General features: G+C 47.3%; 3 protein-coding genes across 5 annotated transcripts; 1 reads left to right on the top strand and 2 right to left on the bottom strand.

The window, feature by feature from the left end:
* Nucleotides 1-6,606: 6,606 nt before the first annotated feature.
* On the bottom strand, nucleotides 6,607-24,964 carry HS1BP3 (HCLS1 binding protein 3). Its single transcript, XM_081157205.1, has 7 exons — nucleotides 24,863-24,964; nucleotides 21,558-21,723; nucleotides 19,790-19,997; nucleotides 19,271-19,475; nucleotides 11,993-12,153; nucleotides 11,244-11,379; nucleotides 6,607-8,873 (listed from the first exon to the last, which is right to left on the bottom strand). Exons 1-7 carry the CDS (start codon nucleotides 24,892-24,894, stop codon nucleotides 8,594-8,596), a joined length of 1,188 nt encoding a protein of 395 aa, XP_081013331.1. The 5' UTR covers nucleotides 24,895-24,964; the 3' UTR covers nucleotides 6,607-8,593.
* A 6,883-nt stretch (nucleotides 24,965-31,847) lies between these two features.
* Nucleotides 31,848-35,828, top strand: GDF7 (growth differentiation factor 7; the record flags this gene model as incomplete). 2 transcript variants are annotated; one of them, XM_081156469.1, is made up of 2 exons in its annotated part: nucleotides 31,848-32,235; nucleotides 34,867-35,828. In XM_081156469.1, 2 exons carry the CDS (start codon nucleotides 31,848-31,850, stop codon nucleotides 35,826-35,828), a joined length of 1,350 nt encoding a protein of 449 aa, XP_081012595.1. The 2 variants fall into 2 exon arrangements, with proteins under 2 accessions (XP_081012595.1, XP_081012596.1); XM_081156470.1 differs by having other exon boundaries at nucleotides 34,879-35,828.
* Nucleotides 35,829-47,081: 11,253 nt separating this feature from the next.
* On the bottom strand, nucleotides 47,082-114,714 carry LDAH (lipid droplet associated hydrolase). Of its 2 annotated transcripts, XM_081156803.1 has the most exons (7): nucleotides 114,624-114,714; nucleotides 107,724-107,879; nucleotides 101,283-101,426; nucleotides 94,948-95,117; nucleotides 68,933-69,167; nucleotides 61,504-61,586; nucleotides 47,082-50,401 (listed from the first exon to the last, which is right to left on the bottom strand). In XM_081156803.1, the coding sequence occupies exons 2-7, from the start codon at nucleotides 107,875-107,877 to the stop codon at nucleotides 50,186-50,188; spliced, it is 1,002 nt and encodes a 333-aa protein (XP_081012929.1). In that variant the 5' UTR covers nucleotides 107,878-107,879; nucleotides 114,624-114,714; the 3' UTR covers nucleotides 47,082-50,185. The 2 variants fall into 2 exon arrangements, 1 of the variants encoding a protein (XP_081012929.1); XR_014000171.1 differs by lacking the exon at nucleotides 68,933-69,167 and having other exon boundaries at nucleotides 48,239-50,401; nucleotides 114,624-114,696.
* Nucleotides 114,715-143,788: the final 29,074 nt, after the last annotated feature.

Consider the following 143,788-nt stretch of genomic DNA (forward strand, 5'->3'; position numbering starts at 1 on the left):
AGCCAAGAAAGACAAGTCCCAGCTCATGTCATTCCCAGGAAACACGCAAACACACACGGGCTCCTTAGACCTGGGGGGCCGCACTCCCAGCGGCCTCTCACCAGGGTTGCAACATCAGCAGTAGAAATGGGCTGCCCTGCTCCCGTCGCTCACCTCACCCCTTCCATCTTCCAAGGCCCCGGGGGTCCCACCCACCCCACCCCGCTCCCCATCATCCAGTGACTCCAGGGCCCCTTGGCCTGGCAGGGAAGGCCACCCACTGTGACCTGCAAATCGCAGTTGAGTTCCCCACCCTTTAAGAGTTTTCTCAGGCATTCCCTGTGCCTGTCATGTGGTCCCACCGAGGCAGGCTGCACCTCCCCCCCGGCCCTCTCCCTCAGTCCTGAGCATAAAGAGGGCAAGGTCAACCTTCATAAACGCAGAGGTCGTGAAAAGTAACTGGTTTTCAGGAGCCTGAGTGGTCAGGCTTGCTGAGAAGAGCCATAGCTGAGCCTGCTTGGCCACGAGAAAAACAAATCACCAGCTCTTGCTGGCCTGATTGGCAGGAGCCCAGAGAGGACGGATGGCCACCCAAGAGACACAGGTGTTCCCGGAGCCTGCTCAGTTGGCATGGAAACCCCTATTTGTGGGCAGGACCTTTTCGCCTCCTGCCCTTTTAGATGGAGGGGAAGCCTGTAAGTGTCCACCTGATGCCCATGCCTCTGAGGCCAGGCACCTCTGTGAAGACAATGACTTGAGCCACAGAAAAATGGGCTTGGAGCATCAATCCAGGGACAGAAGCTAGATGAGCCGGGGACCCTGAGCTCCTTTGTCTACTGTGAGGTCATATCCCCATGGGAACCCTCAGCACCTCTGAGACCAGGCCAGAGACCACTGGGCACCTGCACCCAAAACTGAACACCAACTAACTCCCAGGAGAACTGGATAAAACTTCATGATGGTGGGCTACCTACAATATCTCCCCCCAGAAACGATGGGTCAGGGGAGCCCAGAGCAATAAGAATACAGAATACTGAGAAACATAATCAATAATTTAACAATGACACATATTCTACAAACAATATATATTTAAAAGTATCAATGGAACATTTATAATCTCTGTAGAGAAAGATTTTTAAGTTAAAAAGTGGAAATCATACAGAGTCCCATCCTCAGACCCTAAGACTGGAAATAAATGACAGGGGCAATAATAATAATAGTGATGAAACCTCAGAAACAAAAGCACAAACATACCAACACTACTAGGATTTAAAATACTTTTCCAGTTTTAAACAGGAAATAAAAGCTACAAATTTAGACTGTGTAAAGATTAAAGAAGGTGAGATCACTACATGATACAATCTATGGGAGGTGGCAGAACTGTGCTGGAGGAAATTTTGTTTCCTTTACTGCTTTTATTAAAATTAACAACAAAAAGGAAAATAAATAAATAGCTAACATCATTCCAAAGAGAAAACTTAAAAAATGCAAAGAAGAAATAGATACTAAAATTAAAATAGAAATTAATTAGATTAAAAAAAAGTAAAATTGAACTTTAAAACCAAAAACTGGATCTTTGGAAAGATGACTAGAATAAATTTCTGACAAATAGAACCAATGAAAAAAAAAGAGACAAAAACCCCTTATAAAGGAAGAAGAGACTATAACCACAACTATGAAGGTAATTTTTAAAGTTATGAGAGAATAAGCCTTAGGTCTAGATGAGAGGAAATGAAAGGAAATGTGCAATCTCCCAGCATGTAGTCACGCGGAGCACGTCCACCCTCACGTGGCCATGGGACAAAACCAAACCTGGCCCCTCTGTCCAAAGCTGCAGCAGGATGAGACTGTTCTGGGAGACAGAGGCTGGGCCCTGCCCCACACCAGGGCCCTGCGGGACCAGAAGCCCTTCCACCAGCAGCTGAATGTCTCTGAGCCTCAGCTGGAGCCCAGGGCACACTGGAGCCTGGGGGGATATTACTGAAGGCAGGCGTGCTCGGGGGAGGCAAGGCTGGCATCTCAGAGCCCAGAGTATCTTCTGGGCTAAGAGCCTCCTCCTTGTGGTTTTTTGTTTTCGTTTTTTTTAAATAAACATTATATTTGAAAGCAGTTTTAAGTTCGCAGCCAAACTGACCAGAAAGTGCAGAGTTCCCTTGCTCCCACATATGCACAGCCTCCCCCATTATCACACCCCTGACCAGAACAGCACATTTGTTCAAGCTGCTGAACCTCCATCAGCACGTCATTACCCAAGTCCACAGTCTACTTAGGTTCACACTTGGGGCTGTATGTTCTGTGGGATTGCACAAATGCATATGACACTGTAGTATCATACACAGTGTTTTCACTGCCCTAAAAATGCCCCATGCTCCACCTACTCATCCCTCCTTCCCCCCTAAGCCTTGGCAACCACTGATCTTTTCAGTGTCTCCATAGTTTTACTTTTTCCAGAATGTTGTATAATTGGAATCAGACAGTGTGTAGCCGTTTCAGGTCGGCTTCTGTCACTTAGTGATACACATTTTAGGTTCCTCTAGGTCTTTTCATGGCTTGACAGCTCATTTCTTTTTAGCGCTGAACAATATTCCATTGTCTGAAGCACCACCGTTTATTTATCCATTCACCTACTACTGAAGGGCAACTTGGTTGCTTCCAAGTTATGAAAATTATGAATAAAGCTGCTATAAACATCCAGGTTTCTATGGAAACATACGTTTTAATTCATTTGGGTAAATACCAAGGGGCACAATGACTGGGTCCTACGGTAAGAGGATGTTTCGCTTTGTACTGTGGTTCCTTTCTCAGTATCTTCATTGAGGCACAATTTACGTACAATAAACCTTCCCCATTTTAAGTGTAAAGTTCAGTGAGTTTTGTTTATAGTCATGCTCACATTTTTGAATATTTCTGTCACCTCACAAAGGTCCCCTTGTCGTCAATCTCCCCTTCCCCCAGCCAAGGCCCAGCCCCGGCAACTACTAATCTGTTTTCTGTCTCTAGCGTTTTGTTTTGGTTTTTCTAGAATTTCATATAAATGGAATCATACAGTGTAGAGTTTTGGGGGTCTGGCTTCTATTACTTAGACTGTCTTTGAGATCCATCCGCGCCATTACAGCTCCTAGTGTTTTCCTTTCCGTTGCTGAGTAGTAGGAGCTGCAGGGATGCACCTGTTGACCATTGACGGAGATTTGGGTGGTTTCCTCTGCCTGGGGGCAGGGCTGTTATGAATATTTGCACATGTCTTTGTGGGTGGGGTTTCTTTTCAAAGGAGAGTGAAGGAACACCCCTCGCCGCCACCCCCACGCCACCTGCCCCCCGCCTCCCTGCCCCCAGGCCTGCCCAGGGGGATGCTGAGGAAGCTGGAGGAGCCCCAAGGCAGAAAGAGGAAGTGGCACCAGTGCCCCCGGCATGGCCACCGGGCTGTCAGCACTGCCAGAAACCTCTCTCCACTTGACCGTCCCTTCTCGCCCCGTCCAGTCGGTCACTGAACAAAAGGTCAGGGGCCAAGAGAGAGAAGCATGTGTTTATTTGCTGTCTCCATGGGGCTGGGAGAGCTGCACTTGGTGTGGAGCGTGGGGCGTGCTGGGATGAGCTTCCTGCTGCGCTGGTGTTATTATTAATCCTCATCAGGATGAGGCCTTTTCCAGAGGCTCATTTCCAGCATGTTCCACCTACCCTCCCTCCTGCAGACCTCCGCGGCCATCCAGCTCCAGGCCCCCGGTCACATCCGAGAGCCCCCAGGCACCAGGCAGGACCACTGATGGCTGGTCCCCCCCGTTTCTCAGCCCACTGGGAGTGGCGAAGAGAGCCAGGGCCCTTCGTGGACCTCAGCTGGTTTTAAACGTGCGTCTCCCATGGTCCCCGCCCCACGTGCGGCCGCGGAGGCCCTTAGCCCATTGGGCAGGTGAACAGACTGGGGCTGGGGGAAGCCAGGTGGCAGCAATTCAATGGCACAGCCTCTCCTCTCACCCGCACTCCCCTCCGTATAGCCAGGGCGACCGCTCCCTTCCCACCCAAAGGTCTGGCTGTCACTGCTGGGGGAGAGGCAGCTCTCGGACCCTGGAATCCCTTACAGCGCAATAAACCGCCGAGTGACACTCAACAGAATTTTAACTGCTGTGCACCCGGCATTGATCAAAGCACTTTGCGCATGTTAACTCACCTCCTCCTGATAGCTACCCTGATGCGGCAGGTACGGTCATCTCCCGTTTACAGGTCAGCAACTGAGGCAGCGAGAGGGTAACTGGCCCAGGGCCGCCCAGCCAGGAGGCTGGAGAGCCAGAAGCCGGTCCACACTGTTGCCCATGGATTTTTGTTTGTTTCACTGCCCCGTCATTAATTTTAACAGTTTTATTGAGGCATAATTTAATTTAAAATGCACCTAGTTTAAGTGTACAATTAAATGTCTTCAGTAAATTTACAGAACTATGCAAACATTACAACAGGCCAATTTTAGACATCCTCATTGCCCCTCAAGAAAGGTCGTTTGTGTCCGTTTGTAATCGCTGTTTCCATCTCCAGCCCAAGGCGACCGCGGATCTGCTTTCTGACTCTGCAGAGTTGCCTCTTCCGGGAATTTCATATAAATAGAATCACACAATATGCGGTCTTTTGGGTTGAGCTGCTTTCACGCAGCACAGTGTGTTTGAGGTTGATCCACGTTGTAGCATGTGAACCATTCCTTTTGATGGCTGAATAATATTCCATTGTGTGGCCACCCCACACAGCAGCTGGTGGATGTGTGGGTGTTTCCGCTTTCTGCCCATGATGAAAGAAGCATTTGTGTACACATTTTGGGGTCGACATGTCTCCATTTCTCTTTGGGTATATTTATATATATATATATATATATATATATATATATATATATATATATATATATATATATATTTCAGAAAGAGTAAAGGAGAGGGAGAGAGAGAGGAACATAGATGATGAGAGTCATTGATTGGCTCCCTCCTGCACGCCCCCAACTGGGGATCAAGCCCACAACCCGGGCATGTGCCCTGACCGGGAATCAAACCCCAATCACCTGGATCCTAGGTCGCTGCTCAACCGCTAAGCTACACCCTGCTGGGCTCTTTGGGTATATTTCTAGGAGTGCAATTGCTGGGTCGTATGGTAAATGTAAATTCAACTTTTTAAGAAACTGCCAAATTTCCCCCCCAAGGTGCTGCAGCATTTTTCATTCCCGTGACCATGGATTTTATAGCCTGTGAGGCGAGGGTTCCAATCCCAGGGCCACCCATCTGACCAGACAGAGCCTAGTTAAGAGTCCTAGACCGTCTGGGATGTAAAACGAGGCCCTGGGGTAGCCCTGGGCTGAGCTCAGCCTCTCTGCTGCTCCTGATGGTCTGTCTGAGAAACAGGTGGACAAGACGTCAGCTGTTCTGCTTTCTAATCTAAAAAGAACCGCCCTCTGGGACTGAGAGCACGTCTTAGAAGAAATCAGCAAAGTGACTATTAAACCAAAAGGAAAAACAGACACACACACACACGGACCAGCATCCAGGGGACAGAGCTCTGCTGCCCTTCTCTCTACCAGGACACACTCAGCTCAACAGTGGGCGAGCTAGAGAACTGAGCACAACTTTCCACGTCAGTGTTCCCTGGAGATCACAGGTGTGGCGACAAACCAGAGCCTGACACTGGGTCAAGAAGCACTGCACAGAGTGGACAGACACAATGCCAAGGTGGCAGCCTGGCATTAAGGCCACGAGGCCCCTGAGAGAGTGCCTGGACTTCTGCTATGGGTCTGTGTCCGGGGTGAGGACAGCCCCCAGCACAGGCAGAGGGGACCTGGGTTCCAGAGGCCCTGCACTGATATGATCACAGGACAGCAGAGCTTTGAAGGCTGGCGCTGGCCAGGATAGGTGCCCTGATCGGGACTTTCCAGGAGGACTGGCCGGATTCCCGTCTTCCTGAGGAACAATGCTGGGGACCCTGTCACAGACGGCACATCCGCTCCTCGGCGCTCACAACAGCTTCAAAACAAACAAACACTGCTGCCCCCAATTAAACCTTTGTTTACCTGCTGCAGTGAATTCAGCTCCAGGCTCATGCGCTGAGCGGTCCTCCTCAGAAGGACCCAGCTGCTTGTCCTCAGGAGCCAAAACCCCAGTTTGAGCTTAACTACAAGATGCAGAGCCCAGAGGCAGGGGCGGCCAGGGCAGGCTGAGACTGCCCCCTGCACGGCCTGCCTGGCTCCCGGGGATGTCAGCTCACCTCGGGGTCCTGGGCACCGAGCCTCAGAATCTGAGCTCAGGCAGGGGTGTGAGGCCAGGACAGGCGTGTGCACAGATGGACAGGGCTGCCTGGCGTCAAGGGACCTCCTGGACCAGTCCCCACTCAGGAGAGATGGGAGGCGAGGTCTGGAGAAAGAAGTGTCCTTGTCCCCAACAGGTCCTGGCTGAACAGTTACTGACCCACTGACTTCCCCTGGGACTGGGCCCCTGGGCCTCAGTTTACACAGAGGGATGCTCCCTTTACCTTCACCTCACCCTACTGAACAGCAGCAGGGGGGCCCCAGGTCCTGCAAGGGCAGCTCCCCTTGTTGAGCTCATTGTCACAAAGACCCCCCCACTGTCCCCCATTATCCCCCGTGCAGAAAAGACCACCACTGACAGATGCTGGAATAAGTCACTGACGTGGACTTTATTGCATGACTGGGTGCCGGTGATTCGCCAGCAGGTTACAGACTTGCGGTGAAAACCAGCCGTGGTTTGAGCATCGGTATCTGGGAGGCACACATTTCGCTGAGGTGTCCAGAGAGCACCAGGCCACCGAGGAGGCTGGGTCACAGTGGATGAACTCATGCCAGAGTGGCAGGTTCTGTCTATGACCCCCACCAGAGGGCCAGCCCACCATGGGCACTGGGCACCTGCCAGCTGCGCCCTCTGCTCCCACATTACATGTTGGTGGGAGGTAGTGGTGGTGGGAGGCAGTAAGGGATGGGCAGAGAGCTGGGATGGGTGCAGAGTTGAGAACGGGGCAGGAAAGAGCCCAGGCAGGGCTAGCCCGTCACCTACACTCTGCGGTCTGTGAGGGAGCAGGCGGGGCTGCGTGGGGCAGAAGGCCTGGCAGTGAACAGGAGTGGCATGTTAGCAGCGGGGGCTGAGGCTGTCCCAGGGCCAGCTCATGGCATGGGAGACGGGGCCCTGGGAGCCTGGGTAAGGCAAAGAGGAATTCAGATCTCAGACCCCAGAACTGCCTGTTTCCCCTCACTCTGGCACGGGTGGGGGGTAGGGATAGCCTTTTCAGGACTGGACAGCTGACGAGGGGGAGTGAGACGCACAACAGATCAGACGAAGTGCTCCTACCACCCACGGGTCCTGGCACAAGGCAGGGATGGGGTCTAGAGGCTCTGATGGCAGCAAGCACCTGGCCCCAGGGCAGGGGGCCTCTCTCAGGGTTGTTTGCTGGCCCCAATCAGGAGAGGTCTGGGGTACTTGTCCCAAACCCCTTCCAATGCCTCTGTCAGACAGGACAAGCCAAAGGGTAAGAGCGGTTGCATTTCATAAAAAACTTGTGTTTCATTAAAACTAGGTCTGAACATGAAGAATGTATCATAAAAAGGCATTTTTTTTCTCCATTAAACATCATTTACTCACTGAGAATTTCCTGAGCGCCACACCAGGCCAGGCCCGTGTGCTGGGCGTGGGGTCCAGGAGAAGTCTAAGGCACTGGCCCTGCGGGCACTAGGCTCCTTCTCCCTCGGAAAGCGGCTCCCACTGTGAAGGCCGGTGAGCAAGTCCAGACCCCGAGGACAGGGAAGGCCTGGCAGCACCTGCCGCTGGACAGACTAGGCCCTCGGAGCAGCAGCCGGGGCACATTCTGCCCGAGCCCACTCTGCACAGGAGGAACTCGCCAGGCCCAGGGCCGCGCAGAGCTCTGCAGGTACTGGGGTCACTGCTCAGAGCTGTGGGGCTGGCACAGGCTCTATGGCCAGAGGCCCAAGGGGGCCATGGTCTGTCTGGCCAGGTCTTTCCTGGGAAAGGAAGAAAGGAAGACCTGGGCTTGTTAGGCCATCCATACCCCAGAGACTGGGCACACGGGAAAGTACCCTGCTTAGCACCTGGTACTCAGAGGCGACTCGGGGACACCCCACCCAGCCAGCTCTCCCAGGGACCCACTCGGCATCCCTCTCCTGGGGGACCTTCCCAGAGCCCACAGGCTCAGGAGCCATGCTGCCCAGAGGCTCTGGTCCCCCCAACCCCACCCAGGTTGGCACACCCTCCCTCCTGTGCTGAGGCGGCAGAGAAGGTGGGCATAAGTAGACACAAAGTTTCCCTGCCCTGGGCAGAGCTTCCCTGGGTTCCCCAAGTCTCAGTCCATCCTGGGGGCCCCACATGCTCTCTATTCCACATGCATGTGGCTAAGACAACTGGGCTCAATTCCTATGGTGACCTTATCTCTGCACCCTAGAGGGTTCCATGACCCCAAAGGCCAGAGATAAAGAAATAAGGTAGGACAGGGGTCCTGTGACCTGGGCTTCCACCCTCCCTCCCTCAAGAGAAAGGGTCCTGGCCTGCAAGGCACAGTCCCCACCTCACACAGGCCCCCCCACCGGAGAGGGGCTACCGGCCCAGGGCCGGCACAGGGGAGGGAGGGAGGGTCAGAAGAGGCTGGGAGCGGCCTGGCCAGGCGCGTCGTGGTCCCGGATGTACTGTAGGATGTCCAGCTCGTCCATGGCTTGGATCTGCTGCTGCTGCTTCTGCTGCTTCTGCTGCCCGGCCTCGGCCTCGGCCTCGGCCTCAGATGGGCCCGCTCTGGGGGGAACAGCTGGCTTTCTGGGTAGCACTGGCTTAGCTGCCACTGGCGGCTTGGGCTTAGGCAGGGGCTGGGGTTTGGTCTCAGACCCCAGGTTCAGAATCTGGTCCAAGTCCTCTTCGACTCTAGGGAACCAGAGGGAGACTCCCTGAGCATAACCTCCTGGGACAGGAGCAAGCTGCAGGGGAGCAGACCCTACCCCACAACAGCCAGAGCCCCTCCTTCATCCTCCTCTGGCTGAACTTGGTCTAGACGAGAGCTTGGCTTCTGAAGTCAGGCATCCTGGTTCCGACTCAGGCACTGCCACACGCTAGCTGTCATCTCAGGCAGGTCTGCTCGCCCACAGTGCCCTCGGTGGGCCACACGGGTGCTGGACAGAGCCCACCAAGGGCTGGAGCTGGCCTCAGCCAGTGCGCACTAACATTCCACCCTGGCCTTGGACCTAATAGCCTCTCAAAGCCGGGTGGGGGGCGTAACTAGAGGATGCAGCAACTAACGGTCACATAGAACCAGTCCCAGGTACCAGAAGGCAGTTAGGAAGGAGGCCACAGCCGGACTCTGCCCTCCTGCTGCCAGCCTCTAGTGGGGGAACTCCATTCCTGGGGACCAGGTGCACAATGGAAGACCATTCGATCCATTCACCACCCACCCACCAACTTGGTTCAAGGCCATCCCAGGATGCACTATCCAAGGACAGGCTGCTCCTGGCAACCTCAGCTCAGAGGTGCCTGGCTGCCTCCATGTGGCAGCCCTTCCTGGGCAACCCTGAGCAGGTGCTGGCTCCGGCATCCTCACTGGAGTCCCAGTGCCCACAAAAAGCTCAGAGGGACTGAGTTATCCTCAGACAGGGGCCCCTGGGGAAACAGAGCAGCAGCTGACAGCTTGTGTCAGAGTTCAGGGTTTACACTGCCTGGCAGAGCACTGATTCTGAACTAACAGAAGCCGGATTGGCTCTGAGGTGGGTGTGGGGCATTTCACTCGGGGGGGGGGGCAGGTGGCCGACGGCATGGGCATCCCTTTCCAAGCGCTCAATTTCCACCTGGGCTCTTGGGCCTTGGCTAGAATAGGTCCCACGAATGCAGTGAAAGGCTGCGTGGTGTTTCCCCCTTGAGCCACTCTCGTGCAAGTCTGGCTTGACACCGGTGTTGCCCTCGCCGTCTGGCCACAGAGCCCCTTTGAAGTAACACCTCTGAACACTCCCACAAGGATGCTCTGGACCACAGGTCTGAGAGTGCCGGAGTCATAAATGCACAATCAACTCTGCCAGAAAGGTCCCACCAGAACTGCCCCACTGGGACATGCTGAGTTTGGAGACAGCAGAGGCTCCCTGGATGGGACATGCTCCACCGGGTCCTGCCACGCCCCTCGACCTGACCCTGTACTCCACTTCCCTGTGCTTCAGTTTCTCCCCTAAAGATAGCAACTATCCTGGCTTCTCCCAGTCTGCCAGAATACCAGGGGCGAGGCCGCAGAAGAGTGAACAGATGCCAGGGGCCTTGGGGAGATGTAGACAGAAGCTGCCCTATGACTCAGGCACAGTAGGATGGGGGGGGCGGCTTAGAGAACTGTAATTGCCCGAGGTTGCTAACTAGGGTGCGAATGGCAGACTCCTGGGGCCAGTGCCTCAGCACCACACATTTTTCCTGGAGAGACAGCTGGGCTTCCTGTAAATCGCTAGGCATGGCCTGCGTTCTGGGGGCACGGATGATGCCACGGAGAGACCCAGGGCTGAACACGCTCAGAGCGTGCAGCAGAAGCCCGGGAAGCTGCTGCCCTGTGGGAGGCGGACTCCCAGCCTCTCCTCCAAGCCTTGGAGCGTCCTGGCAGGCGTGCGAGGACAGACACAGGCAGGCGGGCCTGGGTGCCAATGCATTTGGGAGCTGTAGCTTTGGGCCAGTTCCCTCTCCCACACTCCATTTTCTATAAAACGGAGATAAGGGTACCCACCCAGGGGGCTGTCGAAGAAGGTGAAGTGTAAAGAGTCCAGCATGCTGTGGACACACGGCAAGTAGTGGCTGTCTTTCTGCACACGGCCTGCCAATCCTCCACCCAACAGATGAAGCCTCGCTCTCCCCTCATAAAACCTACGATGGGACCCTGCTGGGGACGGCCACTGTCCAGCGCAGGTGCGCCTGCTCCCTCCAGGTGAGCTGCAGCTGCCAAGGGCTGGTTTTATTTGTTCTCAAACCTGTTTATGCGTTATACTTGCTCTCACCATTAGAACACTTAATTATTCTTTATATAAATTATTAAACGTTGAGCATAGGCACAATGTTCTCTCTTTCTGGAAGCTGCCGAGCTGCTGGCCCCACCTCTCCTCACGAGTGCCCATCACTGCTTCAGGGCCAGCCCCTACCCACAGGCTCCTGCCTTCCCGCGGCCAGGCTCCCCTCCCCCAGAGGTCGGGGCTGTGAAGTGCTCCCATACTGGGACAGGTCTGTGGCTCTACCCAGGCCACTCTCAGCAGGAGAAGCACCGCTGGGGACAGGTGGTACCTGAACAGCTCCTCGGAGGCCTCTCTGTGGCCCAGGCGGGGCGTAGGCCCTCCACTCTCACATGCTGCCGGCAGCAGTAACGGGTCACCCAGGGGGACGGCCCCACCAAGGTCAGGATCATCAAACAACTTCAGGGCTGTGGAGAAGGTAGCAGCAGAGTGATCAGAGGAAGTCCTGGCCCATCCTGACCCTCAGCGGTGGTCACCAAGTGTTGGCTGAATTAAAGGATGACATTGATTCCCGGCCCTGGAAGAGGACCTGGGCGGGGTAAAGAAAGGTCAGACCCAGGAATGAGAGAGGTCCTAAGGACGCCCAGCTTCCCTTTACCATCTCTGCCCAGAACGCTCCAGTGGGGTCTACGTGGGTGACACAAAACCTCTTGCCACAATCCTAATCCCAGAGTTGCAGAAGGAATACCTGGGGCAGTCAGCATCCACTTTCCACCCGTGCCCATGTCTGGCCGCGCCGATCCTAGTCCACACTTCTCAAAGCAACAGAGAAACCATCCTCCCCTTCCAGGGGGGATCAGAATAAACACTCAGCTCCAGAATGTTCCAGGCTGTGAGAACCGCGGCTCCGACAAGATTCTCCAGCAGAAAATCTCCTGAGCGGAGTTTGTACCATGTCAAAATGGGACAAGGCAGACTTCTATCCTGCTCACATGTGGCGGGTGCGAAGCCACTCACGGAGGCTGGTCGGGTGACCCAGGGGCACCAAGAGTGACGGGAACACACTGGGGCTCTACTTACGGTCCCTGGGGGATGCGTCCTCTGCGGGGCCCTGAGCGGAGAGCTTCCTGCTCGGGCTGAAGAGCCCCTCGTCAGGGTCCACCTCCTCATCAAAGAGGGTGAGCCGGGGTGAGGGTCTGGGCTTCACAGCTACTTCAGGGCGTTTTTTGGGCTTCTTGGAGCTGGAGGATCAGACAAAACTCAAGGTTAGAAAGTCTTGGGACAGCCCTGTAGACGGCCCAGGTGGCCTGGTCAGACCCACACAGGTGCTGGCTGGGCCTGAGCTTGTGTCCTGAAGGAACTTCCCGAGGACCTGACATTGGAGGTGGCCAGACCCTGCCACTGGAAGCAGCCGGGCCCTGTGCCCAGGGATCCACCACTGTTGGGATATCCCACGCAGGAGAGGGTGGGTGTGGGGGCTACACTGCCAGCTGCCACAGGACCCCCCAGCCAGGAAGGGCCACTCAGGCTTCAGGCTTGCCTGCGTGGTCACAGGTCAGAGGACACGCTCCGCTTCCAGGGGTGTGGGGGTGGCTGACCTCAGACTCCATGCCACTCAGAAATGGGAAAGGGGGTGGATGCAGTCTGAGGCCACAAACCCCAGGGCCCAGCCCCAGGAGAGAGTAGAAAGCAGCCCTGGTAAACCTTCTGTTTCCCCACACACATCCCCTGTCCCTTGACTGGTGTAACCTCCATCAACCTAGTAAACAGTACCACTGAGCAAACACCTCCTCCAGGAAGCCCCTGCTACTTAGAGCCCCACTAGGCTCTGTCACTCCTAAGGGGACCCTGCTCTAGGCCCAACACTGCTGTGGGAAGCCAGGAGGGGGCGTGAGGGGAACTCTGGGGGACGGGGCGCTTTTGTCCTGGCCGGGTGGTGGTGGTGCGCGTCCATGGGCTGAGTGTGCAGAGCTGCTGACGTCACCGTAAGTTATGCAGCCAGTACACAAATAAGTAAACCCGGGTTTAGTTTCACAGGATGACCCAATCCCTGCTGCTGATGCCTAAATGAGCCATTTTAAGGTTCCTGAAAATGAGAACAAACTTTTTACTGGAAACAGGATTTCTGACTGGACTGCATGCCTGCCGGGCAGTTCCCCTGGACAGAGGTCACTATCTAAGCTCATGTTGGCAACATGTGGCTAAACTGCGCGGAAAGGCTAGTTCTGCCCCTGAACAATGGTACAGATTAACCAGCAGCAGATAAAAATAGCAGCAGGGAGGGGGCCGGAGGGCAAGGTGCTCAGGGGCGACCATTCCCACCGTCAGGATTTAGACTCCAGGTAGGATTTCAGGCTCCCAGCTGGGATGGGGAAAAGCCACCAAAGCCAGCAGTGCGCCTGGCTTTGGAAGGTCTCGGGACGGAGCACACCTCCAAAACCAGGGCCCAAGTCCTGGCCAGAGGCTCTGTCAGGATCATTGGGCAGATGAAGAAACAGTGGTTCAGAGAGGCTAGGGGTCTGCTCAAGGCTGCACAGCAGGCAGGGGACACTGCAACTAGAACTGAGGGCGGTCATGGTCACAGGCATGGTCCTCTGCTCCTCTCAGAGTGTCCCACAAACAGGAATGAGATACAGGACGTGGTGGGAGAACAGGCTCGATCCTGCTGTGCTCGGGGAGATGGTGGCCCATTTTGAAGGGAGAGAGGGAGAGTGGAGACAGGGGTGGGGGCTGTGCCAGGAAGCCATGCACCCAGCTCCCTGTTCTTGCTCTGTTCCAGGCACAAGCTAGATGGGCTCATGTCACAGGCCACCAGGGACACTTCTCTGCCTTGGCACCTGCCCCAGGCCCTGCCGGTGCTACTGGGAAAGCTGAAGGCAGCCCAGACTCTATCCTAAAGCAAGCATATCCAGAAACTTCAGCCACCGCTCCCCACACCTCTTGAAGAGTCAGGGCGGCTGCTCTTACTGGACGTTTCCCCCTTTTGTCTCACTGATCAGGCAGTTAGCCCAGTTCTAATGACCTGTGGAAGTGGAGGTGGCCCCAGCCGAGACCTCCAGAGTCAGAGCCCCAGAGTGAGTCTGGGAAGCTGTGTGGGATACCCTGTGGAACCGATGACAGTCAGGTGTGGGAGCCACTGGAGCAGCCTGGGGCCTCACTGCTGTCCCTGGATTACCCTTCGCCTGGCCCTGCTCCTGGGACCGGCAGGGACTGAAGCAGTGAGGGGCGGAGAGCTTGGCCCAGGTCCACTGCCCAGAAACTAGCAGGTCCTAGAACAGCTCCTGGAGAAAATAAATTCACATCCTACCCAGCAAATGGGCCCCTGCAGCAGGGAAGTAAAAGGCTTCCCCTGGACCAGGAATCAGAGGCGTGGAGAGCAGGGAACCCTCTGAAGACCAAAGGGAGTGAGAGCGACCCAGCGTGATTAACTAGATCTGGAGAAGCCATGAAGATTCCCGTGATCTCCCTTCTTCTACCTCTTTCTGGATCTGAGCACAAATTAGGCCTGACTTTCCTGGTCTGGGAGTTTTCCTCTCAACCTGGATGAATGTTCTTGTTTTCCTCGCGGGAGAGGTTTTTGGATCTTTTGCTGCCTTGAGTTGAAATAAAGTGAATCTAGGGCACCTGGGGTTGTAGTCAGGCATCCTCTGTGCTCGCCCCGTGCCACCCGGGCCATGCTCTGTCTGCCCGACCAAGCAGGAAATATGGACCTTCGGTGACCAAAAGCCCCAGGGTTGGTCCCCAAACTTCATTCTCTGGGACTCAGTAGTGTCCGTGGTTCAAAGCAGGTGCTCAATGAATATCGAATGAAAAAAATGGATGGATGGCGGAAGGAAGGAGCGGGGAAGGAAGGACAGACACATAAACAGAGATGAACAGACAGGGTGACAGTACATCTCTTATCCAGACTTATGTCTTCCTACCCCCCAGGGAGGGGGGAAGGGAGTAAAGAGGGGCTCCCAGCATCACGCTGAGGCACAGACCCGTAGCTAGAAAGCCCTCCGCTCCTTCGAGCCTCCCAGAGCTGGCTCAGTCACCTCGGCTGGTCTCCCCACCGGCCCTCAGCCGCCCCGTGAGCAGTTCATCATCCACTCTGACCCAGGACATGAAGCACCTTCCACATGCGAGCACCGGCGCTGGGTGATGAGTGAGGCCCGCCAGTGTCCCCAGACCTCACAGCCGGGCAGTCACAGGCATGTAAACCGGTCATTACACACAGGGCAGCAATTCCAGAGGAGGCGATGGAGGTGTGGCTGCAGCCTGGGTGGGCTAAAGGGGAAGGGGACTCGGGCAGAGCAACGAGAAACCCTCATTCCGCGAGGGTCTATGCGGTGTCACTTGGGCATGGCTGGGAACCCGGTCCCCGTGGAAGCTTTGTGCGTGGTCCCTGGAGAAAAGCTCAGGGCCTGGGTGGGGGAGCAGCCACTGTGTGAGGGGCAGACAAGATCAGGGAGAACAGCAGAAGGTAAAGTGCAGTAAGTCTGGACAGCTGAAGGGACCGGTGGGCGGAAGAGGCGTATCTAGGATGATGCCCGATTTCTGACCTCGGGCACAGGGTCAGGCATTTTGTACGTGAGGTGTGCCACCCCATGTCCAAGCCCAGTGTCTTCCCCTCACTCATGGTTTGTGTGAACACGGATGCCAGCGTCACACACGGTAGGGCCCTGGCATCCTTGCTGTCCCCCTTCTGCTCCTTTCCCATCGCTGGCTGCCTGGCTGCCTGCAGGAAGCACTGCCCAGCTCTGCATGCCAAAGAGCGTCCAGCTTCCACTCAGGCCGTGGCCCAGGCTGGGCGCCGGCTCCCTCCCCTGAGCCAAGTGTGGGAAGCCCAGACTCACAGGAAGGCATGTTTGTCCAGGAATCAGGCTGTCCCCTGGGGAAGGTGAGAGTCCTCAGGGACCAGGGCTGGGAGGACTCCCTGAACACTTGGGAAGCGGCCGGGGCATTGCAGGCAGGGTTTGAAAAACAGGCTTTCCCGATAGGGTATGAAGTCCCCAAGGAACCCTTCGCTCCTCTGAGTGGCACAGCAAGGCCCATAGCAGGTTGGGAGCAGGAGCTGGGGCAGGTATCTGGGAGGGAAGCTCAAGAGAAAAACCACCCCGCATATGAAAAAGCTCCTCATTGCTTGTGATAGCAAAAACCTACAGAAAACACAATGTCCCCGAGCTGGAGCCCGGCAATGCCACTTCCAGCACACTGTCCCTGTGGACTATCACAGAGTAAGAATGTAGAAGTCTATTTATTGGTCTGGAAAAACCATAGATAAGCTAAAAAAATAATTAAAAAAAAAAGCAAAGTATGGAACAGCACATAGGACATCATCCCGTTTTGGCAATAAAACATGAATATCCAAAAGTATATACCTTCATGAAGAAAGGACTTTTAACTGTGCTTTAAATTTTTAGATACTAATCACATATTATGCGTGTTGTAATTAAAAATGTTTCTAGCAGAGTATTCCCACCAGAACGCAGGACTATTATGGTAGATCTTCATCTTTCTCAGAACTGTGAAGTCTCAAAAATAGAAAGTTAAATACTAAAACTATGTAAGACATAGAAAGCCACTGTGAGAGGACAGTAAGTGAAAAAACAGAATAAATAGGCACATGCGCTAACGTGTGCAGCTATGTGGATCGCCCTGGGACAGGGGAGCACAAACCCCCCCCAAACAGGAGAGCAGACTGTCCAGATGGGCCGGGCGAGGGCTTTTTCTATCCTTAAGCGGGTTCTAATGGTGTAGTAACTGTCTTTTCCCTAATCAAAACCAGCTTTAAAAGACAAAGAAAAGCCAGGCCGGTCCCTGCTCCTGGCTTTGTGCAGGCGGCTCCCGACTTCCAGCAGACGTGCTGCGGAGCAACATTGCCCCGCCGTGGTGGCGGCAGGGAGGACCGATGCCCAGCGAGGCCCTGGCAGGCCCGGGGTGGGACCGGCGCAGCTGGGAAGGCCCGGCTGCAGCTACGGCAGAGGAACTGAGGACACGGGATGGAGAAATACTCATGCGAAACGTAAGTCATCTGCAAAGAACATAACGTTCCCCACCAAAGGACACTGTGCAAGAAAGCCAACGGGCCACCTGGGCGTCCCGGGAGAGGCCAGGGAATCTGACTTCGAGTGCTCCTGCCACACACGGCTCTGGGCAAGGCCCCACTCATCTGTCCTCAACCTCCCCATCTGTGAAAGGGGGATAATCCTAGGGCCCTGCCCAGCTCTTGGACTGCTGAAAGGCTGGAACTGAGGGGCCGTGTGGGGGTGGCACTAGGTCCTGACTCTGCTGTTTGTGGCTGAATTTGGATGAGCTATTTGACTACAAACTTCAACTTTCTCAGACACAAAATGAGGCTGTGCTGGTATCGGCCTCCATGTCCAAAATCAGACCCATAGGGAACCTGAAAGCAACTGGTGCATCTTAAAAAAACGAAAAGAAATAGAATACAAAATACTTATTCACGTAAATTCTGATCACTTCCCAGCATTTAATAAGCTCTCAAAAAATGTTAGTTATTATTCCTGAGAAGGTGACAGCACTGACTGTTGTCACACTGGTCATTAAACAAAGCACTGGTAGAAGGTCTTAAGCCTCTGGGATCCCGTTTGCTGCTAAGCATTCCTAGGATTCAGAAGTGAGGCCCCAGAGTGCAGAGGTAGGGACAGTGTTGGGGGACAGGTGGTCCCGGGATGGCTGACGCATCCCTGACAATTCTCCACTGGAGCAAGGAGGAAATCCAAGGCGGCCTATGCCAACCCCAAAGAGCATTTTCCTACCCAAAAAAGGAGCCACTTTGCTAAGCATTTCCTTCAGCCAAAGGCTGGCACAAACTACCCAAGTCTAGCTCAGTCTGGCACTATGTGTGGTAGCTCAGAACAGCCGACAGCGAGAGTTCAAACAAAGCCCCAGTCTCACCAAAATAAAGCCCAAGAAGGGCCTGTAGGTTATGTAAGGCTGATAGGGAGGGGTTATGACAAATTTCTCCTGACATAACCTGGTTGCCCTTGCTGCTGCTCTCTCAGGGCCACTCACTGGCTCTAGGACAAGGCTGGCTGTGGAGAACTCCGAGGGGCCTGACTCCTGGGCCCCAAGGTGCTGCAGGGCCTCGGGCTCTGGTCCCCGTCTCCCGGAGTACCTAGGCACAGCTGAGTTTGGGCAGGACCTCCCAACCACGAGACGAGGGCGACAGACAGACTCAGCCACCGAGAGCCCTCACCACATCCTCTTAGCCCAAATGTGCAAGAAACAGAGGGGGGGATCCTACTTCGCATTGTCCTTTGCACTCTGCACACCGTGTCTCACGGATGCTCTGCAAGCAGCTGCTATTATCCCATTTTACAGGTTAAAGAAACAGGCCAAGTACCTTGCCTGGGATCAGATAGCTGATAAATAATGGTACTGGGATGTGAACTGAGTGTAAGATCCTGAACTGTGGAGCCAGACTGCCTGGGTTTGAATCCTGGCTCTGCCATTTACCAGCCATGTTTCTTCGGCAGTTTACCCCTTCAGTTTTCCATAGCAAAAACAGGGTAATGACAGCCCATTCGGGGATGTGGGCTTGGGAGCAGATGTCTGGCTTTCTAGTCAACTCTAGCCTGTAGCCCTCTCCCCCGGCACAGAGTGGTCCATGCAGTGTGGGCTCAGGCACAGCTCCCTGAAGGTAGAGGGCCGGGAGAGAAGGTGACAGACGCAGGATATCACCCAGAAGGGACCACCAGGACCACAGCTGGCTTGCCTCTTCTCCAGGCAGTGTATGTGTGTGTGCGCCCATGTGCACCTGCATGTGCTTGCTTGTGTGTACAGGTGTGTGCACATATGTATAAAGGGGGCACACTCCGCTGGCCAGGGACCCTGGGCTCACTGTATCCCCTTGAATCACATACCGTTGGCACCTTACAGGTCACCAGTTCCCTCTACCCATGTGATTCAAGGGAGCCTTACACCTACCCTGTGGGGAGGCAGGGTCAAGGTAAATACCCTGCTTTACAGACAGTGAGATATAGCCCAGGGAGCTCTGGTCACCTGCCGCAGGTCACAGGCTGCCAATGATGAGCTGGATGGAGAACCCAGGTCTCTGGGCAGGCTGGGTGGGTTCGGGCAGCCTGAGCTGAGCTATCGGGGGGCAGCTCTGCCAGGCCTCAGTGCACAGCCAAGGAGTAGTGGTGGGGGGCCGCCCTGTGACCAGGGAGGGGCAGGTGATGACTCAGCCCAGCCCCAAAGACACAGGTGATGTGGAGGCTGAGCAGACAGCCAGTTCCCCTGGCATACCAGGGAGAAGGGGTTTTCTCAGACTCCCAGCAGGGATGGGGAGTCATCCAGAGAACCTGGAATCAGCCAGAAGGGGGAGCTTCCCAGATTGGGGAGACCTACCGCATGATGCCCAGCGGGTCCAGGGCCTCCTCCTCCGAGGACTTCTCTTCATCATCACCCTTCTGGCCTGGGGTGGGCGGCCCCTCAGCGCGTTCCTGCTGCTGGAAGAAGTCGAAAGGCTCCTCCTCATCCCCTGCCCGGCTGTCCGTGTCCAGGACAGAGACATCTCTGCTGGTGAGGTCTGCGGACCCTGGGGATCTGGTGCCTGTGAGGGAGCAGAAAGAGGGTATCTGACACCCACTGACAGGGGGCGAGGTGCCTCACTACACCTGAGCTCCTGTGCCAGGACCTGAGGGCTTCCTGCAGAGCCCTGGGACCTGGAGGGCAGGTCTGGGTGGATGGGGGCAGCCAGGGCTCCAAGAGCCTGTTGCAGCCGCTGAGCGCTGGTGGCCCTGGAAAAGCCTGGAGTGAGGCGTTACCAGTGGGAGCCTCAGAGCATGGCACAGGCAGTGGCTCCTGACAGTCTGTGGCCCAGGGCCTGCTGAGGCCCAGCTCTAGGCCAGGGGAGACCTCAGGTACCTAGGAATTCCAGCAGCTCCGGGCTGCTAGCCAGTTCAGCATCCTTGGCGATGCAGCGCAGAATCTCGTTGAACAGGGCTCTCCTTTCCCGGATGTCGGACTCTCCAACAAACAGGACCTTCCTGGGGAGTGGGGGGAGGCTGGACTCTGGGTAACGACTGCTCAGTTTCTGGTAAAACTCCTCGATCTCACTGTACTTCTTGGAGACCTGGAATGAGAGAAGCATGTGGTTTCCTGAGTGCAGACAGGAGAGAGGGGTCCTCCTCTGACCCCAACCGGAGGGGTCCAGATGTCAGCGGGTGGCTGGGACACTGGGAGACCTCAGGAACCGGCGTGGGGAATGATCTGGAACAGGAGACAGTGGCCTGCTCCGGAGCTTCCATGAGAACAGCCCGCATGGAAAAGAAGAGGACCCTTACACAGAAGTGATGCAGGTTCCCACTCCAGAGGACCTCAAAACTCCATGGCAGAACCCCACTGGGTAGCGCAGGCCAGGTGGGGGCCGAGTGCCCTCTGCTGGCCTGATCGCTCCATGCAGGCCTGGCCCAAAGACACCCTAGAACCTGAGTTCTGGGACTAGAGGCACCAGGAGCCAAGGAGGGAACTGTTTACTGATGCCTGGGTGAGCCAGGCAGAAGGATCACTGCCCACATCCTTCTGACATCAGTGCGTGTGTGTGTCCAGCAGAGGTAGGGGTGTCTGATAAACCACAAGCAAATACAGTACCCTTCCCAGAGGCTGGTTTAATCCATTAAATTCATTTTTATACTAAAACACCTACATCCTTTTGGGGAGTAAGTTGCAAAATGCTATTTTTTTTTTTTTTTTAGCTAAATCATGAAACTTTAGAGATTCCTAGATCTCATGGGAAGTAAACACATTCTCCTTTGCCCTCACCCATGCACCCACACGCATACCCCGCAGGGGGCAGGTGTCACTGACCAGGAGACAGTGGCATGGGGGTGATGGGTGGACGTACTAAAGACGTCCGCGTGCACATGCTCGCACGTGAGGCCGGCCCTCTCCATAGGACCCAGCAGGCAGGCTGGGTGCTCCTCAGGGCTCCCAGAACCTGCCTCTCCATGATGCCCAGGGACTTTGATCTTAGATATCTGCCCTCCTCTGTTCCTGACCCTGAAGGTGTGGCTGAGTTAAGCTCACCTTGGGTCAAGTCAGATCACCAGGGGCTGCAAACCGCCCCACAGGGCAAAGCAGACCAGAACCATGGCTGACGTTACACCATGGTTCTCACCAAGAGTCAGTTCAAGAAGCAAATAAAAATACCAGGCTCTTTTAGGGGCTTTCCATGATGTGCTGAATGTCCTTTAACAAAAGATTTGTGACATAATGTTTTCTCTCTTAGGATCTGGTGTCTCTTCTACTTGGTCCTCAGAGCGAGACCGTGGCTACAGAAGTGAGCCTTGGCTACAGAAGTGCCCGCTTGCCCGGCCGGGCGTGGCTCAGCGGTTGAGTGTCAACCTAAGATCCAGGAATTCGGGGTTCAATTCCCAGTCAGGGCACATGTCTGGGTTGCGGGCGTGATCCCCAGTCAGGGGCAAGCAGGAGGCAGCCGATCAATGACTCTCTCATCATTGATGTTTCTATCTCTCTTTCTCCCTCTCCTTTCCTCTCTGAAATCAATAAAGATATATTAAAAAAAAAAAAAAGTGCCCACTCCCTGATGCTACTTATACCCTAGCGGCAGGTGTGTCTGTGCACCTGGACCCTGGGCACCCTTGGGAGCATCCTGGCAGGGCCCCCAGCTCACCAGGAACTGGACGACATCCTCAGGCCTGTGCTTGGCTCCCTTGAACGCAGCCAGCCGGGTGACCACCAGGATCTGGTACTCCACGTGGCCGGACATCATCTTGCCCCGCACCTCCTGGTGCTGAGGCACGGCCAGGTCGAGGCCCGTGTGGACATTCTGCACTCGCCTGCCAAAGGGAAAGAAGGCAGAGGAAGCTCAGGCTACAGTCAGCAGGCTTATTGAGCGAAATGCAAGCAGGACCTTGGGGTGGCTCAGCAGGCCTGGGTGTCTGGGTGCTCCACTGGCCATCCTCAGTGGTCACAGCTCCAGGCCACCAGCCCTGCCACATGCCAGGCCCTCATAAAGCCTGGCTTCCCAGGCCTGAGCCCCGTCTTTGGGTCATTCAGGGACAAAGGGCTGTTTCCTGCAGGAAAACAGGGGAGAGCAGAGAAAGTGGGGCTCACGGAAAATCACGGACAGCTAAGCATCTTACACAAGCTCGGCGCTCGGACTCCTGTAGGATCTGTGGGAGGAGGGGGAACTCTGTTCACACCATGAAATGCCTGGCTCTCTGTGCACAATGCGGGAGTGAAGCCCCACCAGGAATGGAGAGAGCACATCCCTTCAGCTACCCAGACGGCAGCAGGCTGCTGCAGAACCTGCCCAGTGGGGGAGACGGGGAGGGCACTGGACGTAGGGCCCTCACTAGTCCTGGGCCCCCGAGAGGCACAGAGACGGCCACTGTCAGTGAAACACTGTACTTCTGGGACAAGCTGTAAATGCTACACAAACGTGCTGAATAGTATGCAGGGCAAAGACCTTATGAAACATTTCCTCTGAAGTTAGAAAAAAGCGAAATGTGCCCTTATCTTACGTAAGGGTACTGCAGACCCGTGCATACAACCATACGTCACACAAACACCTGGGACAGGATGTGCCAGGAATGCTGTCATCAAAGTGGAGACCTACCATGTGCTGGGCAGGACTTTCAGAATGAGAAAGGGGAGGCCCTGGTGGGGAGGGGAGCTTCGGGGCTAACACTGTGCCTGGGGCAGGGCCCCTCCCCTCTCTGGAGTTACATCCCAATCTCTCAAGTGACACCTGCCCCCAGTACCCCTTCCACAGATTCCTCCCATGTCCATATGAGGCATGTGACAATCACCAACACGATGCCGTCTGTCACCAACTGGGGAGGACAATCGCCACACGCCTGCATATGCAGCGTGCATTCACATTCACCGACCACACACATCTCTGCATGTGAGCAGCTCATGGGTACAAGGCACACTGTAATAACACGCATCACCGAGGAAGGCCCGGGCCTTGCTGCCGTCAGTTTGGTGTTAAATGAGCCCCGGGGGACGCGTGTGAAACAGAAAAATGCACCAAATAAATCAGACATATTTTCCTTTCTCCAGTAACCACAGAGCGTTCCAGTCCTTACACTGAGTACAAGAGCCGGGCTGCTCTCGGTGGCCCACCTGGGTGCTACTGTTGGGTGTGGGACAGCAAGGCAGGGCAAGGGCTAAAGGTGGGTGTGATCTTAGCTGGCACTACTGCAGCCTCTGTTCCTTTTGTTTTTTAAATATGTTTTTATTGATTTTAGAGAAAGAGGAGAAGAAAGAGAGAGATAAACATTGATGTGATAGAGAAACCTCAATCAGTTGCTTCCCATTACTGGGGGCCGAACCCACAACCTGGGCGTGTGCCCTGACCAGGAATCAAACAGGTGACCTTTCAGTGCATGAGACAATGCTCAACCAACTGAGCCACACTGGCAAGGGCTTGCAGCCTCTGTTCTAAGGACCTTACCTGTCCAAGTCACTCAGCCTCCCACAGCCCTACACAAGGGCACTGCTACTGAGGCCCATTTAAAGACAGGGAAACAGGCACAAAAAGGGAGTCACTGGCTCATGATCTCAGAAGGTCGGAGGCAGACAGCCCCTCCCCCCAACTTCCCCACTGATTGGCACCTCCTATTGGTACCAGGCACACAGTAGGTCCTCCATAAAGTTCTGCTGGATGGGAGAAGGTGTGAGTGCTCGTGGTGATGGTGGTGGGAGGCTGGGCCTTGCCTTTGCACTTACCCTGCAGGCAGCCCTTGGGTTTGCTGGTGGCTGCCAGCAAGGAGCAATGGGCACGAACCTGGCCTTCGCCACCAGCACCTTTGTCTGTGAACAAGCCCTGTGCAGGTGGGGCTGTGAGGACAGCCCTTCCCAAGCACCCAGAATCAAAGTCACACCCCTATGGGTCTGCGAGTGGCTGAGAAGGGTGCCTACTGCTGGCCCTGCTCATACCTGCCAGTCTCAAACACCGTTCTTACAGAAAAGGAAACTGAGGCTTGGCGAGAGGAAGTGACTTATGTGGTGCCAGGGAATCTCTTCTGCCCATGATGCCGTGACCTGCAACCTCACTGTGTTATGCAGAGGAGACCGAGCAGGCTCTCACATCAGGGTTTAAAGAATCCGGTTTTTCTCGACCTGGAGTCGCAGGGCAGTCCAGTTACAGCTGGAAAAATAGCAGGTGCCCTGGCTAACACATTCATGTATGTAATAAAATCGGCGTCTTTGCCCAAGATTTTACGTAGGGGGAACAAGGGTGGAGTGTAGGAAAATACCTGAAGTGAGTCACTTTACAGATGCTGAAGGGGGGAGAGCAGCAGAGTGAAAGCCTGTCCAGACCGCCTCTCCAGGTCCATCCTGGCCTGGCCCAGGGAGGGACCAGGGCCCCTGGGAGGCCTCTGCTCTAACCTGCACTGCTCCTGGGCCACCTCCCGGAGCAGCTGCCCCCTTCTCACCCCTCGCAGGGTGGCGCCCACTCTTCTGCAGGGCGCGGCCTCGCCCGCTCCCAGGAGCCTGGCCACCCTGTTGCGCCGCGTGCCCGCGGCCACCTGGACCGCCTGCCCCCAGCACCTGTCCCGGGTCTGCGTCCATCCCCGTTTCCCCGCCCGGGTGCTGAGCACCTGGCCTGGCACACGGCAGGCGCTGAAGGGATGGGTGCGGGACTCGGATTTTGTGCCAAAAAGAAATGCACGCAGGCGGTCAGGGGAGAGGAGGGGAGGGCCCGCTGCCACGGGGTCCCGGGTGAGCTCGGGCCCTCTGGGGCCCTCGGTGTCTCCGTCTGTAGAACGGGGGCACCCCACGCCGCCCGCCTCTTCTGCAGGGCGGTGGAGGGGCCGAGCCCGGATAAACGGCCGGAGCGCCGCAGAGCCCGGGGGCGGCGGGTCCCGCGGGGGCGCCGTCTCCGCCGCCCGGGCGCACAGGGCTCGCGCGCACCGGCACCCCGCGACGCGCACGGTGCGGCGTCGGGCGCCCGACGTGGCTCACCTGGAGGTGACGAGCACCGGCGGGGGCTGCATGACGGCGGCGGCGCGGGCGGGGCGCGCGGTCACGGGACCGGGCGCCGGCGTCGCCGCGTCCCCGCCCCGCGCGCACGGCCGGTTCCGGCGCCGGCCCGCCCCCTGGTGGCCGCTGCGCCGCCCTGCAGGCGGACGCTCACTCACCGGCCTTTCTGACAGCCCCGCCCTGCACCCCCCAGCCCTGGGCGCCCCTGAGCTGGGACCCGCGGGGTGGCCAGGAGGTGCGCAAGGAAAGGGAGCCTCTGGGTAACCCTAAGTCTTGATTTGCACCCGTTGTCCTGGTCTTCTTAGTAATGTTATCGACCAGAAAGAGTTCCTCCACCCAGTGAGCTAGCAGAGCCAAACCCTAAACAGGGAGAACTGCAGTGAAGAAAGATTGGCTATTTTATTATGAAAGGCGCCACCCAGGAGAAGGGGAAGCTTATGCTCAAAAGCCCGAATTCCCTGACGGCGTGTAGGCTACAGATTATATAGGCCAAAATCATGACACCATGGGTTAGGGGTTTCCAGGCCTTGCTAGGAATCGAGGGGTCAGAGGTGAAGTAAAGATAATAAATCATTTCTTTAGGTCTGGAGGATAGTTTTGACGCGATTCCAGCGTCCCTCTGCCTGGTTTCATGGGAAAGTAGCCAGGGGGGTTGTCTTTCCACCTTAGGGCTTCGGAGCTGAAACATAGCTTAGGTCAAGATGTTACCTTGCCCTGGCCGGGTAGCTCAATTGGGTAGAGCATCCTCCCCATACTCCAAGGCCTCGGTTTTGATCCCTGGCCAAGGCACACACAGAAGCAGCCAATGAATATGTAAATAAGTGGAATAACAAATCGATGTTCCTCTCTCAAATCAATTTTTATTTTTTTATTTAAAATATTACAAATGCCCCTTTATCTCCCCAATGACCCATTCCACCCCGTCCCACCCCCCCCTCCCCAGTCCCCCTCCCTACCCTTGTCTGTGTCCTTGGGTTGTGCATATAAATTCTTTGGTTACTCTCTCCCCCTCCACCCACCCGCCCTCCTCCCTTCCTCTGACATTCATCAGTCTGATCTATGCTTCCATGTCATTGAATCTATTCTGTTCATCAGTTTATTAAGTTCTTTAGATTCCACATATAAGTGAGATCATGTGATGTTTGTCTTTCTCTGCCTGGCTTATTTCACTCAGCATAATTTCCTCCAGGTCCATCCATACTGTCCCAAAGGGTACAAGATCCTTCTTCTTTACAGCTGCGTAGTATTCCATGGTGTAAATGAACCACAGCTTTTTTATCCACTCATCTACTGATGGGCACTTAGGCTGTTTCCAGATCTTAGCTATTGTAAACTGCACTGCTATGAACATAGGGGTGCATATATTCTTTCTGATTAGTGTTTCAAATCAATTTTTAAAAACAGTTATCTTCAGCCTGCCAGAGGTCTGGACCTTGCAATCATTAGTCAGATCCAGGCCACTGTCTTCTGCTGCCTGGGGGGTTGCTTATTCAGGGGAAAGGCTAGGTCTCCTGAGAGGTATATATGTAGAGAGAGCTAAGATTTCTAGAGCTAGGATTTAAAGTTAAATTTAATCAAAGCCAGAAGGACCCTTGGTTTGCTGGTTTCACTCTTAGGAGTGCCCAGAGTGTCCTGGTTCAAAGGACAAATTATTTGGTCCCTCTGCCTTGGGGAGTGTTGGGGAAACAATGCAACCAGTGCTCATGGCCCTAGGGATGCTCAGAGAGATGTTAGGAGAGTCAAATGAGGTAACATATAACCCAGCAAACGAGATAAACTAGAGCCCTTTGCAGGGGGTCACCTAAAGAAACAACAGCCTGACTCCAGAGTCCTTCCGTTGGCTTTCCCAAAAGAGGCTAACAGAGAGTTCTCAACAAAAGCTCTGAAAACTGTGTGTCTTTCCTCCCTCTGCAACCTTCCCCCAAAACCAAAACCAACCAAACAAAAACCAAGTTATTTTGACGCTTATTTAAAAGATGAGGGAGACTTTATTCAAGACTATTGCAATGGGAGAGAGACAAGGCTCAACTCTGAATGCAGCAAGGACAAGTGGGGATTTACAGCCAAGGAGCAAGGTGAGGGTCAGTGATGGAAAATTACTGGAGGAGACAGCAAGGGTTGGGGGAGTCTTGCTAAACAGACTTAGTAGGAACCTTGCTGAAGGTAGGCCAAGGACTCAGATGTCAAAGCTGGGGAATGATGAACTTGATCAGATATCCAGGGTGAGGGATTCTTTCTAAGCTGACTCAGCAGCATTCTTGCTAAGACTGGGCCAGGCAGACCAAAGGGGTGGTGTGGGGTGGTGTTTGAAGGTCAAGGTCAAGTGGAGAAGAGGGCTCAGAGGACTCTAAACTTTGGTCAAGGAGAGTCTGTCACCCAAAGCTACCCTCTCACAGAGCGGCTCACACTCTCCCTCTCCGTGTGCAGTCCCCTCTCTCCTGCTCCTGTCCTCCCTTCCTAAGGACACCCCCTCCCCGAGCTGCTCCCCACCCTCTGGAAAGAGGAGGTAGGGCTTCTGCTTGACTGCATTTTCCCAAAGAACCAGCCTCCCTTCCCCACCCCACCACCCTGGAACTCTGATCAACAAACATCCCACCTCTTTGCAGCCACCTGGAAAATACTCAGCCCAAGGCCTAGACAAAGTGGCATTTAATCAGTGTGTGTGTGTTTTTCTAATGTTTAGCAACTAATAGGACTCTCTGCTCGGTTTCTTCTGCTAATTGGACTCTACAAAACGACTCCCCCCCTTCTCTCTCATGGCTTTCTCATGCATTCCCTCATTCATCCAATAACACCTGCAGGGCTGGGCCTCTGCTCCAGGTCCCGTGGAGGCCCTGGAGCTTCCCAGTGAAAGGGTGTCCCAGCCCTGTGCTCTCTATGCCAATGGACCTGCTGCCCCCAACACTCCTTTTCTGTGCCTTATGCATGTTCTGGCTCCTTCCTTCTGCCGGATCACTCACTATGCCTGGCATGCCTCTGGTGGCTGCCCTGGAAGCCACAGCTGGGTCAGGGCAATGGGGTCCACGGGCCAGTTTCCCTCGGTAGGGGGGTTAGAGGTAGAGGGATGCAGGACATAACAGACCCCCTCATATAGACCCACCTCTCCACAGGTGAGAAGCAGGGGTCATGTTACCTACCAAAGTGGCTCAGGAAAGAAAAGCTGAGTCTGGACCCAGGGCGGGGGAAACAAGCAGACCCTCTGCCTCTATTCAGCATTCTCTCTATTGAAAGCCCCAGTGATGAAAAACAGAGGAGCTGGGGTGTAGGGGTACCAGGCATTGCCAGTGACCAGCAGATGGCAGTGTCTGCCAGCCCTCTGCATTTGTCCCGAACAGAAGGGCTGCAAGAGGTCCCCTGTGGAACTTCTGGGAAAGAACACACCCAGCTCCCTTCTCTGTCCCCTCCCCTCCCCCACGCAAAGGTCCAGAGCCCAGTGACAGGTTGAGCCAGGGGCCTGGAGCCTGAATGCAGCCAACTGGGTGTAGATGCCAGAGCTGTTGCCCCGGGTAACCGGGGGCCAGGCAGCCCTGAGCTGAGAAGGGAAATTCATCAGAGCCCAAGGAAGCCCAGCCTGATCATCAGACAGGAGGTCGAGCCAGAGCACTGCTGGAACCATCCCCACCTGCGGCCCAGGCAGCCTATCCAGGCCTTTCTGGGGGAGACGTTTGCAGCACCCCTTGGTTGAGGAGAGATCAGCACCACCAGATGTAGGGAGTGCCAGCTGGCGGCTGCCTCTGCAGGCGACATCACCATCCCTCTCCAGCCCTCCCAGGGGTACCATCCTCAGGCAGAGCCCCAGGCTAACCCTCTCTCCAACTCTCAGTCACAACGGCCAGGGGCCATGGTGGGTCCAGACAGAGGGCAGGCTTCTGGCTGGGTGCCTGGCAGGGGCCCCGCCCACGTGCCCTCCGCCTCTCACAGGTGAACCCCAAGTGGACATCTGGCTGTCAGCCTCATTGTGCGTTTGAGGATCTAAAGCCAGGACGGGCTGAGGGACTTGCAGCCCGAGGTTAGAGGCAGGATTTGACTTCTGGTCTCTTGACTCTCAAGACCATCAGAGTCATAGCCAGGGGACATCTGTTCCATCTTCCAAAATAGTGTTTTGCAGGGGCCCAGAACCCCCAACAGTGGACAAAGCAGAGACTGCCCTTCATTACGCCTCACCTACAGGGTGCCCAGGGCAGAGCTGTGGTGAGACCTTCTGAGCTGCCTGGAGAGCAAAGGCACAGGACCACAGAGGGGACCAGATGACTGATTCCAAGTAACCAGGTGCTGATAACTTCCACTCCTTGGGGGCCTGGCTTCCTCATAACAAATGCAGGCCATCTCTAAGGGACCTCCTTGTGCTTATGTAATCAGACATGAGGGGCTGGTGTCTAGATGTGGCAGGAGAGGCTTGGTTGAAGCTGAGTAAGCTGCCCCGGCAGCTGACCCAAATTCTGGTCCCTGAAGGTCAACCAAAGGTGACTCTAGATGGCAGAACCCAACACTAACTTCCTAAGTGGCATCGACTTATGTTCCAGACTCATGTTCCCAGGTGGCATGTAAATTCCACTGCAAAGCTGCCTTGGAGAGATGTTGTGGCTCTCATGGGTCCGGTGAAACCCAACCGAAACACTGTCATATTCAGGGCTATTAGAAGGCTGCCTGGGGTAGGAAGCGCCCTGTCCCTGCAAGCATGCAAGCGCCGCCTGGGTAGCAGTTTGTTATGATTCAGGCATGGCATGGAAAGTTGGCCTAGATAACCCCAAAGTCTGTTTCAGATCCTGGGATTCTGTGACCTGAAATAGAGACCAAATGCTCAGAGAAAGCAAATAGTTTCTGCACAGGATGGATGAACAGCAGTGTTCTCCAAGGTAAGGATCTGGGGCAAGAATGTGGGGACCACCCATCCCCTCCCCAGTCAAGAAACACCCCCTATCCCATCCCCCACCCTATGGCTTTTTCCCTCTTCCCCTGTTGGAGCCAAACTCACCTCTGCTCTCTGAGACAGCTGGAGTCTGGAATTCTGGAGGTTGGGGGTGCTCATCAGGCTGATGCAGAGCAGAGTTAGAACTCTGGTCCCCAGTTTTCTCCCAGCCTTTTCTGAACTTCTTGCACCTGCCTCTGGGCCTCACCAACAGCGACCGCAGGGGCAACACGGAGGCCAGAGGAATTTCCCTTCAAAATGTGCTTAGCAGCGTGTAGAGCACAAACTTCCAGGCCTCCCTCCTGCCTGGCCCACCTACCATGGGTTCCTGCCGCCCCCAAGAGGGAGCCCATGCTGAGCCTCGGTGGGCCTGACCAGAGGTTGGCGACTTTGTACCAGCAAACCCTGCTCTCTAACCCAGTTCCAAAGACAGGCCCTGGTCACCCCAGTCCCGCACTGCCCTTGCTGCCCAGACCTTCCCAAGCTGATCTCGGGCCTTTCTTCTCCGCCCACCTGACCCGCCTGGGGTCCGCGAGGCGCGACCCCCGCCCACCCCACCAGGCCTCTCCTGCTGCCCCGTGTGCCCCTGCTTCGCAGTGGCCGCGTCTGCACAGTGGCCGGCATGGCCACGACGACGGCGAGGCGTCCGCTTGGGAGGGAGCAGGTGGCGCGCCCGGGTGCGGCGCACCGGTGAGAGGCGCAACCCCGGGCTTTGGGCCCCGTGACGTCACGCTGACGTCACGCCGACGTTGATCACCCACTCAAAGTGACCGTGACGCCCCCCCCCCCCCCTAGATTTTGAGTTCGGGAGCGAACGCAGTTTCAACGGACAAGGTCGCGCCCGCGCCGCCGCGGGGTCCGCGCGGCTCAGCCCCTCCGTCTGCTCGAGGGCGGCCGGCGGGTCCCGCTGCCGACGCTCCCGCGCTGGGCGCTGCGCCAACGCCCCAGACCGGCCTCGGGGGTCTGCCCTGCGGCTACCGACGGAGCGCCCGCCGCGCGCCCGAGGGCCCCGGGCGCCCCCCGCAGCCACGGCTCCGTGCGCAGCGCGACGGGGGAAGGAGTACGGAGGCACCACCCCGGGGCCCTTCGCTGCCCGCCCTCGCGCCTTCTGGCTGCACCCCAACATAGCCGGTCGCCTGACCCCTAGGGGTCGGGCCGGAGGTCACCACTGTGGACGCAGATGAACTCGGGGCGCCCCGGCACCCCGGCGCTGCCATCCTAATTCCCGTGCTCCTTTAAGATCTGAGCTTCCGCGCCCAAATCTTTGCTCTCCAAGTGTCGGTCCATGTCCATCTGTCTTTCCGGCCGGTCCTTCCAGCTGCTCGCTCTTTGCCGTACGGGTCCCCTTCCCCGCTCCGGCCGTCGGCTCGGACCTTCGGGGGCTGTGGCAGGGTGGGGAGCAGACGAGCTGATCATGAAAAACGCGCCTTCGTGGCAGCCCCGCGCGCCCTGGTGGCCTCCGTGGCCTCGGGGGCCTCTCCTGCGCGCGGTGCCCACCCGGTCGCCGCACCGACGGGCGGGGCCGAGCCTCCCGCCGCCCCACCTCTGGCGTCGCGGGCGCTCGCGGAATGAGCGGGGCGGGGCGGGTGCTTCTCCGCGGGGGCGTGGGGAGGCGGCTGGGCGGGTGCCGTGTTCGCGAGATTCCCCGGAGTCTCTAAACCCAGAGGGCACGTTTGGCTGGGGCGCGGCGCGGGCGCAGGGGAGGGGTGCGCAAGGCTGAGGGGAGGGAGGCGGGGCCCTGTTTTGTGCGGGAGCCCCGGGCCGGTGTCCCTCTCGGGTCCAGAGAAGGGGCGCAGCGACCGGGTGCGGGGGCCGGGGCGCGGGGAGGGAGGCCCCTGCCCCGGATTCTCCGTCCGGCGAGAGTGGGGGGCGCGGCGCCGCCACTGAAGTGTTCAGCAGGGGGCGCTGCTCCGGGCGCGGGGCGGGGTGGGGTGGGCGGGGGGGGCGCTGCTTGCTGCGCACACTTCCCCCATTATTAAACACTATGTTCAAAAGGCGCCGGGGGACTTCCCGGAGCCACGGAGCTCGCGCCGCGCGCCCGCCCGGCCCGCGGAGCCCATGGACCTGAGCGCGGCCGCCGCGCTGTGCCTCTGGCTGCTGAGCGCCTGCCGCCCCCGCGACGGGCTCGAAGCGGCGGCCGTGCTGCGAGCGGCGGGGGCAGGGCCGGCCGAGGGCCCGGGGGGCGGCGGCGGCGGGCGGACCCTCGCGGCGGCGCCGGGCGCCTCTGCTGCCCCGGCCGCGGCGGCTCCCGGGGCCCGCGCCGCGCGCCGCGCCACGGGCGCCGGCTTCAGGAACGGCTCGGTGGTGCCGCACCAGTTCATGATGTCGCTCTACCGGAGCCTCGCCGGGGGGGCTCCGGCCGGGGCTGCGGCCGCGTCCGCCTCGGGCCCCGGCCGCCACGGCCGCGCGGACACCATCACCGGCTTCGCGGACCAGGCGACCCAAGGTACTCACGCCTCCTCTGCGCCCGTCCACGCTGCCCGGGCCTGGGCGGGCACCGCCGCCGGGGCGGGCCCCTGCTCCGCGCCGCTCGGGGCGCGCCCCGTCCCGGCCTCAGGTGTTGGGAAGACGCTTCGCCGAGGCCCGCGCTCGAACCCGCTGCGCCTGGACGGCGGCGGGGGACGCGGCGGCCCCGGGTCCCTCCGTGCGGTGCCCGGGCCCCGCGGAGCCTGGGACCCCGAGAAGCAGAGGAGGGGGCCCGGCGGAGCGGGACTGCGTCCTGGTCGGGGCGGCGGCCGCTGCTTCGTCGCAGCAGTCGGGGCGGCAGCTCCCGGCCTCTTGGGGACCATACAAATTGGGGCTGACTCGGGGGCATGCGAGACAGAGGCACTAAAACTTCAACAAATGGCCCTGGAGAGGCTGGTGCATCGCCAGGTACAAAGGGGGCCTTCTCGGCAGGCTGTGTCCGGGTGCAGGTGTGCAGCTGGGGTGCCGCGCCGCCCGCGGGGCGCCTGGCCGGCTGGAGGTCGAGCGCTCGGGCTGTGCGGGGAGGAAGGAAGGGCCAGGAGGGCGCAGGAATGCAGGCCTCTCCCGGACCCGTGGCCCCACCTTACTCCCCGCCAGGCCCTCCAAAGGTAGGACGTGGGTGAGGCCCCTGGTGATTGCTGTGTCATCTGGATTTTATTAATCTCTATTGATGTCATTAAAGCAGACAGATAGGAGAGATTTAAGTTATTTCGGCCTTAATTCTAAACAGCCAGAGACCCGGCATGGAAGGCAGGAGAGAAAGGAAGGCCGGCGGGGCTGGAGAGTAAGTGCTGCTGCAGAGGGGCCCTGGCTGGGAGCAGTGAGCAGATCACCCGCGCCCTCCAACACACACAGCACCCACACACAGACTGCTGTACTTGGGGTGCAGGGAGATCCTGAGCCCTATAGCCCTGTGGGAACTTTCAGGCATCCTCCTCCGCGGGAGTGCCCCTGGACTGCAGGCTGGGGTGCTCCTGGGAAGGCTGCATCCTGGGACACAGGCCCGGGACCCCAGCCCTAATGCTGCTCAGTGGGCGGCCAAGTCCTGGGAGAGCCGGGCAGTGCAGGGCCCTAGGCTAGCAGAGGCACCAGATGCTCTTTCTTTGGTTGAGTTAGGCCTACCGTGGCCTCGGCCTGAGCGGAGTCCTTCCCTGGGGTGCCAGCTTGGCTGGTAAGGCCACCTCGCCTCCCTCTGGGGGGAGGGAACACAGTGGCAGCCCCTCGAAGCCGGGAAGGCTGCAGGGCAAGCTCCAAGTGCTCCCCCGCGCCAGCGAGCCCGGGAGAGGACGCTGTGCTGGGTCTGTGTGTCTGTGGGGCGCAGCGTTGGCTCATTCCCTCTCCTGCCTCCCCCTCCATCCTGAGCCTCAGCTTGGAGCAGGGCTGTTTGAGGTCCCAAGAGGCCACTAGCAGCACCCAGACTCTGGACCTCAGGAGCCGAGAGCCTGGCGTCGGTGGTTGGTGAGCAAAAAACCTCCAGCGGTGGGGGAGTCTGCGTAGTCTCTGTGTTTGGGGCAAAACGAAACCATATGACCCTCTTCAAAGGGAGCTCCTTATCTGCTGCTTGGTGGAATTTCAGCTTTTTTTTTTTTTTTTGAGCCCCCAAAGAAAAGAGTGCCTACGACCCAGAAATAAAAATCGAAAGGCCGGAGATAAGTCACAGCGGAGGGAGTAAGTCAGTGAAGGCACCCGCGGTCCGAGGGGAGAGACCTCCTCCGGCCCACTGCCCTCACCGCGCGAGGCAGTCACGCTGCCCAAACCCTTCTGAGAAGGCCCCTCGCGCGCCTTTGCCGCCGGTCCCCTCCATCGGAGGTCGGGGAAACACTGGGACAGGGCGAGCCTGGAGTTCCTGTCGCGACCGGCAGCGCTCATCGCTCCGAGGCTTTGGGCCCAGCCCGGCCCCTCTCTGGGTCTCAGTTTCCTTTGGGCACAGCGAGGAGCGGGGCGCACTACAGGGTCCGACGCGGCCCCGCCTGGACGAATCGAACCGCAGGGCCCCAGCCGGCAGGGAGCCCCGACGGGAACGTTCCAGCCGGGCTGGGGGAGTGGAGGAGCGGTTTTCAGGGGACAAGATTTTATTTTCGTACAGCCGGGGACCCCGCGGCGCTCCTAGGTGCTGGGGGGCAATAATGAGCCGTACCCGTATGGAGCGGGAGCCCCGCGGGGCAAACACTCGGCCTTGGAAGGGGCGCACGAGTTCTGCTGCGCCCACCAGGCCTTCCGGCTGCCACCCGCCAGAAAGGCTGGCTCCGACCTGGTCCCTGCAGATCTGTGGCTCTGGGGCAGCATCGGAACTGCGGTGGCCTTAAGTCTTGGTCTCGGCTGCGGGGCTGCGCTCTTGGCCACGCAGCGTGGATGTGGGTGGGTTGTGGCGGCGGAGGAACTTTCCGCTCGATGAACCAAAACCCGGTCCCCGTAGTGGGGCGAAGGCTTCCTTTCCTCTGGACCAGGCTGGCAGCTGCGGGCTGGGCCGACGCGGGGGCGGGCGCCGGCTCCCGCGGGCTTCACTCCCGCATCCTGGCCGGGCCCTTTGCAGTTAGGAGGCCCCGAGGCCAGGAGCGCGAACGTCGTTCTCACTCTGCGCTTTCTCTCTGTCTGTGCCCGTCCTCTGCAGACGAGTCGGCAGCCGAGACCGGCCAGCGTTTCCTGTTCGACCTGTCCAGCCTTTCCGACGCCGACGAGGTGGTGGGCGCGGAGCTGCGCGTGCTGCGCCGCGAGCCCCCGCAGCCCGGCCCCGGCATCGCCGCGCCCCCGCCGCTGCTGCTGCTGTCCACGTGCCCCGGGGCCGCGCGCGCGCAGAGCCTGCTGCACTCTCGGTCGGCCGAGCCCCTGGACGGGGCGCGCTGGGAGGTGTTCGACGTGGCGGACGCCGTCCGGGGCCACCGCCGGGAGCCGCGCGCGCCCCGCACGCTCTGCCTGTTGCTGCGCGCAGTGGCCGGCGCGGCGCGGGGGCCGCTGGCGCTCAGGTGGCTGGGCTTCGGCGCCCGGGGCGGCGGCGGCGCGGCGGCGGAGGACCGCGCGCTGCTGGTAGTCGCCTCCCGAGCGCACAGGAAGGAGAGCCTGTTCCGGGAGATCCGCGCCCAGGCCCGCGCGCTCGGGGCCGCGCTGGCCGCGGAGCCGCCGCCCGACCCGGGACCGGGCGCTGGGCCACCGACCGCTGTCACCGGGGGTCGCCGGAGGCGGCGGACCGCGCTAGCCGGGAGTCGGGCTGCGCCGGGCAGCGGCGGGGGCGCGGGCCGGGGCCACGGACGCAGGGGCCGGAGCCGCTGCAGCCGCAAGCCGCTGCACGTGGACTTCAAGGAGCTGGGCTGGGACGACTGGATCATCGCGCCGCTGGACTACCAAGCCTACCACTGCGAGGGCGTGTGCGACTTCCCGCTGCGCTCGCACCTGGAGCCCACCAACCACGCCATCATCCAGACGCTGCTCAACTCCATGGCGCCCGACGCGGCGCCCGCCTCCTGCTGCGTGCCCGCGCGCCTCAGCCCCATCAGCATCCTGTACATCGACGCCGCCAACAACGTGGTCTACAAGCAGTACGAGGACATGGTGGTGGAGGCCTGCGGCTGCAGGTAGCAGGCGGGCCGGCCGGCCGGGGCGGGGGCAGCCGCCCGGGGCCCTGCTGAGGAGCAGCCGCGGGCCGGGCCTGGCACCCGGCCTGGGTGCCGTCGGACCCCGGCCCCGCGCGGAGGAGAGCGCGCAGGTTCACGCTCGCACCGGCGCTCACGCCCGCACACGCGTCCACTCGCGCTCCCGTTGCTGTGACTGCCCGAGGGCCCAGGGTGGAGATGACGGGACGCCCCGGAATGTCGCAGCCACGTGCGCTCTGCAGCCAGATGGCCTGCGCCCACTGTGCCTCTGGGGACAGGGCGGTGTTTGTGTCCAAGTAACAGACACGAAATCGGGTAGGAACAGGTTGGGGAGTTGCCGGCTCCAGAATGGGTGAACGAAAGCGTGTTCTGGCCGAGTGTGGGCGCGGAGGCTGGGCGGCCGAGCTGCGGGTGCTGCGCCGGGACCAGGGGACCAGGGGGCCAGGGGGCCAGGGGACCAGGGGGCCAGGGGACCAGGGGACCAGGGGGCCAGGGGGCCAGGGGGCCAGGGGACCAGGGGGCCAGGGGCCGCAGTGCGGTTTCGGAAGGTTCGCGGCGCACGGAGGCCATTCATTCCGGGAAGGAGCCGGCAAAGGTCTTACGTTTCCTTTGACTTTTGACAGGGAAGTGTCCCCTCAGTTTTGAAAGGGAGCATCTGCCCAGAGCAGGCTGTGGAGCTTCCTAGATCCCGGCAAAGGTCAGCACCACTCTCTTTAAAAAAAAATCAGTTCCTATGGGGAATGGTCTAGAAAGCCGGGAAAAAGTACTTTTCTCTGGGAGGGGAGTGAACTAGGGGCGAGGTTATAACTGCAAGTCTGATCTGACATGGAAGTGGGGTGGGTCCACCCCCAGTTTCTCCGAGGCTCCCAAGCTGGGCAGCCTGGGGTGGTGGCAGTGCCTGGGCGGGCTCAGGAGGCCCCTGCAGAGTTTGGGAATGGGGGAGGCGCCATGGCTCTGCCTAGAAACCTGCCAGGTGGTTTTCCTGGGAGCTGCAGGAGGCTCTCAGGGTCTCAGAGGCAGGGGCTCCTTTTGAGGACTGTGACTCTGCCGGTGGGCGAGGCCCCTCCAACGGCCTTACTCAGAGTGGGCGGCATGTGCTTGTGCTTAGCTCTCAGGTCTGTGTCGGCTTTTACACGCTCTCACTGTTGCTGCTGCAGGTTTTGGCAGTGTGATAGTAACGGGAAGTGAAGCCGCACAGAGTGCTTTTGTGAGCTTTCAGCTCCCAGAAACCCAGTGGTTCGGAGCAGGTCCACGGTCCCATCGGTGCTCTGTCCGGCGCATTTGCAGGGTGGCTGCTGCGGCCCCTTGGGAAGGTTCAGGCCTTGGCGTGGGGGAGCAGAGGTGGAAGTCTATCGCCACAGGCCCAGTACTTTGCCCCAAAGGGTCTTGTTGATGGAAGAAGGATTGTCTGTCTGTGATTGTCTGTCCGTGTGAAAGGGAGCTCGAACACGAAAGCCTTCATAGTTTTATTTGGTTCATCCCTGCCGGGGAGTCCGTTGTGGCCCATGTAAATGGTTGGAAGAGGGGAGAGAAGTAAGCTGGGGTCCTCCTGTCTGGGGCTGGGAAGGGTCCTTGAAAACCCCCGCAGCTGACCTGAGCGCTCCTGTTTAAGGCTGTGCTGGGTGTTCGCCTTTAGGGTCCCTGGGAGGCATTCATTCTGTCCTTTGGTCTCGGATGCTGAGGCCCAGTTATAATTTCCATTCTCAGTGATTATGGTCTTAAGGGAGAGGGAGGGATGAAAGACTTAGATGCAGCTAATTTATTTAAAGGGCCCCACCTGAGTCTTTTTTATCCTGTAAAATTCCCCCAAAGGAAAAGAAAACACATTTATAATGTGAATTTATATGCTGTGGCTATGTGGGTAGCTATAAATAACCAGAAAATGCAACAGTCTCTTCAGGTTAAAACCAAAACACTCCCCAAGTGGCTGCTACACGACAACTCCACCCAGTCTCCGAGCCTGGGCCAAGACGGTTCTGCTACACTCACGGATTTTGCCAGAGAAGCCTCCCTCTCTTGTTTTAAACTATGATTTTAATAACGATTGGCTGGTGATTGCTCCGATACCTGTTGTAATGAAGAATAAAGGTGTAGTGTTAGATGTCTTAGAAAGGGAAACTATAATGAAACACTATAGTGAAATATTATTTTGAAGAAATTCTAGGGTATTTAATATCTTTGGACAAAAGCAAACATTTTGATAGTTTTTTAGGGACTAGAAAAAAATTGTGGGGGAAGAAATGTCATGAGTTAGCCTGAGATTTTTATGGCAGGAAAACGCCCTCCATTTTCTCCATTTCCTCCCGATGACCTCCTTCTACCAAGATGTGATACAGGAGTAGGTGTCTTCCTGCCTCTCGAGTCCAGGCTGCACCCGGGGCAGGGGTGGGGGGTGTTGTCCTTGGCCAGCGACAGTCCTTCTGTGGCCCCGATGCCCTCAGTGTGATCTTCGCTCACCCAACAAAAGGAATGCCTCCTGGATTCCCCCTGGGGCTGCCTGGAACCGCCAGGGGCCACCCGTGTCCTGCTCCAGCTCTGCTCAGCCCCCTGACATCTCTGAGTTAGAAGCAGGTGAGCGCAGAGGATGTTTCACTTTGTAAAATGGTAGCAGAAGGGCTGCCACATGTGGAGGACAGCTTCTGGCTGCTGAGCTGTTGGATTAGCTTTGACAGGGTGTGGAGAAGGGATTCTGCCAGCACAGTCGGTAGTGCCCTGGCCTGTCTGTCTGTCTTCTAGGCGGTGGGGAGTAGGGCCGCGTCACCCGGCTGGGCGATCCAGGCTCAGCGATGGGCCAGCCGGCCGCTGGCAAGCAGAGTGAAGTGTGTCAGGACTGTGAGTAAGGAGCCCCACCTCCCCAGGCCACCGAAGTATCCCTCCTGCAGTAAACCGAATTCTTCACTCTGCTCGGAAGAGCTGTGCGCGAGGACTGAGATCACTGGTACCCCGCTTTCTGCTGGAGAGGGAGGCTGGGCATCCCCGCTGGGGCAGCAGGGGGCAGGCCGGCCGGGCCCGAGGGGCTGGTGCTGTGTCTGCTGGACACCAGGGCGGTCTGGTCACTGCTGTTGGGAGCCAGGCTCCGGTATGAAGGGAGACGCCCTCGCTGGCAGGCGGCCATGCCCACCGGTACCCAAACACTTCCCTGGCTGGATTCTGGCTCTCAGAGCAGCGGGGCTGGGTCCTCTGAGGGGGAAGCGCCTGAGCTTCCCCCTTCAGTGCACACTCGCCGCCCTGCGCCCCACTGTCCTGGCATTTTATTGCCAAGGGGTCATAGGAAAGAGAGGAGGTGTGGACTGTGTGACAGTGGGGTCAAGCCCACCAAACCCAGCGCAGTGACTTCTCACACGACAGTCTCCAGGTGTTGGCAGGAGGGGAACCTTGTTCAGTGCCTGAAACCATGCATCCTGTCCGCTTTCATTCACTCACAGAAGAAAATAACTGGGGGCTGCAGTCTGGTTTTCCCCACAAAGCAGGGAGAAAAAACAATGTTTTCCAAGAGCAGCTTGTACACAGAATCAGACTCTCCCCTTGCCTGAATCTGGTCTCCAGGAAATCCAGTGAGGGGGACAGAGAGCTACGTCAGTCTCTGGGCCACCAACACCACAGGGAGCCTTGCCGATTCCTGAGAAAGCGATACTGACCTTCCCCGGCCAGAAAGCAGGGCCCTCTCAGCCTCTCAGCGGGCTGTGGGCCAGGGCGCCTCACGTGGGCCACCAGGTGGGCCGGGCAGACGAGGCTGGAAGGCAGCAGACTGTTGAGGGAGGGCAGGGCCTTTGGTGTCCTCTCAGAAAGTGTCCAGATTAGGAAGGAAGGAGAGTCAGCGGACGAGTGAAGCCAGCACTCAGAAGGCATCAGGACTGAGTGAGGAGTAACCAGGTCCCTCTGACAGGTGTCTGAATGGCGCCACGGTGGGCCCACGGTGGGCTCCTGTGTGCCTAGGAGTGAACTGACCCACACAGCCACCTGCCAGCCTCAGAGCTCCGCAGGCATCTCTGAGAGGTCTCAGCAAGCCCCGGGCAGTCTCCTGCCTCTGCGGAGCATCAGCTCAGCCCCGAGTTTCCAGGATTCTACCTTGTCCCACGGCTCACTCCCAGTTCAGAGGCAGAGCGAATGTGACTGCCCCGGGAAAGGTCCCCTCCTGCCCCCAGCCCCAGAGCCGCCTCTCATGTGTCACAGCTCCTGGCTGTGCGTGCCCACTATACTCTCAGCTCCGTTGGTGCTTTGTGGATGCTGCTTTGATTTCCCCCCGGGGCAAGGCAGGTGCAGGGGAGGTCAGGACCCCAAGGGTGGGGCTCAGCTCACCAAAGCCAGGACCTTTTCTGTGTCCCTGCTGAGGGGCACCGCCAACCCAGCTCGAGTTCCCTGTGCTCACACAGCGATGGGCAGAGCCATGCTCAGGCTGGGATTGTCCTGTGACCAAGGCCTGGGGAGGCTACACCTGCTGCTGGGGCCTCCATGTAGGCGGCAGAGGAAAGAACGGGCTGGGCCATGTCTGCAGCCTGGACAGCGATCTGGGGCTGCCCGAGTCCCTGGACGAGGCATGCCAGCCTGCCTAAGGGTGGACTGCCTGCCCCAGCAGGTCCCCAGCCTCTGCTCAGCCCCCTCACTGCCGTGGCTGTGTCTCGTCCAGCTTGCCGGGGGAGTGAAGCAGGGGCAGGCGTCAGAAGAGCTCCTTTCTCTTCTTTCTTACGGCCCGGAAACGGGGGCACAGTTTAACATTAAGAAACAGTAGAAGGGGGAAGTGAAAACTATTTCTAACTTCTCAGGCAGCTGGCCGTTTGTACCTGGAGCCTCCTGGCCATTTGGGCTGGAGCTGGCTTCCCCCTTTGTGCAGACTTGCCTCTGTGCCCAGATGAAGCTGCACAGATAGGTCCTCCCGAGGAGGCTCCGGGGAGAGGAGCCTGTTCTTCCCGGACGGCTACACTTCCCGTGGCTGCAGGGAGAGGGTTGCGAGTTGGCCTCCATCGTCTGTGGGGGTGATTGAGGGCTTGGCATCTGCCGTGTGGGCGTCAGTCATTCAGGGATGTTTTCTGCTCACGATGTTTAGGCACCAGCTTCACCAAAGTCACTGGTGCAGGTGGGCGGCCTACAGTGGGCCTGGGCCTTGGCTGTGGAACCTTCTGGCCGGGAAAGGTTCGCGTTGGCGCTTCGTGGCCGCAGCAGTAGTTAGAGCAGAGCGACCTGGGACAGTGCAGTTGCAGAGTGTGAGGCCAGCGAAGATGAGTCTGCATTTCACGTCATGCTTCCACTTAAAAGTGCATGCTCAGTGGGCGGCGGTCCGAATCCTCCTGCCATGCAACCTCCTGAGCGGCCCCGCCGGCCTTCCCGCGTTGGTGCTGGCAGGAGAAAGGACCGCTTTTTCTTACATGCGTCCCCTGCGGTGGCCAGAGGGCCGAGGAGTCCCGGCCACCTCCCGAGAGGCGCCTCTGCAAGCAGGTGAGTGCGCTGGCAGGACGCGTAACAGGCTGGCGTCTGAAGCGCAGTCTGCACTCTTTGGGTTTTTTTTTTTGCCGGACACACTTCGTTCTGCAGAAACTTTGTATCCCCTTTTTTCCCTAACGGGATGTGAAATAAGTTGTTTAGAAAAGCAAGGAAAAGCTTCTGAGTGAACCCCAGCGCCCTTGGGCCTGGCGGTGCAGGCGTTCGGGAGGTGGCCGGCGTCTGCTTGCGCATTTCTGTCCCTCCACCTGAGCCGGCAGGCGGGAGTGTGGCGAGGCAGTGGCCGGAGATTCGGTCAGGCCGTAGGTGGGCCGGGGCTGCCTTCTTCGCAGAATCATCTCTGGGCTGCTCACCTGACCCACGGCGGCAACCACCTCACCCGATTACCTGCCCCATCTAGAAACGGGTGAGGGGCCTCTTACGGGCCTGGACCCCACTCAGACACCTGAGGGCCAGAACCTAGGGCCACTGCTGAACCTTCCAGGGCTGAGGCGTGCTCGTGGCTGACGAAGACCAGACTCCTCGTGAGGCTTACCCAGAGGAGTTCTGCCAAATTAGAGGTGAACACGCTGATCCAAGGTGCGCAGGCTCCACACACTTCCCTTGACAACGCTCCCAGGGCCACAGCCGGGGAGGGCAGCTTCCAGGCCGTTGAGCTGGCGGTTCGGGGAAACTGCACACATTTTGCACCTGTTGTTCATCCTGTCCTGCCGTCAAGCCTGGCGTCTCTCAGACCCCACACGTGTGGCGGCCCAGCCTGGGTTTCTCAGTGGGGTGAGCCTGAAACGCAGTGCCAAGGTGTGTCTGCATGTTTGTCTCTGAGTGACTGAAGGCTGCCAAAGGCAGGAAAAGATCCACATGTCTGAGTTTCCCCGTGGCTCAGAGCAGGAGCAGTTTGGCTTGAGGTGAGCAGGCTGCTTGAGGAAGGGGTGTGCCCACGAGCAGAGTTTATTTCTTTGCCACTTAGATTCTGGGTCAGGACCTGTCAGAGCCGGCCATTCTGCATTCTGTTTAGAAAATGATGATGCAGCTCAGAAAGCAAGCAAGCTCGGGATAACACTCGTTTTCTCAGTGGGAAATACTCAGGTGTTCCAGGACAGGCACAGAGGCTCTGGGAAGGGGAGTTCCTCTGGCTTTCTCCTCAAACACATCATAGACTGAACACCAGCATCCTTAGAATTTGGGGTTTTTTTTTGGCATGTTATTTTACACTGTGGTGCAAACAGCTTTTATGTTTTCTGTGACGAAGAGTCATATTTGCATCACTTTAGGTCTTCTGGCTGGAAGTATTTTACCCCAGTGAAAAGTTAATGCATTTTTTACAAGGATTACGACGCTGGCCCTGGCATCAGTTGGTTGGGCGTCTTCCTGTGCATCCAAAGGCTGTTGGTTCCATCCCCAGTCAAGGCACACGCCCAGGTTGTGGGCTCGATCCTCAGTAGGGGGCATGCAGGAGGCAGCAGATCGATGTTTTGTTTTCATATGGATGCTTCTCTCTTTTCCTCTCCCTTCCTCTTTCTAAAAAAAAAAAAAAAAAAAATCTCAAACCTAGCCAGTGTGGTTTGGGGGTTGAATATCGACCCATGAACCTGGAGGTCACAGTTGGACTCCAGGGCACATGAATTTGGGGGTGGTTAGAAGTCCCTTTCATTTTGCGACCACACTCACTGTTCTCAGCGTGGCTCGGGGGTGAGAAGGGGGAGGGGGTGGTTTTGAAACCCTCGTTTCACTCAAGCCGAAATCTCCTTGTGGGCAATCTTCCAGGGCTGGTTTGGCCAGAGCAGGGCTCCCAGCTCAGGAGCTGGAGATGGGGCTGTCTCCCTGCTCCCCAGCCTGGCCCTTTGGGTGGCAGGAGCTGGCGTTGTGAATGCTGCCCGAGCCCAGGCCAGCTGGCAGGGCACTCTTCGAGGGCGGGTACAAGCCCACTGTGTATATGTGTTCTCGAGTTTAAATAGATTGTACATACCGGAGTGTAAATGAACTGTAAAACAGCAGCCTTTATTTTTCTTGACAGTTCCATAGCAGTATATATTTGTTACACTTGTATACTCTTCATTAACCATTTTGATATTTTGTACAGATAAGTTGATTAAATATTTTATTGCTACAACTGCTCCTGACTGGTCTTTGGAGAACGACCTTGGACCTGTTTTTCTGGGTTAGACCGCTCAGGCTCCTGGGCGCTGAGAACAGCGCCAGCCCTGCAGGCGTTGGGAAGGCCGCGCCGCCTGGGAGCCCCGGCCCATCAGTCTTTACCTGAAACCGCTCAGCACGGGGCTGCTGCTCCCTGGGCCTCGTGACTGCGACGAGCACAGGACCTGCGCGCAGCCCCACACTGCGTGGCGCTATGCATGGGAAGGTAGCCGAGTGGGCTGGGCTCCGGGGCGAAGAGGCCAACATGCAGTGGAAACACTTTCTCCTTGGAAAATGAGCGCCGCCACCTGTCACGAGCGAGCGAGCGAGCGAGCCCTGCCATTGCCGGCAGCTGGCAGAGCTGCTCCGTTTGCACACACAGCACCCAGTCTGGGTCCTGTCTCGGGTCAGAAGCAGGAGCGTGCACCCTCCGCAGGCTGCAGTCATGCCTCTGGAATCCGTAGCCTTGGCCCGGCTGTGGCCACCTCCATGGCAAGGCCCAAGGCTGGATGGCGGAGTTCAGGGACCAGCAAGCCCTGCGGCTGACTGGGCAGGGCCCTTCTGCTCAGCACTCTTCTAGACAAGTACACAGGTCCCTGCCCCATGAGGCGGCCTGGGGTCCTTCAGCATCGCCCCCAGGCCGGGCCGCAGAGCACCCACCACACAGCTTTCCACCTCCAGCTGGCTCACAGCGACTGTTCCTACAGGTGACGAGAAAGCTTTCATCTGTCCCTTAAGTATTTCAGGGACAGAATTAGTGACTGAGCAGCAGCTGTGGGAAGGTGGCAGGGACTTAACGTCACAATGCCCTGTTGGCAGGACTGGGTCATGTGGGATGTGGGTTGGGTCTGTGGGACCCAGCACCTCGCAGAGTCCAGTGTGCTCCACTGTCCCCGAGTGTTAATGCCAGTCCCTGTGGCCACGTCTTTCTCTGGGGAAAAGCTCAGCAAAGTCTGCTCCCTTTCTGTCCCCTAATTCCATTACTACTAATTCAAGGAGTCTCTTTCTTTGGAATAAAAATTATGCTCCCCTTTAAGCAGCTCATTCTGTGGGAACGATGACTGTATAAGCTTTATGACCCTGCCATCAAAAAGTGTGGCTTTTCATGTGTTTATAGGAATCCTTGGTCAGTTCTTCATTTTATTTTCTACTTGACCCACCCGGCCTTCTGTGGTCGGAGGATTATACTTTCAGCAGAGATGGGGTAAGTTGCAGGGAGAAAGGAAAGTCGGGTGACATTTAAAATGGTATCTTATTTCCTAAACACTGATGGAGCCCGTCTGAAAGGCCCAGCAATGCCTGATACTTAAGGAGGCGAAGGCTGGCTTTTCCGCTCCCCCTTTCCCTGGGGCCGGACGCCTGCTCACTTCCAAGCAGGTGAGGCAAAGATGAGCACCGCCGAGGGCGGGGCCCCTGCCCTGGCTGTGGATGCCTTGTGCTCCTGGGCCCCGGGAATGCCACACACTCTTCTGCTCAGGAGGGACAGTGATGGGGAGAAACCCGTCCCCTGCAACGTGTCACCAGTGTGTTGCCACCGACCGGGAGGCTGTGGGCGTCTGCTGAGTCCTAATCACATGCAGGTGCGCGGCCGTCAGCGGTGGCCAGCAGGAGGAGGCCCAGATGTTCCCGGGGCCTGAGCGGGTGGATTTGCAGAGTCGGAATCCTAGGCCCTCCGTGAGGGGGGGCCCCGCAGGTGCACCCGCATCCCTCGCCGTAAAGGACGCCCAGTCACGGGGTCACATTCCCCTCTCGGGGAAGAGGAATTTTCCCATAGACTTACCCAGCAAGGAAGTCTGTCCCAACGCGGGGAGGTCAGCGCAGGCCCCTCGGCCACAATGTCTGAGGAATGCGACAGAAAATGAAAACGCAGGGCTGTCCCAGAGCACAGCCTTCTGTATTGTTGCTGTAATTCCCACTTGGGGTGCTGCGCAGGGTTAGCGCTCAACAAATAATAACCACATATTTGGTAGTTGCTAATCCCCGAACTCCAGAGGTTTTCTAATCAGGAGAATGGAAGTAACAGTTGCAGCCAGAGGGGCCACGAATGGGCCACGAGGGGTAGTGGCTGTGCTTTCCGGTCATCCTGCGGTGCCGTGTCCTCGAATCTACCAGACCCACTGTGCACAGCTCACTGGGGACTGTACTCTCAGCGTGTCCTCTGCCCGGCAGGCAGGCTCTTTCCCCAAATGCACCGCCCGAGGCACTTCCCCCACCCCGAAAACCAGTCTATTCTCTCTTTCGTCCTTCTAAAACTACTCGTTCCCCACCCTCTCTTCACTTCCCTGCCAACCTGGCGCTCCCCTCCCCAGCCCACCCTCCCTTCTCAACCTCCGGGCCTGCCAGGCTGCCCACTGTTGCCTCCAGGAGGCGGCACGAGGCCGCAGGAAAAAGGGGAGAAGGCTGGCTCTGGTGGAGGCCTGCATGTGAACCCCAGCTGCCACTCAGTAGATGTGAGATCTTGAGCAAGTCACCTTTGCACCTTTGTGGTGGTCTGTGGAGTGCAATCGTAATCTCGCAGGACTGTGAGGCCTGGGGACACCCTGAAAGTGTAGGGTGAGCAGCGGGTTCTTTCTCTGGCCCTGCTCTTCCTTCCCCAAACCCAGCCAAGTTCTACCTGTCTTTCTGCACTACCTGTCCTTCTACCTGGCCTCATCCCCCTCTCCCCCTCCCCCTCCCTCCAGGAGTTGGCTCTTTACAGAACCAGGGCAACCCAGAGCCGCCTCTGACCTCCCCAGTCCTGCTCTGGATGCCTCCAGTCTGGTGGCAGAGGAGAGATCCATGTCCCACATGGGCACTCCGCACCTGGACCAATGCAATCGATCACTCACCTACATCTCTATGGGGCACAGGCGGGAAACTTAGTCCCCTTGGAAACGCAAAGCTTTTCTGTCCTCAACACTCCTGGGCCCTTTGTTTCACTAGTAGTTCCAGCCAATGATGGCTCCTGAAAGCCCACCCCCCAAGGGAAGGAGGAGCCAAGTACATGCTCTTCTCCCCTACAAGAGAAGACCAGGAACAAAGGTGATGTCTGGTGTTCCTTGGCTTCCTGCACCTTTTCTAGATGGACTGTAGGCCCCTTCAGGTGATGCCGGAGCATCCTGGGCTGTGTGTGTTGGAGTCCTGCATGGCCAGGGGCCAGAGAGCTGAGCCAGGTGAGCAAGCGTCCCCCACCCCCAAATATGAACCAGAGATGCTAAGACTGCAAGAATCGAGTTTCAGGCTGGGCGAAACTGCAGAAACTGAGCTATCGTGGGGTCCTCCACTGCACCGAGAGAGAGTAAAAGAAAAACAAGTTCGCTATCATTTGCCTTTAGGGACCACTTTATAGAGCATCGACCGTAAGCCAGACAGGATGCCCAAAGCCACATGCATGACCTCATTTACCCATGTTTCAAACAAACAAACAAACAAACAAACAAACAAACAAACAAACAAACACAAACACCCCTCCCCAAATCCAAAATCCAAAAACTGAAGCAAGTACTTTCATAGATGAAGAGACGGGGGTGCAGTGGGGGGTTGGGGAGGCTGGAGGAGAGATTCAGGGAGCTTAAGCCTATGTAACATCACAAACCCATGACATGACAGATACAGGATTTGAGCCTTGGTCTCCATTGACTGCTTAGAAGAAACTCAAGTTCTGGGAAAGAAGCAATGAGAGACAGACACAAAAGGAGAGAGCCTGTTTCTATTTAAATATTTTTATAAATTTTAAAATTGTCTTGCACTTACAAAAAGGTTGCAGGTAAAATACAGGCAACATTTCCCCCCTCTGGACCATGTGAGAGGGAACTGACATGCTGCCCTGCTGCCCCAGACACCGCAGTGTGTCTTCAGTACAAATCAGGGTATCTCCTGCTTTTCCACGTCACAGCCACTGAGCTCAGGAAATTAACATCTTCTCCCAGTTAATCTTCAGACCCCATTTGGGTTGTGCAAATCGTCCCAACAATGTTTTTTGTAATTAAAACATAGAATCCAGAATCAGGTGTTGCTGTATATTGTCATGTCCCCTTAGTGTCCTTTAATCTGGAATTAAATTTAATTTTAATGCAATGTAGGGTGAAGAGGAATTGAGCCTCTGGAGGTCACTGGCTGTCCAGGGGAGGAGCAGATCGCAAGAAGGCCCTGGCTACCTTGGACAAAAGGCCACGAGAGCCACACGAGCTGGCTGCCTCTGGAGAGCCTCTCCCATAGGCCAGAGCACACAGAACCACCGTGGGCACTGGTCACACTCCAATTCAGGCTTTCCATTGGCACTAGATAACCCCGCCCAAAGCGAAATCTTTACCAAGGACCACCCATGTGGCTGAGTGGGAAACAGGCAGCAATGCTTCTGGAAAACATTTCATCCACCGCTTATCCATCTTAGTCTTTTATTTTCAGTATTACGATAGTTAATAATAAGTATTATTATTATAGCCAATCTTTATTAAGATGCCCTTGGATAGGCATTGTGCTAAATGCTTTAATTTTATCACCCTCTTTAACTCTTCCAGCAATGAGGCGCGCATTATTAATCCTACCTTACAAATGAGGACAGTGAGGTGTGGAGAAACGAGATAAAGTTGCCTAAAAATCACACAGATGGTAAGGCCTTGTCACCTAATACATACGCATGGAAACATTTAGCCTTTTGTTTAAGCCCTAATGAAATAAAGTGAACTTCAATCTCCTGAAATCCGACTCTTCTGTCTCTCAGAGAAATACTGAGAAAAGTGGCTTTTCAATTTCACAGGGAGACTTTGACCTGAGTCTAACTCAGAACTGCTCAGCGCACACCTCTCCTCCCCCAACACACGGAGATCAGGCCAGGCAAGCCCACAGCGCTGGTAAAGCATTTATTTCAAAAATTTATTTGGTGCTTAGACGATAAACAGGAAATAAGAGCCAGTAATATTTTACTTTACCATTTTTTAAGCTCTGAAAAACAAAATGAGATACAATTTCATACACGTGGACTTTTGAAACGTGGAGTCATGTTGTAACCCTGGAGGAAAAGCTGGGAATGCTGGTCTCTATTTCAGTAGGTACGCTTCATCCAGGACTTGCTTATGTGTACAGGTCAGTACTATTGAGCATCTCCTGCAAGCATGTCGGAGCTACGAGTCTCAGCTGCTAACACCAGATTTCTAGGCCTCCCCACGCAGATGCCAATAGGCGTCTGTGTGCGGCCCTGTGCCAATGGCCTGTGTGTGTGCCGGCTCCTCTCTGAAGCCAAGAGCACTCCTTGCCTGGGGCTTGGAGTTCCCTTCCAAGAAGTCATTTGCTCTGAGGCAGAAGCCCTGTCTGCCAGTAACCTGTCCAACACTTCCCATAGGGATGGCAGCATAGCAGGGCTGACCCTGTCATCAGGGGGCTTTAGGTTTTGAGAAGAAGGCCAACATCCCATTGTCCTTAAATCTGAGGGACTCCTCCAGGAGAAACTGGAATGTTTCTGATCTATGGTCTATCGTCACTGCACTCAGTGTGGTTTATGGGCTCCTGAAGCCCCAGGATTGAGTCAGTTTGTGGAAGACAGCAATATTGTGAGCCCACTCTAGGCCAGAGAACGGCTGCTTCTCTACTAGATGTGAAGGTGTCTGGAGAAGGTAAATTTACATAATTGAATGACTTGTTTTGGTTCATTAGTAAAACCATTTCTTTCCAACTAACATGCTAATGCAGAAAGGGGACAATCACTTATGGTTATTCTCTATTCCACAATTTAAAGGTGCCCTTTTGAAAGTTACTTACTAGAAGACTGTCAGAAGGAAAGACTCACAATACAGCTAAGCCTCTACCCTCAATGCCGAGCGCGGTACTTGGCTCACTGCTTGGTCCTCAATGGGGTTCCAATGAAAAAAATCACAGAAGGGGCAACTGCGTATGGCTGATCTGGGGCAGTCTGGGGCCTCCCCATCCTGGCTGTGGAGAAGAGGAACCTGCAGGGAGCTCACAACCCTCAGGATGAGGCTCGGCACGGAGTTTGCTGGCTGTTGGGTGGTGGGAGGCACAGTCAGGATCCTTCAACTCTTGTTAGGTTAGTTGAGCAGAGGGACGTCTGGCGAACTTTATTCTCTAATGCAGGTAGACCAGGAAGTCACACTCAGGGAAGCTTCTCAGAGACAAACACAGGCCTCTCCGATGATGGCTCTGCTTGGGCCTGTGTCCCTGGTGGCCAGAAAAAAGGCTGACTTGGTGGTCTGTGACACAGGTCGGCAGGCTGTCCTAGTAGCCAGCCTGATTCTGATGGTCTCAGCCAAGACCTCTGCAAAGTCAGTTTGGGCTGATCTTCATCTTCTGTCCTGAAGGACTCAAGTCCACTGGCAAGAAGCACTGCTCATCACTTCTGCTGCTGGACTGTGAGTCCCTCTCATGACCTTACACACTTCACACACCTGACCACACACTGAGTGCTCACCCATCGCTTTTATATTTCCTCGGAGGTATTTCTATGATGTAACTCAATTAAAATCAACTAAATTTAGACTTCCTTTGTCTGCAAGGATCCTGCCTACCAAAATAAGCTGCATGGTGCCCCTGGGCCTCTCCTGTCAACATGGATCACTGTGTTCCTGAGTCTCGGAAAATGTGTGGTTAAGCCTATGGAGTATTTCGCCAACTGTGTTTACTTCAGCCAGCAGCACAGGAAGGTGGGAGCTGGTAGTTTTTAGCCAAGAGGGTCTCATTTTTTTTCTCTTCCGATACCAAACACTCAAATTAAGCATTTACCTACGCAGTCTACTAGTTACTACTGAGAGCCAGCGTGCCCACTGCCTCTGTGCCCTGCTGTCAGTCCTTTTTTCCTGTCCCGGTTTCCACTGTGGACGGGCCATCCCGCATCCAGTCAGCGACCATGTCAGCCATTTCCTGGGACGAACGAAGGATGAACGCATGAGCTATTTTTTTCTCACACAGTCGAATATCGCCTTCTGGGAAATCCTTCTTTATGTCTTCATAGTACTGTGTTGGACACCAAGGATCTATAGTTCCATAGTAAAATGTAAGCTAAAAGACAAGACGAAAACATTTTATTAGAAGACACTTTCCCCTCCCAACACAGATATGACACCAGCAACGAGCAAGCAGCCTGCTGTGAAACAGCTCTCGTGGCTGGCCCTGAGGGCTGGTCCCAAGGCTTCCCCCAGAGGGTGGCTCTTTCAAGGCAGTGAGCCTTCATGGCTTGTGGGAGTGAACTCAGAGGCATCTGGCGGAAAGAAACTCATGCAGGGAGAGTTTTGTGTGACAGACCACCCACGATTCACTAAAAGGATTCACCAGCAAAGCTGTGTGTGTTGAGGCTGGGATGGACACTGGAGAGATGGCAGATGAGAACAGAAAGAGTTATTGAGGCAAAATCACTGCTGAGTGACTAGTGACCATTCATCACACACATAATGGTTTTCCTACAGCCACATGGTAGGCACATGGGACGTGTTTGTTGAATGCATGCAAAGATGAATCGGCCAGACTCAGGCTTCTCAATGTGGCAGATGAAATGCAATCAGAACCCCGAGAGTGTCTAGGACATTTCTACAAATAGGCTCATTCGGCAGGAGAGTATGTTGATTCAGCGGGGAGGTGTTATAATCATACTCAGGTGACAGCAAACAGGCTGGTTTGAGACAGAACCTCCTTTGAGGCATAACTAAGACTGATCTCTACCTGTCCATGACACACACACACATGCATATACACATACAAATGTGTACTGTATATATGTACACATGCATGTGTACATGTGTAAGGGTTCACACATACACACGCATATATTATATATAAGTGCACACACATAAATATGTATATATTTATGCCATACATTTATAATAAGTACATATATACCTGTGTCTAGCTCTAGGCTGTTATCATTAAAAACCATGTCCCAGCTCTTCTGTATTTCTAAAACAAAAAGGCAACAAAAGTGGAATCCTATTCAGAGTGGTGCATAAAGGTAATTTCTACAAAAAAATAGGAACTAAGTTTTAAGGACCCCACAACATCTGCTATCACTGAAAAAAAGAGTTATGCCTGGTTCCAGCCCTTGAGTGGCCAGTCACACTCACGTGTAGCTTCCACAACACAGCAAATTCGCTCCCTCACTCAAACCCTTACTCATTAATCTGTCCAGCAAATAGTTAATGAGCATCTACCCTGTACTAGGAACCTGGAAAACAGATAAGACAACACAGTTTCTGGTGGGGGAAGTCTGGAGGCACCCTGCACACAAGAGAGCCATAGAGCCCGGACGAGGGACAGCTGGGAGGAACCAGCGGGCAGGAAAAGATTCCCCAGAGAGCTGAGTTTTCCTGAGCTGAGTCTTCAAGTTGGGGGAGCACACTGTGGGGAGCAGGCCAAGCAGAGCAGGTGAAAAGTCTGGAGCATGGCATGCTTGGGAATTGGAAGTAATTACACACGGCTGGAATGCAGGATGGTGGACATGAGATGAGCAAGGCCGAGAGATGGGGTCATGAACTTCTGTGCCATGTGAAGGAGGTCGTGTGAGACTCTGCAGTCCACAGGAGCTAACAAATGACCTCACACAATGAAGTGCCGATCAGGTCTGCTGGGAGGAAACTTGCTCTGGCTACACTGGCAAATGCAGGTTATTTTGTCACGCCAATGATTAGAGCCATTACCTGAATATGAACAGGTGAAACTGCTCTTATAAAACACTGGCCTTCATTATAATGACACTATGACTTAACCAGTATTTAAAAAGATGGTTAGTTAAAAGTACTCTAAAGAGGAAAATGTTCCATGGAGTCCTCCAGAGAGTGATTACTAACAACTAAACAGTGAGGTGCAGACCTATCCTGAATCACTTCACAGAGATTTTCTGGCTGTCACCTGGGGTTTAGTTTTGAATGATGCAAAGGATCTGTGGCTCATAGATTTCTCAATACATTCTTCCTAGTTTCCTGTTTTTGCTCACTACCACCACCTCTGGGCACTCTCTTCAAAGCCCCTAGAGCCAGAATTCGTTTGCCGTGGCCCTGGGCAGAGTGGAAAGTTCTTTGTGCCTCCTGGAGAGCGGGAGCCCCGGCAGCTGCCTGGTTCTTTCCTCCCAGAGCCAGTATCTCAACAGCTCTAACATGCTGGACTTTACCACCAGTGGGTGACTGTTGTGACCACTTGTAGAAAAATAAGTTTCCCAGACTTTCTCAGCAACCATCCTGCTACGGCTTCCCCTTGACATGCTGTTGGCAGTACAAGCTGTCTGCAGGCTTAGTTACCTATCAATGGGCCCAACGGCTTCAGTGCTTCCTAAACCACTCCCCTCTTACCAACAGGAGCCCTTTAAATTATACCCAGGAGAGAGCATAGGAACAGAAACTGAGCCCAACTGTGCAGAGGTTCCTCAGAGTATGAAAGTGTTGAGAAACCTGGAAATTCAGACACAGGCACGAGTCCATCAGACCTGCCCCCTGCTCCAGGACACGGAGAAAGGCACCCTGGGAGCCCTCACACCAGGACAAGTGAGAGTGGTGACGTCTTGTGAGAAACCCTAATACAAGACAGTGGACTAGAAGGGAAGCAAGACAGAAAAGACCTCCCCCACTGAGCCCCTGGACAAGGAGAACATCACTGCACGGACCTGCTGCTGCTTCCTGCCTAATATCTCAGACTATTTCTATGGAGGAGTTCACATTCACATTTACTTTTTAAAAAAATTTATTTTTATTGAATTTATTGGGGTGACACTGGTTAATAAAATCATATAGTTTTCAGCTGTACAATTCTATAATATATCATCTGTATACTGTGTTATGTGTTCACCACCCCGAGTCTAGTCTCCTTCCATCACCATTAATTCCCCCTTTACCCTCTCCTGCCTCCCCACCCGCCTTCCTACCTCCCCAGCCCCTTTCCCTCCGGTGATCACCACACTGTTGTCTGTGTCTACGAGGTATTTCCCCCCTTAATCCCTTCACCTTTCTCACCCAGCCCCCCTACCCACTTCCCTCTGACAGCTGTCAGTCTGTTCTCTGGATCTGTGAGTCTGTTTCTATTCTGTTCATCAGTTTATTTTGTTCACTAGATTCCACGTATAAGTGAGATCATATGGTACTTGTCTTTCCCTGACTGAAATGTCTCCAGTGAGAAGTCCAGCTTGATAAGCCTCAGCCCTGAGGAGATACCACCCCTCCCCTATGTGTGAAGGGGCCAGCCAGTGGAACAGGAGTCATACATGGATTACTGGGTGGGATACCTTCCGGGATCAAGAGACAAGTCATGTCCAAGTAGTTACGGGGTGGCACTGCCCTCGGCAGGCACAGGGGACCTCAGCACAGAGCAACGGCAAGGAGTCTAGATTCTCACGTGATTTTCCCTCTTGGTCCTCCCTGACCAGTCACCATGGAGAGGGGGCTGCATTGGCTAAATCTCCAAGTTCTGGTGGGGTAATGCCTTTTTGTTTTTCAAGTTCTTCTTCAGGCTACAGTTACTGAAGGGCTCTCTATGAAAATCTTGGCATACAAGTAAAACACATGGGTATTTCTAATGCCTCTACATACCCTGGCTCAAGATACTTCCTGTTCCTTATAGATTATTAGTCACAGGCCACAGATGTGCACAGAGGACTCGGCATCTGTAATCCTAAACAGGAAACTAAGAAAGTATGGGCTGTATGGAGGCAGTGGGGGGAGGGAGGACAGGTGAAGTAGAAAGAAGGAACTGGACACGGAGGCACAGTGGGTAAGAGTGTATGCTATTAGGATGCCGATATGTAAAAAGCATCACAACAAATAGTAATGAACTGATGAAAACTGAGTAATGGGCCAGGTTCTGTGCTTTGTACGCCCTGTGTTCATTGAGTCCTTGTAATAGTATTTGGGGAAGGTATTTTACATAAAAGAAAACTGAGGCTTAGAGAGACGAACTTGCTTACCTTGAAACAATCAGTGAATGTAAAGCTGGGCTATAAATCCAGAGACAACAGAGAACTGACCTGCAGTTGCCAGAGGCAGGGGTGGGAGTGGGGAGTTGGGTGAAGGGGGTCAAAAGGTACAAACTCCCATTTATACGATGAGTAAGTCCTGGGGGGCATAGTTAACAGTATATATTGTATAGTTAACAGTATATATTGTATATCTGAAAGTCGTTAAGAGAGTAGACCTTCAAAGTTCTCATCACAAGAAAAAAATGTGTAACTGGGTGAGGTGACAGACGTTAACTAGACTTATTGTGTTGATCACTTCACAGTATACACACATATCAAATCATTGTCGTACACCTTAAACTAACATAATGTTTCATGTCAATTATGTCTCAGAAATAATCTCGTACCGGATTACTTCTCTCTATTCAACAGTCCAGTAGGACTATTGGTATCATAGGAGGTTCAGGTCTAATAAAAGAAAGTTTTTTGTCATCTTAGAATTTTATTTATTTATTTACTTTGTCTTTTGTTACCTTATGGATAAACTGAATTTTAGAAGCTCCTGAGGAAATAATTCACCATGTGGCCAGGTTTGGCATAAACGAGTGCTTTCTGGTACTCAGGCAAGCTGAACGTTATTTCTTCTACAGCCCTGGGGCAATCTGTCTCATGACACAGTGCAGACCTGAGCAGAGCGTTAAGTGGTGTTACGTGGCACCATGCTTGGAGCGGAAGGGCCTCTCATAAAGCCTGTGTGCTCCATTAGTAAAATAATCTGTGAAGCTGCTCAAGCTCACCATGAAGTTGCAGGGGGAGAGCATGTGTGGCAGGTGCAGTTAAGAGCCTGGGCCTGAGCCACAGCCCTAAACGGGAATGTGGTTCTCGTTGAGCATTGCTCCCTTCAGCCAGCCACTTAGCCTCTCTGTGCCTGTTTCCTCCTCTGTAAAGTGGGGACAGAAGTAGCTGCCTTGTGGGCTGGTGGAGAGCATAGAAAAGAGCATATCACATACCTGACATGTAGTCAGCAGCCTTCCAGAGCAGCTGCTATTATAATGCAATGGTGATGCAGACAAGGGGACCTCTAGACTCAAACTGTGTGATGGTGGGGACAAATCTGCCCAGGTCAGAGGAAAAACAGCCACAGGACCTTAAACTAGCTTTTGAGAAAATATACTTTCCTTTGATAAGTCAGGCTCAGAAAATAAAGTCGTATTAAACATAAGCTGAAAGCAAAGTATTTTATTATGTACACTATTCATTCTCTCTCTCTGTCACAAAAACAAACACACACACACTGAATTCCCCTGAAATAACAGTGGAGAAAGACATTGGATGGAAGAGAAGCCACCAGTCAATAAACACTGAAGCACAACCTTGTCTTCAAGCCACCGTGCACACTCAGCCGCTCAGTGGCTCCTCACTGACCTTTACTCACAAGTGAGGCCCGGAGCCTAGGCTGCATGCCATTTGAGTATCTTCGCTGCATGTCTCACAAAACGAAAGCAGGCACCAGCATCCTGAGACCATGACTTCCCTTCCTGGCAGGGCTCATAGGATGAGCAGCCCCTGGGCTCCTGCAGCAGCAGGGATGAGGCCTCTGGTTTCCTGGGCTGTGTGAGGCTCCTTTGCTAACATTTCAGAGTCACAGCTCCCTGGCTACATTAACAGGCTTCCCAGCTAAGGTTTTGTGTTGATACTTTTAGGAGTGCCCTGAACTGTCACCCTGTGTGACAGCAGACAGCCAGCCAGAGCCAAGAAAGTAAACAAAGAGTGCTGGTGTAGATGCTCAGGGGGAGGTACATTTTCTCTGCCTTACTTTGGGAAGTCAGGGAAAATTACGTATGCTATGCCTGCCTTCCCCACTTCTTTCCTTCTCGGAAAGAACTCCCACCTGACCAGTTTTTCTTTTTAATCCAAGAAGCAAAAGGTGAGCTATAAAGCAGCCAGCTGCTTACCAAGGGGTCAAATTAGTACTCATACATCTAGACCTCCTGCCTCCCGGCTAGACTTCCCTGCCCTGCCTCCATTTCCTCAGTTTCAGCCCTTCCAGCTCTCCCTGGCCCAGGGTCCAAACCGTGAGGTGCCCAGTGCACTCACCTGTGGGAGAACCCAGAACAGGCTGGCTGACAGCAATGGCCTCTGCCTCTCTCCCACTCCCAAAGCCAGACACCTAAGCCTCAAATCTGCAACCTTAGAGGAAACCTACTCTGTAACATAGCTCCTCCCAGTTGTTTAAAAATCCTCCTCTGGGAATGGCAGTCACAGCTTTAAGGTTTCACTGCAGTCTTTCTGAACAGCCATTTATAGGAACTTGAGGAATTGACAAAGAAAGGGAGACAGTTTAGGAAATTCATTTTCCAATTTACCTTGTTTCCTTTCTTCCCAAACTGGCTCAATTACCTAAGATTAAAACAGTGGCTGAGGGTGGAGGTGGAAACACAGCCCTTCAGGACATGGAGCCCTGCTCCCCTCTGCAGGCCTGCAGGGGCAGTGGGAGTCGACACCCCACAGGAGGAGCAGGCCCAAGCGGTGACTGACTGGACCTCATTTCCGTGGTTGGAATACACACATCAAAAGCCTGCACAGTGGGCTCGCTCCTTCTGCGTGACTCAAGAGTATAGGACAGAACCACTCACTCCCAGATGGAAGTCACTGAGCTATCCAGCAACTAGCTTCATCTCTGCCTCCTTGGGACCGGAGTGAGACGCTGGCCCAAGGGCTCCATGTCCCTCTGGTGAGGCATCGGGGGCCAATTTACCCTCCTGTCCCTGTTCCGGTCCCCCGCGGTACACGTCTCAGGAGAGCGGGAGATGCTGGAGGAAGGGCCTTGCTTAACTAGGTCAGAGAACGGCCAAGTGCAGCTCGTCTGAACTCTCTGCTCTAGTCCTGGGCCCAAGTCCTGGGAAAGACTAAGTGCCACTGTGCCTTCCCTCACCGCTGTCCTGCACAGTGGCTCCCTCAGGCACAACGGCATTGGGCACTCCTGGATCTGCTACATATTCACTTTCGTCAAAATCCTTCATTACAGAATGAAAACATCTGGGCAGGGATGTGTAGGGGGAGGAAAAGTTAGCCTAATAATCTTTTTAAAGTACTCAGAGGCACATCTAGGCTATAATTAATAATAATAATCCTTTTTTACTGAATGCTTAGCACGTGCCACACACTTTCGCACCACATTTACATGAATTATAGCATGATGTTTTTGGAACAGCTGTATGAGAACAGATACATTAAACCACTGTATTGATGAATAAAGGAGGCACAGTGAGGTCCAGTAACTTAACCAAGCTCATCTAAATAGAAAGTGGCAGAGATGGAGCCAGAAGCTCAGTCTGTGGCTCTGAAGACTCTGTTCCCTAGTATACATCTGCCCCCCTCAATCACGCTCCATGTCATTTCCAGGATGATTATGACATTCCGAATCGGCGTCAGAGCGAGGTGTGGTGGCAGTGCAGTCCTGGCTGGCTGGGCTGGGGAGGGCTCCTTATGCTCTGCGGAGCAGGACCTGCACATGTCTGAAGGATGTGCATGCCTGGACCTACAAACACTGCAGAGGTTTGTTCCCAGGACAACACACATCTCTGGGCTCAGGTGGGCTGAGGAGGGTAGGGAGAGAGCCACAGGGAGGCATTTCTGTTCCTGGGGACACTGCCCTTTCCGAAATCACAGTCGCCTGGCCTGGCCCTGGCGGGCAGGGGCAGACCTCTGTGCAGGCGACCCCGCCAGTGCTGCCCACCTTCCTCAGAGAGCTGTCTCCTGTGTCTGCCTGGGACCAGTTCCAGAGCCCTGTGGACAGAGCTGCGCAGGCTCCGTCTGGCAGGAGCGCACACCAGCTGTTTCCATAAGCCTAGGCCAAAGACGGTCACGGCAGTTTAGAATTTCCCTCCTAAGTGAGTTTTAAATGAAAACTTCAAGTTTCTAAATCAAACACGAATTCACTTCCCTATGAATGAGACTCACATCCCCTCATGGTTTAGAGCAACGACAGAGCGCGGGAATGCTGACCTCCCACTTGCCTGGGACACACAGGTGCCTCATAAAGCAGAGCATACCCCAGAGGCTCCCGGAGAACCGGGGCTGAGGTGGCGAGAACGCACAGGTGACTCTCATACTCTGGCGTATTCCGTCCTGGTTCTCACTCCCGTCCCACCCCCTCCACTTCCGTCTTACTCCTGAGCTCCTCTCTGTCCCCCTGACCTTCAGGCTGTTCCCCCAGATCAGCCTTCAGATTCTTCTCCCTTGTACTACATACTGACCCATGCTCAGGGCGTCAGACGTATCCTCACCACTCCCAAATGAAACCTGGCCCAGACCACTCTTCCAAGCGGCACGCCCACACTCCAGCTCTCTGCCAGAAGTGTGTCCACTCGGACCTCCCACAGGTACTCGAACAGGTGAAGCACAAGCATGACGCCACAGGCCATACGAATACTCTTCTAGAAACAACTAGGAGTCTGAAACACTTGCTCTAGGAAAGGGAAGGAACTTTATGCAGTGTTGAAGCGCTGCAAATAGTTTGATCCTGTGTGTCAAGTCTCTAGATCCAGAAAGGAAGGAAGGAAGGGAGGGAGGGAGGGAGGGAGGAAGACAATCAGCCCAGTAGATTTTCCAAGTGAAAAAGGCCAATTTTTGTCAAGAAGAGAAAAAGCTCTCTTTGTATGGATAGTGAAAATCCAGAGGTAGAAATCTGAATTTAGAGCCAAAGCCTTCTGATGATGGTCTGACAGTTTTGTAGGGGGACTGGCGGGGATTCAAAAGCCATCCCCATGATGCAGTAGAGAGACTATTTTTAGACTAACTTTCCTGTGGCTTCCTGACTGAATGGCAAAAAGATACATTTTTCAGAATTATTTTGAACACTGAATAACTGAGATAGATTGAATGGTTTTTGCACCAAAGTGTATGGCTCAAGAAGTCTTCCCACTGGGCAGTTCCGGGTAGGTATGACGTTTCTGAACACCCATGTTTGGGCTGCAATGAGACGGAGTATTCTGACTGGACACCTGGAGTAGGGGTCTGTCCAGTCCTGGGACATGGTTCTCGAGTTTGATTCATTGTAAGGTGGTTGGGGCAATGCCCACTATCTTCCCAGAACGATGTGCCCTTCCGCGGTTCCTTGCTTTCTCAAGCAGATGGAGACCTGTGTTGACTCAACTTTCCCCAATATTAAATTACAGCATGTTTCTCCTTTTTTTCATCACAAAACAAAAAGTTCCCGTCTCCGTACCTCGTTTCACTTAGGAGTTGGAACTGCGTTATTCTAGTGGAAGCGCAAACTTTGCTGGTAAGAGGATAATCAGTGAACTGCCAGATAGCTTTGCCCCATTCAGCTAAGAGATGCCCTGCTTTCCCAAACTCCACAAGTACTTTTAACGCTGCCTTAAAACCAAAACAAAGCCATTCTCTGCCGCTGGGAAAGTTTATTTCTCTGAGTGTTAATATTAACCTTGAAACGCCTGCCATTGAGCATTCTATCCCCATGTTTCTCCCATAAAAGTTTCAGTAAACTTACAGTCCTGACACGTGGTTACCACGAGCAGACCTCTATCTGGGAATGATTACGCCTGCATATGGATCTAACTTGGGGCAGGAATAAGCTAGCACCTTCCTTTGACCTCGTTGTGAGCACAGCACAAACAGAATCCAGGAATGATGAGTCTTTTACAGCAGCTGGCTCCCACAGGTGGCAGGATGATGGGCTTGGACACAGGAGGGGTCGAGTCAGTCAGCAAGTGTGAGATTTGGAAGTGATCATCTGCCAGTCTTATTATTAACTGGGAGTTGAGTTGTTTTTATGAACTTCCAGCCTTGAGAACTTAAATGCATTTTTGAAACAAATTCATCTATAATTTAACAGAAAAACAAAATCCTTTTTCTTGTATTTTCACATCCTTCAATGACTGAAAAAAAAGTTGAAAGCCCTGGAGACAGGGTCCTTTGAGGCCGGCACCTCCCCCATTCAGCTTGTGAGGGTTTCCTTCTAGATCCAAACGTTCAATCTTTAGTCAATTGCTATTTGAGAAATATGATGACCACCACGGCCATAGACAAACACAAACTGGCATTTCCAAAAGTCCTCTCTGGGTGATGCTACTACAGATCATGTTGTGAAAATATTTTTTTAAAGAACATATACACCTCTTGCTTTAAGATAACTGTACTGGGCAGTAATAGAAAGGTGAATTAACACTGTAGGCCAGTTTAAGTCAAATGTCTCCAAGTCTATGAAGAGACTGTGAACCCAATAGATTTCACATGCAGACCACAGGCTCCTGGGCCCTGTAAGAACCAGCCCCTCAGCAGATGTCACTGCTCAGCACTAACGTAAAGCTCTAAGTTAGTGAGTCTGACAAGAAGATAGATGCACACATGAAATTTAAACATTTCTAGTAGCTACATAAAAAAAGTATAAAGGAATGGATGAAATTACTTTTAATAATATACTTTACTTAACCCAACAGATCTTAAAATATTCAACAAGTAATCAATATAAAAATATTAATGAAATATTTTACTTTTTGGTACTAAGTTTCTTAAATCCAATGTGGACTGCACACTCACGGTGTATCTCAATTCAGACTAGTCATGATAACCATGCGTGGACAGATGATGTAGCTCTACCCTATTCAGAATGGACAGACAGACAAATGATGTCACGGGAATACCAGAGCCACCTAAAGTCTAGGGTGCTTAGACCTCACAGTTTCAGAGACTGGTGCTTCCAAATGTCTTTGTCTGAGTAGCATTTGCAGCAGAAACTCACAAATGCTAAATGTTTCAATCTTTGCCTTTCTGTGCTTGCTTGTATAGAAAACTGGTCTTGGTGTCAGCTGGGCCCTGCTACTCTAATGCACTGGACAATATGAAAGATAGGCTCACTGAGTTGTAGTAACGGTAGTTCTTTTCCAATGTTTTACTGACATTTTAATAGAATTCATTTATTTTATAAATATTACTGAGAAATCGTCTCAGTACAAGGCCCTAGAGAGTAGTATGGATTCTAAAAATAAACCCAACAAAAATAGGTGGTAAGATATATTTAATTATGCCATCAGCTTTACTTACTCTCTATGCAACATTCAAAGAGAGCATTAATTTTAACCAGAAGCAGAACTCTATCTGAATCCACAAACCCTTGAGGTCTTACAGACTAACCAATTCCAGCCTCTCATCTTCAGTAAATATTTCTGCCCATCTACTTACTTCCCCGAAGTGCTAAAGTGATTACCTTAGATAAATGCTCCTTTATGGTTTCGTTGTCTCTCTTCACCACCTCCATCATTTCCTGGCCCCCAAGGTAGGCAGCATTAGCTACATTCAAAAAAAGAAAGGCAAACATTTAGAATAGATAGGACAAACACAACTGTCAGGTTGACTGCAGTACATTCCCGTTGCCCCCTTTTCTCTTGGCAAGTGCTCCCTGACATGAGATTGTGAGGCCAAGACGGGTGTGTGAGTCAGGCAAGGTTGTCGTCTCTGGACACAACAGTATGTACCACAAAAGAACCGCCGCTCACTCTCACTTGGCTCTCTCAACAGCAATGTTTAGAAGGGCGATGGCCTAACGTCAGACACCACAGCAGGTGACGTGTAATTGTACCCGATCGATATGTTTATATGATGTAATGATTTACAGGTAAATCATTAGAAGCACAAATGTTCACAGATCTTTGACAAAGGTAGCATTTCAGAAGAGCAGAAGCCAGGTGATCTGTGGAAGGCAGAATTCTCAGTTGACACAAGGAGTCCTTGCCCTTTTGTCATCCCTCCCTTTTCAGTGTGGGGGAACCTGTGAGTAAGATGATGTATGATTCCCAAAGTTATGCTTTATAGTGAAGATGACTTTAAGGAAGATGATACTGGTGGGCCGAACCTTGCCACACGAGCCCCCCAAATACGAGTATTCTCTGGATGGTGGCAGAAGGGGAGTCAGAGATTCAAAGCATTAAATGGTTAAATGCTCCACTGCTGGTCTGAAGAAGAAGCTCATGTAGAAAGGACGTGAGAGTGACCTATAGAAGCTGAGAGGGACCCCTGATTGATAGCCAGCAAGAAAATGGGGACCTCGGTCACAAGGCCACATGCACTGGATTTTGCCCACAACCCGATGGAGCTCAGAAGTGGATTTTTGGATACGCAGGGGCATGAGGGAGGCTCTGAGACCCAGGCAATGGTGATTCTTGTGCTGGAAGTTGCGTGGGAGGCTTGCTTTATGCTCATTCATGGAGGTAAACATTTACGCTTTAAGCACTTTTCTGTAGCGTCACTGTTGAATTAGAAGTTTAAAAATTCAAATAACTTGTAAGGAATCTCATTTTTTAAAAGTAAATTTTTCATCAAGGAATGTATCTCACCCTACCTTTATTCCTATTCTTTTTTCCCCCTGATAATTTCTCACCTAAGTCTACTTTTAAAAAATAAAAGGCAGTAGAATACCAGCTGGCCTTTCCAGTGATTGCCTCAAAGAACTCATCTTTTTCATTCCTCAGAAATGCTCAGGATACGACACAGTGATCAGAAATAATAATACCAAACAGGAGTGTAATTTCCTAAGGGGAAAACACATTTCTCTTGGCAAAGACTGTCAACAGCATTCCTGGAAACAAGCAGAATTCAGAGTTTCAAGCACCACAGAGAAGGAAATATCTAGAAGCAGGAGTAATGGAAACAAAAACACAGAGAAAGAGAATGATTTACAACAATCTTACTTACTTTTGTTCATTAAAAATCCAAATACAGGTGCTATAAAAACTCACTGAGGAGTCTAATATTCTATTTTATTCATTACTATCATCTGCAATCTGTGTAATGTTCGAATATTATTATAGGACTTCAACTCATGGTTTGTGGCTCACGGTTTGAAACAGCTAAGTGAGGGCTGAAGTTGGAGGTCCATAGGATATTCCTCTCACAGGTCCAATGCCATCACTGAATTCCCCAAGCACACATAATCTAGAAAAGACAGCTGCCTTCTGCTTAACTCAATTGCCCATCTTGATGTCATTTTGTCAGTCTAAGAAAATCCCAACTCATCTTTAAGTTCAGTTTCATTTATCTTCCCTTTCCTTACTTTCCTAGGTAGAACTAATCTCTCCTTTCCTGGCACCACCCATGCCCTATATCAGCGCTCATGACAGCCCTTACCTCCATAATGGGGGGTGGCTGGGGAGATAGCTATTAGTAAGCACACTCATGGATGTGAAAAAGCAGAAATTTTATTTAAAATTCTCTTTCAAAATAAAAGGTGTAGTAACAATCACCATGGGAACTGGGATGGGCTCTACTGTGGCTGGGCGCATCCAGACGCACTCCGAGGAGGGCCTGTCGTGGATGCACCGCACAGCCCAGTCCCAGGTTGTCTTGCCTAGGCTTATGAAGCCCAGACACATTCTGGAGGGATGTGGCTGCAGCGGATTTTAGTTATGGTGGGGAGAAGATGGAGTTAACTGTCTCAGTTACTGGTTAACTAGTATGGATGGAGCTCACTGGCTAGGTGTTTGATGGGTGGGGTGTGCTATAATTAAGTCTATGGAAGATGAGTCCCAGGGCCATCCTGGAGTGGGAATGTAGTAGATACTATGTACCTACCCAAAAGCCAATGAAAAAAACCCTTATTTTCTCTACTAGAGACATGGGAAAGTCAAAACATACGATTTCATATCTCTTACAGCTAGAGATGTCGCATAGTTCTGGCTAATAATCTACTGGCAGAAGTTGCTCGGGGAGGGCTTCCTTCTAAGTAAGCCAAAGCTGCATCAGGAATAAGCCTTCTGCCTCCCCTTTCCCTTCATCTTTCCAAATGTCAGACATGAGGCCTAGAGGGGCAGAAGTCACTGTGTGATCATGAGACGATGTGGAAATAAAGGTCTATGTGCAAAGGACAAGAGGGGAAAATCTATAAAGAACCCACATCCCCGAAGGCCCCATTCAGATGTTATTTACCTCTAGAGTCTAGACTATCTACCTCTAGACTTCCTGGTGCATGAGAAGAGGAGGTTTCTGTTTAGGCCACTGTAATCTAGACTTCTGTTATCTATAGTTAAACGCAACCCTGGCTGATTAAAGCAAGTAGATTCGGGGTCTTTGAATTTCCTGGGTGCTTTTGGTCATAGTACAGGGGTTGAAGCTGTCCTTAACCTCCCATCTGATTCTGGTGCTTGGCTGGGGGAGAGGGTGTTATCATGCCGTATCTCTACAAACCAGGACTTCCCTGCGAGGAGGCAGAGGTGGGAACTGACCGAAAAAGAGCCATTCCAGGAATAGCCCCTCCTAGCACATCTTCTGACTGCTCATGAGGATGGCAAGACGTTGCTGAGTGCAGGGAAGTTAGGGAGGTGCAAACCAAGGAGGACGGTGAAGCAGCAAAGTTCTTGGGATTGAGGACAGACTGTGGACCTGAGACACGAGTGTTCCCCACTCCAGCAGAGCTCCATCCAGACAGATCTGCTCAGGCAGAGTGAGGCTAGGCCCTCTGAGAGCACAAACCAGGAGAGTTTGCCAGAAGATTAAGCAGGACTAGACATGCTCAGAAACCCAGGGGAAGTCTTCTTACAAGGGGAGCTCTCTGGTGTTCTCTATATTTTTCCAGATTGTTTTCCACCTTTTCCTAATAGTGCCAAATGTGGCTTTCAGCAATGTGAAAACCAGACTTAAAAATGTAATTCTCCCATTCCAAAATTTCTGCAGAACTGAGAGGAATGTTTATTATTCACACAATGTGTTTCTCCATAAGCCAAGAATTTGGTTATTATAACCATCCATTTAGTCTGCAAACAGATAATATTATCTGTGTGACAGTGAGTTCACCAAAGTGAAAAACACAACTCAAAGTGTATGCTTTTTTTTAAATCCTCACCTGAGGATATTTTTTCCATTGCTTTTCAAAAAGAGTGGAAGGGAGGGAGAGAGAGGGAAACATCGATGTGAGAGAGACACATCAATTGGTTGCCTCCTGCACCAGCCCCGACTGGGGTCCGGATGGAGCCTGCAACTGAGGTACGTGCTCTTGGCCAGAATCGAACCCGGGACTCTACAGTCTGCGGGCTGACACTCTAACCACTGAGCCAAACCGGCCAGGGCTCAAAGAGTACAATTTTTAAAAAACACAATACAATTTTTTAGAGTGGCAGATAATTTAAATATATGTAAAATTTATACATATGTAAATTTTTCTTTAGAAAAAAAAGTAAAACCTCAAGTCATTTAATTCTAAAGCAGGAATGGTATTCTAGTACCATAGCTAATCACCTCTTGTCCTTAATCCTAATACTGACTACATACACTCAAAACAATCTTTTCCTTCATCGCCGAATTTTAGGCTAAACTTCCATGAATCATTAAAGGTGCAGTTGGCTTTCATACATGGATTTTCCTAAGCTACACACATAAATGAGAGGACAGGTAACATGGAAATCTAGTTTTGTCTCATTCAAAAAATTATTCTGGGATTGAGTTACACATAACCTGAGAAGAAATTTGTGATTCCTTAATGAAGCTTACGTGTCAGCTCACTGAATAGTTCAGTTCCTTTCATATAACTGTACATGTTTTCAAAAGTTATTTCCATATTGATTAAGGGAAGGAAAGATTGTGAAAGGGGAGAGGAGTAGCCCCTCCTAGCATAGGAATGTACGCAACAGAGTAACGTAACCCACCAGGAATGCCCTTTGTCTCTGCCCTGTTTTTCTAGTTAGGTAACTGAAAGGAATTAAAACATCAATTTGGCCCAACTAAGGAAAAGACCCTCGAATATTTTTTAAAGTTAATTATCTTGACCTGTGATACTAACCTAAAATATATTTGCTTTTAGCTTTGATCAGAAAATCCAATTTAGCTGTCTCAGTGAAAAGTCCATTTCTCATGAAACAGAAGAACATCTATTCTAAAGAAAATATGTAGTAGCAAACATCCCAGAATTAAAATTAAAAGAAAAACCCCATATATTTTCTTTAAGAAGAACATTTAAAACACTCTAGTTCCTTAAGTTGAACGGAGGAACACTGTAAAGTTTCTAACGTGAGCTAACTGAACGCGGCCTGAACACTGGATGGGAAAGTGAGGTTTCATGACTCAGCCTGGTGAGAAAGGCCCAGGCCCAGAGTCTCAGCCTGTAGGAAGGGACATGCCATCTTTGCCAAAGGGCAACAGTGTTTGAAATACTTGAATATTTTGTTCCTTGAATTTTTCAGACCTTACTACAACAACAACAACAAAAAATTATGTGTATAAACTAAGGGATACAGAAAATCAGTTTCTATCTCGACAGGACAGGATTTATTATCCACCACTTGGACGGGCAAACTTCCTCCGTTTGTTTCCGTAAGATTTCTCCTGGAGCACAGACGTGACATAATGTGCAAACACTGCAGGGCCTAAGAGTCAGGCTGGTATGCTGAAGGTCACTGTCTGGATGACAGTCAGGCCACAGAGAAGCAGGTCTGCAGGGGACTGTGCAGAGGGCACAGTGAGAGAGGCCACCGAGAATGGTCTCTGGTCTCCCTTTCTCTGGATAGCCCCTCTTTGAAATCCATGCCAGCGACTCCAGTGGCTGGTTTAAATACCAACTGCCCTCACCGTTCATGGCATATAAGCCTAAGAAGAGTCCACTAGCCATCCGCAAGGGCCAGTGGCTTATGAGTATTGTTTCCTCTCTGCTGGACCTTCTATCTGTAGTAAGCAAGGTAACAGGCACCACTAAGGGGTGGCCAGGGCAAGCCTGGGCAAGGTGGCTTCTGTGGTAGTTGTTGCAAGAGGAGGCAAGGGTGACATGGGACTCACAGGGGACAGGTGGGAAGAGGCTGGCTAGGATGATTGAGACGCTTGGTTAAGGATCACCCTAGAGTCACTACTAGGAGACTGAACCAAGAACCCTAAGAAGAAAGAAGACAGGTATTCGTGCTTCCTTTCTCTTTACCCAATGTTACACAGACTGAGTGACTAATGGGGAAAAAAAGCCCAGAGGCCGATGAAGTACTGGTTACTTGAACATCAGAAGGCCACATCTAGAACGAACAGAAGAAAAACATCAGAGGAGGGGTGTCAAAGTGGGACATCTCCAACTTCAACTTTCTGGTAATCCTCATGACTGTCTTGAGCCTTGCACCCCCTTTGGCCCGTCTTATCTTTGTCCACTGCTATGCTAAGGCTAGAATAAATCATGGGGGCTGGGTAGGGCACGGAGGGGGAAAATCCACAGTATAGAAAATATATTAAATTCCTATTTGTGACGACTGCTTCTTGCTACATATTTGGAAAAACACCTGCCATATAACATGTAGCCTGTACACTTATAAAGGCAGGGCTGTGACTTGTTCGTGCGTTCACTGTGCACGTGGTCTTGTAGCACTCTATTTTCTCCACTGCTTTTCAGGAAGAGCAGAAGGGAGGGAGCGAGAGAGAGAAACATCACTGATGTGAGAGAGACACATCAACTGGTTGCCTCTCACATGTGCCCAACCAGGGCTGGGGAATGAGCCTGCAACCGAGGTACCTGCTATTGGCCAAAATCGAACCCAGGACCCTCCAGTCCTTGGGCTGATGCTCTAACCACTGAACCAAACCAGCTATGGCACTGTGGCACTCTTAATGCAAAGTGAGCATGGTAAATTTTATTCAGGAGTCCTGCCTTTCTGACTAATTGGGACAAAAAGACAATGGCAGCAGCTATGGTAAAAGGAGGCAGCCTGTCGGAGTCTGAACACTCCCCACTAGTTGTGTGACTCTGGGCAAATATCTGTACTTCTATTATGTATAGAGACATAACTCTCTGTACCGCAGTATCTTCACCTGTAAAAAGGGAACACTAACAATAACTAGGCCTCATTAGATCTGAGAAATACAGGCAGAATCTTAGAATGATGTCATTAGCTGCTACTGCAACTGTTATATCATTCATTGGAGGCCTCTTATAAATAAAATACTAGATAGACACTTTGCATGTGATATATTTAATCCTAGGATAATCTTTTGAAGTGCAGGATATTATTATTCCCATCTTATAGATTAAGAAAGTAGAATTATTGTAGTATGAAAATCATTTATAAATACAGTATAAATTAGTATTAACTAAAAAGATAGGTTACAGTTTTAAAAAAGTTTGAAAAAGAAAAAACACATTCATGTTTGAAGCCAGAAGTAAAGCAGCAAAAAATTTCCCAGAACATTTAGGAAATACAATCAGCAAAACAGTTATATTACCGGTGTTATATTACCATGACTATTAGTTATTACTTTTTAAATTTAACCCTGTCTAAAAACATTTAAGAAGGAAAATAAAAGCAGAGCCTGTTCACTCTATAGGAATATTGAGTCTGGTTTCCTTGGGCTGGCTTTGCAGTTTCCTTACACTGGACTATGAGGGCCCGGCCCGGGTTCCTGTACAGACTCCATATATATACACCATGTACAGAAGAGCTCTTTTTCACCTTCCTGCAGCTAGAGTGGAGAAATAGCAGGTGAAGGTTTACATCAAAAGCTTGAAGAGCCTTTTCTATTTGTCAAACAGTACTCCCCTCACTCTATTCTCATCTTATTTTGTTTTAAACTTTTGGAAGAAAAAATCCGACAAATAATTTCTTGGTTGATATTCATCCACTGTCTGAGATTCCCTTAACGCTGTCTGATACAGGAATGAACCCATACATTTTAAATGTGCTTACCAAGGCAGAACGGCTCCAACACACTTGGGGCCAAAAATTCACCCTGCAAGTTCATCCACAGAAGGGCCGTTCTGAGCAACCAGGACTTGACTGTCTCCGGACACGGTTTAAGTAGTAAGTAGCCAGAAACATAGAGAATGTATCGAAGCCAGCACAAAAGTGGAGTGGCGATCCTGCCGTTGGGTGACTCGGACATTCGCTCAATTGTTGGAAAGAGCAGAAAGGAGCGAATTATCTACAAGAGAAAGCACATGTTGATGATAAGTTTCTTACAGGATAACCTACTGCTTTATTGTTTCTTCTATATAGTATCGACAAATGACTGGGTTTTGGAATATGACTAAAGATTTGTTCAGACTAAGAATCACCACCCACTGCCGTCTCAGCCCACGCCATCTCGTAGGATATAAGGATGTCCCTTGACCTGCTGGGGTTAATTTTCAGGGTGAGGAGGAAATCAGATTCCTAGGTAACTTCTTGACAGTGACAGCAACTCAAAATCCCTTTGAAGGACTGATGAAAGGAGACATTAACATACCATTAGTGATATCATTGGTTCACTAATGATATCAGAGGAAAGTAGAGCCACACAAAAACTCTATTTCTAGTCAGCATTTCTTTTACTGATTATATTTGTTGATAGTCCACTTTTGAAAAGCTCCTCTATTCCTTAATCTTACCAGCCAAAGATAATCTTTAATAGGACCAAATGTATTTCTAACAATTGATTCAACCTTAAAAAAGCGGAGGCCAGGGACAAGTGAAGCTGGAACTCTCACCTATGTGGGAAAGTGTTTAAGGACAAAAATGTCATTTCAACTCAATTCCTCAGAATATCAGGAGATGTATTTTCATAACACTCCAGAAGAAAAAAGATCATCACAAAACATTTTAAGTGTACCATATTAATGTTAAGAACTAACATATAAGAATAATTTCTGTGGGGAATCATAAGTCAAAACAGATAATTAAGCACAATCCTGTCAATAACAGAGTAACAAAATGGAACAGCGCTAAGTAAGGGACTGCAGAACAGGAAATGAGAATGGATGCAATGGTTTTGCTTTTTTCTAAAACCTTTTAAATTATTAAGTATCACATACAGAAAAGTATACAAAATTTAAATGTGACATTTAACAAATAATTTATACAATGAATAGCTATTCGGGTCACGAAACAAAACAGAGCCAGCATGGCATCTTCCAACCACAACTTCTTCCTCTGCTCACACCTCAGGTAACCGCTATCCCGACTGCCTCACCGTGTTTTATATCAATATTTATCCAATATTATAATCACGTCCTTATTTTGCTTTTCATTAATACTTTTCATTCTGCCACAGAATGAATCCTGTCTCCCCCAAATCTGTATGTTGAAGCCCTAACATAGAATGTGACCGTATCTAGAGATAGGTAATTATGGTTGAATGAGGTCAGAAGGGTGGGGCTGACAGGATTAGTTTTCCTTACAAGGAGAGATGGCAGAGAGCCCCCTCTCTTCCCGAGCACACCCAAAGAAGTCGTCTGGTGGTCTGGTGAACACACACTGGGAGAAGGTGGTCATCTCCACGCCAGAAAGAAGTCCCACCAGGAACTCACCATGCTGGAATGCTGGCCTGGGACTCCCAGCCTCCAGAGAAAATAAATGCCAAGCAGTTTATAGTATTTTGTTACGGCAGTTCCAGCAGACTAAAACATATCCCTTATTATAGTTCATTTCTGTCTTTTAATGAACTTTCTAATGTTCATAAAATGTGAACATGCAATATGTTTTCATGCTTTACTTCCTTGACTCAACATTGTCTATAAGATATATGTTGATACACATAGCGATAGATTCTCTTTGTTATATAGTTTTCCGTTGTATGAACGTACCTCAACTTATTTATTTTACCGATAGAAACTTGGGCTGTTTTCAATCCAGAGAAACTATAAATATGCTGCTATGAACTATATATTTTTGTGCATGTCTCTTGGTGCACATGCACAAGTACTTCTGTTGATTTTATCAGCTCGAAGTAGAAATACTGGGTCATATGGTATCCACATGTTCCGCTTCAGTAGGTAATTCCAAGTAGTTTTCCAAAGTAGTTGTACCGATTTACCCCCCTAACAACAGACATGAGAGTTCATACTCTTACCTATCTTTACCACACTCGGTACTGGCAAACTTTGTAATTTTGACTGACCTGGTGTAGAGTGGCATTTCACTGTGGCTTTGATTTCTGCTTCTGATGACTGAGAAGGTTGAATAGCTTTTACGTGTTTATTGGACACTTTCAATCGCCTCTGAAGTGCTTATTCAGGTCTCTTGCGCATTTTTCTATTAGGTGTCTGTCTTTTTTTCTTACTGATTTGTCGGAGTTGGTATTTTATCCTACATACCAGTCCTTTATCTTGTGGCAGTCCTTGGCTTGCCTGTTCAACTCGTATTATTCTTATTTTTTTCATAATGGAGATAAGTTCTTAAGTTTGATGCCACTGAGTTTAAGTTTTTTCTTTTATAGTTACTGTTCTCTGTGCCTGGTTCAAGAAATTCTTCTTTAACCTCAAATTATGAAGATACTATTTTTTCATTCAAAATGTTTTAGGAATTAGATAATGCTGCCTCTTGTCTGTTCTACAGTGTGGGTTTAAGCCTTCATTGTGTTTCACTTCAGAGTGAGCTTGTTCCTGTGACTTCAGGCACCAGTGATTTGCCATTTCCCTTGTGTATCACATTCCTCCTCCTGGACGAGCTGAGAGTGTTGTTCCCCTCGGGACCTGAGAGTAAAGGTGGGTTTTGGTGGGCTCGGTCTCTTGTCCTTTTTCAAAGTAACCTGTTTGATGGCACTGCCCCAATGTTAAAGTTGATGAGATAGCACCTGTAATTCTGCCTTCATGTCTTTGTTATTAATAGATAAAAGGGATTTGAGGGTGAAAGCTGTGGAGGACCCTTTTCTTTCTAGTCATATCCTCTTGTTTTTCCTTGGTCATATCTGTCAGCTAAATGCTCAGCCATTTCCTGCAGACTTTTCCTTTGTTCTCAAAAATGACAGATATTTTAGTTGTGTCTTTTTTGGTCACAACAATTTGACCTCTACTAGATCTCCTCCTGTGTTACATAAGTAAGAATGTACTGTTCCCACAACACCTCTATAGCCTTGATGGGAAATAAAAGACAATCTTCAGGAGCAGGGAGCCACAGCCTTTTCAGATGATCTTTAAAAATGCTGGATTGGCAACACCGCGGACCAAAAATACTGTTTTTGATCCATGGTTAGTTGAATCCTTGAATGCAAAATGCGGAGATCTGGAGGGCCAACTATATATATAAATATTGAAAAAAATGCACATATAAGTGAACCTGTGCAGTTCAAAAACCTGTGTTGCTCAAGATTCAACTGTATAAAGGTTAAAAAAAAGAGACTCAAACTAAGATTAAGAAATCTCAAGGAAGTATCACCGGACAAGAAAAGTCAAAGGAATCCTCCCTGGATGCCACTTTCGGTGGGAATTCCAACTCCATGTGCTCAAACACAGATAGAGAAGGAAGGGTATCAGTTCTGGAGTCCCAGGACTTTTCTGATATTTGGCAGTCTTTGTTCCCTTCAGCATAACACCCAGAGATATACAGCGTTTCTGATTCAGCAGTAACTGCTGAGGACATAGGACAAGCAGAGTATGTAGCACAGGCACCGTTGTGACAATTATCTCCAGTGGCAGGAAGTACAAGTAAAGAACCAATAGCTTCCCACGTCTCCAGTTCTCTCCACTCTCGTATTTGATAGACAGTGGTATGCCACCACTTCATCTTTGCACATTAGTCCAAAGACATTCTTCAGGACTTCTCTGGATGGCTCAGAGTCCAATATGACTACTGTCTCAGAGATGAGGAATACACCCTTCAGAGTGGCAATATTAAGAAGTCTAACAATAATACCACTATTAAAGACCTGGATCAAAAGGTGTTGAGAGAGGTAGGGTTTCTCATTGCCCTGCTAGACCTCCCAGCGGAAGGGCTAAGAAAGAGCCACCGTCCCTATCCCGGGAAGAGCTCTTCCTGAAGGCAGACAGCAGGTTTCTTAATAGCAGCTGCAGTGGCAGCAAAGGTGATGATGGGAAACTGACTTCTAAGCTCCAGCCAAGCGCAGTCCTGCCTGGATCCATATGCCTTGGTAAGGAAGCCAGGTCGGTCACAGTGCAGTCACTGCAGGCTCTTTGGCAGCCAATATTCTTTAGTAATACCTCTAAAAGCTCTCTGGTCTAGTCATTCACATTCAGGTTCATAATCAACCTGAAACAAATTTTTGTGTGTGGTGTGAAATATGGGTCTAATTAAATTTCTTCCATATGGAAACCCAACTGAAGTGCAAAGGCCGCCCTCCCCCTGCTTTCCTGCAGTGACACTTCTGTTGTAAATCCCATGTACGTGTGAATGGGTCCTTCTCAGGGCTCTCTAATCTGTTCTACTGGGATAGTCGTCTAACTCTGTGCCAAGAGCACAAAGTCTTATTTACTAAAGCTTTATAATACACTTTGATATTTGGTAGAGTAAGTTAAACCCCATGTTGTTCTTTAAAAATGCCTTGGGTATTTTTAGCTCTCGGCATTTCCATGAACATTTTGGAATGGGCTATTCAAGTTCTACAAACATCTTTTTGAGGTTCTAAATGGGATTGTACTAAATTTATAAATTAATTTGAGGAGAAGTAATAGCTTTACAATACTGAGTTTCCCACACCCTGAACATAGCATAACTCTCCTTTTATTATAAATCTTTAGTTTCTCAGACTGGGACTCTCAGGTGCTACAAATTCTTCATTGGGAAAATAAAACTAAATTATGTTCTATTGTACTCTGTTTATGAAAGCAGAAAAGTATGCTAAACACATCACAAATATTTTAAATGAGAAAGTTAGAAATAAGTGTTTTTGCCACCCCCTCGAACCCCTGAACAATCAACTAAGGAAAATGATGTTTTCCAAAAAGTCTGGTAATTTAGTCTTTTTTGGTAACTCATTGCTTAATTTAGTCTCAAGTTTACTCACTTCATAATAAGGCTTCCTTGTGTTTATTACAATACCTTCAAAGATTTAGAGAACATAAATGGTTAATACAGTTACTGTCATACTAATAAATGTACCATACAGATTCCACACTAGTTGTGTAACCCACAGTACATAAGGAACTTCGGACTGATCAAATCAGCTGGCAGAAAGAGGAAGCGATCCATTACTTTGTATAAATGATCCATTACTGTGACCCATGTTAAACAAAACTGCATGCACGGGAAACTCTAAAAGTACATGAGCAACTACAGGGTTACATGTGGTTGATCCATATCAATGACAAATTGAGAATTAAAGTGCACTCTGAATCCTGGGAATGCACCGAAACAATGAGAAGTTCTAATATGTGCTCTGAATGCATCATTGCCTCTCAGACATAGAAGAGATCAAATACTGTTCGTCACAACTAATACTTAGTTGATGAGACTGGTTTTCCTCTCTTGTCTTTGGAGAACAGTTATTACCTGTTGGGTGAAACTTATACTTTTCCTAGATATCGTAATAATAATTTCAGTGAAATTTATAGTCCAAATTTGATAGGATAAGACATAGTAATAAAAATTTCTTTTATTCATATAGCAACTTAATGGTCAAAAACCCACCAAGGTCAAGGAAGTGTACCCAATTTTATAGCACAGCTGTGCAGAGAAGGTTTCCAAAACTGTGTACATGACAAAACATTTTCTTATGTTACTGTCTCATTAAAGAGAGAGCTTCCAGGCTGGCCAGTTCATTCTACTCCAAGGAAACATTTTCTTATATTTCACATTCCCATCTGAAATCTACCAGAGTCAACTTCTGATGGTGAAGCACAACCATGGTCCTTGAAGAGTGCAGTAGATAAATACACATACTAGGGCTTTCTAGAGAGGGTACTTTTAGGGAGACTAGAGATAGTACTTTGATGTTTATTTCTTCCTGAGTTTATTATTATTATTAATCAGTTTTCAGAAAGGAAGTCAGGAAACAATTTAAAGGTAAAGAGGATGATGTTTACGTGTGGTCTGTGTGCAATCTATTTAATTAAATAGGCATTTCTTAAAAAAACACACACACACCAAAGATTAAAATCTAAAAAGTCATCAATAAACTTTACTATTCAAATAATTTATTAATTTGCACCCATTTTTTCTGGGGTGCAGCAATGATGCCTATGCTACGAAGCCATGATAAACAGTCCTTCGACATCTCCAGAAGAACAGCATTATTGTTACTTTCCCTATCTGCTGATTAGCGGAGCCTACCTGCTGCAGTAATGGCTGGCTGCTTCCCCACTGCACAAGTTGGAAACAAGAAATATGACAGCTGCCCAGCCGGCATGGCTCAGTGGTTGAGCATTGATCTATGATCCAGGAAATCAAGGTTCAATTCCCAGTCAGGGCACATGCCTGGGTTGTGGGCTCGATCCCCAGCAGGGGGTGTGCAGGAGGCAGCCGATCAATGACTCTCTCATCATTGATGTTTCTATCTCTCTCTTCCTCTCCCTTCCTCTCTGAAATTAATAAAAATATTAAAAAAAGAAATATGATTGCTAACATTGCTAAGACATGTTAGAGAACATGCAATATAAACCAGACAGCCTTCAAAGATACAGTTGCTAGTAGTCAAAACATAGACCTAGAAGTAATCCTAGTGTAGTTGATCTCTTCTCCCCATAAGGCCATATTTTCCTCTTGTTAGGATAAGTCTGTTCAGCTCATTGAACCATATGTATGAGGTTTATAAACTGCAAAAATAGTTCTATTTGAATGGTCAAGGCCTTGCTTTTTGAGATCTTATATTCTGGCTTAGTAATTTCATCCATCAGCAGGACTGGAAAATGCCCCACAGTAGGGAAGTGCTTAGAATAGCAGCAGCAGTGATAGCTTACTGTCTTCTAGGAACTACACTAATACACTTTATATACATTATTTCATTCAACACACTAACAACCATACCAAGTAAGTTTCTTCATTCCATAGATGAGAAAATGGAGGTTTAGCTATAAAGTAACTAAGATGAGGTATTTCATAGCTCATGCCACTAACCATTATAAACACTATATACTTGCACACAAAAGAATTTCTGAGTAATCATTATTGTTTGGTGACATAATTCCCTAGGGTTAAACCAATCACCACCATTATTATTAGAGATAGGCCAATATTTATGAGTGTTTCAAAACATCCAGCTTCAGAAATAACTAACTCCATATCCTATGAAGTAAGGCATGAGATGCTTCAACTATTGATTGCTGTTAAAAAAAAATCATGCTACCTCAATATGCTTTGCTTAAGATAGAAGGCATTCACGAAACTGACCATTTTTACCACTTTCCATTCATGTGAATCACATGAAGACCTTCTGGGGCAGAGATTTTTCTACACTTTAATGACCTGAATGTAAAAAAAAGCCATTTCATGCATTTAGTCTACATGTCAGGGTTGCTAATTACACAGAATGCTTGCATATTTGCAGAGATATTTATATAACTTACAATTACACTTAATGCAAACACAGCTTCAAAGTATTCCTATAGATTGTTCTTCTAAAGCTTTTGTCATTTTACGCAGTTTATATTTATTTTATTTTTAATGCGAGATGCTCTTCTGCTCAGCTTACAACCTCGTGGAATGCCCTGAGTCCTTTAGGTTCAGACTCAGGAAGAATGCAAACGGGAAATAAGGGCGCCCACCACAGGCCCGCTGCAGACTAGTCTTCATAGCGGCTCTATAGTCCGACAGCCCCTTACAGAGCACCTGCTACTCCGGGTTGAACAGTGTTCCCCAGAGGGCCTCAGAATTGGCGACAAGAGCAAACCCACCCTCATGCCTACAGCTACGAAACTCTCACACGATACTAGGGCCTTGGGCAATACAGCTTTCTCTTGGTTTCTAAAGGCTAAGCTACACAGAATCTGAAAGGGTGACTTTGGCAAGTGCCCCAGCTTGGAGCTAGAGTGCTCTAAGTGGTCCGGAAGCACAACACCCCACTGTTTGACAACAGGTCACTGACTCATCAATTAAAAAATGCTATATGATGGAAATGGGAATCATGTACTCTGTTACCAGTTCAAATATTAGTTAGCAACTTAAAAATTCATTCACCTCAAAAGGACCATGATATATTCAACTTACTCTCAGATGATTTAGAAACACACACACGCACGCACACACACTTTTGTCCCTTGGTATCCGTGGGGAATTGGTTCCAGGAAGCCCCACAGATATAGAATTTCACAGACGCTCAAGTCCCTTATATAAAATTGGTTTTTGTACATAACCGATGCACATCCTCCCATATACTTTAGATTACTTACACCTAAAGCAACGTAAATGCCATGCAAATAGTTGTTATACTGTATTGTTGAGGGATCAACTCTCTGGAGTATTTTTTTTCTGAATATTTTTGATCTGCTGTTGGCTGAATCCATGGATGCAGAATCTGAAGAATGAGGGCCAGCTGATATACATGTGCTCTCCCTACTTCCACTTATGCGTGTGTGTGTGTGTGTGTGTGTGTGAGAGAGAGAGAGAGAGAGAGAGAGAGAGAGGGGAAGGGAGGGGAGGGGAGGGGAGGGGAGAGACAGGTGGGGACAGATGGGGGTGGGGGAGACACAGAGCAAAGAAGGTTAAATATTAACAATAGTAAACCTGGGTTAAGTGTATATGGTGTTCTATGTACTATTCTTATTCTTGTAACTCTTCTGTAAGTTTAAAGTTATTTCCAAATAAAATGTTGAAAAATAAAGTACGGTCCACCACTGCCCTCTATCCCCCAGCCACGGCACTTCCAATCCCCATTATCTTGCTCCCACTCTTTTTATCAAGGTAGTGTCACCTTTGGACATATTGAGTCATGCATATTTTTACATTTATTACCATCTCCACTGAGCAGACTGGACTCTGACAGGGCAGAGCTTCTTTTGTGCCTCTCAGTCCATAGCAGGTGCCCAGCGACAGTGGGTGGCATGAATGAAAGTTTGGTGAGGGGCAGTGAGTCCCAGGATGCCTGCCTCATCCAATACCTCCAAGACTCCTCCTCCCTACCCCAGCTCAGGACTGAAGGGTTATTCTGTATAAAAACTGAAGGAGAGAGTTTTCTGATCTGGGGTACACAAGGCACAGAGACAGGCAGGGGAAAGGGCCACCATGAAAAGGGATTAAGTGAAAGCCCCAACCCTAAACACTGACACTCCTACATGCAAACCCAGCCTCTGGCGCTGTTCTGCTTTGATGATGCTGCCCTCAGGCAGGAGATCTGAAAGTTTTTTTTGAGAAACTGAATGGCTCCAGAGAAAAACATACAGATAATGACATTGGGGAACACCCCCCACCGTGTCAGACGCCTGTCCAATTGCCCTGTAGTGAAACTGACTGGCTGACCCGGCTCACTCCCACACAAACCTCCTAGGATTTTCAGAGCTTCTTTCTTAAATATGAACAGATAACGAAGGAATGTCAGGCACTGGAGGAAAGCTTCAGTTACAGTAGTCGGATCAACATAAAACATGAAAAGAGGGATTCGGATGAATAGAGACAAATCAAGAGTACAACAAAACTCCAAAAACTTGCTGTCCTCAGAGAGAGTGTGAGTGAGCCATGGAATGGCAGAAAGGACACCGCAAAGCGGGAACAGAAACTAAGACATTATCTCAGGAATTATTTGCATGAAGGCTGAAATCCAAAGTTCAATTAGACAAATTCCAAGATGTAATTGGGAAAATATCCCATATTCCTCATCTTATAACTAAGAAAACCCACAGAGATGGACAATGGAAACTAAAATAAAACATGAGAATCGTTTCTGGAGGCCCGACACTTGCATAATGCGAAAACAAAGAGAAAAAATACAGGAGGAGTTTTTGGAATGTTAGCATCCTGGTTTCCAGATTAAGAAGGGTAAACGGTCCAAAAAATATCATCGTAAAACACAATAATGGGGGAAAGATTCTAAAACTGTCCAGAGTAAAATACAGGTCACGAAAAGAATGACAAGCCTGAAATGGCATACTTCTCAATGGCAAAGCCTGAAGAGCTCGAAGCTGGGCAACAACAGCTGGTAAGAGTGGAGATGGGGGTGCGAGTGGCGGACTAGCTTACTTCAGAGCAATCTTCCTGCCAAGAACATTAGAAAAGCTGGAAAAAGTGTTTGTTTAAAGTGCCCTTGAAAGCATCAAAGGCAGGGGCGATTTGAAAGGCCAAAATTCTAGAGCAAAACGAAACTCAGAGAGGTGTGCTCGGATAGCTCTTTATTATTTACCAATTTTCCAGCAGTAGCTAAAAGGGCAAAAAGCTGAACAGAGTTTCTAGAAGTTTTCTTTGGCTCAAGGGCCAAAAGTTGGGTGTTTGGTGCCCACTGAAAACAGAGTACCCTAGGCTCCCAGTGGGACCTACTAAGGGCCACCCTTTAGAAACAGTGATGAACTGGCAATAGACCAGTCCTCACGGAGGTAGCTCTGACTTAGTCCAGTTCCTGAAGGCATTAAGGTCACGGGTCCTTACTATACCTGCTGGTCAAAAGCAAAAGTAAAACCTCCTTGGAGGAAAACAGGAGCCTCATATTGTTTAACAATTTTTCATATATAATAAAAGGTATTCAATGAAAAAACAAACAAACAAAAAAACACCTTACCAAACCGTGATGGTCAATTTTCTGTCAATTTGATAGGCCATGGGGTGGCCAGATATTTGGTCAAACAATATTCAGAGTGCGTCTATGAGGGTGTTTTGGATGAGACTAACTGCTGAATTGAGAGGCCAAGTAGAGCAGATTACCCTCCCCAATGTTAGTGGGCCTCATCCAATCAGTTGAAGGCCTGAATAAAAGAGAAAGGCCACATAAGAGAGCATTCCCTCTGCAAACTGCCTTTCACCTGGACACTGCATTTTTTTCTGCCTTTGGACTCAAACTGAAACATCAGCTCTTCCTGGGTCTTGAGTTTGCCTGCTTTCAGACTAGAACTTACACCGTTAGCTCTCCCAGGTCTCCAGTTTACTGACTACAGATCCTGGCACTTGTCAGCTTCCATAACTGTGTTAGCCACTTCCTTATAGTTAATTTCTTTCTGTATATACACACGCCTCCTATTGGTTCTGTTTCTCTGGAGAATCACGACTAATACTAACTTATTGAGGGACAAAGCAATGTGACCACAAACAAAGAAGGAAAAAGCAGAAAAGAAATGCAACTACATGAGACTTAGATACTGCAATGATCAGACACAATTTTTATTTTTATTCCAAACATGTCAAGTTATATTTTAAGAATAAAAGTAATTGTACTTAAAAAAAAAAACTATTGACAGTCCAAAGGAGAATAAAGTCAGACATAAACTTTAAAATAACTGTGATTAATATAATCAAATTAAGTGACAAGATGTAGAATTCCAGGAACTAGTAACCATAAAAATAATAAAATGGAAATTTATACTATAAGCAAAAAAATGAGTAATCAAAATTGAGAATGCCACAGATGGGCTTAGAAGCAGTTCACACGTAGCTGAAGTGAGGATGAGCGAGCTGGAAAACAGGTCAGAAGAAAACGTCGATTTTGAAGCAGGGAGAGAGAAAAAAGTTATTGTGTATAAGTTACACCTCAATTTAAAAAAGAAAACCTCTGAAATCTAACAGGGAGAATCAAATACATATGCAATGCCTACAACACTAGGCAGAGTATATAAGAATCATGAGAAAAAGGGTTACAAAAGAAGGGTAGTAAAAATGGGGAGGGTCGGGAAAGAGTTCACATGGACTCTGCATCTGAGATGACTGATTTTAAAAGACAGGCAGAGACATCTGTTAGGTTGCGGTAGAAAAGGCAGAGAGAAGGTGGACAACAAGAAACAGTAATAGTTAGGAGGCAGCACTAGGTATGTCTAGAGCAGGCACAGGGACTGTGACTGAAGGAGACACGTTGAGGCCACCTCCCTCAGAGGACCTTCAGAAGAATTACCCTGGCACCCAGATAATCAGAATCCGTCCTTAAGTTTTAGGAAATCAACATTCATATAATGCTACTGAAGCCCTCAGAGCCTTTGTCCTCTGCAACAGGGCACAAGGAGCTCCTAGCATTTTTCTGAGGGTGGCAGGTTACGAAAGAGGAAAGGCTGAATCTCTAACACTCGATCTGGCTTAGTACAGGAGCTCCCATAACTACACTGCTGAGGAGATAAATTAAAATTGTTGAGAAGGAGCTTCTGAACTTGTCAACAGACTTCGCTGATGCGTGCTCCCTCTGGTATCTGCAGGGCTGATACTGGGAAGTGATTTACTGTCTGGTTTCCTAGGGACAAGTTGCCAGAAATGATGCTGGCTTCAGGCTTTATCCATTCATCAATACACTTCTCTGATACCTGATAATCTGGCTTTTCCCCAACCAAATACAATCAGTCTGAGCTGGCTCGGAATGCAAGATCTCAAAGCAACCACATTTAATTCTTGTGAAGCATCTTTCATTTAGTGCCTGTTAGGCTTTTTCCACTTGAGGGAATTTTTGTGTGGCCAACGCTGCATATTGTTCACAGATTTTCCACCCGAGCAAGAAGGGAGGGTAAAGCAGCCTTGTGCACGCTGGGTAACCATGCTAAGAGCCCTTTCCTTCCTTAAAGATCACAGCCATAGTTCTCATCTCTGCAGACTGATAGACCTAAAAAGAATCTTCTCGCTGGAATAAACAATGGCCACCAAAAAAAAACATTCACAGAATTTTGCTCTTCTGTTTCCACTCTCTACCATGTTTTCTCTTCTCTGCTATGCTCTGTCCACTGAGATTCTATGAACTTGCTCTTCTGTGAATCCCAGTTGAGCATAACAAGGTCTAAATGCAGCAAAGCACCAGTTGTTTTTCACATCTGTATCCATCCAACTGCAAGGGTATTCAAAAAGACAACACCTCTGCCTCGCACAGGCCACCTACTCACATCCCAGAGCCTCTCAGATGAGATGTGAATATGCCTGTATTTTTTGAGTAAGGTCTGCTTCCGTCTAGTGGTAGGAAGACTGATGTTAATCCCAACCTCTCATTTTATTATCACATTCAAGTAACAATCATGAGGTAGGCCATCAAAAGGCATGCCTATGGGGGGGGCGGGCAGGGTTAATAAAAAAAAAGAATCACAAATTGAGTAGAACAGGAAGATTAGGTAAAACAGGGGAAGAGACTAGGATAGCTGCTATTGCCGAAAACCTGCTACCAACTTAGTGCCACTACTGGTCTTAAGGGTGGGTTTTCCTACAGAGAAACCATGGAGTTCACATGACACCTTAATTTCCCCCCTTTGTTATCTATTGCTTTTCAACAGATGATCGAAAACTTTCTCTCTCCTAAACCAATTTTCTGCTATTAAGTCATACAATCAATTTTATTTAAATAAAGAAAATGAATAATCATTAAATGATTATAATAGTGAAGAAATATATGCCATTAAAGGAAATTTTAAAAATAAAAAAATAAATAGGAAAACCCCCTAAAACTTACCACCCAAACACAGATACTATATTCATTTTAGTAATTTTATTTTCAAACTTTTTAATGTATGGTTTCTTCTGACATATATTCTCTATATATTTTAACATCTTTGTTAACATTCTACAATTAACTTCTATGTATTACAACGTCTTTTGAAAATATAATTTTAATAGCTTGCACTCCATATTTTACTTAATCTTCCTTTTAGAGTCAGGCTTTAGGATGTTTTCAATTTTTTGTTACAACAAATAATATTTTTGTACCTGAGCGTTTTCTATCTTTGAGATTTTCTTAATATAGATCCCAAAGAAGAGAATTAGTAGGTTCAAAGGGTATGAACACTTTTTATAGGAGTGTTTTTTTTCTGATAGCACATGATCATTGTAAAAAAGCAGGAACAATGTAGAGTCTCTGCCTCCAACACACCCTTGCCTCTAGCCCCAGCCGTCACCGTTACACGCCACCAGGTGTTTACCTGTTCAGGCTTTCTACAGAAGTATAGACACACAACACCGAACTTTTCTTTTAAATGCTGCAATGTAGCAGCTCATTCTGACAACTGCTGAGGGACATTCATTAAACATTAGTAAGTACTACTATACTTCACAAACAGACATTAAGTACTACCATATGCTAATTTATTAAGTACTATGTCACACACTGTGCTACCTACATGGTTTTTGATAGATTTTATTAGCTAGTTCTTCAGTGAATCATCTGTTCATATTCTTTGCACCTTTATCAAGGAAGTTATTAAAATAAATTAATGTTTTTGCCTAGTGGCTAAGAACATAGACTTTGGAGTCAAACACACAAGGGGTTCAACTTCTAGCACAGACACTTAACTAGCTGTCTAATCTTGAGCAAGGAACTTTGTCCTTTCTAAGTAACAGTTTTCTAATGTACACTATGGGAATAGTAATAGCCCTTGCAGAGCTGTTGAAAGCATTAAATAAGATTTATAAATTATAATTATAGTAATAATCATAGTAAATGAGCTAATAATTTAATCTTCAATTATGTCAAATATCTACAAGAGAATTAGGTATCTTAAGTAAATTTTTACATTTTAATAAATAACAGTGCCAAAGCAGCTTAAGTTTTCATTTTTTTTCTTCTTATTAAATAAAAACAAATTTGAGAGGGGGTGCTGCATTATCTTCTCTGGTCTAAGCATGGAAACCCAAGGGGCAGGTTTCAAAATGACCTATATAAAATCACAAACTCTTACACCAGATTTTTCTATAACAAATACCTTTCTTTAAACAATTTCACATTCTGTTTTAAAAAGCTACCCATTGAGTTATAAGAGCAACTGTGGTGCGTTTAGTATGTTAAGTTTCTCTGGATACTACACCAATATTCAAAGGCGCATTTACTTTTACTTACTTTTCCTGAAATATACAAGAATATTAACTTTTATACTTGGAAAGAAAAGCCTTTAATTTAAAGAAAGATCTTTCAAACCAACTGTAAAAAATCATTTTGGGGACAAAGAAAAAATCTGATAGGGGCTATATTAGATGATATCAAAGCATCATCATTAATTTTGTTAGGTGTGATAATGACATGATAGTTATATAAGAAAAGAGCTTTTTAAAAAGACGCATAATGAAATACTTAAGGGTGAAATATTAAGAGGGCTATAATTTACCTGAAAGCATTTAAGAAAAAAAATGAGACAAAGACAACAAAATATTAGTAGCTATATTCATCTGGATAATGGGTATCTGAAGATTCATTATACAGTAATTTTTTTTTCTGTTTGAAACTTTTCATAATAAAAATTTAAATAGTCAACTAAAAAAGGTGTCTTTTTTTCCTTTCCATCTATATCAGCTTAGATAGCTCTATTTATGCTTCACCAAGATGGGCTGCAACTGAATATACCTTTAAACTGCTAAACACCTCTCCTAGGCTATGCCTGAGCTCCCATACTTACAACAGCAGGGGCAACAGTGATGAGCTAAAGGCCCATATACCACAGATACTTCCATCATGAGAAGAATATTCTCCAACTTTGTTACAATGACACATATAAACTGCTTCAGTGCCTACAGAGACACAATCATATAGACACCAGAGCTTGCTGATGCAGAAGGCCGCTGGAAAACACAAGATTGAGAACCTGCACACACAGGCTCAGAGCTTAAATCAGCTCCTGCTGACACACCACTCTATCTGCCACTTAAATCTCATAGCTTAGGACTTCAAAGAAATGAAAATGAACTATATGGTCCCATCCAGGTTTGACCGTGGTAACTCAAAGAAATGAGAAAATACCTCTTGGTAGTGCTGTGCCCCGACAAGCAGGATATCACCCCCTTTACTCAGGGGGTTGCTGCACTTGGGGAGAAGGCCACAGGTGCAAGAGCTAGAATACATGGAATGTGGAAAAGCCTCCTTTAGAGGACTTGATTGGTATGCTCCACCTTCCAAGGGATGATCTGAGATAGAACTGACATGTTCTGCAAGGATCAAGGGCAGATTTAACTGTCCATTGATCTCAATACATTCCGTGTTCCAAGCTTTTGGCTGGTGGTTTTCAAACTGGAGCATCCACCAGGGTCACAGGCAGCACTAGTTAAAACACTGACTGGTGTTCCCAGCCCTAAAGTTTTGGATGCAATAGGTCTGAGTGGGGCCCAATAACTGCATTTCTAACAAGTCCCTGAGTGATACTGATGCTGCTTTGAGAACTCCTGGCTAACCAGCTGCACGAGTGCCTAGTGTCATCCATTATAGTCTATTCGCAGCTACTCCTGGGCCAGGGAGAGGTGGCGACAGAATGTCAGGCAGTGAGTGCAAGGTTTCTCTGGCTAGCAGCCACTTCACTTCGCTTGCCCTACCTGTCCCTTTAAATACATCTCATGAACTCCCACTATACTGGGCCTTTGAGAGGATGAGGGGAATTTTCCGTACCTGACAATATCATGGATACACACATATTAAAATGGTTCAATATTTAAATCTGAACAGTGTTCAGAAATTCTCAGATGAAATGCATTAGATAAAGTACTAAGTATTAACATGCATGAAGAATGTTCTATTATAAACCCCTGTTTTCACTTTCTTGCAGCTTTCCAAAAAATTAGCCCTTTGTGGTGAAATTTTCCATGCTTGGTTTCAGCCCAAAGGTGATTTTTTTTTTTTTTGCAAACTTTGAGAAAAATATATTAAATCGTTTTCTGAGTTATGAAAAGATGAAAAAAGCCCACACAATTTTTCCACTTTGAAAGCAATTTCAGGATTTTTAAAAACATGCAGATAACTAAAAATGGCTGAAGTTGAAAAGTTGAAACTTTCCATGTGTCTAGTTTTCAGCAAGGCAGTCTCCTGGGTGGTTCAGAGAAGATAATGTGTGTGCACACTTGTAAACATAACGATATATTGAAATAAATCTGTAAGTGATTGAATAGCATTTTATCATACTCAGTACAAACTTTCCTTGGAGAAGGGGATTTATTGTTTTCTGAAACTGAACCTTTCACAAACCAGAGTATGTACTTAGTTGTTGGCTGCATGATCCTAGTGGCTTTCACACACCAGGGGTCACTAATGGGCCACGTGGACACAACTGTGGAACTACTATGCACTGTTTTTCTGGAATACTCCAGTTAGCCTTCAGCCCCCAGCACAATTCTAGGATTCTGAGCACTGTCTTCTGAGTTCAATTTCTGCCCCTGGCCCATGCCTCGATACCAACCCCCTTTATCTTCTGTGCTCCAGATGGCTCACACGTTCACATTTCTCCCAATTCTCTCTGAAATCCCCCAAAAGCATTCCCCTGTTGGGTATAATTATTAGTAATGATAGTACATCAAATTTAAAAACTGTTTTAGTTTCTAGACTCAAATGAAGAACCAAGTATAAGGCACAAAAACACTTTGGCAAGGATGCAAAGATTAAGAAAAATTCAATTTTCCTAGTTTTCAAGTGTGCTTAAAAGACAAATAGAAGGAAACGTGATCCAACAAATGTTCCAACATCTCTCTCTGCATGGGCTGTTTGCCTCGGCATATGTTAAATTATCTCCCACTAAGGACAAAAATATTCTCTTGACCAGCTTCTTCCTTATAATTTTTTCTTCTCCCCTTTACCGGCCAATTCCTGGATAACTACCCATTTATCACCTGCAGCTTCCTCCCATTATTTCACTAAAAATGTTCTCTCTGAGGATATCTTCAGTGACCTTCTGATTACTAATACCAGAAGCCTTAAGTTCCCTTTCTCTTTAACCTTTGTGACACTAGACTCGGCAACCCATTGCTCCCATCCCCCAATTTATGGTTTAAAACCACGATGATTACTCTTTCTGATTTTGTGGGGTCCAGAATTCAAACAGGGCTCAGCTGGACTTCTGCTCCACATGGGTCATTCCCTGGGTTGTATTTAGTAGCAGATGGGATAGGCTGGAAGGTCCAAGGTTTCACTCATGATGGAGCCTCCTGACCCACTGGACTTCTTACAGGGCAGCTGGCTTCCAAGAGGGAGGAAACAGAAGCTCCCAGTACCCTTCGGGCCTGGGCCTGAGGTACCAGAACATCACTTTCACTGTACTCATTAGTGAAACCTAGTCACGTGTCCAGCCCAAGGTCAAAGGGGAAGGAAAAGAGACTTCACCTCTTGAGGGAGGAAAGGCAAAGAATCTGCGGCCACCTTTAACCTACAACATGTCCACAACTCTCCTGACATGTTTTCTCACCTCGTAGCTTCCGTGGTATATTCTAGTCTATTCAATTGTTTTTATCTTGACCCACAGAAAGATATACATTCCATATTGTAATCTAGGACATCAACACACACATAAAAAGTGAAACAAAAGTTTCACAATACCTACCTTTATTACAATCCAACACCCCCCAGTCTTTCCTGTTCTTGTTTACTCTCTTTTATTATATATATTTTCAAATGCTGTTTTATTGTTCGCAAGTGTACGCGTCCCTTCTCTGGAGAGGATTATACTTCGCAGCCTCACTGGTGGTAGACTTGGTCATGTGAGCTGCTCTGTCTGATGCAGCGTGAGGAGGGACAAAGTTATGTCCAAGCAGAGGTTTTAAAATGCAGTGTGTGGTCACGATTTCTTTTTTACCCTCTGCCACGAGACTGGAATATTCCAGATAGAAGTTACTCCACCAGTCTGCATTCTGGAGTAAGAGTGCATGGAGAGAATTACACAGGGGCAGCCTACCCTCAGAACACTTGTATCATGAGCAGTAAAAAGTATCCTGTTGTTAAAAGCCACTGACACTGTAACTGTAGGGTAGTCTTCCCTGTCTTGGCTGAACCACCGGTTGCAACCCACTGAGGTGACTTCAGGAACCACTAAGGGACCGCAGGCAATAGTCCGGAACACTGTGATACCTTCTGCCTTTTCCTCTCCTCCAGCCTCCTTTCCACCAAATACAGTCATTCCCCAATACGCATCTCTGATCTGTTTCTTTGCTCTCTCACAATTCCCTGGCGTGTCCCATACACTGTCCTCACTATTTCTCATCTGGACTAGCAAACTTGCCTATCACTTGGTCATTCACTTTTTATCCTATGCTCCCCTCCCATTTCATTCTTTTCAGTAGAGATAACTTTACCTGATGCAGGACTGTTCTTATCACGGGTCCTTCAGTGGCTCCTTGCTGCCCAGAAAATAGTCCAAAGCCCCTAGGCCAAACTTTCTCCCCCTGCACCTCTATCTGCCTAGGTTCTCACATCCCCTCGCACCCTTCATGCACACTACGCTGCATCCAAATCAGACCACTCACTGCTCTCTTCATGTGTCCAGTGATAAAAACCATTTTTCCTTTTTCATACTGTTTCCACTGTTTACAACGCGTAGCAACCTCTACCACCAAAACGTCAAATCTCTCCTACGCTGACCATCCTCCTGGTCAAGTGCCAGCTCTTTCATCACGCCTTTCCTGATATTCCCAGTAAGGAGCCACCTCTCTTCAAAGCACTCAGAGCCCATGGTACTTCCTCATTTGCCTTCCAATTCTTATCGCTTAATGTAGGGACAGGACTCTGCCAACAGCTATTTTGAGAAATGAATTCTCTCTTACTCGTCCCCCTCCCTCCAGATTACCCTGACTGCTGAACACGACTTAGTGCTGTTACCTGAATGTTCTCACAGGCACGTCTAACTCTGTAGATGGGGAGGTGCATCAGCACAGTGAGTGAACCACAGTTCAATAATCTCAGTATCTGCAGGATGTTTGAACTTACACTCGTCCCTGGTGTAGATGAGATGTACCCCTGAATCAGCACCTACGTGATCTAACATGCTATTCCAACCCTTTCAGTGAAGTTTTTCAAGCTTCTCAGCTGTACCTGTGGTGTACTTTGAGTATCTAAAATTTTAAGTCTCTAAGAATACCAGTAGAGGCTCCCCAAAAAACAAAAGACAAAAAGGCTCTGAACAATAACAAGTCCATGTACTTAATTTTGTCAATTTTACTCTTATGTCTCATTTAAGACCTGTTCATTCTTACTTGAGACAAAATTCTAACACAGTTACCTGTTTTCTTGACCCACAGCAAATTATTAGCAACAAATTCTAAATAGGAAGCAGAAGTGGCTCCTAGCTCTAAGGGAAGAGATAGAAAAACTATAAAATAAACAGACATTAGAAATATATATATATTTTAAAAAGCACTATTAGCTAAGAAATTTCAGGACACAGGCAAAATCCCTTTTTGTGTAGTATAACAACACTATAAAAATGATGTCCTTGAATCACTAATTCCTCCATAATTAATACGCATTGCCGAAGAAGGCAGATCAGTAAATAATATATTTTAGACACATTTTTATGCAACCGATAAAATAGTCTGGTACTTAAAGAAGTAAGTCTAAGTAATCTGGAAATTTCATTTAGAGAGAAGATATTTTTGCCAACCAGACAGAAAAAGGAAGCTCTATGTTACTGTGCCTTTTCCCGAAAGGAAGGCCAAATAATATAAAAAATTAAGTTTTGCCCAGCTGGGCGTGGCTCAGTGGTTGAGCATCGACCTAGGATCCAGGAGATCACGGTTCAATTCCCCGTCAAGGCACAGCATGTGCCTAGGTTGTGGGCTTGATCCCCAGTTGGGGGCAGGCAGGAGGCAGCCGATCAGTGATGACTCTCTCATCACTGATGTTTCTCTCTCTCTCTCTCCCTTCCTCTCTCTGAAATCAATAAAGATATATTAAAAAAAAATAAAGTTTTGCCCCAGCTGGTTTAGCTCAGTGGTTAAAGCATCAGTCCAAGGACTGAAGGGTCCTGAGTTCGATTTCCAGTCAACGGCATGCACCTCAGTTGCAGGCTTGGTCCCTGGCCCCAGTCAGGGTGTATGCAGGAGGCAACCAATCGATGTGTCTCTCACATCGATGTTTCTCTCTCCCCCTCTCTCTCTCTCTCCCTCCCTTCCACTCTCTCTGAAAAGCAATGGAAAAAATATCCTCGGGTGAGGATTGAAAATAAAAATAAAAAATTAAGTTTTGAAGGATCTGATACCCTTGGAAGTAGAGGAAGTATTATCATTAAATGTTATATAAACTCTTAGGGGAAAATAAAAGTGAAATTACTTCAAGTTCACCTCATGACTCAGTGCAGAGCCCAGTTAAGAATCAAAGGCTTTCAACTCCCAACCCTGAACTTTACGCAAACAATTTATTGGCAAAATCAGATGGTACGTTTTGAATATACGAATTGATGTTGAAAGAAAGAAGATTCTAGATACAGGGATAGAATGCTACTCTTCTGTTCCCATGTTACCCCCCACCCCAAACTGTCAGAGCAATCTTCATGGGGTCTCTTGTTCCTTGAGCTAAAACATAATGAGTCCCATGAGCATACTCCAGAACATCTGTAGGCGCTGCTATTATCCCAAGGTTGAAAGAGCTATCAAATATCTTCTTAGACTCTCTTTATACCCACAGCTAATACAAAATGTGCCCCACCCCTGGAGTCAGACACAGCCAAGGCTGAGTCCTGGCAAGGCGCTTTCCTCGCTTGTTGCCATCTATAAAATGAAAGCTGGGACTAGATATTCTCTAAAGCCAATCTCAGTGTTAAGATCCCATGAGTCTACAATTGTGTTTATTATTATAAGTCACGACAGCTACTACTTAACAGTTATCTAATTACTCGCTTTCTAGGCTCTTTTTAAATTCTTTATTCTGAACTTTACTGTCAAAACATATGAAGAAATTCTATAACTCTATGTACCAAATTTGCTTAAAGAAAAAATATTTTAATACCAATTTTTAAAAGACCTATTTTTTTTTTAGTATTAAAATATAGGTCAGACTATGTTTAAAATATGCAATAAGTCTCTAATAATGATTTTAAGACCAAAGTTTCCTATAATTAGTTACAAAAATATGGTAAAGAACTGAACCAAAATAAAACCAAATAAACCAGCTACTAAACTACACACATGTCCTTAAAATCTTATGGGAGTCAAATATTCCAGTAAAAATAACAGAAGAGATGGAAACACAAGTTTCTTATTATCACACTTCATATGTTATAAAACATAACAGCTAACTTATTTTTGGCAAAATGATTAGGGATTGCAACACTCTGGCTTATACAAACTTATTTGATTGTCAAATGCATCTTAAATGGAGCGTGTCATGCTAACTTCAGGCATGCAGGCACTGGGCCGTCTCAGAGTAGCCTAGAGACACTGAAATTTCAACACTTCAGCAGGGATCATACCACCAAAATTAACTGGGCCAGGTGCTTAAAGAGGGGCGGGGGGACTTCAACAATGTAGTTAATTGAAACCAGATAAAACTTTTGAATAATAAAAAAAAATCATACAGATGTTCACCCTCCTCCCAGGTGACCTTTATGGACAATCTATTGCACACGATATTTTTAAAAATACACCCTTTTTAGGAAAACACAGTTCACGTGTCTCTCTGAAAACTATAATCACAATGTGGGTCATGTGTCCACAAACAGCCTCGATTAAGCTTGTGTTTCATCTTCCTTTTCCCTTTTCACCGCTATTCCTGTAAGGGCAAGAACACCTGAAAGTAAAGCAATACCTAGAAAGTTCTAAAGCTGAAGAAATCACAAGAAACGACACCAGCCTTAAGAGGCATTGTATGTCTGTCCTAATAGACACTGTGAATGCAAGCCCAGAGAGGCGGGTTCAGAACAAATGTGTTGAACAACTCTTCTCACAGATGCATGAGAAAGCTACACATCACATGCAGAAAGGATGTGCAGGAAAGCCCCAAGAGCAGATCTGTGATTAAGTTAATAAATTGAAGGATATAGAAGTCAATATTTTCTTCCCAATGCTTACACAACAGTGTACTCCTCAGGGTTCTCCAGAGCAACAGAAGCAACAGGAGATACATGGAGACCTATCAGATACATGGAGACCTATCAGACACATGGAGACCTATCAGACACATGGAGACCTACCAGACACATGGAGACCTATCAGATACATGGACACCTATCAGATACATGGAGACCTATCAGACACATGGAGACCTATCAGATACATGGAGACCTATCAGATACATGGAGACCTATCAGATACATGGACACCTATCAGATACATGGAGACCTATCAGACACATGGAGACCTATCAGATACATGGACACCTATCAGATACATGGAGACCTATCAGATACATGGAGACCTACCAGACACATGGAGACCTATCAGACACATGGACACCTATCAGATACATGGAGACCTATCAGACACATGGAGACCTATCAGATACATGGAGACCTATCAGACACATGGAGACTTAGCGCAGGAATTGGCTCATGCAATTATGGAGGCCAAGAAGTCCCACAATATGCCACATGGAAGCTGAGAAGCAGGGGAGCCAGTGGTATAATCAGTGGGAGGCCACAGGCTTCAGAACTGGGGCTGCCACTTGGTGTGAGTCTGAAAGCTTGAGAATCCAGAGATCCAATGTCCTAGGGCAGGAGAAGGGGGGTGTCCCAGCTCAAGAAATGAGGGAGAAAGAATTCACCCTTCCTCAGAATTTTTGTTCTATTTGGGCCTCAAAGGATTGCATGATGCCAGACCCCAATGCTGAGGACAGATCTTCTGTTCTCAGTCTACTGATTCAAATGCTCATCTCTCCTGGACACATCCTCAAAGACACACTCAGAAGTAATGCTCTACCAACTATCTGGCTGTCCCTCACCCCAGTCAGGTTGACACAAAAAATTAGCCATCACAGACAGTAATGCTTATTATTATTTCAAATATGCAAGTACTCTTTTTAAAAAATGTTTTTAAAGCTTTTAAAACACCTGGAACAACTAATAACCAAAATTATGTTTCATATCAGTTTGCTACATTTTATTAGACAGGACCAAGTGAATTCCTATACTGGGAAATAAAAAGTCCGTGTGTGTGTGTTTGTGTGTGTATCTACATGCTGGATTGTACACACAAGTAAAATCCTAACTGCCAGAGTGGTGGGATAGGCACCTTCTGACATGCCCTCCTTCCCCCAACCCAGTGATCCTCACCTTCTAATATTCATGCTCTAGTGTAATCCGCTCCTCTTCAGTGGGGGCTGGACCTAGTGATTTCCTTCTAACAAACAGAATACTGTAACAGTAATGGGATTAACATTTCTGTAATCGGGTTACAGTTGGACTCCCATCTTGCCAGCAGACTTCTCTGGCTCTTCTCCCACACTCACTCTCATGAGACAAGTTAGAAAGGCTCACTCGTTAAGGAACTGACAATGTCCTCCACCCAGCTGCCAGGGATGAACCGAGACCCTCCGTGCAACAACCTATGAGGAATTGAATCCTGCCAACAACCATGCGAATGAGCTTGTAAGCAGCTCCTTCTCAATTCAAATTTTTTTTTTAAAAAATATATCTTTATTGATTTCAGAGAGAGGAAAGGAGAGGGAGAGAGATAGAAACATCAATGATGAGAGAGTCATTGATCGAGCCCACAACCCGGGCATGTGCCCTGACCGGGAATCCAACCCCGATCGCCTGGGTCCTAGGTTGACACTCAACCGCTGAGCCACGCCCGGCCAGGCTCAATTCAAATTTTCAGATAAGACCTTTTGATTAAAGTCTTACGATAGACTCTGAAGCAGAGGACCTAGCTAAGTCGTGGCCAGATCCCAGATGCACAAAAACCGTGAGAGAAGAAATGTGGATTGCTTTATGCTGTGACGTTCGGGAGCAGTTTGTCACACAGCCGTAGGTAACTAACACAGTAGTTAACCTAATGACTGAGGCAATGATTCCACTGCCATTTCCATAAAATAGTCACCAATACCTTTGGCAAATTTTTAACTTCTAGGCACCATTTTTAATTCTTTATATCATTCCTCAAAAAATTCCTTCAAAGAACATATTACTATCCCCATCTTACAAATGAAGAAACAAGGTACAGAGAGACTCAATAACTTATCCAAAGTCACACTGACAAAATATGACAGAGCAAGTATTTGAACCTAGGCGTCGTGCCTCTAGTGCCAGGGCCCACAGCAACTGTGCAAACAGAACCACCAATTCGCAGGGCTTGCAAAGATGGTAACCTCATAATACGATACTAGAGGCGAGTAAGAAGGCAGAGATGAGAAGCCATGCGAATGAAGGAATCACTTCCTCTCCTGCATTCAGGTGAGCAGGCTCAACGGAACATCTTCACGCTCCCACACATCCTGGAGTTACTTAGTAGTTATCACACCTAAGGCTTAGTCTGTTCTCCTTCTAGACTTCAGACTCTTACCTCAAAGACTCTCCTATTCATTGGGATGTCCTCAAAGCACAGCACAGGGCCTGACATATAGCAAGTATTTAACATGTGTGTTGAAGAAATAATTTATATTGTGAATCGCATCCATTCAATGGGTTATCTCAATGGTATGTGTTAGAGTATAAGGTTTTGCTTTGCTTTGAAGTCTCTTGTAGTTCACTACCTTTCCTGGGCACTTTAAATAGGTCTTTGTGTTTCCAGTGTTTCTGGCAGATAGTGGCACCTAATAAGTATTTCTGAATGAATGAATGAATGAGTGTCTCAAAAAGCCTGCAGCTCTACAGAACTGATAAGAAATCATACTTAGGACTAAATGAAGATTTCATGTTCCATAAAGACAGTTGTTTGCCTATCAATGATGATAAATTTTCTTCCTTCTAAAAGGAAGCATAAGCATTTGCAAAATACTCTCCCAATAAAGACAGATTATTGTTTAGGTCTTACCTAGTGGTTGCCCTTAAATATTCTTTTACAAAAGACAACAATTTATATGTAACTTAAGAATTCCAGATAACCCTAGAATAAAAGGCATTTGGTTGGAAAATTCCTAGCTTTTTCAGCGTTATTTTTTGAAACATTATGAAAACTGCATGAACATACGCTTACACAGGCCCACAGTAATATGAAATAAAGGATAAGGCAGCTTCCATGTATCCTCTCTGTTTCAATTGTCAATTAAATAAGAGCGACCAGAACAAAGGAAAGCTGAGGGGGATTTGTCCAAGTGCACCACTAGGAACCCACACCTCCTGTGGCATACTTACTGGGAGCTCAGGGGCATGCTTCAAGATCTGAAGAGAAATGTAGCAGCCTATTGAATGACCAATGACCACCAGCTTGGTTTCCTTTGGCACATGAGTTCTCAGGAAAGCTATTTTGTGTTCTACTTGACCATGGAGTCCATAGATGTCCTTAATTTCTTGAGCTTTTGGATCTAAAACCAAAGATATGAGCATGTTTTTATTCAACAAGTGAAAGTAATAATTTCATTGGGAAAATATTTTTAAAATAACAGCAATAATAATAGTAGCTATCATTTATTTAAATCCTACAATGTGTTAGCTATAGTGTTAGGCACTAAATTATATCAGCCAATCCTCACAACAACCCTGGAAAGGAAGTATTAGTATGTTCATTTCATAGAAGCTCACAGACATTAGGTGGTAGAATGACAGTCACATGAAGAGAGGGAGACTAAAACTCAGGTCTCTCTGTCCTCAATGCCCATAAACTTTCAAATATTTCATGAACTACAACTGTTGGCTTAGGTAAGTGGTTCTCTGACTTGGGCATGCACTAGAACCCTCTGCAGGGTTTGTTATAACACTGATGGCTGGGCCCCACCACCAGAGCCCCTGATTTAATAGGTCTGGGCTGGAGCCTGAGAATCTGCATTTCCAAGTTTCCAGATGTTGATGTTGTTGGCCCTAGGACCACACATTGAGAACCACTGGTTAGACTAATTTATATGATCATAAACAATGAAGAAAATCCATGACACTGCTTCATTATTTAGTCTTTGTTTGTTTGAAGAACTCAGGCAGAAAGTTAAGCGGAAATGCTGTAAGCTGTTTCTTTTAACCAGCACGGTCCTGATCTGAATCATGCCCTCTTCCTTTCACAAATGAACTGACTTCCAGATTCTTCAAGGCTAATTAAAACTTTACCTAGCTAATCTTCAAGAAAAATAAACGAGCCTTCCTCTGTGTTTAACCAGTGCTCCACTCCTACTATAGCCCTTTCCCATACTCGTACGGTTGTCTGTTTATTTCCTCTCCCAGGCTGTGAGCTCCTTGAAGGTGAGGCCTATCTTTTCATCTCTGTGTCCTCAGTGACGAGCACACAGTAAATATTATCAGAGTGAGAACACGAACTGACAAGGCCAGCTCTGTGGATGCTGCCAGCTCTGATGCTCTATAAATATGTAACACTTCAAAGGTTTTCCCTGTGAACGAATATACAACCCCAATGTCAGAGCGTAGTACTTCAAAATAGCACAAGGGACTCAACTGCTTCCTAAAATCTGCATCGCTGGAATACTAAATTTCTTGCCTTCACGACTCCTGCAAGGTGCTCATGCAAACTACACTGAGCCCCAATGTGGCCTATTCGAAAGGTGCCCAGGTCTCATTAGGAAAGGCTGCTGTTCCATTTGACCTGTACCTGCTGTTTTCATTTCCTTCAGTGCTCACCAATCCTCCCTTGTTAGTTTAGATAACTCCTCTTCGGCCTTCAAATTCTCGGCAAGTGTCACCTCCTCTGGGAAGCCTGTTTACTATTCAGCAGGTAAGGAGTAAAGCGGCCTTCCTCTCGGCTTCCACAGCATCCTGCGCCTAACTGACCACAGCACTCCTGACTTGCTCCTACTGTACAATTCAGCTTGCCTATCTCTGTTCCCCAATCCTGGCATGTAAGTCATTGGAGAGTTTTTCCTACTGAATCGACGAGGGTTAGCTCCCTACTTCTGTGGCACTACTGACCTCCCAGGTAAGACATATTCTGCCCTAATCCTCTGCCCAAGTCAGACCAGAACGCATTCTCCATTTAACAAGGAAGCTCAGCATAAAACAGAATCAAGAAGAGATAGAATCTGGAAATCTGACTTTGGTAGGACTCCTGATGAATCCATATCCAAATGTTTATTTAATATCATTTTTAAGTTTGAGTAGATTATACTCCCCTACTCTCAGTGCACCTTCTCTGATTATCCACAAGTGATCATACTGCCTTCTGATACCCCAAACCCAACACCTACAATGTTTGCAACCCAAGGTCTTTCTTTTTCACAGTACACAATGTTTAAAAATGACAGTCTTCCTTTCATTGGGACCGTATGTAATAGAACTAGAAACAGGATACAAAAAAGATGGCACTTTTTCTGTATTGCTTTATTTCATTTATTTTAATTAACAAAAATATGCAATTATGGCAGAGTGTTAATGATCAAAAGAGCAATGAATAACAGAATCTTAGACTGTTATACAAAAAAATTTTAAATTAAGAATGCTCTGACATGCTGTTCCTAGCTATCCTACATCAATTTTATAGGGAAAACCACGACTCACTTCTCCATTTCTCCCAATGGAACACAAAAGTTCCTAAGGACGTTATCTAGGCTCATGCAAGCAGAGGATGAGAACTGTCCCTAATTCTTCATGCTTACTTAATTCACCAATGCAAAGGTCTTTTTTTCACAACTGCCCCCGGTTCACTAAGCTGATGAAAAAGTACACTCTCATAGTTTAGGCCTCAACTCCCTACGTATTTTGTAAGCTCCTGTATCTAAACATTGGTGGGACTCTGTTTGCCTTCAAGGTATGCCACACAGAGAGGGGGTGGCAAGTAGGCACTCTATTTTAAACTGCTACCTTACTTAAAATACAAACAAAAAACTTTGTAAACTCCAAACATGTCTTATAGAATAGTTTTTAATTGTTACTCTCCTCACAGATGGTGAAATCCAGGGTAATCATATTATGCTTTCCACTTGACTAAAGCTAAAGATCTGGAATCTCACCAGGGAAAAGATGGGGGCTGGGAGAGAGAGAGAGTGGGAGACTGATTTAGCAAGGAGAACCTAATGTTAGAGACTTAGCAAATAATAAAAGCAAAAGGCAGAGTGTGAGGTGTGAATCTGGACAAGCTATGATGTCCATGGCTGTCGGTGGCTATGGGGAGAGGTGGAACAAATCAGGTTAGAAAGGAAGGCAGAGACTAGACCAAGGAGGACACTGAACATCACCCAGGAGTGGGGACCCCACTGTGTGAGCCGTGAGAAGCTATCTAAGGATCAGGAAGGGAGGGGCTGCAATCTGGTCTCTGTCATAGGGGTAATACTTCTCTCCCTAGTCCTGCTGTGCTTCTTCCTTCTGTCTTCCCCGGGGCTCTAACAATTTGCTGGATTTAACTTCTTTCCATGCTCTGCCCTTTGTTGTACTGACTCCTCCCACATACTTAGAGACCTCCTTGTTTATTTCCAGTGCCGCAGCCCTGAGACTTGTCTGATCATCCCTCCTTGGGCTCATCTAGTCATTCCATGTAATTTACCTCCAAGTTCCTCTGCCAACACAGTCCTGGCCAGAGAGAAAGCTCTGCTGGGCTCTCTCAGTTCTGGGTACTGGAATTGGAGTGGTTTAACGTATCTTTGGATAAGCATGACCCAAATTCATCGTTAGTTGAAAGAGTGTGTAACATTTTTAGATACTGTTTTATCAGCTGAAACTAAACCACTATGATTTCCAGCTTTTATGTTATACTTTTTGAACAAATGACTTAAAATAGTTGATAATGAATCTGCCATCAAGGAAGCTGACTCTATAGTAAATCAAAGCCAGAAAGAGTTTATACTTCTAATTCGTCAAATTTTCTTTTCACACTTTTTTTCTGAATCACCCCCTTCTGACATTGGTGAACATCTGTTCTCCCAATTATACTCAATTTATGACCGTGATAATGTGGTGCAACGAGAATATTATTTCCAACTGTTCATAATTGTAACATGTGCTAATATGAAGTAAGCATATTTTTAACACTTGATGTGTGGTTACAGCCCATGTCCTTTCTCTCGATGATTACATATTTTTCACACCGTATTTTGCACGTTAGAAAACCTGTACTTTAGAATAATAATCTTGGGTGACGAGTAATATATCTGTCCTGCCGATCCAAAGCAATCTACTCTAGCATGCATTTGCAAACATAACCTCCGACATGTGAAACAGGTGAGAGGAGAACTGTTCGGGTGAATGGGGGTGCTAGGGTGGCCCAGAGCCCCGCCTGCCCTTCACAGAACATTTGGGCCACTCAGAACACAGATGGAAAGTCACTAACCTCACAGGTGCCACCTCTGTTTCTTTGTGGACCTCTGCAGCTCTACACATAACCACCTAGTAGGTTGTCAATGAACCCTTGATGATGACGAGTTGCCCTTTCACCCCCTCTAGAAACCAGTTTCCTTTGGCCCAGTGGTGGCCCTTTGGGCTAATGCCTCTAGATGGCACTGTTCTCATTAGGTAGCAAAAGACCCAGGCTCTAATTACTAAGTTATTACCTCAATAGTACACAAGCAGCCCAAGAAATAAGCATACTTAAAATAAAGTTATAAATAACAAGATGTCAATTTAAAACACGAATTAAAGACAATTCCCAGAAATTCAGGCACACAATAGGTACTTTCTACTGGCTTTCCTCACCAGCATTTACTGGTAAAGGCCTATGGCAGTGGTTCTGAAAATGTGGTTCCAGGGCCAGCAGCATCCATATTACCTGGGAACTTGTTTGCCCCCCACATCAACACAATCAACACCTCATGGGGGAGTGCCCAGTATCTGTGTTTTAATAAATCGCCTCCAGGGGATTCTGCCCCATGCTCAAGTCAGAGGGCGCCTGATCTAGGGCTGCCCTTCAAGAGTCCATTTTCAGCTTTCAAAGTTGCTATCCGTGTTCTGCTCAAATGCCTGCTTTACTGGACCTAAAATTTTTCTTTGGGCATATATGAAAAAATAACTTAAAACCATAAAAATGCATCTTTTAAAATATTTCACAGCAGAGCAAGTACTTGCTATACAACATTTTATTCCCTTTCGCTCACATTTCAATATGATGGTTGTTGAAGCAGAATCGAGGCAAGAACAGAATATTCAGCTTCACGTCACCACTGCTATTAAAATCATTCACTGTTAGGTAATCAATATTTACTTACTGTTCAGAGTACACTCTAATCTTTAAGAAAGGGTAAAAAGTCTCATAAGTTGTATTCATAGAAGGACACACACACACAGGTAAAAAGAGAGAAAAAGACACTCTGAAAGGGGTCCTTTCAGGTGTTTATGAAGCATTTGCAATGAGTTCACTGTTTCATCTACACTCCATCTACCCTGTCTCCCTTGAGTCACAGCAGGAAAAGGGTCAAAGACTAGGGTATATCCTGACCTAACCTAAGAATTAGCTCAGAGCACCTAAACCCGAAAACTCTGTCTCATTAGCACTTAGCACAGCCAACTGAGATGACCCACCGACAGCACGAGAGCACTCGCTGAATTAAATATTAAAGGGCTGGCTTCTTGTTGAGGTTCTGCCACCACTAGCAGGAGATCACTTAGTCCTGCTGGGTCTTCCCTTCCTTGAAAAATAAGGGTTTAAGGTGGGTTCTGATGTAGACAAACTTTTAGGTCCAAGATTCTATAATTCTTTTTTCTTTCTGTAACACTTTTTTTTTTTTTTCAATTTTGGAAACTTTCCAACATACACAAAAGTACTAAAGGGTAGTATAATTAACCCCATGTACCCATTGTCCACTTACTAAAATTATTTTTTTTCTTTTTCCAGCTTTCTAGAAGTATGATTGACAAATAAATATTATATATATTTAGGCTGTACAAGTGATTGTTTTTAAAGATGTACAATGCGACAATTTAATAAACATACACTGTGAAACGATTACCACAATTCCATTTATTAATACATCCATTGCCTCACAAAGAGTAGTGTAAGTGCCTGACAAGGTTTTAATTAAGGAGGACTTCATTTCTAAAGACATCCATCTTGAATAAACATACAGCCAGCTGCACGTCACAGCTACTAGCAAATGACCAGATAAAGAACTAGGCTGCCCTACCCATGAAAGTCCCTACTCCTCAAAATCTCTTGAAACCCCTTCCTGGTCTCTTCTTTGTTTGGTCCTTAAGTGCCCACGTGATGAGCAGGCCTGTTTATCACTTAATCGTTCTCTAAAAGTGAGACTGAGAGATTCTTTAGAGTAAGGACCGTGGTTTATAATACCTTTTTCTCCACCATTCCTCTTGGTACAACCCTGGAAATGTAGTGCATGACCAGTAAATATAGAGTTGATTACTAGTTGGTAAATAGAGAAGGAAAGTCCTAGACAAATTGTTTAATCTGCCCAAAGTTTCAGAGAAAATTACCTGTAGAAGAATGAAAATGAATCTAAAAGTCCTAAAATTACCAAAATGTGGCATGCTGGGCCCAATGCCACAAGCAGAGGTTTCCTCTGGAGTAGTGTAACTCTAACCTCAGCGGGCCTTCTAGAAAATGATCATGCACCCACAGTAGAGGAAAGAAGATGTTAATAAAGACATACCATCCGAGGCTGCAAGAATCTTCTTGCCTTTGGGGGCCAGAACATGCCCAGCATGACTGATAAGCCAAACTGGAAAGCGTCTGTTTATTGAGGAGTATAAAGCCTTTGCAAACGGCACATAAAAGGCACTAAATCCTGGGTTACCTGAGAAAGAAGCACAGACCTTCGATTAACCAAAGCGATAAACTAACACGAGATGTGCAGAATGGAAAAGGATTTTTCTCAGCAAATACAGTAACATTTACACATACACCTCAATTTTAATATCCTTTGTACCTTAAGTCTGGGAATGATCACTTAGAAAATTTCCGTTCCTTTGTTCTCCGTTTCAAATAAATTCTTCCTCCCCGTTCCTCAACTTAATAAATGAAACCAGCAATCACAACCCCAGTGCTCTAGTCCTAACACCAGGAGTCATTCTTGGTTTCTCCTTGTTTTTCACATCCAGTTCACCAGTAAGTCATGTCGACTTTGCATCCAAATACATTTAGACTTCGTCTACGTCTCTCCATTCTTATCACTTTCAATTGGGTTTCCTGAACAGCCTTCTAAAGGGGTATTCTATCTTGTCCCCCTGAAATCCATTCTTTAGACTACTCAGAGGAATCATGGAACCTCAAATCAAACCATAGCAGTACCCTACTTAACCACCTTTTAGTGGCTTCCCATTGCCATCCGAATAGTCTAAAATCATTAACACTGCCTGTAGGTCCCTTCAGGATTTGACTATGCACAGCTGCTAAACTGCATGAAAACTAATTAGTATAAGAATCATTCACAAACAGAACTTTAAGGAGGCTACTAGGTGTTTCCTTGTCATTTATCACAAGTATTTATATTGTAAACAGATATATAGTTTGATCTTTTGGGGAAAAGAGCACCAGGTAATACAAATGGATTATTCTTGTGTATGTACAGAGGTATTTTTGACATGGGTTTGCTATAGAGAAAGAATGAATAAATGGTCTTTTTAAAAGCAGAAATCTGATACATCCTTGGGGGGAAAAGACAGTAAAATGGAGTTTTCATCTCGGGATCATCATCTGTATGTTTTCATAGATACTAGTCCATTTCCATCAATATCTATTTCTCCAATCAATTTATCTGTTCTTTATCCTATTAGGATTTCTCCTCTTTGCTCTTACGTGACATGGTTTTGCTGCACCGATTTCTTCTTCATTGTCTTTTAGTTTCCTAGATGGGTAACGTAGCAAAGTGGATTAGGGCACAGACTCTGGAGCCAGGCTGCCTGGGTTGGAATCCCAACTTTGCCACTTACTAAGTGTCTGACCTTTGGCAAGTTATTTAACCTTTCTGAGCCTTGGTTTCCTTGTCCATAAAATGAGGATGATAATTGTACTATCCCATGTGAGAACTAAGTGAATTAATATATGTAAGGTACTTAAAAACTGCTCAATACATAAGTGTGTATAAATGTTAGCTATTCATACCTGTCATCACTGTCTAGCCACAATGGTAATATATGATGGCCTTGTAAGCCATGTTGTTATTTTGCTTCTGTTGCATTCTGACCCGATGACCCTAGTTCAAATTTTTTTGTGATGGTGCTGGTATCATTTTTGTTAAATAGGGCAAAAACTTCCTCAGATGCAATAATATACTCTTTGCTCAGCTGACTGGCCCGTGCAGCTGGAGGAGAAAGGAGGGAGGGGGGGTGCATCAGGATGGGGCTGCTGCACACATGGTGCATGTGGCGGACACTGTTCCATGTTTTATATTTAAATCTTCAGTGAGTGTGGAATATTTGTGAGTATAAAGTACAAAGTAGCAATCCAACTGCTTTCCGAGTAATGAGCCAAGTGTCCCAAGTCCATTTATTATATAATCATTCTTTCTGCATTGACTTGAAATGTCTTCTGATCCAATAGTGAATTTTTACATTAGCTTGCTAATTCTGATTCCAAATAATTCCACTAATTTTTTTCCTTCTCTCCTCGCCAGCACCATACTGTCTCAATTACTACACTGTGTTTTTAAGGTAGGGCAAATCCCTTCTCTTTATTTTTCCCCCCTAAGTTTTCTAGGCTGGTCTCATAACCTTTGGAATTATTTTCACTAGTTTCATTTTTAAAAAATCTCTTTGGAATTCAGATTAAAATTTCATCTTATTTATACATGAATTTAGAAAGATTTGATATTTTTTTACATTACTGATTATAACCTCAGAGTGTGGTATGTCTCATATTCAAATGTTTTATGTTTCTCAGCAAAGCTCTATAGTTTTCTTAATATGCCTAGAAAATAATAACAGTCAACATTTTTAAGTGCTATAACTTATTACACGACAGGCAGTATTTAAGTACTTTACATGTATTAAGTCACTGTCTTCACATGAGGTAGTACTATGATTATTTGCACTTTATGGATGAAGAAACTGAAGTACAGAGAGGTTAAGTAACTTGCCCAAGGTCACACAAATGATAAGCGCTCAAAAATATTTGATGACTGAAAGAATATACAAAAGAAAATATTAACACTGAATTTAAAAAAGAACATAAATTACCCGGTCTAGGGTATTTTGTATACCGTTTTAGTTACTCTTACAGCTCTATAAAGTATTTGGCATTTTTTTATCGTTAGGGATAATAAATGGACAGCCACTTGCACAATACTGGGCACATAGTAGGTGCTGAATAAATGGTAGCTATTATTACCATAATTATTATCTTTTTAAAATTTTTTATTGAATAAATTTGACATGTAACATTCTGTAAGTTTAAGGTGTACAGCATGTTAAAGCTGGTCTAACATTAAGGAGAATACAAAGTTAGCAATTACATAATTTAGATGCAATAGTTACAATGACAGGATATATAAAACCAATGAGTACCAGATAATGGAGCTGCTATAAAACAATATTCTTTTAGTTATCAATTATTTATTGATCACTTACTATGTGGAAGTCACTGTGTTAGGCACAAGATAGAGAAGGGCCTCTTTGTAATTCATCTTCTAGTGGGAGGATACATACACATAACTAAATAAGTAAATAACGTAATTCAAGGGTATGATAATTGCTATGAAAGAAATAGGATCATGTGATAGAGAAGGAAAGAGATTAGGGTGGCTTGAGAAAAATGTCTGAGAAGGTGGCATTTAGCTAAGACCCAAACGATGAGAAGAAATCAACCCTATAAGGATCTGAGAGAAAAGCATACTAGGACGGGAGAGGAACAGGTGCAAAGGCCCCTGACAAAAAGCTTGGCTCTTGAGGAAACAGAGAGTCCACAATGGCCGATAACAGGACGATCCAACTTATAGCCAAAGTGGACAATGTAATGCAAACTGTTTAAATGTTACTGCATACTTCATCACTTAACTGTTACGGCTTATGTTATGCTTTATGAACCATGAACTAAACTTCCTGGCTAGGAAACCACAAAGAAAATTAAGAGTCTTGTTTACACAACCAAAATCATCTATATACACATATACATACATACATACATACATATATGTATATATGTATGTATATATATATATGTGTGTATATATGTATGTGTATATATATATATATCCAGGTGTAGGGATGCTTGAAAACATTCCAATACAGTAATACAAGTAAAATATTTTATCAAAGGATATCAAAATGTTATAAACACACACTTGAACATACAGTCAAACACCTGAGCAATATCTAACAGAGGCTGTGGTGATCACCTCTAGAATCCAATTGCCAATAAAATCCTAACTATTCAACACTGCAATCACACACTTAATGCCTTCCAGTTAATCTTGCAGGGCACAAAAACTTCCATATTTCAAGTTAATGTAGCATTGCATTTATATGGAAGGTTGTCACATGGACAGGATTTTGGGCTTGTCCTTGGAGCCTTCTGTTCCATTTCCAATCAGTGAATTCACAACGTAAGACAGGTCACATGGTTCTATTATCCCCATATGAGATTTATAATGATCCAATATGTCTACAGTGAATTCTCAAATTGCCTTCCTTAGCTCATTTCACTACTTAAAGAAAGTCCAAGGATACTACTGCTTAACAGGAATTCTGCAACAAAGGTTCACTGGAAAAGATGAAACTAAATTAAAAGTTCTTCAAACCGTGGATTCACTCCTCATTACTGTCGCTAATTTTAAAGTGATGAATTAATTTTCCTAGCTGCAAAAGCAAAGTAACTTAAAATGAAATGTTAAGTCAGTCTATCAGAGATGGATTAAACACGATGTCTATAGTGGTTTAACAATCCTTGAAATACTGTCACCCTAATTTTACCCACAGTATAGAGACTAGGCCCCAAAATAAAATAAAAAAACAATTCTGAATCCCACAAACTGCTGAGTAGTCCCAGACTATAGCTCCCGTGAACACCAAGGAAAAGGGCCAAGGGCAGATGAGAACAGAAGGGAAAGAACACTAGGACACTAACTGTGACTATAAAACAGCAAATGTTTTCAGCTTCCCTTTCTCTAGCTCCTAAACCTGGCTCTCCCCTGTGATGGACTCTTCCTTTCAAGCCTCTGCAATGGAGATGTCACTATTTCTCTAACACCTCATATACCTCAGTGAGAGCAAGGACTTTTGCGACAGTGTTCTTAGCACCCAGTATAAGTGAGTGAGTGACGAATGCCTCTGAGTAGGAAGCAGAGTGAGCTCTCTGCTCCATTTGCCAGTTCATAAGACTGAAGCCATCTACTTCCAGCTATCAACTCTGTAGTCATTCTCACACATTCCCTGAAAACCTTGACCCTTAAATTATGGTTTCACTTGCCATTCCATGACCAAGGTGATTTCAAAATCTGGGTGGAATGACTGAGCCAACACCTTTTCCCGTAACTGAAATAATTCCGAAAGCCGCACCCTCAATCAGTGGTGTGCATCTCAGTCCCATCAGGCTGGTTAAACACACACTGCCCTACTCCCAGAATTTCTGGTTCAGAAGGTCTGGGATGGGGGCCAAGAACTTGCATTTCTAACAAGTTTGCAGATGATACTGCTGGCCCTGACACCAAGTTTAAGGACCACAGGCCTAGAGCTTTTTATCACCCAGGAATGGTTATCGTTCAAAGCGCCCTGACTCAGAGAGCTCTCCCGCTTCACCCTCTTTACTCTTAGACCTCACTCCCAAACACCTGCGACCCGCTCATAGCGCTGCTCCAAAGCTGCCCACTTGCTTTTGGTCGGTAATTCCTTTCATGCTGCATATCTGCTATTCTCAATGCTGACCAGTTTCCTCAAAGTCCCAACCCACCCTCTGCCATCTTTTCCATCAACAGACCCCCCAACTCTCAATCAACAGAAAACAGAGGTCAGGAGGCAGGAACTACTTTGAAAACTCCCTCTACCCTTCTCCATTGGAGTAACCAATTCACCTCCTTTATTTTAGCCTCAGGAGGAGATCCCTCCTCCAGCCCAGGTAATGTTTCTACTTATTTTCTCAATCCTGTATTCAACCATGGCTCCAAATTTCTGCACCATCAAGTAGGACTTGTCATGCCTATAATTTCAAACTCTCCCTCACTACTGGCAGAGCATATGTATTTTTAATTTCAATAGATACCAACAGACTGCTCTCCAAAAAGACTGTTACATCGTGGCAGAAGACTGGATGTTTACTTCCTGAAGAGGTTTAACTGAAGAGAGATGTGGGATCAGGACCCTTCACTCAGCTGAGAACAGAAGCGCTAGACTGCAAAGATGTTAGGTTACATGTTACTAAACACTGAGATTCTCCATCTCCTTTCCCTGCTCAGCAAGAACATTAGCAGACAGGCTTCCCCAACTCCTCAAACAGGATACTGGGAGAGTTCTTCCTGGGAACACTGAACAATCCAAGAAACAGCTGCAGATATTGAAAGCTGGAAATTTTCCACTGAAATGCTGGGTTATGCTATAACATATTTATAGTTACATTTTTAATATTTAAGGGTGATACATATACAAATATCTTCAATTTACTTACAATTCAAAAAGTGCTTTGAATACCTACAATTGAGCATTTATCTCTAACATTCTACTGACTGTGATCCAGCAAAAGCCACAAATGACCCAGTTGCCAAATCCCAGAATAAGTAAACATTCTAGAGTAAACTTATAATCATCTTGAAATGAGACAAAAAGTTATTTACAAAACTGAAAAAAATTTGACAAAGTTCTAATTATTCCAAAAATTATAAAATTTAAAAACATTACAAAATTATATGTATACTTACAATTGTGATATATATGTAATAAACATAATACACACACATATATACATATACATACATATATACACACATACATTTATTGTATAGAAGGAAAAATAGCCCAGCCACCCAACTACTATAGGTGGTTGTTATCAATGGTTTGAGTGATTTTATTTCCTTCCATAAGGCTTTTCATATTTACCAAATTCTCTTTGAGATCAGAAATAGTTCTAAGTATCTATACTGTTTCTTCATCCAGATTTCTCAACTTACCAGTAATAATGAAAATGAGCAGCTCAGGCCTGTTGGCACTTTGATCATTAAAGAGGTCAGTCCAGGGCCCACATTTTATAACCTGGGTTTCAACTCCACAACACAAAATGAATTCCTCATGCACAGGAATTTCTTCCTTGACTTTTGAATGCATCTCTAAGTGAGGGAAGAAAAACAGTATCAAGAGTCACTCAAATGACAATATTCAAGAATAAAAAGGGCAGATTTCAACATACCCAGAAGGAATGTCACAGGAGATGCGGGAGACAGGTGACTATTTGGCTACTATGGATTAAAGGATTGCAAAAAAATAAAAATAAAAAATAAAAAAAATTAAGGCAAACCACAAGAGGAGGGAGAAACAGGGAGACAAGTCCTTGGTGAAATAAAACGCTACAGAGGAGTGTGGATCTGAATCAGTTTAGCCTTTGGTACACTTCTCCCCTCCAGTCTAAACTGGCAATACCCGTGGATAACTGCCACTTTCCCTCTTAGGCTACGAGATTCACTGGCGAGACAACTGCCCGGGGTTCGCCTGATGAAGAAACACAGAGGTTACGGCCTGCCTCTTGACCCTCCCAGACAGAACTATAAAGAAAGTCAGTGAACCTGATGATCTCTCTGCTTCCCTCTGTTAATCCTCTCATCCCAAATTCTGTAAGCATACTGTACGCACTATTTGAGCGCCGCATTATTAGGTTATAAAATGGGTAGGTGGAAAACAACAGGAGATAACATCATGAGCGGTTTCCTGAATCCTCGAGGTGTGTGGAAAAACGCAGTCCCAGTGCTCTGCATCACTCCCCTCCCTCTGCTCTGCCCTCCTGATGTTCGTCAACACAACGGACCATGCCTTAGAAGTTCAGCGGTCTCTGTCCTCTTCGGCTGCCCTCCACTCAAAGTCCTCCAGAGTCCAAGTGCCCAGGCCCTTAGAGCCTTTGCTCCGCTGACTGCTCCTCACCGACCTTGCACTCTAGTCTGTCTCGTCCTTGCACTTCCTCAGTGTCCTCATGCTTTTCTGCTCCTGTAGCTTTGCTAATCTTTTATTCCTCAGCTACTTCTGGAATACTTCCCCTGCTTGTGCTGATTATCAATTTATTGCCTCGGCTCCAAATTCACTTTCTTGCCTTTTCTGGAAAAATGAATCTGAGCCTTTTAAATGTTTCTCCTCTGCCAGCTGACATAATGTTAAGCTTTGTCAGAAGAGTGCCCTAAAGAGACTACAGAGGAAGGGGCTTTCTTTCCTGATTGCCTGTATCTCGCAGATTTATGGAGGACTTGCTCCCCATGCCACCTCTGCTCCTCAGGCTGTGAAGTCTCTCTAGTGCAGTGATTTCCAACTGGGGACAATGGTGCCCCCAGAAGACATATGGTGATACCTGGAAACAGTTTTCATGGCCACAACTGGTGGAGGGGGTACTACTCGCATCTAGTGGATAGAGGCCAGGGATGCTGCTGACCATCCCACAGTGCACAGGACAGCCCCCCACAATAAAGAATCATCCGGGCCCACAACAGTGCTGAGGTTAGGAAAACTTGCTCTAGTGCTAGGTGCCTATAGGCTACAGCTTTCTCCAGCATTTGCCGGGATGCTACATACATGCTTCTCTTTCTCCAGCTCTCTACTCAGGCAACAACAGCAATGCAGCAGGAGTCTGAGAAGGAGGCTTGTGCCCAGGCCAGGTGGCCACTCCCTGCACCCTCTCCTCAGCCCATAGCACATGCTGGAAGCACTGTCAAGCTGGCTTTCTAAAGAGCCAGTCACCTACCTTTATCCCACATGGCAGTCTGTAACTTGCCCAGCAGGGCTCTAGGTTGCTGCAGAGAAGGCCTTGCCAAATCCCCACTGTGGCAGTACCCACAGCAGTGCCCTAAATTCCTCTGTACCTGCCTCCTGCCTCCACTCTTGCGCCCGAGGTTTATCACTGTGCTCCTTCCAACTCAGACACCGCACTCTCCAGGCCTCTCATTTGCAGCAGCACCTTGACTGACTGTACACTCCCCACCAGTGTTTGTTACCTGCTGGCAAAGTCCCTGTGGACCAGCTCTGGCCCAGGCAACTCGTCAGATTTCTCTATCATCCAATGGGCCGCAACCACACCTTCTTCAATGAGATCTAAACCCACCTTCCAGTTTGTCCCTCCTGGTGTACTTTCTCTCAGCCCTAGGGTACCATTTAGAGTTCTCTTTATACAGTGACTTTATAGTTTCTCTCCTACCATAACTTAATAATTCTCTTTTAATTAAATTTTTTGGGGTGACATTGGTTAATAAAATTATACAGGTTTCAAGTATACAACTCTATAATACATCACCTGTATACTGTATCATGTGTTCACCACCCAAAGTTAAGCCTCCTTCCTTCAGCACTTACCCCCTTTACCCCCTCTTGTACCTTAAACTCACCACTTAAGTTATTGTGTGTTTTCTGTCTTCTCGCTGGATCTAGATTGATACATTCCCATGTGCCTATCCAAGTATTTCTCTTCAAATCTTTCCCATCTTAGACTCACCTAAAATCCTACTTCCTACTTGAGGTCTTCCCTGAGCACCCCAAGTAAGGAAATCTCTTTCTCTAAACTCACAGATCCTATCTTTATCACAAGTCGGCAATGGTAAGGTAGCCAGGTAAGCTTTCCCTAGCAATCGAGACACTTGTTTATTCACATCATGCCACACTCTTAGCACAACAGTCAAGAATTCACTGCAACACCGCCGACCCCTCCCCTGACTGAACACTTTACGGTAAATGCAATGGTGGCTAGGCTGTAGTGAAACAGAAGATCCTATACATGGGTGGTAATAAAGAAAACGACCTTTAGAAAGCAACCTGGCAGAATAGGACAATATCCATAAGGCATAAACTTTGATTCAGTAATTTTGGGAAATCAATTCTAAACAGGAAATATAAATTTTTAAAAAAAGAATAAATGCATAGAATGCTATTATAACACTGAAGAATCTCAATGATCATTAATGGAAGAATGGTTAGGTACATTTTTATAAATCACTACATAGCCACTAAAAATGATATATATGACTTGACATTAAGGGAATGATTAAATTAATTATAGTTCGATCTTCTCATCAACTATTATGTTCCATCAAAACTGCTCAGCTCTGCTAAGTTGGTTATAATTTATCCACCTGCTTTCTAACATTTCTAAAATCTCACTTTTCTAGTCTGATGTTATATTGTCTCTTCCATTTTCTTCATTTATGCCTTTATTACTTTTACTGTCATTTTAGTGGACTTAGGAAGGGAGAAGAAATAAGCATGTATGTTTCAACCTCCATGTGTAAGCAAAAGTTCAAAACTGATTTTCTTAAATAAAATTACTTAGAAAAAAAAAATTCTCACTAAGAAAGTGGGGACTCCTTTTCATTCAAAATATAGTGACTGACTAAATGAACATATCATCTCACCTTTTCTTACGGATTGAATTTTAGTTCACTAGAAAATGTCACTGTAGCCCAATCTCTAAAACTATCACAAAACACAGTATAATTATGAGGGTCCTATGACATTTATAAAGGTAGAAACAATATTTGATTTAGCTGTTATACACAGTATTAAATTAGAAAACTGACAGACACTGACTAAACTTAATACTTGCACCCAGAGAGAATCAAAGTTATTAACTATATTCAACTAAAAAACACTTAACTTCAAGTAAATGACATCTTAGGCATTTGAAAAGCCACAAAATAATGAGAAATCCAGTAGATATGAAACTTAAACACGGTCTAGAAAAACTGGAAAACAAAAAAGTAACTACAAATTCTAAAACACCTCAATTAAAAACAACAGAGAAACATGGAGTGAACGTATATATTTATACAGTATCTTTTTATTTAACTTCACTCTTATGCTTCTGAGTGCCACAGAGCCAAATAAAAAAGGAAAGGAAAACAAAGTGTGAGAATTCAAATTATTCCTTACCTCAGGACCCAAGGGAACTCAGTTCTCCACACAAGTGTCAGATGAACTAAGGACAGCGCGTTATAACATGTGCTGTTGACGGCCAATGACCTACCTTCAGCCACAGCAAGCAAGCAAGCTTTAGGGAAATCCGTCCTGATAGGCAGCAAGGCTGAGGCTGGACAGAGACCAAGTGCGGATGTACTTTGTGTAACTTACGCAAGCCTCACCTACCTGCCTAAATACAGGTGTTCATGTGCTTATATTAATGGATTTCTAATTTTACTTAGTAAAATAATTTCTTTCCAGTTCTATCTTATACAAACCACTCTCTCTAAAAATCAATCAATCAATCAATCAATCAATAAAAAGAATAAGGACACACAAGGACATAAAATGATATACCATATAAATAGTAATCAAAGGAGAGATGGGGCAGCCATGCTGAAATCCGATTTAGAAAGTAACCTTTAAAGGAAGAAGGATATGAGAGATAAACAGAGACACTTCATAGTGACAGGAAATCAATCCATCGGGCACTGTAACAATTCTAACTGAGCACGCACCCCTTATAATTTAGAATCCAAAGACACAAATTAGAAACTGATGGAAGTAAAATAACTAAATAAAACCATCATCTACAGTGGAAGATTTAACACACCTCTTAGTATCTGATGGGATAAGCAAAGAAAAAATATCAACAAAAATACGGAAAATCTGAGCAACAAAATCAAAACCATCTTGTTTGAAAAATCAACCCTGTGATGCTACAGCCTGACTTGTCTGCTGCCCTACAGAGCGCCACTGCTCTTCCAGTCCCCTAACTCAGGAGCTCCCGTGGCAGCTCCTGCTGTGTTCTGGGGGCATATCCACAGCAAGACGAAATACGCCAGCAAAAGAGCAAAAAGGAACAATCAGAAATAGGCATGAACTAAGTAAGATATATAAAGCCATGTAAGCCGGAAGGAAATGTTTCAAGAGTTAGGGGCTGGTAATGAAAAATTTAAAATATATAAATGTCAAAAAGAGCAAGAGAACTGAGGCAATAGTGAGAACTCGCATTTTAAGAGTACTTTCTATAATACAGGCATGGTGCTAAACACATTATAAATATTGTATCATTTAACCCCCACAGCAGTTCTATGAGACAGGTACTATTACCTCTAACCCAACAAAACTTGTGAGAAGCTTGATTGAAAGACACTGCCTGAGGTCACTCAAGTAGTAAGCTGGAATGTGGTAGAACCAGAATTTGAACGCAGATGTCTGAATGAGGTCATGTTCTTTGTTTTAAAAATTTCATTTAAATGGATAAATAAGATATAACATGCTAGAATTTTTAAATGGTTATTTTAATCTTTTGTGTGCCTCATCTCTACCTCTCCTCACTTCCATGCATATCACTCTAAACCCACGTTATTAACTCAGTATAGAGTCTTCCATATTTTCCTATAATCACATACAAAGATACATAAGAATTTATATACATTTTCATATATATGAGTTGTCAGTGTTTGAGAAATAGGGGCACATTATACACACTTCTACGCAGTTATTTTTATACTTAATAACACATAAAAATCCTGCCAAGTCAAATAGTATAACTCTAAGTCACTATTTTTAATGGTTGTTGCATAATGTGGATACACCAAAATTCATATGGCCATCTCCCTGTTGACAGGCACTTAGTTCTCAGTGTTTTGGAACAATGTTCCAATAAGTACTCTTAAATCCCCATGTTCTTACATATATCCATATATAACACTTCTTTTGTTTCTAATGGCCAGATTCCCAAGTGTGGAATTACTGGGTTGAATTTTAATAGGCGTTGCCAGATTGCTTTCCACAAGCAGTGTAAGAATCACATTTCCTGTAGCAATCTAGCAAGGTATCTTTCCCTACAATTCTATCATCAATAAGCAGCAGTAGTATTTTTAATTCTTACAGTGTTCACGTATAAACCCTTTCTTTAATTTGCATTTCTCTGACTACTAGTATATTTGAACATCTTTTCATGCTTGCTGGTCTTTTGGACTTTCTTTTCTGTGGATTATCTACTCATATCCTTTCCCTGGGTTGTGTGTGTGGGGTGTGTGTGTGTGTGTGTGTGTGTGTGTCATTCTTTGAATGCTTATCGTGTGTAAACCACTATTCTAAATGCAGATGAATTATGTGTTGACAAAACAGCCTTATCCAGTGGATAGGACTGTACTATTTTACAGATGAGAAAAACTGAGGCACAGACTACTTCAGTAACATACCAAGATGCACCATAAGGGGCAGAGGCAACAGAAAGCCTCAACGGTTTCCCCAGAATGCTGCACTCTAAACCCAAGGGAGCAAGCTGCGTTTTTGACCTTGGCGCCATAGAGAATTATTAAAGCCACTGCTGCTGAACCTCACGGGTGTGGTTAGGGTGTCAAGTTCAGAGACTGGCCCAATAGTCCATTTCCAAGGTGGCCTGGTGTGACACTTAGGAGAGGTGTGGGGAGCAGGCTGATCCTTCTGAGAACCCTGGGTCCAAACCAAACGCTTCACGACTCCGCTGCTGGACAAGTGGGGAAACGGAGGCCCACGGAGGCCCACGGAGGCCCACGGAGGCAGACTGACTGGTCCGAGGCTAGTGAGAGGCCGAAGCGGTGAAAGAACTCAGCTCTCTGGAGTCCCGGCTCAGACACGGCCTCCTGGTCACCGCGTCCCGGGCAGTGGCCCGACGTCCTGGCCCCTGCTCCCCAGAGGGGCCACAACAGGGTCCCCCTGCGGACGGCAGTGAAGTACGAGGTCAGAGCGTTCCTAAACGGCACGGCCCCGCGCTCGGAGGAGCGGCTGCGGGCGCAGCAGCCGAGGCGGGGCCGGGCCGGGCCAAAGGCTGCGACCCCGAGCGGTGGCGGCGCCGTCAGCGCGCCCCGGCGGCCCCGCGCGCCGGCCCGGCCGTCCTTCCCCGCGCACAGCCACCCGAGCGGCGGCCACCACCTCACCTGTCCGCCTAGAGGCAGCTGGCTCGTCCGTGACGGTCCCGGGAGGGCGACGCCGGGCCCGGAAGTCCCGCGCCGTGACGTCACAGCCCCGCGACGCGCACCCACCTGGAGCCGGCGCCTCCCGGACGCGCAGGCGCGGGGACGGGGAGCTGCGGCCCGCGGCGGCCGGAGCCCGGGGGGCGCGCGGGCCGGTGGGACCCTCTCTCCCCTCTCCTGGGACCGTCACCCCGCCTGCACCGTGGCGCCCCTGCGCGCTCTCTGCTGTCCCCCTCTCCTCCCCGCACCCACGGGCACAAGCGGGGCGGTCCCAGGAGCCTGGATTAGCGTGAGCACAGCCCCGCGGCGAAGCAGAGGCCGCGGGCGCCCAGGCCAGCGGCGCCGCGCGCTCGCCGTGCACACGGGGCCTGTCTGACGGGAGCAGTGTTGCAACCTCAGCAGCTGGCACGTAGCAGGGGGTGGGTATCACCGATCAAAAAGAGCAGTAGTGATTAGGACGGAGTTTTATAGCCGGGGGGCCCGCACGCAGAGGAAGCCTCGTTCCCGCTGCAGCCCCGCGGGGCTGGGAGCCGCCGCGCACCGGCTCCGGGAAGGACACGGCCTCTTCTCCCTTTTCAGTTTTACTTTCTAAAGATAATACCTAACGCCGTGAGTTTAGAAAAAGCCACTCACTGGGCTAAGAGCTTTTCATGAATTAACTCAGTGTTTGTCCTCAGCAACCCCTGGAGGTGAGAATTCCTATGCGCTCACGGAGCCTGGAAACACAGACAAGTGCAGAGAATAAACGAGCGATTACAGTGCACGGTACGCTCCAGGTGGTGTCCCTGTCACTCACGCACAGTTGGGTGCGTGCAGAAATTCCAGCGAGCGCGGTGCACAAGCGCAGCCTGCCTTCCCATCCCTGCCTGCGCATGATGTCTCTTGATATCGTGACACAAGCCTGTGCCAGAAAAAACCGAGGGGGTGCAGTGTTTGGGAGCTCGGCCTAGCTGGGAGCACTCTAGCTGATGGTCTTTCACGGTTGCAGACAAGTTGGCTGGTCAGGGCTGCAGACACCTCAAAGTTGCACTGAGGCTGGAGAATCCGCTGCTGAGCTCCGTCGCGGAATTGTGGCCCAGACCCGGTTTGTCACTGGCTGTTGGCTAGAGGCTGACCGATGTCAGAGGCACCTGGGGGCTCATTATAAAAGCATCCAGGGGCCAACTCCGCATTTCACTGATCTTGCAAAGTCCACAGAAAGATGCAATGTGGGTTTTCTGATGATTTAACTTCATGACTGTGTGGCAAGGAATAATGTATGGAAAGAAAGTGTCAAAATGTAAGGTGAGGCTTATGTAGAACAGGCTAATTACAGAACTGTAAGGAATGTCAGTGAGCAGAAGGAGAGAGAGTTTTGTCAAATAGTAACAGGTCATGTTTATCAAACATTTGCTGTGTGCCAAGTTTTGTGCTAAGTGTTTTACACAGGCCTGGAAGGGGAGAGAAGCTTGAGCACAGAGTTCAGGACCAGAGTCTCAGATAAATGGTCCCCTTTTTGCCCAACCCATATGGTCTTATGTCTGAGTCCTAGAGAAAAAGGAAGCAGAAATAAGTCATTTTTCCACAAAATCTATGAGAGATTTTGGGATGCCAAGGCAGTACTCCTTAGGAACCTCTGTGACAGAGTGTAGTGCCAAGGAAACCTGCCTCTTGTTGATCAGAGAAGCCTCATGCAGAGTGCCTGGGACGTGAAATGATTTCAAGGAGCTGTCAACCGTGTGCAGCACATACTGGGAGGAAGTTGTAGCAGAGGTCGTGTCAGAGCCTTCTACTGTTTCTTGGGCAACACAATTGTAGAGAAGAAAAGTGGTTGCATTTCTGACATGGCCCAGATGACTCTGCAGGGACTCTTAGAACCTGCCACGGTTGTTGGGGACCATTTCATGGAGGTAAGAGAGTAGCTAGGGCCACTTTGCAGAAGAGATGGGAGGCTCACAATAGCAATGAGAATGAGACAGAGAAATGGGTAACACTTAGGTCTTTATGATCGGAAGGAATATTTCTGGTGGATGTTATGAGAATGTTAGAAGGACCTGAAGTTATTAATAAAATATGTTCCCATCTTCCTTACTATTTCATTATACAGGAAGTTCAAATTATTGTTTTAGACACCCTTTGAACTAGGATCTATAGATTGAAGATTATGTAAAAAGGAACAAGAGGGAAAAAAGGGGAAAAAAAGAACAAAGAAATGAGAAAAAAACGAATACTTTAAAAAAAGGTCTTTCAAGGTCATTCAACATACATAATTTAACTTCAATTCCAAATGTTTTGTTTTAATCTATCAATATGATCCAGTAGGCTCTTCAATGAAACCACACCATAAAATAAACTTTTAATGGCATGGCAGGGTGCCATAAGAAAAATATGGGAGATGTCATTCAACTATCTCTATAAATTAAAGACAAAGTAGAGATCGGGACTAGCTACAGATGAATAGTCCTTTAGCGGACAGTATGTTCCCATTTTATTGGATTCTTCAGAAACTAATTGCTCTGTTGAGCAACGTTTTTGTGAGCTAATTATACTGCTAAAGGACCTTTACAAATCATTCTTTCTTATTTTTTAGGGGAGACTTTATATTCCCCAGTAAAATAAGAATGGAATTTTTCATAAATTGAAATGTCTTTCCATATTGTCCAACTATCCAACTCTTATAGGCTGAATAATGGCCTCCTGTGTCTGAATCCCTGGGACCTGTGAATATGCTACATTACATGACAAAAGGGACTTTGCAGGTATGACTAAGATGTGGTAGGGATCTTGAGATGGAAAGATTATCCTGGATTATCCAAGTGGGCCCAATGTAATCAAGAGGGTCCACACAAGAGGGAAGCAGGAGGCTAGGGTAAGAGACCATAATGTGATAATGGAAGCAGAGGGAGAGAAAAAATATGCTGGTGGAAGCAACAATCAGAGAGAGAGAGAGTTTGGAAAATGCTATACTGCTGGCTTGAAGCTGGAGGAAGGGGCCACAAACCAAGGAATGGAGGCAGTCAGCTAATTGCTAGAAAAAGGAAGGAAATGTTTTTAAGTCACTAAATTTTTGGTAATTTGTTGTGGCATCAATAGGAAACTAATATACCAACTGAACAAAAGCTTTGACCATTTCTGGTTTGCAAACAAGTGAAGAATGTTAGCTGGAAGTTTAACTTCTTTTTATTTTCTAGTCTCTAGAACAATATAAATAGTATTAGAACTATCAATAATTTATATTTTCCTAAAAATAATCCTCTTAATTCAGGTTCTCAAATTTATTTGCTTTGAGTTGAGCAAAGTAATTGTGTATCATGCAATGGGAGCAAGAAATAAATCTTTGTTGCTGTAAACTGCTGAGATTTTCGGGTTGTTTGTTATTGCAGCATATGCTAGCAAAATCGATACTGCATGTATTGAATAAATAAATATATATATTCTACATTCCTTTATATGTACATTTATATTCTATATTATAGACACATATTATATGAAATATACCATATACACATATTATATAAAATATATATACATATTATATACAAAATACATATCATGCATACCTAGATATGATATAGTAACATCTTTTGAACAAATAATGTATAATAAGTACATTTTTGGGGAACTTGAGATATAATGTTTGCTAATTAAATTATTACAAAATTTGTAGTTGTGTGTTTGTTTTGCTTTATGACCCATTTGTGGTCATAATTAATATTTGTTTGATGCCAACTTTTTGGTCCAAAACATCCTCCATTGCAAGTTTGCTTCTTTGAGACAATCCCAGTGCTCTATACCCATCAGCTTTGGGACATGGTTCTAGAAATTCATTTAGATGTTTGTAGTTTCTTTAATTCCAGGATTCTGTTACTCCTTAAAACCAGTGGAAATGGCCTGTAATTAGTGACATGTCTTTATAAATGTTGTCTCTCACAAAAGAAAAAATATAATCTCCTGTAACCATCAGACATACAAACCTTATGAGATATGAAGATAGTTTTAAAAATTCTTTTGAATTGGGAAAAGAAAATATTCTAATTTTTTCTTTAAAGCATCGTCAAAAAGTCAGGTGGATTTAGATTCCAAAATATGCATCTTATTTTTACACCATAGATGAGCTGTGCCTTTGAGTTAGCAAGTGCTCATATCATTTTGCAATTATTTTAATAGCATGTCTTATGGAACACTATTGGCAGATATAAGCAAAAATGTAAGATACCAAAAATAGTAGAAAAATAGTTTTTTTGGTTTAATACACTCTACCTTACATTGTCATTATTTTATGTGACAAAGCTGACATAAGTGAAAGTTTGGTTAATTGTCTAATTTTGCTCTTATAAACCCCAATTCTCTGTGTGTTAAAACAAATCTGAGTTTCAGTATGCTAATCTCTGCGTAATCAAATATGCCTAGGAAAAAACAATCTGCAGGGAAACTCCAGCTACAGGCCATATGATTTGCATTATTAGTGCTTTCCATGTAATAATTCTACACATTGTTATCATTAGCAACACTATTTCAATCATGAATATCACCAAGTTCAGAAGAAATCATTTCTGAATTGTCTCTATTAGACCATGATCAAGAGGAAAAAATACAAGACCGAGTTTTCCTTTAGTGCTGTATCTGACATTTTTAAATAGACTCATTTTCTGTGGTTTCATGTAACCTATTACATTTGTCACTGGATGGCAAGGAGGCCTGTCTTTCATTAGCACTTCCGCTAGTACTTGGGAAAATATCCTGGAAGAAAAAAGATTCCATTTTCCTCCCCCGATTTGGAGGCATTTGATTTTTTTTGGAAAATTTCAGTGAATATCATCTCTAATTTTAGTTGAATACCCCTCACCATATGATGTTACAAGATATAACTAACATACTATCCGCCTAGAAATATGTTTCTCTTTGATCCTAAAAATGGCTTTTGATTAAAAAATTGGCTCTCCATTATGTTAGGAGCGAGATAGCATTTAAGTGGTGCTGGTGGAGACTGATCTATAAAAGAACAAAAGAATAGATCAGAATTAAATCTGTTACTTTTTAATCCATCTCTTAATATTTTCCCCCCTTTATGCGTATCTTGCCCCAAGGTTCCCAGAAAACATCCACAAATTTAGAATGGGTTTGTTGTGTGTGTGTGTGTGTGTGTGTTTTGTCTTTGTAGGGGGTTTTGGAAAGCGTTTTTAGCCCAGTTATTTGCTTTACTCTTCCTTCCTATTTCTCCCTTCACCACAGATGCTCTTAGCGTCGGTTAGTGGCTCTCTATTGGGATGAGCCATTTAGGTCGAGACAGTACTCCCTGTACCACTCACTGATGAACCTTTCCTAGTGTAAGTGCTGAATGATCTTTCAGCTGTGAGAACCAGAGGTGTCACTCCCATGTGTAAAATTGTTCATTGGCTCCTTCTTAAAATCCACACTTCTCTATCCAACATATGAGGCTTTGATAACCGTGTCCTAATCTTACATTTTGCCTTCATCTCCCCTGTCCAGGAGTCTAAACTATCCAGAGATTTCCTACAGCTGTATTCGGATCCCTCTGTCTTTACACGTCCCATTCGTGTGGCCTGGGATGCTCTTCACCAATCAGGGAGGCTAATTTATTCCCTTTGTTCCATTTCTTTAGCTCAAATGTTAAACCTTTCCAGTGAAGCCTTTCTTGCCTGCCTCAGAGATTGATGCTGTGAGGCTGCCTTAACAGTTGTGGACCATGTAGCTCGGAACTTCTTTTACTTGAGAGATAGAGGGTTATTTATCGTGTTTAACCTGCCCTTATTTGTGTTTTTCTGTCACCAACTGTAATCTTGACTAATACATCTGCATTTTAGCAGTTACCAAAATGCATAGTACTAGTCCATATCTATCTATCTATCTATCTATCTATCTATCTATCTATCTATCTATCTATCTATCTATCTATCATCTATCTATCTATCATCTATCATCTATCATATACCTATCATCTATCTATATCTATCACCTATCTATCAATCATCTATATATTTATCTAATCTATCATCTATCTATCTCTCAGTAGGAGAGCTGGGGTTACTTGTGTTCTAATATAATGTAAGTATCATACTGCATCTTGCCAGAGCATGAGTTGAATCGATAGTGCGGGTGAGGGTAAGAGTGTGGTCTTCCCAAAAGATTCTTCTTAGTGTCTCTCATATAAATAAGAGGCAAACATAGGCCAGAACAATTGTAAGGGGGAACTCAGTTGATAAAAGAAATAACTGGGCCTTTCTCACCCTCAATGAGCCTGAACTTTGAGGAGTCACTGTTTCCATCAGGACACTTTCAGGTGAGGGGTGTTCAAGGTCACCTCTTTATCCCTGGATACACATGGGGAGGACCCAGACTGAGTGGGACATGGCAGGTCACAGAGTGAGAATAAGTCATAGTAGCTCCTAAGTCAATTTATTGCTCTCTGTGCATTTTAAGCATTATTCAGGAGAGCGAAGGCAGGGGCCTGCGTCTATCTTGGGCCTGTGGGTGTGCAGAGTCCTTCTGAAGTCAGCATGGTATCTACAAGAATCAACAGCGGACCACAGGGTAAGGGAGGGCTCAGCAGAAAAGAGCGAGTCAAGGAGCCAGCCAGCCCTCTCACCCAGAGTGTCTGCTTCCAAGGCAAAATTCTCCAATAAGGAATATTGAAATTTTTTACAATTAATGAACACACATGATGTTAGTTCTAGAAGGGCCCATAAAGGACATTTAGTCCAACTCTCTCATTTTACAGAAGAGGAACTCAGATCCATAGGGGTTGTGTGAATTTACCTGTGTCAGTGGCAGGGCCAATTCAATCTTCTTTCCACCATGCAATTTTAATACCAGATTATGGAACAAATCAATCTTCAATGAAATAAAATATATTTTACAAAATCCTGTGTTTGTGCATTTTTGTGGAGAAGAAATCCTCGGTTTTTAAAAAATCAAATTTTCAAGCGCATCATGAGCTATGGCATAAATGTAAAATGTTGGGAGGATGGCAGTTTTTCATGATAACTTTGCCTGGTTTTCCAAGTTCCTATAATGAAATTCCAATAAGTAAGTCCCTCACACCCACCAACTCTACCCACTGGTTTTCTCCTGAAGGAAAGTAGCTTATATTCTCATTGAAAACTTCTTTTGATATGTCACCTTCTTGTACTTAAGTCTTTGATGAAAAATACCCTTACTACAGTGAGTGTCCAGTTCCGAAGCACATGGATTTTTTGTATCTGATCTTATCTGCCTAGAGATGAAAGTGCATTTTTATCACCAGCGATTGCGTTGAAGGGCCCAGTACTTTTCAGTCAGTTCTGATTATATTTGTTCTTCATAGTGTCTGCTCAGTTTCAAGGTGACAATTTGAACTTGGAAACTCTCTTATTCACTATGGTTTCTGACCTGTGCTGATGCTAAATAGTATATTCATTTCCAAAGTGATGCTTTTTTCTTTGCTTATTTAATGTTTTATGCATCATGCTTCCTTTACTCAAAGTAGTCAACAAAATAAACTTTCCAGGCACCCAAGATGGTGACAGAATAGGTGGATGCTACACTCACCTCCTCCCAGGACCAAACTGGAATTACCACTAAAATATAGGACAATCGGCATGAATAGCCAACCGAAGACTAGCTGAACAGAAACCTTATAACCAAGGATTTACAAACCAAGGAAGCCACGTCAAGACTGGTAGGAAGGGCAGAGATGCGAAAAGGATTGGCCCCTGCTCCTACAGGTGGCAGCTGAGATTCCAGAAGGATATCTCAGCTGCAAAGATTCCCCCTGAGGAGCTGGGGTCTCAGTCCTGCACCAGGCTCCCCAACCCAGAGCACATCCACGTAACATCTGGCTGTGAAAAGCAGCAGGGATTCTCTCTGCCAGGGAGAGATAGGAGTCTGCTCCCAGCAAACAAAAGTCCTGGACTGGATGGCTTCATAAGCGAATTTTACCAAACACTCAAAGAAGAACTAACACCTATTCTTCTCAAACTATTCCAAAAAATTTAAGAGAAGACTCCCAAGTTCATTTTACGAGGCCAGCATTATCCTCTTTCCAAAAACCAGATAAAGACACTACAAAGAAAGAAAATTATAGACTAATATCCCTGATGAGCATAAATGCTAAATTCCTCAACAAAATATTAGCAAACCAGATCCAGCACTATATTACAAAGATCATGCCCGGCTGGGCGTGGCTCAGCGGTTGAGCGCTGGCCTAGGATCCAGGAGACCGCAGTTCGATTCCCGGGCAGGGCACATGCCCGGGTTGCGGGCTCCATCCCCGCTTGGGGGTGTGCAGGAGGCAGCCGATCAATGACTCTCTTGCATCATTCATGTTTCTATCTCTCTCTCCCTCTCCCTTCTTCTCTCTGAAATCAATAATAATAATAAAAAAGATCATACAATATCAGCAAGTGGGACTTATTCTGGGAATGCAAGGTTGGTACAATATCTGCAAATCAATACATCACATAAAATAAATGAAGGCTAAAAATCACATGATAATATCAATAGATTTGAAAAAAGCTTTTGATAAATCCAGCACCCATCTATCATAAAAACTCTCAGCAAAGAGGGAATAGAGGGAATATACTCCAAAATAATAAAGGCCAGATATGATAAACCCACAGCCAACACCATACTCAAGGGGCAAAAACTGAAAGCACTTTCCTTAAGATCAGGAGCAAGACAGGGATGTCCGCTTCCACCACTCTTATTCAGCAGCCATCAGACAAGAAGAAGCGATAAAAGGCATCCAAATTGGAAAGAAAGAAAACTGCCACTATTTGCAGGTTACATGATACTGTATCTAGAGAACCCTAAAGATTCCACCAAAAAAACCTGATTAATGAATTCAGTAAAGTAGCAGGATACAAAATAAATATCCAGAAATTAGTTGCATTTTTATACACTTTTAATGAACTTTCAGAAAGGGAAACTAAGAAAATAATCCCTTTCACAATGGCTTAAAAAAATACCTATGAATAAATTTAACCAAGGATGTAAAAGACCTGTACCCAGAAAATTATAAGACACTGAAGGAAGAAATTGAAGATGATACACATAACTGGAAGCATATACTGTGTTCATGGATAGGAAGGTACCTATTCTGCGGGTGCTGTGATGTATAATTAACAAGACATAGTAGCCTATATTCACTGTATATTTGTTGTATACATGGCTGTTTTATAGCCAAAATGTGCCAGGCTTTACATTGTAGCATCTCCATTTATTAGCAATATTATAGAAGAAAACAAAGCTCAGGTTTTTGGAAAATCCCTCTTTCTAGTCTCAATATATGTCCCTGGACCCCATCTAGTGCAATTGTTGTTCCTGGCACTTAGAGATTTTGAATCTACTCCACAGACGTTGCTCTGAGCAGTTCTACACACAAGTGCAAAAGATTTTACACAGTCTCCATCCAAGAAAAGCTTAGTTTTCTACCAGCTGATTTTGGGTCTCCTACCTTCCAAACTTCATTGTAAGTTCTCTTATGTTCTGGATCAGCTAAAAGGTTTTAGATGAGCTGTTGGTTAAAAGAGAAAGCTGCTAGGATTTTTACCAGACCAGACATAATCTCCTTTGCCAAAGACACATTTTGGAAAACCATCGTAATTTTTAATGATGAAGTGTGGAAATCTGAAAAGAAGCTTTGCTTAAAAAAAAAAAAAAAAAAAAAAAAAAGGAAAAATTTCCCCACAACATCCTCCAAAAATTCACAATCCATAAAGTGTGCTCCTCCTGAATCCACTGCTCACTCCCTTCCTAGTTCCCAGGGGCTGTGCGGTCTCTGCAGCTAGGCCTCTGCAGTGTTGGCTGCATCAGCAAAGAGTAATACAAAGCTAACTGACAGGACACGAGGACACGTTGGCAAATTTCTTAGATCTGAGATGGTTTCCACGATGGTCTGATCCTATGTAGCTTCAATAAATTTTCATATGGAAAAATAACCATGAAAATCTTTTGTTCCCAGGTGAGAAAATTGTCTTCATAGCTGGTTCTAACTTCTGCAGGAAGCACATGCCATAGTCAGATTATTATTAAATTAATTCTAAGAATGTGAACTATTCGAGGGCCAAAGTTATGGATCCCATCAAAGGAAACTAAGTGCATCAAAACTATATGATGTCTGATGTGAACTATCTATGGAAAACCTGAAGCTCCCTTTCCTCGATTTGGCTCGTAGTGAGGCGTCGATCGCTTTCACAGACGTGGCTCCTGTCTGAAGCTCATAACAGCCTCGTGGGGCAGGTGGCTCAGTACATGTGCCCTCTGAGGGGTGGGGAAGCTGAACGTTAGAAGGATTAACTGACCTTCTAAGGTTTCCAACATTTATCGGGAGGGTCCAAGCTGAAAGACAGACCTCTGGACTCTTCACCTTGTCTTCTTTCCTGTGATAACATCAGGAGAACATAAAACTTATAGAAAGAAAAACGAAAGCGAGTTTACTTTCAGAGGTTGTTACAAATGGTAGGTTTATATTAAAAATATTTTCGATTGCAATATGTTTAGTGAACATTGGAAAGGCTTTGTGGGGAGAAAAATATGTAGATTTTTTGGAAAAAAATCAGATCTAAGGTGAGTATGAGCTTTGTGGAATAATAAAGCCCTGAGGGAAGTAGTGGTAATGCTGACTACTGGTTAGGTGGGACTATTTTCATCTCTTGCTGGAGAGACCCTTGGCATATAGTACCCCCATAAGCAGCGAAAGCTCCAACCCTTTCAGACTTCCCGGGGAGTCTCTCTAGTGGCTCAGTGGCAGTGCTCTGGATGGCCAAGGTGGGTTTCTGCTTACAGGAAATCTCAGAGACCTCCCTCTGGGGCTATAGTTGTAGACCAGGGGAGAGGAGATGCCGAGACTAAGGAAAGGCCTTGACGGGACCCAAGGCACACCCTTGGCTCTCATCATTGTTTGAAAATCTCCTGATGCAGATCCTGACCTACCATCATCATCCACTCTGGCACAGAAGTCGCTTTCCAAGGTCCAGACTGAGTATGCACTTTTATTCTTGGCGAGAAAATGAACAGGTAGAAGTTTCCCAGGGCTGCAGATGACAGTCCTTTACGTGGCTGTGCTTCTGTCTGTTTCCAGATATGCTAGGGCCTGTGCATCTTGAACTGGATAATAAAATCCCCATTCTAATTTCTTGGCTCTTAAGAAGTTATTCTAGAAATTCAGTCTCTAGTTCATTTGGTGACATATGGGCAAAATGCTTAAAGCACATGTGTGAGAGGCAGTTAAACACAACAGCAATTAAATCAGCACTTCAGAAATGGTTTTGGATAGTTAACTCTCTTGAATCTTGATGAAGTGATTAAACCATATTCCAAGATACAATTTAGGGACTATATTAGGCCATAAGAGTGTTTTGCAAATCCCACTTGAATTTCATAGCATGATGGCCTGTGTGAACAGGGTTGTTAACATGCAAGTTACTAAGAGCAAAGCCTGGAGAGAGAGGCTATGCCAAGTTGAGACACTGCCTTTGGGTCCCTCAGAGTTAGGAGAGCTTTGCATTTCCCCTGGAGCTGGAGCTGGGGCTGGGGCTGGAGCCAGGGCCTGTGCTGACACATAAAGCAAACTCTTTTAGAACACAGAAGGGGCTTTAGGAAGTTAAGCGTAAACCTAACAATGATGGAAAGAAATCTCATTTATGCTAAATCAACACTTGTAAGTACAAATTAGACCGAATCATTGAGCTACTGTCTTGGGCAGGATTTTGTTCTTTCCGACTCCGTATCTGTGCCCTCCCTGCATCTGCTGGTGCAAAGGCATTTCTGCATCCATATAGGTCTACAGCCTAGTCTAACGGTTCAATCCGTTTACAAACATCAGTCTGCAAAATCCAACTGTCCTGAGGCCTTTGTGAGGCAGACAAGAGGATGGAAAGGAAGGAATCTTGCCATAAAGCTCTCTGTTCAGGCGCCTTTCCAGGCCCTCATCCATCGTCCACACCAGCTGACAGAAGGGCCTTCCCCAAGTACAAATCTAGTCATGTCACCCTCATTTAAAGCCCTTCTGAGGTATTGCTCCAGCTTCATCTCCCACCTCTTTAAAGGGTCCGTACTCAGGCACTCTTATGGTTCATCATCTTTGCTTATGTGGCCCTTTCTGCTTGGAAAAAACAAACCAAACCAAACCAAACCAAACCAAACCAAACCAAACCAAACCAAACCAAACCAAACCAAACACCCCCTCAAAACCTATTTAGCTTTCAAGGCTGTTTTTGTAGCTTTTCTTTTGTGAAGACTTCTATGATCTTCCGTCTACACCTCTACTTTTAAGACAGAATTAGCCTCGCTCTTTTGTGTGTGCCCAGATTATGTTACAGCTAAATATTCACCAACATGCACACACACGCACGAACACACACACATCGTCACTGTAATCTGACTTCTTGTGGGTTCAGCTATGTCTTCTTCCCCCACGTTGTATAGTGCCGGCCCTTAGAAAATGATGGATCAACCAATGAAAGGAACAAATGCAACAGTCCCAGAAGAACCACAAGGTTCCTGGTTATCTTTGAGCTCTCTTTAGGAGGGAAAATGTTAGGAGTGCTCCAAATTCCAAGGATTTTCATTTTGCCTTGACTCCTTAAGTGAGATTAAACACAAAAATGTTACGAATAGGGGAGAGTCCACGGGAAGGCATGGGAGTTGCAGACACTGCAAAAGCTGAGGTCACTCTAAAGTTGCACTTTTAAGCTTTGTGGAGCTTTGGGTGACATCATGTTATTGTTTTAAAGGAGGAACCAAATGGAAAGCCAGTACATATATGGAGGATGATTGATGCTCAACAAAGGTAAGTTTTCATTTCTGTCCCTTCCTCTGATGTAGGGCTGTATACCTGCTCCTTAAATTGTCATTCCATGACTCAACTCACATTTATTGAGTGTCTGCTCTTGCCAGGACTGTGCTAGGCTCTGGAGGCACAATGGGATAATGGTGGCACAGTGAGTTGACTTCACAAAGCGTGCTGTCCAGCAGCAAATATTGATGTTCCCCAAGGGCCCTCCCTTGTCTTTGCTCCTTCCTGTACATTCTTTTTTAGAAGATATTTATTTTTGTGGTTTCACCTACGCTCTAAAAACTGATGACCAGACACTAAACCTAGTCTCTTGAGTAGAGATACTTGCATGGCAGGGGTGGGGGTGGAGGAGTACATCTCCTCTGCCGAGCTCCAGAGTTGTATGCCTAATGCCAGTTGGTCATCTCTATCTGGATGTCACCTGAAATACAACATGTCCATGACCTTCCTCCACATGCCCAGTTTTGTTTTCCCGATCCTGGAAAATGTCATCACCAGCCACGTATACTCCAGATCCTAGAACAGTCAACTTTAATGGGTATTTGTTGGCTGCCTCCCTTAGACCTCGCACTGGGGGGACGTTTGGATGGACACTGTCTAACCTCTGGCTTTTTATTCTTCTTCATCCCAGCCCTTTACCCCTACTTCCCCACATCCAACCTGACTTCAGTTTGATCCATTTGACTGCTACAAAGTTTCTTCCCCCCTCCTCTTCCTCTCAGCAGCTGGTATCCTAATTAGTAAGTTTTTAAAGCCTCTTGCTTTCATCATTGGAATCCAGAGTGAAGTCCACGCCCAGCCTGCCATTCCAAATCCTGCACAACCTGGCTCTGACCCAGTTACTTAGCTTTCCCCCTTCAAAGCCCCACCCAGGAATCTCAGTCTCCACCAGCACCGACTGACTTATGTTTTGTAATGGGCCTTCTTCTAACACGGTGTCTTGCTCAGAGGGCCTTTCTCTTGTTCTGAACTTTTTGAAATCCTACCCGGCCATAAAGGTCCAGCTCCACCGCCTATCTTGCCAGTCTTCAGTATCTCCTTAGACGGTAGTCATCCGCCTCTCCTTTACTTCCAGAGTGCTTGCTTCTGTTGTGATGGTTGCAGCCACCCCAGAAAAACACAGTGTGATGTGCCAGAGTGGGCAGGCTCTATGCAGAATCTGTCTGGTTCTACTGCTAATTTAAAATAGGGCAATACATCATTGATCATAATCCCCATGATCTTGGATTATCATGCCTTGGATCTGTGGGTGGAGAGCATCCCAAACTAATGCACCTTGAGGAGCTTTGCTGCTTGATTTAGCTAAAAAGGAAAAAGTTATTTGGATCACATAAATGTCCTGTGAAAACCAAAGAAAGCAAAACCTCGGCCTAAGTATGGTAAGATCATCGAGGGAGTTTAAAGGGAAAGGTCAGGGAGTGACTGACTGGGTTAAGGAGGTTGGGTTGGAGAGAACAATAAAATGAGATGACTGCAGAGTGATAACTCCAGGGCAGGCCCAGAAACTATTGTCACATTGTTTGTCGGGCTGTATTAGGTAATCGTCCTACTTTTGCCACAGCTAGTGTGAAATAAAGTAACTTGGCCAAAAACATGATGGCACAGAGGCAACCGTGGTCAGAGGTGCTGGTAGAACTTTATCTGGGCTCAGATGACGTTTAATCCAGGGTAAAGCTCAACAGGCTGGGAAAGCAAAGGAAGCAGAGCAACACTTGGGTCAAAACAACACCAGCAAAAACTACATTTTCTCAATTACATTTGACCTACATGGAAAATTACTTCAGAGCTTTGGTTTTCTAGTAAAGCGATGCAGTATATTAAGCAATACTGACATTTGAAGCCATTTAGCTGATGAGAGATAAAACCCTTCACTAAACCAGTGGTGCCATTGAGACAGGCAAATGTTTCTCCCCCGAGAATATTGTTATTTAGCTATGAGGACATCTCCGTGAAGGCGTCGCTCCCTCCCCACCACCCCCGTGCCCAGGCAGTCTCTCCCTCTTCTGGGCTGAGTGCATTTCTCAGGCTGTATTTACATTTTAAGGGTTTGTTTGTTTCCCCCCTAGACAAGGGCTCCTTAGGGATTCTCAGGCCCTTCCTTAAATGTTTCTGCATTTTTGCCTGACATTGAAATTCTGTTTTGGTGGTTTGTTTTGCCTTTTATAGTTACTGGTCCTTAGTGAGGCCAGAGAGCGGAGTGAGAACCAGGAGGAAGAACCGGAGTCCTTTCAGCTGGAGTCCTCCCAGGCCTGAAAGGAATGAGAGGAAATGAAGAGTCAGACAAGAGAAAGCTTGCGGTCCTTCCTGAAGGGGCAAGGCCTGCTGAGGGTCGTTCTGAGGAAGGAAGATGCTTACTGCATGATTATAAATCAGGGTTTGAGACAGAGAGAGAGAGACAGAGCTGTTCAGGACTCCGACTGCATTCAAACCATGCACCACTGAGGTCCAGGGGACTGGAGGGCAGAAAGGGTAATGCCTTCCCCAAAGTGGAGAACAGAACTCCCCTCCTGGGTTGCTGAGCTGGCCACCAGTGTGAACAGGAGAGGGACGCACAGGTAAGGAAGAGCCTGAGCGCACTGCAAGGGCGCCACTCCTCCCTCCCCCGACCCCGCCGGAGGCAGTGCCTCTGCTGAAGAGACCAGCTCGGTGGCTGCGGCAGGGCTGGGTTTCACGCAGGCACCGCCAGCAGGCAGCCGGAGCTCTGAGCATGACTTCCATCGTCCTACTGGGCATGAGGAACCCCTTGCCCTCTTGGTCTTCAGTGGAGATTTGAAAGCCAACGAGGCAAAGGAGGGGAGAGCACTTTATATGCGCAGTTCTGACACCTCACCCTTAGTCCTTCACCCCCTGAGCTGTAAATCCTTTGTTAAGAGGCAGCTTCGCCTGGAAGGGGTCAAACATTCATTATCAGTCATTAACTTTTTGGCTCTTCCTTGAGCGACCCTATCTGAAAATGGGGTTTAGAGGGAAGATGGAAAGAAATGAGTCCTGAGGTCCGGATGCCTGATGGGGCAGGCCTGTCAGCAGCCAGGGGGAGGGAGCCCAGTGTTTATCTCAGGGTCGAGTCAGGGAAGGCAGAAAGGGAAGACTAGAAATATTGGAGAGCATGGTGTTGGAAAGACAGAAGGAAAGGAGTGGAAAATGCCCCCGCTGCTGGCCTGCGTTCCTGGGCTGGCCTTGGCCTGAAAGGGTTAGATTGAGCCCGAGACCCTGGCTCTCTGCCTGACCTGGGAGCCCCTCCCAGGCAATGGGTCTGGGAGCAGGGACAAAACCTGAGGCAATAACTGCCCTTCTCTCCACTGAGAGAAAGAGTCAAGCTCATAAAGAGAGCTGGCCGAGAGGGGTCGGTGCCAGAGAAAATGGACAAGCCAAACACAGCCTCACCCAAGACTTCAGGCTGAGAAAATGAACACAGGAAAGCAGATTTCTTTCTGAAATAGCAGAACGTGTGAAGGCCTCTTGGGGAAATGGATTATAATGTGGAGAAGACTATTCCTTTCAAGATCGTCTTCAGTGCACCCAGTTGGTATCCCCTGAAACAGCAGCCCTGAAGACACGGTTTGTCAACTCTGCTGACATTTCGGGCCAGATAGTTCTTTATTGTGGGGACTGTCCTGTGCACTGAAGGATGCTTAGTGCCATCCCCGGCCTCTACCTGTTAGATGTCAGTAGCACCCTCCCCAGGGTGACAATAAAAAAAGTTCCCAGATATTTCTAGATGTGCCTGGGGGTACAAACCTCCCCCTTCTGGAACCACTAGCTTTGACGTCCGAAAGGAGGCTGTGTCTTTGTTACTTTGCCCAACTATTTCCTTATCTCATGATTAATTCATTTGTTCATTCATTCAACCAAGTTTCCTTCTCATTACAGGGTGATGGTAGCAAGGAATGACATTTTGGAAGTTCAAAAGAGACAGTGAGCGGATCAGATAGAGCATGTGTTATTTAGCTAAGTAGCAGCAGGCGTAGCGCATTTTCATGTTATTAATGGAGGCAGGGCACGGTGCTTAAGTGAATTTAAACACCTGTAGCCTAGTCTCTGCCCACGTGTGGGCAAAGGCAATTCAACCTCCCTGAGCCTTAAATCCAAATAGGTTTCAAGTGGTCATGAGCAGCGCACCTACACAGGTCTTGTCATTTGATTTTTCCACTTTTATGAACCTTAAAGCACATAGCAAAAATGCCCTCCCCCCCCAGGGTGCTTTCTGCAGAATAGTTTGTCTTGGTCTAAATAGTAATGGCATCAAACACACATGGGGTTAATTTGTGTTAGTAACCCCCCCCCCCATAAGTATGAAAAGACAAAGAAACAGTATAAGAGAGGTAAAAAAATCTCGAAAGGAGTCGATTTGATGAATAACTGCATAAATGCTTATTATAAACATGAAAATAGGATAGAAATATCTTTAGCAAGTGGCTGAAACAGCAAAATGGAACAATACAAAACATTACAAGAGGCTAAATTGACTTCATAGGAAATGCTCTAAAAGTTAAATATAAAAAAAGGCAGGTGAAAGTAGTATATGGGAGAGAGACCCCTGGGTGAGCTGGCCACGTGCGCATTGACTCTAGAGGGGTTGATTTTAGGCCACTGCCTTTAGTTAAGTTGCTTTCCTAGAAAACTGCACTGCTCTGGTCATTCTAGGGCAAGAAGATCCCTTTTTGGACTGAAAAGGGAAAAAACATGTAGGCAGATATAGAAAAATAAAATGAAGCGGTGTAAAAGAACAGGCTCCTGCCCAAAGGTTATATTCCTGCAAGCCTGGCACCTGATAAAAAGGAGACATGGCCACGACATGACCCTTGGTTCCGGTCCTCTGCATGGAGAACCTTCCAACCAGCCTCTCCACCCTGCACTCACAGCTCCTTGTCTGGCTTTATTTTTCCTCACAGTAGTCATCCGATCTTGAGTTAGATGTTTATTTGTTAATTTGCTTAATGTCTGTCTCCTGCACCCCTGCCCACAACACACACACATACATACATACAAGTGCACAGATGCACACACATGTGCACACAGATGTAAACTCTTTATTACTATTGCCTTCTCCAGCGTTTGTCCTTCCTCCCCTTCACAACTCTTAAGTGCTATGTGTCATTTACTTGTTTATTTAGCATTAGATGCTGGGCTACTTACACCCTGATCCCTGATCCTCGCAACATCTCTGCCAGGCAGGGATCAAATCACATCTTCAGGAAACTCACAGATCTAGTAGGGGTAGGTTAAGTTAAACAGATTCCCGATGATTTTTTTCTTTTAACATGAAGAATCTGAGGTTGAGACAGGTTCAGAGCACCCCTAAGATCTCGCAGCAAATAATTATCCTAGCTGGTGCTTAAAGCCAGGTGTTTAACTAAAATCTTTCCAAAATGCCGTATTGCCCCAGAGGGCCAATGACCATCAGGCAAAGAAAGGTCTTTCTTTCTTTCTGTTCTAAAATGTCCTTTAGCTTCCACCAGGACCCCTTGTGGACTTTAGGTCTGTTCCAGGTTTGGGTGCAGACCAGAGCCCTGGAAGGCCCATGGAGGATTGTCTGATTCAAGAGACTGACCTGGCTAAGGTGGGCGATGACTGCCCCAAGTCACCAGCTCTGGGCCCCAGACCTTCTGGAGGTGATGCTAAAGAAACTCCAAAAGAAATATAATGTGAGCCATAATTAATTTAGGATTTTTTAGTAGCCACATTTTTTTAAAAAAGGAAAAAGAGACAGATAAAATTAATTAATCATATATTATATTTAACCCAATATATCCAAACGATTATCATTTTAACATGCAATCAGTATAAAAATTAGTAAATGTTAAATTAATTAAAATAAACTAAAATTTAAAATTCACTTCCTCACTTGCTCCAGCCACATTTCAAGTACTCCCTGTGGCAGGCAACGTGGCAATGGAGAGCCCGATGCTAGAGAGACGTTTGGTGCTGGTGGCAGTTAGGAGGCGCTCCCTCGTGTGCCTCTGTGTGTAACAGCTCACCAAGGATTCTGGGGCTCTGATGTGGCAGCCCCGGGGGTCAGAGTCCTGGCTTACACAGTGGCTGTGTCCAAAAACAGGGCAGAAGGCGCATGTGTTTTGTGACCCAGCCCTGAAAGTCGCACTGGGTCACTCTGCTGTAGCCTCTTGTTGTTCATAAACAAAGCTCGACTGGATCACAGCCACGCTCATTTGTTTCCACATTGCCTGTGACTTCTTTTGCACGATGATGGCAGAGGTGAGTGACTGCGATACAAAACCTAAAATATTTACCGTTAGGCCCTCAGCACAAAAGGTTTGCTGGCTCCTGCTATGGAATATCAAAAGCTTAGATGGCATGGTGCCGGCTCTCAGTTTTTAAGTGGCTGAGTAAAGTGAAGTTGGTGCTACCTTTTCATCCAAGCAACAAAGGGAACAAAACCCAGACACATAAACTCCATCTTCAACAGAAAAGGAAACAGCTATAGCTTTGAACCACAATCTATTAGGGGATGTAGTGAAGATCAAACTAGGTCGTAGGAAACACCAAGACGTGATTCTTGTGTCCAGACATCTCAGAGAAAGCTGGTTGAGCACAATTCTCCAAAGCGAATGGTCCATCCTGAGCGGCAAAATCAGCCATTGGAACAGTGGGACTGTCATGAGCAGAGTGGTGGTAAAATCAGCCTTGAACTTGATTTAACACCAAGGATGGTCAGAGATGACAGGGCCGTGTCACAGAGACCCTGCCATATAGTGAGAAGGGTGGAGGAGAGAGATGCTATAATGAGAGTAGCACCCCCCAGTCTCTACTGGCTGGAAGAAAGTAAAAGCTAAAAACTTACACCCACAGCCATTTACTCCTTTGGAGGTGTATTAGTTCCCTAGAGCTGCAATGACAAATTTTCACTAACATGGTGACATAACAGAAATTTATTCTGTCACAGTTCAGGAGGCCAGAAATTCAAAATCAAGGTGTCAGCAGGGCCTCATTCCCTTTGAAGTCTGTAGGGGAGGATCTGTCCTTGCTTCTTCCAGCTTTGGTGGTCCCGGCATTCCTTGGCTTGTCATAACTCTAGTCTCTGCCTTCGTCTTCACGTGGCTTTCTTCCCTGTGTCTCTGTGTCTGTGTGCCTCAATTTTTCCTTTCCTTTCTCTAATAAGGACATCAGTTACTGGACTTAGGGCCCACCCTAAATCCAGGATAACATATTGAGATCCTTACCTTAATCATGTCTGTAAAGACCCTAATTCCAAACAAGGTCACATTTACAGGTCAAGGGATTAGAACTTGGACATACCTTTTTAGGGGACACAATTCAACCAACTACAAAGGATGTGGTTGTTTTAAAACATGGTCAATTCTTTGACACCCCTTTCATGAAGAGGGGAGTCCATGGCTTCCCCCTTTGAATCTGGGTGACCTTCCCATTCAGCAATATCTACTGATGGCTCCCTCCCCCAGACCCTGGTAAACGTTAATCTACTTTCTGTCTCTCTGAATCTGCTATTCTGGGTATTTCACATAAGTGTAGTCATACAGTATTTCTTCTTTTGTGTCTGGCTAATTTCACTTAGCGTAATGTTTTCAAGGCCCATCCATATTGTAGCATGTATTAGAACTTCATTCCTTTTTATGGCTGAACAATATTTTGCCCTATGTACATTCCACATTTTGTTCCTCTCTTTTTCCATCTATTGGTGGACACTTGGCAATTTTCACCTTTTGACTGTTGAGAACAATGCTATTATGAATATTGGCATATAAGTATTTTTGAGTTCCTGTTTTCAATTCTTTTGGGCATATACTTATGAGTGGAATTGCTGGATCAAATATAATAATTCTAGGTTTAGTTTTTCTGAGGTACCAACAGTTTTCCAGAGTGGCTCTGCACTACTTTACATTCCCACCAACAATGCACAAGGGTTCCAGTTTCCCCACATCCTCACCAACGCCTGCTATTTTCTGTTTTTAATTTTTTTTAATTATAGCAATCTCATTGTGATTTTGATTTGCATTTCCCTAATGACTAGTGACGCTGAGTATCTTTTCGTGTGCTTATTGGCCATTTATATATTTTCTCTGGAGACATATCCAAGCCCTATGCCCATTTTTAATTTGGGTTTGTCTTTTTGTTCTTGAGTTGTAGGCGCTTTTTATATATTCTAGATATTAAGCTTTTATCAGATATATGATTTGCAAATATTTTCTTCCATCCTGTGGGTTGTCTTTTTACTCTGTTGACTGTGTTCTTTGACACACAAAAGTTTAGTCCAATTTATCTATTTTTCCCTTGTGTTGCCTGTGTGAGTTTGGTTTTGATTTTTAGGGAGATTATTTGTTGATGTTAGGCAAGCAGTGTGGGTTTTGCTGAACATTTAGAACTTTGATCATGACTAGACCAGACTAGAAATAAACTTGTTTATGGAGCTGTTTATGGAGCTGCAGCACAGACGTTCACTCTGGATGGCAGAAGCCTGGAGAGTCCAGATGGCACCTTTGTCTCATCAAGGAATGCTCTTTGGGACCATTATTCTTTCAATGAGTCCCAAATGGCCTTGGTTTATCTGAGCGGCTGACTCAATTCGGGGGAAATGATCTGCAGCCTGTTTTAAATCTCTTTCATGACTCCCTCTCATTTCTTTACTTTCAACCTTCTCCGAGATACTTGTGCACAGAGAGGGCAAATCTATGACTGGTTTCTCTTTTACTTTTCACCAATTAAGTTTAATCTTCTAAGTACCTTATCAATTCAGTTACACCTGCTATTTTCTGCATCACCAAGAGGATCTCATCTGAGTTGTATAAACTGTGATGTCTTCTCAGCTGAGTTGTCCTCAATATTCTAAAGCCTGTAAGAGGCATAATGCCACCAGTTTTACAGTTGATTTTTCTTCCTAGAGATAATCTTGGTATTTCCCCCCCTCTTTGAAGGGGACAATAAGCTTGGACAATAATATGTATTTATGCATGCATGTGTGTGCGTGTGTGTGCACGTGTGTGAATGTGTGTGTGCGCCTTCAGCTAAAAGCATTGGCACTGTGGATGCAGGTGGATTCACCAAGTACCCGAGAAACACTAGCTTCAATGGACTTTAAATATAATTTCTTGCCATGTTTAGGAAGGAAAATCACAAAAGGCACCCAAGAACCTATGGAAAGCTTCTGGGGGCCAATTCCAGATACTCTTTCTTTCATAGTAGTGGATTTAGTTTGTGGAAACTGCCGGCATGGTGACTTAATCAGTACAGCAGTTTAAAGGCAGACTTGACGCGGGCCATATGATTTCACTACATCCATATTCCCATGCCAGCGATATCGGCGTGGAAGAAGTGGTCTGGAAGAGCAGAATTGGAAAATATTTAAATAAGCCATTAGTCCTGCCAACTCAACACCAGGGCATCTTGACCGCACAGTTGGAACTACAAGAAACAAGTCATAAACCCCTGAACTCTGGGAATGATTACATCTGGAGAGGGGAGGCGGGTGGGCCGGGCCCCCACAGCTGATCCGGGGCTGCCTTTCCAGCCCCTGGGGGGAGAAGCGGGGCCAAGGGGCCTGGGCAGCCTCTTATCGGCAGGAAGGGAAGGGCAAGGGCTGCAAGAAAGGGGAACGAGAGACCGGGAAGGATGGCTCCAGAACCCAAACGCAGCCCTGCAGACGCAGTTTGATGAGGGAGAGTAAAGGGGGATAGGCCCCCCCCCTCCCAGAGCCACCCAGCCAAAAATAAACACGGCTGTGAATGGCTGGAGCGCGACAATCCAGAGTTTTATAAACCGGCGCTCCTCCAACTTGAACGTGTTTCGGAGGGCCTGAGGATCTTGCTAAGGTGCAGATTCTGACGAAGGTGGCCCGGGGTGGGGCTGAGCTGCCCCATTTCTAACAAGTTCTCAGGCCCTGCGACCTGCTGCCCCTTGGAGCGGCAAGGCTATGAGTCAGGATGAGACAGAGAAAGAACGAAGACGGAGGTGAGGGAGGGGCGGAGGGTCACGGCCCCAGCACTGGCCCTGTGTGTCCCTGTGACCCTCCCGGGCGGCCTCGGGATTTTCCTGCAACAGCATCTCCCTGGGAGGGCCCATGACAGGGGTTTCTCTTGTGAGAGCTGTCGCCAATTACTTCTCTTGACTCTGTGTGACAAAGGGTGGCACAGGGTGTCGAAGTGGCCCGTTCTCCGGATTTTGTGGAAGGAGATGCTATGACTTTAGGGTAGCAAAACCCCCGCAGTGGCGTGTTCCACAGGAAGGGCTGGGGCAGAGGCCACATGAAATCTAAATGTATAAGTGAGCCTACATAAGACATTGCTGGGAATACCTATTAACATTTTTGTGTAAATCTGTTAAGAGTTAGGGAAATACATATCCCTCCAAGGGACCACATGCGTGCTGCTCGGGAGAGCCAGCATTGGCTTGCCTGCCCCGGCAACCCACGGAGGAGGGAGTGCGGGGTCCAGCCGCCTCCTCCCTCCCCTCTCGCTGCAGGAGCGAGTGGGGGGCAGCTGTGAGAGTGTCTGAAAGCCAGACTGCACCCTCTTTCCATTTTCCTCTGTGAGCTTATACACTTCTAAAACATGCTTTAACATACATTTCTTTTACTGTGAATTTGCATGTTAATAACCTTTGCCAATTTTAAAAATTGTATTTATATTTTCTTATTGATTTGCAAGAGCTCTTTATATATTAATACAATTAAGCCTTTCTTGTTTGTGTGTGGGTGGGTAAAGGTTTAGAGACCTATGGCTTTCAAAGATGCAGATGCTACCTGTGTCCTTTGGGCATCAGTTCTGTGGGTCACTGGAATCCCACGAATACGACTGCTGCGTAACCAGCACCCCAAGCTGAGTGGTATGTTGGGAACAAGTGGGGGTTAAATGGGTATCACCAACAAGTGGCTAAAGATCTCATGAATATTTAGTGCCCCGTGAAAATTTGATGTATCGAGTGCCTACTTGGTTCTTCCATCCGCTTCAACCTGCTTAGCATATGTATGTTCTACTTCTTTTTTGCCCAACGTTTCTCACATGATACCTATTTCTAAACTTAGTTTTATCTTTCTCATTTATTTGTTTCTCTATTTTTTAAAATTGTAGAATTGAATATATTTAAAAAAAAATTACAAACTTTCATTACTTTCCCCAGGGTAGCTTGCAAAAGATTTGGAACGCAACATAGCAGGCACATTAGGTGCAATTAAAAGCCCTCTTTCTTAAGCTGAACTTTGCCTCCCCATCTTGACCAGGTCTCTTGTGATGGGTGCTGGATAGCTCGGCTGGGGAGATCAGCAGCATCCTTCCTGTCAAGGCTGGTGAAGCCCACATGTTGAAGTGCCAGGAGAATTTGTCTGATCTCACAGCAAGATGGGGGCTCCTCAGAGGCCATCCTGAGGCCACCCTGGCGCAGCCTCACTGGAAAGTATGATCGTTTAGAAATTAGCCTGGTTGTGACTGGCACCTGATTCTCACTGCACACACCTGCATGCACCCTTGAGGTAGCGGAAGAGCAGATGGTGACACCTCCACTCAGTTGTGTGAAGTCTGTATAAAATGAAAACTGTGATTGAGATAAAGACTGGAAACATAAACAAATCCCATCTTCCAACATTTGTGACATCCCATATAATTAACGGGCACAAGTGAAAACTTAAATTGCCCTCATAAAATGAAAGTAGTTATTGAAATAAACTTTATCCCTCCCATTTAATAGGAATCATTAGGCTTTTATTTTACATGGAAAAGGGGGATCAAAGGCCTTACAGACCCATTATTTAATGTCAAAGCAATGTTTTATTGGGTTCTCATGAATTAAAATAGATCATGGTCTTTTCAAAGTTCAGAAACAAAAGTGAATATATTTAGGAAGGAAGAAAGTTAAAATACTAGAAGTTCTATACTTAAAATAAGCAATAGTCCTCTGCCCCTCCTCAATGTGTTTGATAGAAAAACAGAGATGAATCGTTTTCATTAGCTAAGCATATTCTAATGTTCTATTGGCTAAATGGAAATCTTATTACAGTCCCTGGTGGAATAATTTAGCTAGTATTCTTTATGTGGCTCTGCATATAAATATCTAACTTCAGACTTTTAACCAAGATCCAAATCAAACAAAATTAGTTAATTTCATCTTTCAGTAAGACATTGTTCAACTAACACACAGGTGTACTCTTTGGAAAGAAGCCAGCCAGCAAATACTTGAAACTGACTACAGAGAAATTACTAGAATTTACTAAAGACCATAGGCTACAGTTTTAATTACTGAAAGAGCAATTTATTCAAATAGCCAGGAGGGGTTTCATCTCAGCTGAAAATGTTTGGTTAAGTTCCATGTTAGTTTCAGCTTATTCTAGAATCTAAATCTTGTATTTTTTCTTTTTCTTTCCCAAAGTACCATATTGCTTTCTGGGTGATGCCAATAAATACAAAGTTCTTATTAGTTGAAATATGGGCAAACAAGAAACACTCACTCACTGTCAGATACTCTTGATCTATATGTCTAAAGTACTTAGGATAAATGATTCCCATGCCTCTTTGTTCTGCAAAGAGAGCCGAAAATCTCCTAAGATTAGATTTTCTTGCAGAGCTTCCAATAATAATACTTGATTACACAAGCAATTGATGTAGTAATAGTTTTGGATAATAATAATGCTTAGCACTTAAGCATTTGTCATCTTTGGAGTGTTTTAACTGTTTAACCCTCATAAAACCCCTGTGAAGTAAGGACGTTAGCAAGCAGTCCATTACTCTCACTGTTCATAGTCTTAAACTCAAACCACCGAAGTGTGTTGGCCTCCTCCTGTATCGCTTGGGTCCAGCCGGGATGGATGAATCATGTAAAACATTTGTTTCACCATTTTATTTTATCTCACATAATCCATGAAGTTGGCAGAGGGCTGCTCTGTTCTTAGTCCTATATATATACATATCACATTATAAAGATGAGCTTAATTAGCTTAATGTCACAAAAATACCTGGTGGGCACCTTCTGTAATCCATGTGAAACATGACTCCAGGGCCTCTGCCTTCTAATTCTGGAAAACTAGACTTGGGAGTGTTCTTAGTGGTTATGGGAAGTCTCTCTGCTTGAAAGACAGTCGAGAAGTAAGAGGGACTTTGAAAACATGAAAGCATTTAAACATCTAGATGAAAGAGTTTGGAATTTAAACAAAGTTATTCAGAGTTAAGAGAAAAGTACTTAAACATTTTTAATAAAATTGGGTTATTACTTGATTTCAACCAACATCAGTTTGAGAAAGAGTAAGAGAATGCAATTGCTCCTAAAGCCTTCTGCCCTTGACTCTGGGTTAAAGCTCTAGCTGAGGCTTGGCTTCGAGAATTCCAAGGAATAGTTACTGTATCGGCCAGGATAGGATAGGATTTTCTGTGATAACAAATTAATTGCAGGACCCCGGTGGTTAAACATGACAAAGGCTACCCCTCGTGCTACCTGTCTGTAGTGAGTCAGTAAAGGATCAGAGGCGGGTCTGCTCTTGGGATCCAGCTAAGGGGTGCCCCACCATCACGCAGTCACATCAGTTTGGGACACCCCTCATTTGCTAAGGCAGAGGAAGAGAGAAGCATAGAAAAATCACACCTGCTGTTCTATGATTAGGTCTGAGAGGGATAAGTGTCATTTCTAACCGGACTCCATTGACCAGAAGTAAGCTAGGAGGAGAGCAAATGGACCACGTGGTGAGCATTATTGCCTCTGCCATAGTTACTATGAAATCTTTGTAATATTTTGTACATACATGATATTTCATGTAGATAGGCAATACATATTACATATCATAATTTATCGACATAAAGCACCTAATGTATAACGCACAGTGCATGTATATTGACTTTATTTTACTTATATTTAAATGCAAAGCAAAAGTGTATATTTCCCTTCTAATTTCCATGCCCAGTTTAGAGGGGCAATCCCATCAGGAAAATCTTTTGCCCCAGTCAAAATGCAAAGAACAATAAAGAACGGATTCTGCTGCCTACACTGTGGGACACTTGGCCTTCATCACTATAAGTCTAGTGAATGAAGAGCTTATTCCATGTTCTTTGCATCCCAACCAAAACCTACACTGCACACCATCCTGCTGGGGTAATTCCGACAATGGAGTTTAATGATAGGGATGCTGGAGCACAGAGGGCCAATGCTATGTGCTCCCCACATTTAATTGAGAGACAAGCCAGATTCGTTGATATTTTGGCTGCAGCATGGCATTCACAAGCTCAGAGTCCCATATCTAGAAAGGATGTGCTAAAAAATAACCTAAACCTTATTTAATGGTGGTGGGGGTCTACTTTCAGGCCATGTTAAGGTTGGTCAAACCACTGTGAGCAAGCATGGCTGAGCACCAGTAGATGTTAACTGGCCTTTTACGTTGTTCTCAAGTTCACTCTAATTTTTAAACTCTCTCTGACATTTTGCCCCATGGAACATAACTAAATGCAAGAAATCCAGATGGAGAAGTAGAATGGGCACATTTATGAAGTGTTTACTGTATGTCAGGTGTATTACTAGGTATTTATAACATTATCTTATTTCATGTAGATCCTACAATGCGTATCTAAGTTAGACATTAGATCCATTTTATTGATGAATAAATTAAGATCCAAACAGTTTAAATAAACTTGCCCAAAGTCACAAGGCTGTAAGTCACAGAAATATGACATGAACTCACATACATTATTAAGCGAATGGGTGAGCAGGTCTGATCTGATACGGTGGAGTCCAAGACTCGACCCCAACCTCACAGTTTCTCAGTATTACAAGCTTCCTCAATGGCACATGCTTAAGGAAGCCTGGATGACCCTCAATCTTGGCCTGTCAAATAGGCTCAGGTCTCAGAGGAGCTGGAGAAAACCATAATTAGAGACTAGATGTTCTCTAAAGATGTATCTCTTGTGCATTAGTCATCCCTTCGTTCTTAGCATCTCCATATAATTTCTCTTCATTTTAAATATTTTGCTAACATTTTTCTTTTTTTCACTACTTGCTTCTAATCTTATATGTTTATGTCTTTTGTATAAAAGCTATTCCTCTCATTCCTAAGTTTTTTTCCTGTGTGTAACCAATTTCTGTTCCTTTCTAGGATGTCTCAGTAACATTCAGCTACTCCAAGGATAGGGCTACTCTTCTCCAAACTGAACCTGGAGGACAAGGATCTATCTGGCTTGATTTCTACCCGTTCATTCCTGAGGACTTTCTAATTCCAGCCCACCTCCTAAGCACACCCAATTGGTATACATATCTCCCAAGACAACCAGGGAATGGAGCCATCCTGTGGAGGCAGGTAAGAGAAAGGGAAATCCTAAAGAGCATATGCTTTGGAACCAGGGCATCCTGAGTTAGAATCCCAGATCCAGGGACACTCATCTTGGTCTCCAGAGGCAAAGTGGAAAGTGGTCTCAAACTGTCCTCTGGAGTCTTCTGTGAGGTCAAAGGGATTCTGCTCATGAGAAGTTCATCAAGTCTTTGAGCTTGGTAGACAAGGCCCCATCTTGTTCTGAGCTCCCTGCCTACTACACACGCTTGGCTCTGGGCCTATCACACAGAGACCTGAAACTCATTCCCACTGTGAAGACAATATCTAAGGAGTGCTCCGAGTTCCATCTCTTTGGGGGCCTTGGGTTTTAAGCAGGTGAGTGTGAGAATTCAATACATATATTTTATTGAATGAATGAACATTTCTCACAAGGAATTGTTCCACAAAGAGAAACTTTTGGCATAGGAGGCCTTGCTGGGGCTTCTGAGAGCAAGTGGGGAAGTAAGAAGGGAGCAAGAGCATCCAGTTCTCAACTTCAGAGCTCCAGCCACAAGGAGGAAGCCTGAAGTGGGCCCTTATATCCCCTTCCTCAGGAACTTATTGCTGCTGGTTGAACCCAGACCATGGTGATGGCTCTCACTGCCTAGCATTTCTTTTCCCTGTGCTCCTCTCTTGGGCTAGAACAGATGCCTGCAGTCTGAAGAACTGGGGTGACTGTGAGCCTACTCCTCAAAACTGGCCCCTACCCCCTCCATCAGGGCAGACCCCTTAGGCTCTCGCTCTTATTTCTTGGGTTTTCTGTCCTTCAGAGTCTTGCCCGAGGTCTGGGGTTTGAGCTGTGTTCAGACACTGGGAAGCAGAGGTTAGGAGCCCATGGCTGCAGGTCTGAGGAGCTTTAATTAGAGGCTTCTCTGGACCACCCGCCTGTCAGCCTCTCCAAGCCCCTGCCGTCTGCATCCCAGAAGGGTCCTCGCCGCTGTGGGTGGCAAACCACAGCAGGACGCCTGAAGGTAGTCGAGTGGGCCTTCGGAGGCCTTCGGACCTCAGCTGGTTTTAATCCTATAAAACTGAAACTTAACATATGAGGCAGGCAAGATAAAAACGCTTTTGGGCTGCATCAGTGTTCCATGTTGGATTCCAGGTCCC

Source organism: Miniopterus schreibersii, assembly GCF_964146895.1.
Source record: "Miniopterus schreibersii genome assembly, chromosome: 13".
In the NCBI taxonomy this organism is placed as follows: domain Eukaryota; kingdom Metazoa; phylum Chordata; class Mammalia; order Chiroptera; family Miniopteridae; genus Miniopterus; species Miniopterus schreibersii.

Excerpts from the sequence above, each read along its gene's own strand:
- HS1BP3 (XM_081157205.1), bottom strand. The coding sequence starts at position 24,894 with ATGCAGCCCCCGCCGGTGCTCGTCACCTCCAG. Across the intron at positions 21,724-24,862 it reads CCGGTGCTCGTCACCTCCAG|GCGAGTGCAGAATGTCCACA; the intron begins GTGAGCCACGTC and ends TCCCTTTGGCAG. Across the intron at positions 19,998-21,557 it reads AGGATGTCGTCCAGTTCCTG|GTCTCCAAGAAGTACAGTGA; the intron begins GTGAGCTGGGGG and ends CTCTCATTCCAG.
- LDAH (XM_081156803.1), bottom strand. The coding sequence starts at position 107,877 with ATGCATTCAAAAGTCAAGGAAGAAATTCCTGTGCATGAGGAATTCATT. Across the intron at positions 69,168-94,947 it reads AGCATGCCCCTGAGCTCCCA|ATAATTCGCTCCTTTCTGCT; the intron begins GTAAGTATGCCA and ends TTTCTCTTGTAG. Across the intron at positions 50,402-61,503 it reads TAAAGGAGCATTTATCTAAG|CTTACATTTTACTATGGAAC; the intron begins GTAATCACTTTA and ends CTTGTCTTTTAG.